A 144179-nucleotide genomic window follows, 5' to 3' on the forward strand; every position below is an offset into this window, starting at 1 on the left:
TGTATGGATTTAGAGGTATGTTTTGGATTATTGTCCTGCTGAAAGACCCAACCATGAACCAGTATGAGCTGCTTAGGTAAAGGCAGACAGAAACTGATCTAAAATCATTTGATATTAGATGTCCATGATGCCATGTATTGAAACAATGTCCCCAAGATGCTTACAAAAGAGAACAGTTCCACACCATCACAGATTCACAGATTGCTTCACACTGGTGCTAAGGTACTTTTCCGCATGAGCTTGACTCATTTATTGTCAAACCCACCTCTGGCACCTGTTGCAAAAAGAGCTCTATTTGGATTAAACTGACAACAGCACTCATAAAATTCCAGAAATGTTTAGAAAACTCCAACCACTCACTTTTGTGATTTGATGTCAGCAGAGGTTTTCTTCCCGTAATTTTGTCAAAAACATCTAATAGTACTTTTGCAGATTAGTGAAACATGATGCAATCAACTGCTGCAACTGTCCAGCCAATATGGCTGAAGAAGGTTTTGTCTCACAAAACATCTTCACCGTGCGTGGATGCAAAATAGGCTTACGTCCACTTCCAGGAAGATTCAACTCAGCTCTGGTGTCTATAAGATTAAAAGCTTATAATAGCTTTTCTTGAAGCATCTTGTTTGAATTATTCATGTGCTCTCAGGTTGATCAGAGAATGACACCGTTTTAGCCAGCAGCTTTATTCATTTCCTCATCTTTGCTACCCTTCAGAGAGCTTGGGCTAGTCTCCTGGTGAAACATTGTTAAGAAGGGCCAGGTAACATTGCCTAGAGGTTAAAATAATATATTTCAAAAAACTATGTGCACTAAGTTCTGATAGACTAACAGTAAGAATTGAGACATTTTTAAAAATGGAGTGTACACTGAATAGAGGTGTATACACTAAAAGAAGCAGACGTCTATCCTAGAAAGAAGCAACTTCACTCCTTATATCACCGAAGACGCGCTGCTTAACTTTAGAAAAGACAGAAAAAGGCATCTACCACACTTAAAAAAGTGCATGGTCTTACTTGACAGGTCTTTCCCAGCCCCATTTCATCTCCCAGGATACAGCCATTCTGATTTGTGAAACATTGTGCAAGCCAGTTCACACCTTCCAACTGATAAGGTCGGAGTTTTATCCCTGTAGTAAAAAAAAGAATATGAATATTTCTGAATGGGCTCAAAATTAATTTGCTATTTTTCAGAAGGGAGATGTGTACAACTGAAGTTATTATTTATAAATGGTCCTCTGAGAAGATGGAATGCATAATAAGGAAGAGAGGAGCCAGCCTATGAGCCCTTTAGGGAGCAGACAGTTTAAACTATACAAATGATTACAAAAATATAAATTATTAAACAGATGATAAATAAATGGCGATATGCCCATGTAAGGTGAAAATCCTCAATTATAGAATACTATTCATACAAAAATTACAAGTCAGAAAGAGACAGGATTTAACTTCTGATAAGCTTAAACAGAACTTAGTAGCAACTGCACTGAGTTTCTGTACAAAGCCAAATTTCCCCTTTGACACAAATAAAGTTCTATCTGCCTACCTGCAGAATCCAGTGATTTACTTTTTCACTGTCACTATAATTTACTTGGGTGAGCAGTCGTCATGGTGACAGGGATTTGAGACTATGCATCCCGATAAATAATTGAAGAATATCAAATTTTTCAGTTTTAACAGCCTTTATAAAACTTTTACATGTACGTAATATGTAATAGCCTGGTCAAAACTCTCAAGGAGAAAGTTTAATTATCAACTTGTGTTTAATTTTAACATCGTGAGCAATACCAAGAACCAGACAAAAACAGTCTTGCCATTTATTTGTTTCCATATTAAGCACTGTGTGGAATCATGTGTTTATTTGTAAAGGTGTTTTTTTTTTCTATGCCCTGATCCCTCTCTGATGATGATGAGACAAAGCAGAGAAATGAAGATGGGTTTTATGCATGGGCATACCTGCTACACAAGTGTCCCAGTCTGGCACTTTGAAAATCTGGCCACCCTATAATTTTCCATCAGAGCACCTCATTCACCTGATATCTGTAGTGGTCACTTGCTGTAACAAAGTTTTCCTTTCAGTTGTTATTTCCAACTAGGGAATCCATTCCCGGACGAGTTAATCCATTCCCGGGAATTCGGGAACCCCGGGCTCCCAGGGATGACACAGTGCATGGGCATGTCACATGTGAATGGTTTTAGAACGACCGACACTTATTTTTAATAAAACTACTGCAATATGTTGACACAAATAAAAGACTAACCTTATGTACAAGCAGTTCATATGCTGTCATATAAGTACATGTATCTTTAGTTGCGGTAATAAGAGCGTAGAAAGCACAACGTCCTCACAGGTGACGCAGTGGTAGTGCTGCTGCTTTGCAGTAAGGAGACTGTGGAAGATTGTGAGTTTGCTTCCCGGTTCCTCCCTGTGTGGATAGCGCTTTGAGTACTGAGAACAGCGATATATAAATGTAATGAATTATTAACGTGTCCAGTGTGCGGCCGTCCAGGCAAGAACGCACCTTTGTGCAGAAGTTCATCAGCCGCTGAGAAAGCATGCTCTGCCTCCACTGAGGTAGGTGGCACAGTCATCAGATACTGATATGATACACTTGTTCTAAACAACGCCCGCGCTTGCCATTGCTCTGAAACACCGCCATTTCAGCTTTTACTAATGCATCCAGTTTCTTGTCATCATTCTGTGATGGCAAGTTTCTTGGCATAGATAATGCGGATGCAATAGACTGACTAATTGCAATTTCAAGTTGCTGTTCAAAGCTGTTGTCTGATGAAGTGCAAGCTGCAGCAATGGTACCACCTTAATTATTTTCAACTATAACTCTGTTATTTCTTGATCGATTTTTACACGCTATATATGCGAGCTTGGCTGTTCCCGTTTTCCCAGGAATTACAGCAGTGGATTCCCTATTCCCAACATTTTTCATAACTGAATACCTTTTCAAGTCCCATTTCATGAAAATTACAACAGCTTGACATGCAAAAGCAAACAACAAATTCATTATAAAAGATCTTTTTAGGTTTTATTAATTGGAAATTGCAAATTGTCACTTTGTATGAATATGAGGTGTGTGTGTTTATGTGCATAAGTGAGACAGTTCCTTATCATGAACTTGACTGCTGTCCAGGCCCGTTTTCAGCCTTTTGAGATAGCATTTGGCCCCTGAAATTGACCAAGACGGTTCTAAAACCAAGCTACTGAAATCAGTCCATTGTATCTGCACAGTCCTCAAATACACCTGAAGACTACACCATGCATACATTATTATAACTTGTTATACAATGCATTATTTGACCCTAAATTTATTTAAGCATTTTACTATATACTTCAGTTACAAGAAAATTCCAACATCATGCTGTTTATTTTCAGATGCTTTATATTTTTCAGTTCATTTGAAGCCCACAATAAAAATGAACCACACTGCTTCTGCTATTCTTTAGGATTTGATTAAGAACTCTAACTATAATCAACATTAGCATTGCAAAGTAATAATGCAGGCAAGACAAACAAATAACAACTGGACCATTATGAAAGAAGAATTTATTCTGGTAAATAGAAGGAAATCCAAACATCATACAAAATAAATTAAGAATATGGAACAAAGTAAGATTTCATTACCAAAAAAAATGCATCAGCCTTCTGTGAAGATTTGAGTGTCTGGATGCAAAGTTTGATTATAATCAAATCCAGACTACAGCTGTCACTTTCACACTTTTAATTCTATAGATCTATCTGTAATTAATATAATAGAATGGTAGGCTTTCTATTTTACCAGGCAACTATGTATCATCTTTTACCGAACAGGTACATATTTTGTAGACATTCTGACCAGGCAGCAAAACCTTTTTCTATTTTTTAGTCATTTTTAATTTGCTGTATAAAAGCACCTGTGGTGGCAGGAAAATTATACATAACCTTCAGATGAACAATGATAAGGATGCAGTTAGAATGTCAAGTGTCCCATGTATTCTAATAATAAAGGTCTTTACTCAGCTGCGCTCATTTTGAACTTCTACCGTCATTTTTTGAAACTAAGAACATAGTGATTAAAGGTCTTTTTTAAGAAGCATCCTGTTCCTCTGGAACAAATACCAATGTTAAAATACATTGACCCAAATTCTGATCTTTATGGTTTCTGTCACAGGGCTTGCTTTTTTATATTTTAATAGATTAAGGAAGAATGTCAATCATAATTGCTACAGTTAGAAAGCCTTTTGAATGAGAGTAAATTAAAAATACCTGATTTGCGGGCTCATTTTTCTGGTAGGATACCAGACCCAATACTAATGCTACCCTATATACTTTCTAAATGAATCTTCTAAAGAGAGAATAAAGCTTGTTTCTTCCTCACTTCTGCTAAAAAGTAAACTCTTCCTTGATACCTGCTTGAGCTTTCTCAGGAAGTGTAGTCTTCCACTAGATGGCAGTATATGCCGAGACTTAGTTTACTGATTAATTTGTTTGTTTATTAACATCAATATTTTTCTATACACATATTTTCCATACTTGGCTTAGTGGAAGTCATTGTGTTATATGAAATAGCATTTTACCACATGATGGCACATTAGTGCAGTGGATAGAACTGCTGTCTTGCAACTCCAGAGTCCTGACCCAGGCACAGTCTGTGTGGAGCTGGCACGTTCTTTTATTGATTTCATTGAAAGTTGTACTACACTTCTTTTTCCACATCTCAAAAAAGTGTGAGGTAGGTTAAATAACTTAGTTTTGGTGTGTGCACAAGAATCCCCAGTGATGGACTGGCAACCAATTCACAGTTGACTCCTGCCTTGTGCCCAGTGCTGTTGGGATAGGGTCAAGCCCCTAAACCCTAAACTCAATTAAGTAGGCTCAATAATGAATGGGTTGATGAATTTAAATGGTTTCTCAAGCTTTACACTTCACATTTTATTTTTGTAGATCTTATGAAAATGCGGACATACAGGCTCCGTGCCAGCAGACTACACTCAAGTAATATGTATTCATTACTCCAATAAACAATAGTTACAACATTTACTATTTCCTATCAGATGCCAAGTTTATTAACCATAAAATGAGACAATCTTAATTTTTATGTAGCAAAATTAACAAACCATAAAATCACAAAGTGGAAACAATAAATCTAAACTGAAGTGTTCCGCATAATATATGGAATGCAAAGTAAGAATCTTCTCTCTGTGGGAAAATTCTGTTCTATTGAGTGTCAGTTTGGGCAACATATCAAATACTTGCAAAAAAAAAAAAAACATTTACAGAGCAATTATGTTCAAACTAACAATAATAGATTTCACTGAACTAACAGCTAAGTTTAATGCATACCGAGAAATTTATTTATGAATCACCCTGTCTGCATACTTGCATCCTGATACATACTGTATATACAGTACAGTTGGATAGACGTCACTCAGAAAGTGGTCAAATCATATTGGGGTGGCTAATGTGTATACATGTAAGATTTATTTTTCTTTTATAAATCTGGTTATAATATATACAAACCAATTAAGGTTGGTTGGGAGCAGGAGATTATATATATATATATATATATATATATATATATATATATATATATATATATATATATTATACTAAAAAGAAGAGGGGTTTTGTTTATATCTCATAAGTATCTCTAACTGGCGGCGTGTACTAAAATACAAAAGTTATGATTCTCGCTTTCGTTGTTCAATATTTTCATAAAAAAAAACAAAAAACATAGCAACCTAAAACAAACGATATTTTTACTTCTTATTCATTTCAGATCTCATGACTAACCTTGAAAGACGGAGTGTCATCGATGTGTCCTGGTATGTCCAGAATATACTCGTTATCGCTCGATGTTGTCAGGTATGCTGGGACTACCAGTAAAGCCGATCTTTTTTATTTATTAAACTAAATCATTGACTTAAGGATAGACATTTTGTAGCGCTTACGGCTCATAGGATATTTTATATTGGTAAAACACAAGCATGACATAAAGAAAAATAAAAAGGCAAAAACAATAACTGGAATATGTTAAACCTAAAGACACATTATTAACTTTACTGCAAAAGTTTCATACACAACAAGTGTCATAAATTAAACTAGGTATTAAAGTTTCAACAAAGATAGTTAATTAATTGTAATACCACGTGGCTCTAAAATTACTGATGGTTCGTTAGGTGACCGTAAACGATGAGCAGTGAATGGGCATACATGTACACTAAATTGGCAAATGCCTGTCATCGCCTTCACTTCCTGGATACCCCAAACCCGTAAATGCACTGAAATCAAAGAAACCGCGCGCCAATTCAGAGAAGCTACGAAGAAGCAGAAAACACACTGCGTCCCAATGACAGCAAGCGACCAACCTGTCAACCCCCATTTCTCCAAATTTTCTGACAAGAACACCTGCTCCTTCTTCTTCGGCTTAATTTCACTCTGAACATCGCATAAAAACTTTGCCATCTCTTCTTAGGTCTGTTCGAGAGTGCAGCAGGACATTCGTGTACATCATATCCGGTTAAGGCGAAGTTGGCGAATTTCGTCGCATTTTTGTGATGTCATTCGAATTCTCGACCCAAAAAGCGCATAGTGCGAAGATGTCTAAACCCTCGGGTATCTATCAGTAAATTTCATGTTTTATTTTATTTTACACGCACAGGTATAGACCAGTGGATTTTATTTATAATTAATCTTCAATTGATTATGGGGAGATACCACATCCATAATGAATTCTGCACCAAAAATTAGTTTAAAATAGAATTTTGGAACTTTATGTTAAAACCATTCGCAATATTAAAAAATAAGAAAGCTAAAAAAAACAATTGACATGTTAAATTCTATTAAATTGTTTATGTAAATTAGTTAAATACCTCTGACCTTGTCTTATATGTTATAAGTTGTATCACTGTTACTTATTAGATAGATAGATAGATAGATAGATAGATACTTTATTAATCCCAATGGGAAATTATTATTACTATATGCTGTATTATAAGTTTAATTGTGTATTGTTAATTGTTTATATTATTGTATTTTTTCTTATAAATAAAACCTTGTGAATTGCAAAGAAAGAAAGAAATACGTTATGCGAGGACATGAAGATGAATTTTACAATTTTAGCCATGAATATTTGGTATGTTATTACTATTAAATAGGGTATTTGACAAGAAGTGTAATACTTTTATTAGATAATTATTAATACATTCATACAAGAGACTCTTCTTTGACATCTCAGAGGTTGAGTCAACAAAGGAATTTGCTTTTAGTGTGGACTGTTTCCTATGGATGTTTTCCTTGTAAAAAAAAGCTGGTAGAAGGGTTACAGAATTGAACAGATTTTCCTGTCACGTTATTTGTTAAATCAATTGAAATGTTTTGAACTTGAAGAGAAGAACTGATAGGGAAATCCATCTTTAATTTTATTATGTTCAGTTTTATTTCAGTAATATTTTGTTTAGCCCAGATGAACATTTCATGATTAATCAAGCTACATTTTATATATGCAAGGTGAAGTTTTCCAGAAAGTTACAATACACTACAACATGAGTGTAAAGGAGCATAAAATGTCAACAAAACAAAGTAAATTTGACTTTTTTGTTCTGTTGAGGGTTTTCAGGTTTGATTATTTATTAATTGTGTTAACGTCCCTTTTTTGTTTTGTTTTTTGAACATTTAATATTTATGTTTTGTGAAATTAATAACTTCCACATGCTTGATTTTTATTATATCTCTGTACAATATTATGTATTTTTTATTGTACAACACATTAAATGAAATTTTTTAAAAAAGAATGTTTGGTATGTGGGGAAAAAAATACAGAAAATGAAAAACTTTTTTTCTGTGAAGCACACTTTTAAAATTCAGACTGATCTCAATGTCGTGTCATTTGACATCGGCTGAACATGTCTCGCTTGACTAAGCTTCATTTTACAATTGAAGCTCAGTCAGGCCTGCAAACCCAAAGTGTTCCGTTTTAACTCAAAGGCAAGCTTAGCAAACTTCAAATATGCATGCATTTCATATTTAGAACATCTAAAGCCACAGGAAGAGATTGTAATATCAATAAATGGAGCTTCTGTGAATTTAAAGTCTGAGGCTGATGGGATGCGTTGTTTATTATAGTATGGAACGTTTAGAATTGTATTTAATTATTATAAAACAAAAGAACATGTAAGAGAAGAGTGGCAGCCATTTCGGTGGCTTAAGAAGAAGCAGTAACAATAATAATACAAAAGAGGAAATGTGTCCACTGTTAAGAAATTGAGAGAGGCTGCATGGCAATTAATAGCAGAATGACGTGAAATTAACCTAAGGTTGTGAATGTATGCATTGTGTAATTCACGGCTTGAGTAATAACATTTTCCTTAAATGGTCCCATTTGACTTTAAACATTCTAGTTTGTAAACGGCAGACTTTAAGTCAGAGCTTGGTGGGCCGAATTATCAATAATGACTTGTACAATGCAGCGTATAAGAACAAAGTGTACCTGTGAACTCTTGCAACCTAGCACATGTTAATGACTAACATTACCCATAACAACTCTCGCAAACATATCCAGTTTTTAATACCTGGAAAAGTTTTGGGATTAAAATGCTCAGAGATCTTTATATAGACAACATATTTGCATCTTTTGAACAATTACGTTCCAAATTCAGCCTCCCAGCTACACATTTCTTTCACTATCTTCAAATTAGAAATTTTGTTAAACAGAAACTGCCCGATTTTCCTCACCTAGTACCCTCCACAATGCTGGAAAAAAATACTGCTCAATTTTGAGGAATTAAACACCATTTCCGCATTATATAAAATCTTATTAGAGTCCCTACCTTTCAAAGACCCAAGAGGACATTGGGAAGAAGATCTCTTAATCAATATATCAGAAAAGAAGTGGAAGGTAGCAAAGCAGAGAATTCACTCAAGCTCCATATGCGCAAAGCATAGAATTATTCAACTAAAAATTTTATATCGAGCTCATCTGTCTCGCTTAAAACTGTCCAAAATGTTTCCAGGGCAAGATCCAACCTGCGAACGCTGCAACTAAGCTCCTGCCTCACTGGGTCACATGTTTTGGGCCTGCATCAAACTAACATCATTTTGGACCACAATCCCTCCTAACCCATTAACAGCTGTGTTCGGTGTTCTTCCAGACGGACTTGAAGTGGAGAAGGACAAGCAAACGGTGATTGCATTCACTACACTTTTGGCACGCAGACTTATTTTGTTAAATTGGAAGAATCCTAACTCTCCTCTGATAAGTCAGTGGGAAACCGATGTTTTATATTATTTGAAATTGGAAAAAATCAAATTTTCAGTTAGAGGATCTGTACAGAATTTTTTCAAAACCTGGCAGGATCTAATCAATATTAGTTTAGAATAAGAGAAATAACTATTACCACATTTATTTCCCTTCTCCATTTTTTATTTACCTATATATATTTCTTCCTTTCTTTTGTTTATTGTTGCCTTATTAAAAAGCCCTAAGCAATTCTCCTTTGGCTAAGTTCTCCTTCTCAGGGGTGGGGTTTGATTTGTCTTCAATTTTTTTTTTTGTTATAAATTGATCTATTTGTATGGAATGATTACAATAAAATTAATAAATAAAAAAAAAAAAAAAGATTAACATTACCTTTAAAAAATAGATTCTCCAGGAAATGGTTTAATTTACAACATTTTAATTAAAGCTAGTAAGTGCAATGGCCAGATACCAGTAATAGAGAAATTTATTGCTTGCTTATGCACAAACTGTTAATGTCAACTGAAACAATGGTCTTTGCAGCTGTTCATTCATTGCAAAGATTTCTGTCTGTTTATGCTTCTATGCTTGCTTTCACTAATTTTCCTTTGTGTGAAGACATGCTCACAACTGTATGTGATACCAAATAATAATGCCATGCACATAGCATGCTTGCAAAGCCTTGGAACCAGATCCTGAGGAATATGCAGTCTGTAGAAATCAAGCAGAGAAACTTTAGGTAAACTTAATTTTAAGTTCACTTCTGTAATACTGTTCAGTTACTTCCAGTTCTAAGATTTCTGGAACCTTGCTCACAAGTAGAGATGAAAATATTACAAAACCTAGCCGTGCCTAAAATCCTGAAATCAAAATTCAAATTCACAACAAATGACAGTAATCTGAGCTGGTATATTCCACATTTCTGTCTGAATGCTGATCCTTAAAATTGAGAACATTAATAGGTTTTGAGTTTTACAACTGGCTCCAATTATTGTACAGTTTGAAGAATGGAGAAAAAGGTAATACATTAACAGCTCTGTACTAAAATTGAAATGAGCTCACCCGTAGAGCTATAACAACCCCTCTGTTCTGACTTGGCGATAAAAGTGTTTGAAAAACATACATGAATTATGGTGTCATTGGCAATAGCTGCATTTTACCCCCATCTCACCAAACACACTTGTAAGTACAGGACTAATCTATTCTGGTTGATCTGCACCTTTGTCCATGTAACTACCTTCTTTCACATTTGTAAATGGGACTCTTTAAGTTGATTTGTGCACAGACCCAGAGTCACACCCAAAATTCCTCTTTCAGAGGTGCATCTGCCACCCAATGTCTTTGCAAGTAAGTTTAGCAACATGCAATCAAATTCTTTAAAATTGCTCACTGAGACCAAGCAAGCAAGTAGTGTGGCATGAAAAGCTCTAATGTAGCCTGCTTTATTCTTAACAGTTTGTATGACAAAGTTTTGCACCTTCTTCTCCTGTCTGCATGGGTTTTTCTCTGCATCATTCTAAAGACGTACATATTATTTGGAGTGGTGATTCTATGTGCATGTAATTGTACCCTGCAATGCAATTAAATACTGTTCTGGGTAGAGACCAGCATTTCTGGACTTTTGTTACTAGAAGCAAATGTCAGCTTTGATGCGATCAGTACTTCACAAGGGAACCATCTTCCTCTTTATTGCTTCAATGTGCTATCAAAAGGGAATGTGAGCATAGTGGTGCACCAATGAAGCTGGAGTAAGATGGTTTTGGAATTATCTGTTTATTGCTTCAGAACCATTTTGGTACTGGTCCTGAGGTCCAAAAGCTGGTATCAAAACTGAAGTCAGAATTTTAGTTCCAATCCAATACTAGTTCAGGCTTAGTTCATTCTTTGATAGACTTTGACCACCAAAGTCTCTGGATTGCATTAAATCGGTTTGAAAATGTGTTCTTTTTAGTCAACTAAAACTATGATATGAAAGGAGGATGGTAACTATAAATAACCTAGATCTAAGTAGGGCATGAGAGATAATTAACTGGCTTTGAAATGGCAAAGTTGAATGTGAGGAAAGGACAGTATCTGATTTGGCCAACCCACACAGCATGATATTGCATTCCACCCAGGTTATTTACTGTATCTTTGGGCAAAGGTTACGTGTTCTGTGTATTATATCAAATGTCTACACCATAGACCAACAAATAAGACACCATACTTAGGATCAACAGTCTTTTGGAAACAGCACTACTGCGCCATAGCTGTGCTTTTCATGTGTACTATAGCAATACATGAGACACACTGTATTGCAGTTTTACATATTCTGTTGAGTAGCCAGAAAATATGACTGTACAATTGTGGAAGTGCATACTTACCTGGAGCTGTCATGATTTTTGTAGCAGTTAAGTTCCTCAGTATAATAGCACATTGAAAAAACGTAGAATGAAACAAGCCTCCCCTTAATTTTAATAATTTGTCCTTTGGAATGGCTGAAACCTCCAGCCCCATATTTGTGTATATCCCAAGTTAATTTATTTCCTTTTCCAGTTCTCGTCACCATCTCTGTATAACCTGTGACTGTGATGCTCCCTTTGGAGACTGGCCCCATTCTACTCTGTCCAGAGGAACACCACCTTGTACCCTTAGAAAACCTTAAAGAAATATAAATACAAAAGTTGAGACTCACATTTGTGTGTTGGCTTTCACACTCACAATCTGGCTTAGCAGCAAACCAGCAGCCACTGATTTAATGCGAGACTCATGTCTTTTCATGTGGTCACCCATTAAAACCCTTGGAAGCTGTACAAAATTGATTGAGTCTGCATTTATTTTTATTGAAAATATGCTGCCTCTTGCCAAGCCTCAGTTCAGAGAATGTGAGCTTCAGTTTTACAGGGAATGTGTGAAAACCAGCAGTGGGCCACTTATCAAAGGGATTATTAGAAAGGCATTTCTAAGAGGGTTAAAAAAATAATTGCAGCTTTGCTGTCCTCACATTAAGTTTGTGTGAAAACAAGGCAATGCACACAAATACAGGAAAGCTGCAGCAGTAAATGCCATGCCGGTCCTCTATGCCGGTGGCCTTATGGATTCTGCCACTATTGCTTTGGAAGTAGGCTGTCATTTTCTGTGTCTAGCTCATTTTGGAACCTTTGCGTGCACCTCTAGTTTCTTTTGCTGTAAATAGCAGAAGAGGAAAACAAGTAGTTGAAAGCTAGCAAGGTTGTCATTTGGACCACTGGTATAGTTTGAAATGTTCTAGCAGACAGCTAAATCCAAAGAAATGGACAAGGTTTGCAGTTAAGGAGATACAGGCAGTGGCCGAGTGGATGGAAACACTTGAGCAAATGAGAGACAGAAGGTTTACTGGAAGGAAATGTTTCCATTCAAGCAAACATGCAAACTAACTTATTACTTCACTATTATATACATGGTGCACAGGCCTTGTTAGCTATAGCAGTAGAGTGTTGTACTGTGTTAGCCATAGATTGATACAGGAGAAAGTAGGGTGAAATGACACCTTTTATTGGATAACTAAATAGATTACAAATGCAAGCTTTTGAGGCAGCTAAGGCCCCTTCACCAGGACCTTGCCTGATGAAGGGGCCTTAGCTGCCTCGAAAGCTTGCATTTGTAATCTATTTAGTTAGCCAATAAAAGGTGTCATTTCACCCTACTCTCTCTTGTTAGCTATAGTGATGGTTAGCTAGGTTTAGAAAAATAAAGCACTTAGGAATTTTGAAAGAAGGATACATATAAGCCTCAGTGACAATGACATCCTATCTTGTTCATTTTTCATGCAGAACACTGTGTAAAGTGATGTAAATTTGGAGCTTGGAGGGAAGACCATTATCTATAAAGTGTACTTAAAACCGTGATGGCCTTTTCAAGCATTCTGAGCTTCACCAAGCAACATCTTCTGTTCCTAAGCAACATTTCTTGTGGAATTGTTTGCACTTTTTTTCATCTAGCCCGCTACAATCCTGAAACCCTTGCCTGATTATTACAATATTTAGTCTGATGTCATACTACATGACTCAATACGATTTCAAGTTGGAAAGCATGTCATATTTAACATTAGCCGTTGCTGAATCTTGTCAACCCTGTCCTCTGTTTGCCCAGTCTAAAATACTTCACTTTCCTTCTTCCCTTTCATCCACCATTATTCTTCATGTTTGTGAGCATTATATGCATTATGCCTCAGGTTGAGTGCTGTTAAATTTTGCAGAAACAAGGGCCATTCCTTGACTGGCAACTCAATAAGGGAAAATCAAAACATTTAATGTGAGGCAGAGAACATCATGCTCAGGTTTCTGTGGGTGATAGGACACTCTGTCAATGTCCACAGCTTGCTGTGATATTCATAAGATTATATAAATTAAGTCTACAACTGAACTTCCTAAGAAACATAGTGGGACACACTGATTTAATGTAAGCAGTTAACACTTGCCCACTGGAATCAATTCCAGCATCATTAGGTGCATGACGAAGTCTGGAAAACTGTTAATCACTGATCACATTCATGCTAATATTTAAACTCATTCATAGTGGGCCAATTTTAGTTATGAATTGCACAAACCTACACATCTTCAGAATGTGTCAGGAAGTTAGACTAACAGAGGCAGAAACCCATGAAGAGACCATTGAAACTACTGTATGTATAGCATCCAGTCTCCACTACACCATTATGCTCAGGTGCAATGATGTTATTCAAAATTTTAAAACAGAAAAAAAAAATCATAAGAACATAAGCAAAATTTTGATGATAGTGGGCCATTCTGCCCAAGTCTGTATTCTCTTCGAGTTCATGCACTTTGATTCAGCTGACTCTAGGGTATCTGCCATTCTACCTCTTTTTATTGTCGTCTACAAAATTAATAAGTTACATTTTTAAGTAGACAATTTGTATAAAATAAAAAGAGCAGTTGCTCTAGCTTTAATCTTACAGGACCCCAGTTTTAACATCATCTAATACCAAAAAATGTTCCCCACATTGTAACACTTTGCTTTCTGTGTTTCAGCCAATAATTCCCCTACTCCACACACACATCTTCCAGTCTGCCCTCTAGTCTCTCGTGTGGCACCTCATTAAAAGGTCTTTGAGTATTGAGATCATTCACATCTATACATTAAAAAATGTCCTTTAATTAGTTCATGCGATTTATATATATGTTTATTTTATTTATATATATTTTATTTTAGTGATAATTTGACTTTAATATTTTCTAATATTAAAATCTAGGTTTAAACCAAAACAACTATTTTATTCCATAATAAAGTCAGAAAATAGCTGGCATTGAACGTGGTGATGAGTCCTAACAGCAGGTAGCAGCATGTGAAGCTGTTAGAAGTCCATGTTTTGTCTATAGGTGACTCAGCAGAGTAAAGAATTGACATTGGGTTCAGAAGAATAGATAAAAAGCTACAGATTGGTGCCAAAACATAATCAGACCGAGCTTGGTGGATCCAGGTAACGTTCTGCTATCACTGCTTCACAATAAACTTGGTTTAGTGATTCAGTTTGTCAGAGCATTATCAACAGATACAGAATGTTTTATGTATTTGCGTCAAAGTTTCTGGGTTTGTCTGAAGCTAAATTCAAAGGAATCTGATATTAAAAGTCATTTCTGATGCAGCATTTAATGGTATGATAATCAACCTGGAAGAAGAGGCCTGGGTACCATTCAAAAAACAAATTTCAATGGTTTTACGTAACAATAAAGTTCCAAATTACACTACACAACAAAGTTTTTGCTTCTTGAATACTGTTGGGTGTTTCTTATAGATTTTTGGGTGCTGATCACGAATATCACATCAAACGTTACCCATCATGTACCATTTCAGAGAAATCTTCAGTTTTGTCATAATTTTTTTCTTATATTTGTATACAAACATTTTCGCTCCCGTAAGTGACTTATTAACAACGGTTTGTGCAGCCTGGGCATGTCCAGGCCTGGAATCAGGCCAGGTTGGAAGCTGTTCACAGGAAGTTGACATCCTGGGCATGACTGGGCAGGTCTGAACGAGCTTGACGCTGTCTTCAGCATGCTATAAAGGTGGCTTGCATACAGCGATCCTGCTCATTTGGTTAATATAGATAGTCAGTGTGTATGTATAGTAAAGTATAGTATCTGTAGCAATATAACAGTAAGTAAGCTTGATGCTATAGACGTTTTGGTGTCGGCGATATGTCTCATCAATGTCATAACAGCCTCGATACATTCTGCTATATCTGTGGTGAATATACACTTGCGCCTCAGAGACGTTGGATGACTGCTCTCGTGAAGAAAGCTTATCATTTGTATTTCGGCTGCAAAACTGGTGATCAAGACAAGGAATGGACACCTCACATTTGCTGTGTGACATGTGTTGTCAGTCTGAGAGCCTGGCTCAGAGGCACTCGAAAGATGATGCCGTTTGCTGTTCCGATGATATGGCGAGAACAGAAAGACCATGTGATGGACAGTTACTTCTGTTTGACTAATGTGTCTGGTTTCTCTGCCAAAAACAAGAAGTCAATTGAATATCCTAATCTGCCTCAGCAATGAGACCCATACCACATGATGACAGTCTTCCAATTCCGAAACCACCAGAGGATTGGACCTTAGACGAACCAAATGAAGAAACTGCAATGCAGGGTACTGACAGTGACACTGACCCGGATTTTGAACCGTGCTCATCAGGCGATCCACATCTGATAACACAGTCAGAATTGAACAATTTGGTCAGAGATTTGGGTCTGTCAAAAGCAAAAGCTGAGCTTCTGGGTTTGATACTGCAGGAATGGTGTTTGCAGTCACCAGGTACGAAAATTTCTGTGTTTCGAGGCCGACATCATGATATGACCAAATTTTTTGCACAAGTCGACAGTCTCTGTTTCTATTGTGACATTGATGGATTGTTCTCAGCCTTGGGTTGTGATCACAACCAGGAAAGAGTGACGTCTCTTCATTGATTCGTCAATGTTAAGCCTGAGAGCTGTTCTGCTACACAATGGCAACGCTTATCCTTCAGTACCTGTTGGCTATGCAGCACACATGAAAGAAATGTATGAGAATATGGAACTGTTGCTGAAGCATGTCCAGTATAGCAGGTACAACTGGAATATCTGTGGAGATCTTAAAGTCGTTGCTCTGTTACTAGGACTGCAGCTCGGCTATACAAAGTACTGTTGTTTCATCTGTGAAAGAGACAGCCATGCCAAAGAGTCGCACTATTCTCGACAGAACTGGCCACTCCGTAAAAAGTTAGTTCCAGGACAGAAAAATGTGGCACATGAATTGCTTGTCGACCCGGCAAAGATATTTTTGCCTCCTCTTCACATAAAAGCACACAAGACAATGAAGTGCAACATGTCACTCAAGATTCATTTCCTCTACTCACACTTGGACTTCTTCCCCGCAAATCTCGGTGCTGTGAGTGACGAACACGGTGAAAGGTTTCACCAAGACATTGCTACGATGGAGAAACGATACCAGGGCAACTGGAATCCGTCAGTGCTTGCTGACTACTGTTGGACACTGCAACATGATGCACCAGACATTGAATACAAAAGAAAATCAGGAGCAAAACACTTTTAATTCTGTTGAATTTAATAGCTTATGTGAAACATAAACGTGACTAAATGCGTTATTGTCAGTAAACATATACTGTAAATGTCTATTTCTCAGAGTTCATATGTGATGCAGTAAAACCAAAACTACTGTATATTTGTGCATACCCAGTAGGTACCTGTCACAATCAGCAAAACTTTTAAGGAAGCAAGACTTTTCAAAAAAAATTGTTGTGCAGTGTTATAAAAAATGATGAAAAATATATTAGTTACGTTTAATGAATTTGGTTGCAACACAAGTCTCAAAGTTCTCTTTTTGGATTTGCATTTGGATTTTTTCCATGAAAATCTTGGAAGTGGTGAGTGAAGAGCAGGATGAATGATGCATTCAGAACATCAAGGACATTTAAAGAAGGTACCAAGGATGTTGGGATGTCAGTATGATAGCAGACTACGTACTGCTGGATGATTCATATGGATGCACAAGTGAAAAGGTGTACAAATGACATGCCACCAAACAGAGTTCAGGATCAAAAAAACTAAGAAGTGACAAAAACTAGAGACGCCATATGTAAGTCAAGGAATATGTATCATTGTTCTGTTTACCTGTATGTTTAAAAAATATTAGATTGACTAAAGATTTTCATGTTACATTGATTTAGAACAATATTATATACATGAATAAACTGTTGTTAAATTTCTTTTCAATTTTGTACCTATAGGAAACGTGGCGTGATGGATTTAATTTGTTCATGAATGAAAACAAAAATATCCACAATTAAAACAATTTTTTGAGTTTAATTGTGCATACCTGTGTAATATTTAATGCACAATTAGCATCAAATGTTTTTGTGGTTTCTTCACAAATTTGAAGTGTTTATGAAACAAAATCTCCTTTGTCTCAACCCCTGTTGCCTGCTTTTTATTACAGCTGTCCTTGATAGGTGGTGCTCAAGCTTTTCCTTAATAATTACTTCTTTAATTTAACTCGGATACACATGAAGCTAACTGGCCCACAGTCATCATTTATGCAGTGGGATGACATTTAGTAACTTGCAGTCATGAGGAATGTTGCAAGTATGCAGTGATGTTTAAGAAATGAATGTGTCACCTTATTTCATTTTATGAGCGCTTACAGGCTGAGCGGTGTAGGAACTTTGAAAGAGTTTGAAAGTTTAGATGAGATACTAGCTTACCTAATGAGACAGTGGAACATTAGAAAAACTCAGCTCAGCTCAACATAGCTCACCAGTACAATTCACTTAATTCCTCCAAAATAACATCAACTCTACTTATGAAGATCCCTAAAATTCTACTGTCTTCCGCACTGCTTGGCAGCTTATTCCATGTGTCAGTGGTTTTGCGTATGAAGAAAAACTGTCTAATGTTTGTGAGATCAAAACTACACACAGTACTCCAGATTAGGCCTCACCAGTGCGTTATAAAGCTTGAGCAGAACCTCCTTGTACTTGTACTCCACACATCGTGCTATATAACCTAACATTCTGTTCTTTTAGCCTTCTTAATTGCTTCTGAACACTGTTTGGCAGTTGGTAGAGACAAGTCCACTACAACTCGTAAATCCTTCTCATAAGGTGTATTTTTGATCTTCAGACCTTACATTGTGTATTCAAACTTGGTATTTTCACTTCCTATTCATATTATTTTACATTTACTTACATTAAATTTCATCTGCCACAAACCTGCCCAAGCCTGTATGTATGCTGTCCTGTTCTCTCTGTAATAATTCAATGTATTCTGGATTATCTGCCAATCCACCTAGCTTGGTATCATCTGCAAACTTAACCAGCTTGTTACTTATATTCCTATCCAAATCATTTATATAAATTAAAAACAGCAGCGGCCCTAGCACTGACTTCTGTTTGATATCACTCTTAACATCAGCCAATCCTGATGGGGTTCCTCGCATCATAACCCTCTGCGTCCTGTGTGTGAGGCAAACATGTGCCTATGTTGTAAGGGAATCTACCTTGATCTGAGATCATTACTGCATTGGTGCTGATACGAAGTATGAATTCACAATTAGAGTATTTCATCCAGGAATGGGTTAGATAGGGAATAAAAGGAGTGCTCCCCTATGCAGAGACAAGTAATAATTTAATTGCACCCACCTATCTCAGCCTGCAGAAATCAAAATGGCCTGCCATTTTATCAGCCATTTACAGATCTTCAATTTGGATGGATCACATTGCAAGGGTTAAAATGCAGCATCTTTTTTTGGAAGCAGAGGAGGAAGCTGAGAGGAGATAGTATTTATTATTACAGCAGCACGCATCTGGAGCCAGTAGATTAGACTCCTGTATTAATGTCACATCGATTAGGAGGTGGCAGAGGAGGTCAAGTATACATACCTGCAAGTCCAAGGCCTTGACATTCCATGAGGTTATATTAGGTTTAGCCTTGGTCCTGTAGAAATTAAGATAAAAATTGAATGGTATGGTAGATAGCAAGTTAGTTTCCTCACATAACCATAAGCTACTAGGCTGTAAAATTCAACCCACAACCCTTTGCAGCTCACCTCTAACCACTGAAAACCATCTTCATGAACCTAAGGGAGGAAGCCTCCTGCATTTTACAAAAATAAAGGAAAAAATCATTGAGAACAGGCAGACCTCATAAATTTAATAGTGAGAGAGTGAGGTCCAGCAGAGTCTGGCAACCTCATATATACATGATGAGAATACATTATGTCCGAACTGAAGTTAGAAAGGTTAAGGGTCCATTTAGACCTGGGGTACTCAACTCTGGTCCTGGAGGTCCACAGTTGCTGCTGATTTTTGCTGTAACAAAATTTTTAATTAGAACCCATTCATTTACTACTAAAACAATATGGGTTTGGGGTTTAATTTTAGTTAAATTGTCAGTTATGATTCAGAACACTTAATGGCCTTTTTTAGTTTTAAACTTATGCATTAAGGTTTTTCTTGTTACCTCCTTTCTTATCCAGTCATCATTTAATAATGAAGTGCAAATGACAAAAGAACCACCAGCTCTCCAACTAACATGTTTACATTTAAACCTGTGTGTATGCATCATGAAGTATATATGTTAATGCAATGTTTTGAAATAAATGAGACAGAAGGGAAAGACCAAAAGGTACAAATCTGTTCTAGGCCACAAAATATATGAGTATTGTTCTCAGAAAATTAAAAATGTAAAATAACAAAAAGAATTGTCTTGGATGAATGAATGCACTAACAAGCCACATAACTAAATACCAAGTTTCATTATCTGCTAGAGATGGCTTCTAATTACAAAACTGGTTGGAATGAAAATCTGTGTTAACTGCAGACCACAAGGACCAGAGCTAAGTTCTCATGAGTTAGATCATGTTTCAGGAAATAAAAAAATTGAAGCCCTCCTTCAGACCCACAGGTTTTAAATTGAACCTACCAAATTCAATTCCAAGAAGTTAACTTCACTACTTGAGACATTTTATTTGATTCATTTTGACTTGAGACACTGTAGAATGACACATTCAAAGGTCTTGAATTGTTTTCAATTGTCTTTCCTTAATGTTAGTCAATTTGTCTTAAACGTATGTAAAGCTAGCCTGTACAGTACTATTCAGAGTAGACATATACCAAAGAAGCAGTTTCCTCATTGAATCCTAGTAGGACCACAATGTTGAAGTTTCTTGGTTGAATTAAATTAAGTGGAACAAGGCCTCTGGCCTGATAAAGACATTTCAGAGGAAGTTGGTGTTTCATTTTAAAAATATGACTTTAAAACAACACAAATGAAAAAGGCTGTTTGAAGATGCACCCCGTGACTCCCCAGCATCCTGTTTTAAAAGCAAGAACTGCTGAAAAAAATGTCTCTCACTTCAAGAAAGTACATGAAGAGGTAACACATTTCCTATGACCCATTTATTGCTTTTTAATAAAACTCACTGTTCTCTGTAGCAAATACAGTTCAAAAGCACAAATAAAATTTTCAATATTCATACTTGTACAGAAACCACATAGCAAAATCCATATTACTGTCAAATTTAAGGAAAAGAACACATTTATTCACATTGCTTTTAGGGCAGGAGCTAAAAAAAAAAGGGAAGTTGCTGAGGAAACTAGAGCAAGCGTGCGTGCACACAGAAAGGAAACAACACTAGACGAGAGACCAGGCACCTGCAAGTTGGTAACCATGTATGTACTTCATATACCATTTAGCATGACACAGTGTTGGGAATGTCTTCATACAGTTACAGAGGCACTTGGAGGGGGAGAACAATCCCATAAAAGAAGTGTGCCGCAGATCTCTCTTTGTCTGGATTTGTCTTTCACCAAAGGTAAAGCCTGAAGGAGTCAAAGCATAAATATTGGGAGAAGCTGCTTGAAGATAATTGCAGTTCAATCAATTGTTTTCAGCTTCATTCCCAGGCCTCATTGCTCACTGTCCTCCATGGAGCATACACAAAGATCTCAGCTCTCTGCAATTAGCCAGCTAAACCATGATGCTGAAAGTGTGCGGTGCCAGGAATGCACCTCAATGCCTTGTGTGGAAGGTAGAATTCCCTGACCAGAGTGGTTGAATCATCTGGACAGTTTTATCATTTCTCTCAGTGACAAAGGTTCAGACGTACTTGCTTTGAGCCATTTCCTTTACAAACACTCCATCGTGAAGCATTCTCAAGCTGGTCAACATACACTATGGATCAATGGAATACTTAGGTAGGTATCAAGTACAGCTACATCCACTGATTCATTATGCTCTCATAGATACATTGCTCCAGAAGGGAATGTTGTTTCCCCATGAACATCTTTGCAAAATTTAACACCAATCTGTACCAAGTATTTATACCAGAAAAGGAATTTTGTAAAATGGTGACAGCTGGTAGTCTAACAATCACTCAAAATAGTTAACAACTAGAAAGAAAAATGAACACCGCCCCATCACATCTGTCTCTTGTTCTCTATGGCTACCAGTGTGCAGCCAAACAAAAGGGCTTATCCTCTCCCTGGTTGCCACTGAAACTTTTCCCCCATTTGGAATGCCCTGCCTTTCAAAATGAGTGGGAAGGTACAGAAGTCCAAGTGGAACTGGCCAGTCTAATATGAGAGTGCTCTTCTGGTGCTTCCAAGGCAGCTGTATTGGATCCCTGGAGAACAATGGATGAGGTTGAGGAAGTGGGGCTTCCTGAGCCACGTAGCATCTGGTTCTGAGAACACCCGGCCAGGGTGCTAGCTGAATTAGAGCCATTCACTGTGCAGTTGCTGACTGTCCAGAGGCATGGATACTGGCTGTTAAAAAAAAAAAAAGTTAACACAAGGAAAACAAACGTATTCCATGGGTTTTGGAGAGGACAATTATAAAAAAATTTCAACCTTATCAGCCAGATTGGACAATGGCACATCAGAACACATTTTGCCCTTCAATGCCTTTTATCAGATTTAGATGATTGTCACATTCAAGAAATGGAAACTCAAAGAGTAGGGGCCTGAAAAGAATGATGTATTGTAAGCCAAGCAGACAGCAAAAGAAAGAAAAACCCAAGATTGGATGGCTCAAAGACACCAAGAATAACCTCAGGAGGATGGCAGGGAGGAGGTTAGAGGTTTAGAGATGAAGATAGAAATCACTGGTATATAGTTGTGGAGGATGCCCAAGTTCTACAAGGACTCTAGCATAGTGGAGTTAATTAGTTAAAAAGAAAACAGCACTTTTTGGAGGGTTTTAGAGCTGTGAACTTCGGACAATGTATATATCATTTCTGTATGGGGAATACTGCCATACTTAGAGGTGCTGGATAGACCATGTTTTGAAAAATCAATATAGAGTGTCACAGGTACTCAGAAAAGGACAATGAATATGAGGGCCTTGGTATTGTCAAAATCAGTGTGTTCATTGCTGTATCAGAGTAGGAGGTGGGTTGTGTTAGTATAAGCTAGTACCCTTACGTGGTAAAAGTTGGTAGAGTACCCTAGAGGACTAAGCAGGAGAGTGGTGTTATGTGAATAGTATGAATACAGATCAGAGGCTTGTGCATCACTTGTGACAGTTGGTTTGTAGACAAAATGCCCCACTCTGCCATTTTACAATTAGCTTAGACTAAGCAGAGTCTGCTCTAATGCGCAAATGTAAGATTATTTTTGCTCTACTTAAACTTACGTCACATAAGTATGCATTTACTCTGGGGTGATTCTATCAATCAAAGACAATTTATTATCTAATTATGACATGTTTTTAAACATCTATATATTTTCTTTAAATAAGAAATTTTCCCTTCTGTGTTTTCACAATGTACCCAAAATAGTTTAACTATTTATCTAAGCCATTCATTTTCTTTTACTGTAGATAACTGTATTCTCCTGATGCAAAATTCTCAAGTTTAAACAATTTACTTAAGGTTTTTCAGGTTGCCTGAGAAATGGAAGATCACAAATATTAGTGTACTTTCACAACATGAAATATTGTGTGGCAATGCTGATGCAGACATAAAATGTCAGATAGGCACAGTATATGCTGCCTTTTTAATTACTTAATATTGCGAATGATAAAACAATCAGCCTACACAAAATCAGACTTTTACAGTGGCCTTGTATTATTCATGTTACTATATAGATAAGACATGTGATGAGCAACAGAATGATTTAGAACATGTGTTTCATCAGCAATATCCATCCATCCATTTTCCAACCCGCTGAATCCAAACACAGGGTCACGGGGGTCTGCTGGAGCCAATCCCAGCCAACACAGGGCACAAGGTAGGGAACCAATCCCGGGCAGGGTGCCAACCCACCGCAGGACACACACAAACACACACTAGGGCCAATTTAGAGTCACCAATCCACCTAACCTGCATGTCTTTGGACTGTGGGAGGAAACCGGAGCGCCCGGAGGAAACCCACACAGACACGGGGAGAACATGCAAACTCCACGCAGGGTGGACCCGGGAAGCGAACCCGGGTCTCCTAACTGCGAGGCAGCAGCGCTACCACTGCGCCACCGTGCCGTCCTTCATCAGCAATATTTAAAATTAAAATCCTGGATAGCAGATATACTATAAGCAATAAAGGCATGCAATTTGGGTGACATGGTCAATCAACATTTGCTTAAACTTCAACACCTTCTTCATCCACCATGTGACTACAATGTCTCTCTTTTGGAAACCTCTTTAATTAAAGGGATACAAATATAAGACTAAAGATCAGATGGATGCCAACCTTGAAAACAGACTTACTTGACAATAAACTCAACCCTTTCCTTAGAGAAGAACTGCCATAAAACAAGCAAGTCTGGTAAAATCCAATCACATAATGTGTGAAGGGCGGCACGGTGGCGCAGTGGGTAGCGCTGCTGCCTCGCAGTTGGGAGATCTGGGGACCTGGGTTCGATTCCCGGGTCCTCCCTGCGTGGAGTTTGCATGTTCTCCCCGTGTCTGCGTGGGTTTCCTCCGGGGGCTCCGGTTTCCTCCCACAGTCCAAAGACATGCAGGTTAGGTGGATTGGCGATTCTAAATTGGCCCTAGTGTGTGCTTGGTGTGTGGGTGTGTTTGTGTGTGTCCTGCGGTGGGTTGGCACCCTGCCCGGGATTGTTTCCTGCCCTGTGTTGGCTGGGATTGGCTCCAGCAGACCCCCGTGACCCTGTGTTCGGATTCAGCGGGTTGGAAAATGGATGGATGGATAATGTGTGAAGAAACTGTGAGAAGCCTAAGGCTTCATATTTCAGATTTTAAATCTTTTATTCCTCCTCTTTCTCTTTCATTCTTCACTTCCTGTGTTTCTTTTCTCGTGCAATAATTCTTTAAATTTTATACCTCCCTGTCCATATCCATGGCTACCAATGTCATACCAGCTTGTAAGTGGAATTACCAATAAATGGCATCTATACAGAACTTTTGTTGTTTAAAGTAATCTTTTAAAATTAAGCACCATTTCTGTGAACTCCTACAGCTGTCATTTGTTGTGGTGAAAGTACCTGAACTTAATACTTCTTGTTATTCCTCCTTCTGTCATACATTTTCGACTTGTTAACTAGTTGGGGGACTAAAATTCCAAAGCATGGGTAAATGTTAATGGCCTTTTGTCTTTGGGAAGGGCTGTTTAATATGAAATGGGTTAGTTTAGGGGGCTTATGCCCAGTGATAACTTCTGAAGGAGAAGCTTTACTATAGTAAGGCTTTGAGAGGAGGATGATATCTAGAGCCTTTTTTATTTATTTCGTTCTGAAAGTATCTTTGACTGCAATACAAATCTGTTTAAATAATACAATATTAATCAGAACAAACATTACATATTTTTTTCCAACTCACTTTATCCATTTTAGGGTGGCTGGGGGCTTTAACCTTTCTCAGGAGCATTTAAAGCACCTGTCATTTCTAGCTGCATGTTCCCAGTTTTTCAGCATCTCTTATTAAACCACTGGGATAGTGCTTCTGATTCATATTTGTCACATTTTCATATATTGCATAAAAATATGCAGGATTGTGTTTTTCTTACCTGCTGTTTGAGCCTCCACTAGCACTAGGTGTGACTGGTAACATACTGGCATGAGGAGGGGGTGTCAGGGTCGTCCAGTTGTCATGCCCAGTGAAAACTTGTAGGCTGTTTGAGGTGGATTCTGTCAGTGTCAGTGCTTTGACAAACAGAAAAAGAACACATTGTTATTGTACAGACAGAACTCAGTAAGTTAATGATAACTATCAGTTTTAAAAAGTGTTTTAAAGCTTTCCAGAATATAATTGTCTGAACATAATAGTTGATTTTGAAATCTTTCCATAAGTTATCTTAGGTCTCTCTGTGTGGTGTTAAGCAGCCCTGCAGCTCAGCTGGATGTTCCGAGTGCAGACATTGGCTTGATGTGTTTTTTCTGTGAACCAGAACACTTTTCTCTCTTTTGATAACTCAGAAATATACAGTAAAATAAAAAACAGAATTGGCAGTCTTGGAACAGTTTTTAATGGTTTTAAATCTGTCTTGAATGTTAGTCAAAAATCATTCGTTAATCTGACCAGTGTACTTACTATATAGCGTGAAGAAGATGAAACCCCTAAAAGGAAGGTGAGTAGGAGTCCTATATTTCCGGGGACAGTACTATACATTATGGTGCAAAAAGTCTCACAAAGATTCTGTATGAATAAACATTTATGTACTTTTTGTTTTGGAGTTGTACATTATAATAAGTGGCACTTAAAACATTATGACTTATGATTTATTTATTGATAATTTCAATTAAAAACATATAATTTTGCAATAAAAATAAGTCAACATAAAGCCAAAGCTATCTCTGCAGATTGATCAAACATCTGTAGTCTAATATGAATTTTTTATTTTGGCTAGTCCTATTGTATACACTTTAGCTAGTGAAGGGTTGCAGTAGTTGCTAGAATCTGTAAATAGTCACCTGATTAGAGACTTATTTACCTATACTTCATAAAAGACACAGTATAAAGATGTTAGAGAATATCTTAATTTTGACTGTCAAAACCTAGTTTCCATACCTTGAGTTAAAGAAGTTGAAGGAGGCTTGGTACTGCTAACAGAATTATGCACTATTAAAATTTGATCACCACACCATGCAAATAGATCTCAGTGTTGTTTTTTTATTTATTTTACTGACTTTTGACAACCGTTCCAAAGCAGAGCGATTATAATGGCTAGCTACCAGTTAGACTAAGCTGCTGTTATACCTTGGTATAGTAGTGGCTGAGTGTGTCTTCACATTGGTTTGAGTTTCTCATACTGTATTAGTACTTAGGAAGGGGGTGACAGCTGGTGCTACCAAACAGTATCTCCTAGAGTTCTAGGGGACCACTGATCTGTAGTCTCATGGCTAAAAAAGGCAAACAAGGGATTTTCGTTGTGTCTCCTGACCACCCCCAACCTTATTGTGGTTGTTGGTTTCATCCAATCAATAAAGAGATAAAAACCAATGAGAAATTCATGGCCTTTTTTATTAATTCGCCTAATTTTGCCCTTACTCTGCATGTCTACAAATAGGCTTTGTAATGTTTAACAATAACTAGAAAATTTTGTGCAGTCTGTGTTTTTATTACAACTTCTTCACTAAACTCTCAAACTTCTGGTTCTGTAATGGCATTTTACTGGGTTGTGTGGTTCCTCATAGAACCATTGCTTGAAAAAATTTTAAAAAATAATTCTGGGAAGGATTCCTTGCATCTGAAATTGGTTCTTTGCTTCTTTAAAAATATTAGCAATTTGTGGACAAAACAGAAATATTTAACATATAGTAGGCTACCAAGCAGAATAATAACAGATCAAGAAACCTTAATTAAACTCAGCCTGTATTATTGTAGGCAACAACAGTCTTTTTTTTAAAATCATGAATCCATTGGTATTTCACAAATCTGTTACCATCTCTTCATAGTTATTTATGGAGACTGTTACGGATCTAAATAAATAAAAGTACTTTCTGGAACCTTCATGTGTGTGTCTCTTTTGGGAACCAAAACTGGTCCCCTATGGCATCTCTCTGAAGAACCATTTTATCACCTTTATTTTTAAGAGTGTTGGTTAAACATATACAGAAATGTGAATGATACTGTGGATTGTTTTCATTCTTAATCATACGCTGGAGAATCTTTTATACTGTTTGTTTATATTTTTTTGTCATAAGAATTCTCTTTTCGCTTAACAGTTTGCTTCCTTAATTTCTTCAGAACAGTTCTGTACATAATGACAATTAAAAGACTATGGTGCAAATGCCACTGTGCCCTAAGTGAGAGAAGCTCACTTTTGAGCTCATTATCAAGCCTCTTTTCCCAAAGTAGATGTTTACAAAGATAAAACAGAACAAATGCATAAGTATTCTCATGAGGACAAATTTGTTTTTATTAATAAAGCACAGAAACTTTTGATACATTTCTCAGAAAAATAAAGCAAAAACTGTTTTCTGTACTAAATCATCAAATGGCCTCTGTTTAATGAATTTATTACAAAAAAGGGGTATATTATATGTGAGGCAGGGCAGGATGGACCTGTGCACTGGGTTTGGAATGACTTGTCTAGCTGGCAGGACTCTTGTGAGATATGCCTGTATGTACTAAGGCTAATGCAATATTGCATTTTTTTTTTAAATTTTAAAAATATCTTGTCTGTTCTTACAATGGTGCCAAAGGGTACATGAGTCCATACATGAATGAAAAAAATCCTTTATACTTAGAGAATATGTCCACTTTGAAGCAGCAAAGGTTTTGAATGAAAAAAAATAAAACATGCCTTTTATGTTTATAAGGTATCCTTATACTGTATCCTTAAAATAAAACTAGAAATAATTATTTTGTCACAGATTTTTGAAACTTTTTTTCTTGAAGTAGCAATACATTCCTGTTTGCTTGCCTGCTCACAACCTCCATTATGGGAGAATTTATGACAACTCCAACAAGCCGCCAGCATCAAGCTATATTCTACTTATTATGCTACTTTTGCTTCTGCAGTTCTGTTTCTGCAGCGGTTATGCTCTGCTTTGGCTTGTAACAAAGGACAGATGCATGCTCATATAACTCACTCTGCGATGGACTGGCACCCTGTCCAGGTGTTGTTCTGGCATAGGCTCCAACTGCCCACAGCCCTGCCCTGGATAAAAGGGTTAGGAAGATGGATAGATTATTACTATCATTACTATTGCGGCCATAGTGGATAAAAATGTATGAGCAGATTTCTTCCTAGTGTTTGTCCAGCAGGGTCTGCTTCTCGGCACGTCACTTTCCACTTGTTTCAATTCAGGACTTCTTTGTGGGGTGGCATTAACTTTGTGCATATTATCCTTCTACTAATCAAGACAGTATTTCTTTGGGTGCCCGCATGGTCCCTGTCCCTGTGGTCTGAGATACAATACTGTCTGTGCACCACCGACTGGTCATTGCTGCAGATCAAGTGGCCATACCGTCCAGTGCTTGCTGGGATAGGCTCCAGCTCCCCCTTGACTCTGCTCCAGATAAGGGGGTAAGAAAGATGGATGGATGGATGAGTAAATGGGTGCCTATCTCGTCAGTTCTTGTCACCTTATTACAAACTATATGCTTGCTCAATATTCCCTCTCACTGAATGACATACATTCATTAAGTATCTAGCGACAGCAGGCAATCTTTGTGTCATAAATAAATAAGCTTCCAAATAGTGAATGAATAAAAGTGATCATAAGTGTGACCTTTTCAGTTGCGTTTGTCTAGTTGTCTTCAAAACACATATATGAATTTGCAGCTGTGCATCAACAGTCTGTAATGTCAGTAACAGGTGCTTGGCAATGTATTTTCCAGGTGGATCCACATCCCTTGGGCCAGGTTCTTTCTCTCCATTCTGCAGGCTGCACTGATGACAGTAGGACTGAAATATTGAAACTGAGGAAGTTGAATGGGTTAGCTGGCAAAATGATGCATATAGCCAGTCTCTTTTTCAAATGCCTGAATCTCACCACAATGGTTTACTTTTTGCATTTTTACCTTCTTAAAATAACATGGATATTCTGTATTGCAATATTTGTGTAATTTCAAGATGCAAATCAATACTCAGTAGCATTTTTGGCTTGAAAAATTAATGTATTTGGTAAGATGTAAGGCTTTTTCATTTATCTATGGACCCATGTACCCTTTAGCCCCATTTGTAAGCTGCCACAGCAGACAAGGTGTATTTGAAATTTATAAAAAAACAAAAAAACGCTTCACTCTAGAACACAATTTTATGTGGCCAATGAATATATGCCATGATTGTGAAGAAATAATTTTGACTTGAAATATACCAAACTTATCCCTTAATTGCCCTTTTTTCCTAGCCTGCTGCTTCTTTATTTGAAAATCTTAGTGATGATTATCCTGAGAAACAGTATTAATGAAGGAAGTGTACAAGCAAACCCATATGGCTGAATTGGCCAGAACTACGGCACAAAATGAATTTCCCATATTGTTCTTTTTCTTGTATTACCTGGGGAGTGGTTGTGGTGGATATAGGATGTTGGATAGGGGCCAGAGCGATGGGTGCGCAGCGGTGGGTACCGTTCATAGCTGTGGTGAGAGTGCCTGGATGGCAGTGTCAGGGGACTGCTATACTGGTATCCAGGGCTTCCAGGAGCACACAAAGCGTCAGAGTTGGAGATCAGCCAACCACCTACTAAAATAAAAAGTTATAAAATGAGATTAGTATTAAATGTGAATAAAAAAATTATGTTATTTAATCTTGAAAGGATTGTGCAATAAAAAGACCATCCTAAAATGGTAATATGCTATGCATATGACAAATATGGTATCTACAGTGTATATAAACATATGATATATTGTGAACACTAGAGGCCCTCTGGAGTCCAGATTAAAGCCAGATTAAAGCCAGAAAGACCAGAACATAAATAGGTTTAATAAAGATTACAATTATTACATTTAGACATAACAGAGGAGTTAACAAAGAGAATAACAAATACAAAATAAACACCTACTGCAAACCTTCTTGGCCTTGCTTATTCAACTATTTAACCATTATCTAATAGGTAGGATTAGTTAAGCTCTGTCAAGGAACTTGCCCAAATACTTCCAACAACTCTCTCTCTTTTTTCTCTACACACTAGCCTCTCTTCATTTGCCAGGTGATCCTTTCTACTAAATTCACCTCTCATCTCCATGGAATGAAGAGGTCATTTATGGTGAATCATGGCACAACAAGCTAGAATTCTGGACCCAGCATCCTTGAATCTTCTGTTGCTCTTTAAAATTCAGGTGTCTTCGGCTGCTCACTTTCAGCTTGATATGTTATCAGGATAGCTAAATCCCTCATATTCCCTTTTGGGACTGTGTGCCTTTTAGAGTCCAAGAGTAACTGCCATCTCTGGTGCTTACTTTTCTGGCCTCAGTCTCTATTTAGGCAGAAAGCCTTGCCAAATGCTGGGTTACCTGCTCTTTGGAGTTCTGGGGAAGCATTAGGTACTTCCACTCAGACCACATCTCTTGCTTATGCCCATGCTGGGAGTCCCTGCCTGTTGTCCTCATGAGATATGTTGCACACATAAAAGGTGTACTGTTCTCTAGTGGCTTCTGGTTTACCACAGTGGCATGAGTAGGGTCTTTCCTACTGCCAATGTAGCTTTCAAAAACTTAGATTCTGATTATGTTGTATATGTGAAATATGAAGTAGGTTATATTCATAAATTTCATTCTAACTAGTAAAATAGGATTGGCACTCCAGCCACCATAAAAAGCCTGACACTGTTCCAGTGTGATGCTGACGTGTCACCCATTGCACTCGGGTCCCAATCCAGGTGGTTTGTCATCTGGTGGGTGTGGCAATGTGCTATCAGCGCATGCTCCCAACCTCAGTAAAATACCATTAACTTTTAAATATATGAATGTGTGCCAGCTCATCATAACAGTAAGTTCTATGTTACTTTATTTTACTTTGCCGCAATCCTTATGACAACCTAAAGACGAGGATAGAACATAAAAAAGTGGTATTAGTTTAAAATATGAAAGCATATATTAACCAGGAATAAATAGTGACATTCTTCACTTTGCCTCATGTTCATCTTTTAATATGAAATCTGCATAAGAATTCAAAAAGAGATTACAGCATGAGGAAGATCAATAGCTTATAAGCTGATGAAGGTGAATGCTTCTATAAGGGCCCTGAAAAAAAGAGACTTGCCTTCTGATCTTGTTGACATCAAATAATTATGTGTCTGTTCACCAAAATGCCTGGCTGACTGTATGTTGATGTCTAACTTAGAAATGATCTGGAAAGTGAATGACTTGCTCTCATATCATATTTTTTTACTGGTGTGCTTATTTACAGCATCTTGGGCATGTCAGGCTGCACTAGCATTGAAGCTGCATGCTTAGTAAGGCAAAGCACACATTTTTCAGTGAAGGAGTTTTATAGATAACTTGGATTTAAAAAAAAACTACTCCTGCTTCAAGGGCTTCCACTTAGGGCAGAATTTGTTCAGCCCTTCTGGCCAATATTTTTCCAGGAAATAATGGTGAGGGTATAAAGTAAAGAGTTAAAAATGGGCTTCAAATGTGCAGCTACAGTGGTTTGCAGAAGTATTCCATCCCCTTGAATGTCATTATAATTTTCTGGATAACAAAAGATTTGTACACATATTTATCCATTCAGTGTTTTTATGTGAACTCCTATGCTGTAACAATACACTTCCAACCATCCATCCATTATCCAACCTGCTATATCCTAACTACAGGGTCACTGGGGTCTGCTGGAGCCAATCCCACCCAACACAGGGTGCAAGGCAGGAAACAAACCCTGGGCAGGACGCCAGCCCACAGCAGGCAGCGCACACACACACACACACACACACACACACACAAACCAAGCACACACTAGGGACAATTTACAATCGCCACTTCCTAACCTGCATGTCTTTGGACTGTGGGAGGAAACCCACGCAGACACGGGGAGATCACTCCACGCAGGGAAGACCCGGGAAGCGAACCCGGGTCTCCTAACTGCGAGGCAGCAGCGCTACCCTCTGCGCCACCGTGCCACCCATCAATACATTTCCGAGGTCAAAATAAACTAATTTCTGGAAATATTTAAATGAAGAAGATAAAAGAAAACGTGAGTGTTTGCATAGGTATTCAAGCCCTAAACATTAAAACTTTGTCTAGAACACTTTTACTACAATAACGGCCTTGATTCTTTTAGGGTACGTATGTACCAGTTTTGCACATTGTTCAGGAGTGATGAATCTTCTCCCAAGCCGTTGTTTCAGAGCAGACTTGAACAAATTCTTCAGCAATATTATGTGGTATTTGTGTCCATCCATTGTCCCTTCAACTCTGACAAGATTCCCAGTCTCAGCACATAAAAAGCATCCCTGCAGTTATGGTGTTTCTTGAGACATGGGCAGTATTAGTTTTACGCTATACATATGTCTTTGAAATCTAGTCAAAAAGTTCTATTTTGGACTCATCTGATCATAAAACCTCTATCTACATCTTAACTGAGTCTTTCTCAAGCTTTGTAGCAAATGCCATACATGCTTTTATGTGGACTTTCTTAAGGAATGGATTCTTTCTTGCTACCCTCCTGTAGAAACCTGTTTTATGGAGTGCTCTTGAAATTGTGCACCCATGCACCTTCACTCCAGTTTCACCCAAAGAGCACTGCAGACTTCTGAGAGTGACAGTTGGATATTTAGTAGCCTCTCTCACCAGTCAACGTCTTGATCTGATGTTTACTTTTGAGGGACGGCCTGTTCTAGTAAGAGTCTGGGTGCTGTGATGAACCTTCCATATACAAGTAGTACCTAATTATGTTTAATTATGATAACATGATTGTAACCTTTTTGTCATTTGTGATTAATTTGTTATTTGTGTACACCTGGAGCTTCCAAAGCACAGAGGGTTCAATACTTATTAAAACACTAACCTTCTAATTTTTATTCTTCAGTTAAATATCTACAGAAAATGGTTTATTTTGACTTTGGAAATGTATTGTGTCCATATGTGCATTTGGGAGACAGTTTACAGGCTCAAATAAATGCAGTTACCTGCTGAGCTGGGGATTGGCGCTACCTTCTAACTCTTCTTTCCTTTCTCCCAGCAGAATTGAAGAAACCACCCAATAACATCACTTCTGGTTCCAACCCTCAAGATCACGCCTCTTCCTACACATCACTTCCTGCAGACCCACCTATATATACTACCCTCATTTTCTTTAGTGACAGTTCCTTTTTTTTTAACTATTTTTTTGTGTTCGACAGTATATGGGGGAATTCCCCCAAACCTATAAATATGCAGAATAATTTCTCACTGTATAATATTAGTTTTTAGGACTGAATCTATTGTAGGCACTCTGCTTCAATGTCAAGTGTGTACTTTCCTCAAATCATCCTTCAGATGATTAATTGTTATGTTATGTGGGTCTGTTAGAATTAAGTAAGTGCTATCACATACTGCATTGATGATTATAACTCACAAAGAATTTATGTATCACTGTTTGAAAAACAAGCATGTAAAACTGAACACAGGGAGGTTTGCAAGCACTCCGAGTTTATATTATACAGAAGTGAGTGAGCTCAGGAGAGGGCAGATTAAATGATCAAGGTAGTTAAATGTGTGAACATAGAAAGAAGTAAGAATAAGCAGTGGAATATGTTGAACTTCATATTATGCAGTATATGAAGAGGGGTGAGCAGGGAAAAAAAAATGACTGCACACAGTAAAGAGGCTACAGAAGAGTATGAGAACAGGCAGAGGGGTGAATAAATGAGTGAAAAAAATGAGTAGATAAAGAAGAAAAATGGGACTAGGTAACAGAGAGAGAGAGACAAAAAAGGGCAGGCAATATACAAAAATGAAGTAGTGTGATCACTAGTAAAGAAATGAGAGTTAAGCTTATTTGGAGGCAAAAGACAATCACAAAAGGCCAGTATTTGACAAGAGTTCCATAGATTTAAAACTACTTTGTAGCTGACACTTTGTACCCTACACAATCTATTAAAATCCAGAAATGGAAACTTACAATGGGAAATGCCCATGTGCTGATTGTCAGTAGGGGTTTCCAAGATGTCTTTGGGATGATTTCTGAAGAGAGACAAAAGGCAGCATTAATATATGGCTCATGAAAATCCTTATGGTATGAATGCCTTACTGTTCAGTAGCAGAGTCTTTAAGGAGTTATATTAAATACTAGTGAATGAATGCGTCAACATTAGCCCACACGGTACAGTATCCAAAACATGTTATAATGAGGTAATGTGGTGTTTGATCTGAAATATATCTGTTACTGTGAGCTAGGCAGGGTTAGGATATTGGATTAACTGCTTGTACAATGTGGCTCTGTTTTACAGGTTAAAGTTACACAATCAGGGAACCCAGAAGAAGTGAGTTGCTCTCACATTTACTCATTAGTGAATGCAGTATTATTTTTTTTTTGTTTGTCTCTATTGTACACTAACAAATAGTTCTTGTTTCTCTGGCTCTTCATATTGGCCACACAACAGCTCTTTTAACTCCTGCAGTTTGCTGTTTACATTTTCATATAAAATGCATTTTTAGATCCTGGCACTAGAACTAACCATGACTCACTAACTTGGCCTGTCTTGAATACCAGCACAGGGAGCTGAAGCTGCACCCAAATAAATTACCCAACAAGTACAATAGTGACCAGCTTTTTTTAATGAACTTTTCTTTTCCATTTATTCTTTTTTTCCATTAAGCCAGTAAAGTTTGTAAGTTTCTGAGCATTACTTAGAATTCAATGCAAGACAAGACTGACCATCTGCAAGCAGTTCTGAAGAACCTGTCAGGGTTGCAGACATTCATGAATTGAATTCAGAATGCATAATAAATTGCAATTCAGTTCCCGAAGTTAGATTTGGAATTGGAATTGGAATTGCACCCAACTCTAAGGAAAAAGAATTAGAGTTGCATTGAAATTACAGGAAACATACATGAATTCTAGTAAATTACATGAAATTCCCCTTCAAAGATAGGTTGTTGTGACTTAATAAACATTTTAACTTAAATAAAAGACAGTTAAATAAACATATTATATCATACTAGCTGTGTAAGCCGTGCTGTAAAAAGCCCGGGGTCCTAGAAACTACTGAAATTGTCAGAAAAAAATTGAAATGCAGAGATGTCAGGTAATTGAAAGGAACTACTCTGGGCATCTCTCTCTTAGGAGGTTTCATTTTGCCAACGAGCTTGCATCGCTTGTGCGTTAGCAGCTAAGTGACTTTGTCTTTCTTCTGAGGTTTTGTTTCAGAGGTTTCATTCGCCTCACTTGTGTATTAGTGGCTGGAGGAAAAGTAAAAGGGATACTGTTTTGCTGTCGTTCTGGCCTTGCTTCTTTATTAGTGGCTAAGCGTGTTTGTTTCCTCGGAGGTGGAGCCCTTACCTCAACTTCACCACTAACTTCCAAGCTGGACAGACAGACACAAACGCTACCACTTGTAGACGTTTATATATAAGAAATGTCATGCAGGATGCATTCTCAATTCATTATCATTTGTCAATTAAATGTGAGTTTTTTATTTTCATTTGCAAAATTATTTTCCTAAACAATTTTAATTTGGAATTTTAGTAAAACAACATTATCCAGAAAAAACATCATTGTGCTGAACTGAGTCAAGATTATTAACTTTAGGAGATTTTTTTAAAGACAGAAGGACAATTGTGTACGTGTTTTTATGTGTGAGACTTGTGATTTAATCTCACTTGGAAGAAATTGCTTGACAACTGGATCGTTCTTTTACATGTTCCCTTACTGTTTTATTGTGTAAGGTCCTATTGTGACCCCATTTTCCCTCTTTATATTCTTTATTGTGTAGCCCTTAATAAAATGTCTAAAAATCCATACACTTACTACTCTGAGATCAGGTACTTTAGCACTTCCTCCTCCCCTTACCTTCTACATCTTTAACCACAGGAAATTAGACAGCGTAAAGAACCAGGCAGGAGTTAGGTTACACATTTAATTAAGTATTATTGATAAAAATAGTGTAAAATATTAAGGAACCAGAATATAATGTGAATATTAGCATTATATCCTTACAGCCTAAGTAGCAGCGCCTCTTGAGCTGAGAGACGGCTTTCAGCTCATGTTCAGTCTAGCTTCCTTTGCTATCACATGGCCTTTAAATGGTGTATTGAAACAAGCCTCAATATGGCTGCCAAAATAAAGTTGTATCTTCATCATGATCTTCTCTTCACGGCCAGATGGCAAAAGAGAGAGAGGTAAAGGTGTGGTGACCAACTTTACACCTTTCTTTCAAAAAAACACAAACCCATGTAGTACATAATAGATGCCAATTCAAAACCAATCATAAACAGCCATACTTTAGACAAACAGAATTCAGGTACAACTCAGCCACCAGTTGCTTTGTTTAGTCAGCTTATGGCCTTCCTGCCGGTGATGACTTATAGGCACTTAGTCCAAACCCAGTTACCCCTGCCAAGCTGGTCTGATGCATGCTCCATTCCCCTCATCATAAATTCCTCATCCTGAGTTGGTCCTAAAGGCTGGGGGTTGGTTAGGTAAACATCAAAGCACTGTTGTTTTCGTCAATTATGTAAAACATGCATCCTGAAACACTAAAATTACAATTAATTTTGCTATTGTAATTGCTTTACAAAAAAGACATATAAAATATTTATCAACTTATATGCTAGAAATCAGTCCATCACACTTACTTAGCACAGCAGCTAGCTATTCCTGCTTCACTGGCACTTATACAACACATTTTCATTGTTGCTGCCAAGATATCTGAGCCAGAGACATATAATCTTATTGCTGAGAAATGTGATGATGTAATGATGATTTATTGCAATGAAATAGGTGGAAACACATAAATTAAAGAAAAGGTCTGCATCAATAATATACAAATTATTGCATTTTTAAGTTTGTGGCAGCATATATTATGTGATACTGCAGGTTACATTTACAGATATATTTTTTTACAGATATTCATGTAATAATATCATGTAACTATATTGTCACACGTGTGTGCTTGGGAAGCAACCAATGGGTTAAGGTACGTGTGATTTACCGCCAAGGCATGAGGGGGCACTGTCTAATAACACTCTCTCTTTTCTCTCTCCCTCTGCAGAAAGGAAGATTGACAACACTCCAACACTGATGTCCCTTCCAGGGTCAGACCACATGGATTCACCCTTTCCTCCCAGAATTCCTCTTAGAAGGGACTGACACCATCTTGTCAGCAAAACGTCTTGAGAAAAGCATAAAGTCAACCTTTGTGTAGTACCACGCATTTCTTTTCAAGTCTTTTATATACTTTAATATATGGGGTTTGCCTTCGGGTGCCCAGACCCTTTATCTATGCCTTGTGTCTTCCTACTACAGTAATCTCTCCTCGATCGTGGAGGTTGCATTCCAGAACCCCCCGCGAAAGGTGAAAATCCACGAAGTAGAAACCATATGTTTATATGGTTATTTTTATATTGTCATGCTTGGGTCACAGATTTGCACGGAAACACAGGAGGTTGTAGAGAGACAGGAACTTTATTCAAACACTGCAAACAAACATTTGTCTCTTTTTCAAAAGTTTAAACTGTGATCCGTGACAAGACAGAGATGACGGTTCCGTCTCACAATTAAAAGAATGCAAACATATCTTCCTCTTCAAAGGAGTGCGCGTCAGGAGAAGAGAATGTCAGAGAGAGAGAGAAAAAAGAAAACAATCAAAAAACAATAGGGCTGTTTGGCTTTTAAGTATGCGAAGCACTGCCGGACAAAGCAGCTGCAAGGAAGGGAGCAATGTGAAGGTAGTCTTTCAGCATTTTTTAGAGGAGCGTCCGTATCCTCTAGGCCAGTGTGCGAACAGCCCCTCTGCTCACACCCCCTCTGCTCACACCCCCTCTGTCAGAAGCAGAGAATGTCAGAGAGAGTGAGAGAGACAGAGAAAAACAAACAATCAAAAACCAATACATGCCATTCAAGCATGCGAAGCACCGTGCGGGAAGCATGTCGCTTGACAAAGCAGCTGCACGGAAGGGAGCAATGTGAAGATAATCTTTCAGCATTTTTAGACGAGCGTCCGTATCGTCTAGGGGTGCGAACAGCCCCCCTGCTCACACCCCCTCCGTCAGGAGCAGAGAATGTCAGAGCAAGAGAGAGAGAGAGAAAAGCAAACAATTAAAAATCAATATGTGCTGTTTGATCTTTTAAGTATGCGAAGCACCGTGCGGGAAGCATATCGCTTGACAAAGCAGCCACATGTAAGCCCAGCAAGGAAGGGAGCAATGTGAAGGTAATCTTTAAGTGTTTTTTGAGGAGCGGCCGTATCCTGTAGGGGTGCGAACAGCCCCCGTGCTCACAATATATTTGAGGAGTTTTATTTAATACGTAATACGCGCTCTGGTTGGGTAGCTTCTCAGCCATCTGCCAATAGCGTCCCTTGTATGAAATCAACTGGGCAAACCAATTGAGGAAGCATGTACCAGAAATTAAAAGACCCACTGTCCGCAGAAATCCGCGAACCAGCAAAAAATCTGCGATATATATTTAAATATGCTTACATATAAAATCCGCGATAGAGTGAAGCCGTGAAAGTCGAAGCACGATATAGCGAGGGATTACTGTATATATATATATATATATATATATATATATATATATATATATATATATATATATATATATACTTATTTCTGTGCTTCTATGCTTTCTTTATTTTTCTATTGTCAACTTCAAATTTCATTTTCATTTCATCCACTTTAAATGAAACATTTTCATATGTCAAATACCATATTAATAGTACCCTTAACATTCATTATATTCATTACTGGAAAAATATATCACTGTGTAATCTGAGATATGTGATAAGAAAGAACAAAAAGGAAGACATTTTACAGAATTTCATTGAATTAAATTCAGCTTTCAAAAATCCCCATTCACTTACAATTCTCTACATATGGGATTTTTAGAATTTTATTTCCAATACTTATTTCTAAGTTCAATTGAAACCGATGAGTTCATTCATGAATAACCCTCAACTTTGGCACCCAGTATACCTTTTCCAGTCATTTTTGAATATGTATGTGACAAATTACTCACCTTTCTTTTGCATCCAGGAATGCTTTTGCAAAAGGATTATACTTGATCTTCAGGGCTGTAATCTTTAGAAGAAAAGATTAGTATTAATGTTTATGTTATTGTTCGACTCACTTATACTTCAATGTGTCCATGTCAAAAAATTTTTCATAAGACTAGTGAAAACTATAAAATCTAAAATGTGCACCATGTGCACCATAATTTAACAGGCTAATGAGATCTAACAGATACTGCCAAGGACAGGAAGGTATGATAGAAGGCTACAGTCAAGTTACTGGTATATGGATGTCCAAATTCCTGAGCAGATAAATAGGCAAGCCACAGAATGATGGTGTCTAAGATAATAAGATAAAGGTGGCTAGTTAAGGAAAAGGAACGCTGAGCTGCTTCTTGGAGGTGAGACCTGCCTTTCCTATACTAACTGAAACCAAGGAGAAATCAGGACAAATATAAGGAATAAGACTGAATTCAGCTATTATTTTGAAATCTGCTTTATAACTAAACTTGGGATATAGGTTAAAAGTAGATGTGACATAATTTTTTTCACAATTTTTTTTCACACAGAAAATCATAAAGCTTTGGAGCAAGTCAGCTAGCAATGTGACTTAATGTAATATAATACCATGGGACGTTTAAATCTCAGTTCATCATCATTTTGGAAACAGGAACTGAAAAACTATGCTGTGATTAGTGGTTTGTGTTCAGCAAAAGGTGATTATTATAAATGAAAAATAAAATAAAGACAAAACTATTAATAAAAAACACAATATAATAACTGTCTCTTATAACTACAGGAATCCTTTAATACTAATAAATAACACAAAGGAACTGGTTTCCCTCAAAAAAACAATATTAAAAAAAAACAATTTTTTATTACAATGAACTAGGAAGATAAAGAGCAAAAATGGTAAATACATGTATATCACATGCAATATGCATTACACATTGAAAAAATAAACAAATTTATCACAAGTCATAGACCTTTTAACAGTACATACAAAAAGGTCAATTACACAATCATCAAGTGGCTTTCAATTAGAAGTCCAGTTATGTAAATACTAATTTGCCGACATGTTTTTTTGGAGCCACACGCCCTTCTTCAGGGCTTTTGAATAACACAGCTAAATAAACTACCAAAAAAGTTAAAATTGTTATACAGGTAATGACAACTGTTATAATTTACAAGTTTTTTTGAAAGTTGTATTTGTAAAAGTTAATTTATGTTCAATAATTTATATTAAAATTCTAAGTTTTTGTTTTTGTCTTATTTACAAAATTCACTAGAGTCAACATACCTGAACAGAATGGTCGTTGACAATGAAGTAATAAAAACCTCATACATTTACTGAGTTGGCTGTATCTCAACAGAAGTACAAGTAAACTTTACATGTAGCTTAATGGAAGTGCCCAGAGTCAGCAAACTGGTAAAAAACAGCCCGTTAATGTATATTTTTATTGTTTTTAATGTATGTTTATTTCATTTATTTTTATTATTTTTTTATATTTTTTCCTGAATTCACAGTGGAAAAAAAATTATGTTGTAAAAATAATTTAGTGCCGGAATGTTTTAAAATATTTTTCTTCCCTTCCTTTCATTCCCCCTCTCTGTAAAAGTATATAGTTCAAGGATCATATTTTTGTATTTTCTGCATTTGACATGTCACATGCTGTTTCTGTGTTTGTTTTGGGCCCTCCATTCTCTCTTTTGCCTGCTCTTTCTGTCTGCTTATGGACTGCTTGCTGGTCTTGTGTAGTGGCTATTCAAGTCTTGGTTACCCCTAAACCTTGACACTACACGCTAGTTTTTCCTGTGGTTGCCTCAATATGGATAGGGCCCAACCACCAAACAATGATTCAAGCTCACAGGCCTCCTATCCCCAAAATCCCTACCTGATTTTTGTGGTCATATCTGTCAGAACACAATATAGTCAATTTTTCTGATTTTTCATAACTTTATCAGCCTGCATGTGGCAGATTTCTGCATATAAACTTTCTCTCACTGAGATAGCTTAAACGGGTAACATTGTTAGTTGAAAATGACAAAGCTCTGTATAGGATTTTTTTAATACAACATTAATAGTGGCAATAGTAAAAGTGCATTGTCTTGGAGTAGGGTACAATGTCTGCTGTACAGATTTAGGGTAAAAACAATAAAACATAAAATTGACATATAGAATCATCAGAAATTACCCTATCACCTGTGTCTGGGAAAAGAAAAAAAAAAAGGTTAAAAAGTTGTAATAATTAGAGAGCACATAATGCAAGACAGCAAACTTAAACACTTTAACACTTTAGTGCCTTGAGCATAGGAAAAGCACTATATAAATAAAATATTATTATTATTAACACCATATTTGCAAAGGGCAACATGTTGGGTCAAACACAAAAAATTAAGTTTAAAAAGTTAATTTGTTCAGTAAAACTGGCAGGTCTACAAGGTATGCAGTCATTCAAAATATTTGCTGCTTCTCTCAACCCCAAATTTAACATGTGCCCCATGAGTAAATGTTATTGTGGAACTGTAGAAAAGTTAATTGTGTACTGGAAAGTTATACTTTGCTTTAAATGAAGTAAATAAAAACAAAACCAACCACATGGCACAAAATGTTAACTGTGATTTGGTGTTTGAGAAAGAAATTATGCTCCTGGGTACTGAAAAATTATTGCTAGAAGAAGATAAATAATGAGATGCTGCGCACACAGGTCTCTTTTTAAAATTGCTGAATTCTCATAATATTGGTGTATTTTTGTTAAAAAATGACATGTATGAATTATTTTACAATATGTGTAATTACAAGACGCAGCTCAATACTCAACAACTGTCTCAGAAATATTAGGTTTGTTTTTTAAGTTTCTATTTTCTGGTGATACCCCAGGCCCCACAATTTTACGTGACAAATGCATATATACCATGTTTGTAAAAATAACCTTGACTTGAAAATACCAAAATTATCCTTTAATCCAGCTAGATTGATTTATTTGCATGCAAAAGTGCAGTTTGTTGAGCACAAATAATAAAAAAATGAGCATCTTATAAAATTGTTCTTATTCAGTATCTGGTTTGTTTTTCTCTTGCATTTTAACAGAAATTAAAGTTAAACAAATATCTAAATATATTAAGTCTGCAGTTTTATCTGACTCTTTAAGCATACCATAATCACTAAAACTAAAATTAAAGCTAAAATTAAAAGTAAATATGCATATATATATATAAAATAAAAATGTTTTTGTGAATTAAAAACTGAACTAAAACTTAAAATATATTAGAAACAAAAACTAAAACTGAACTGAATTTTCAAGTAAGATCAGAAATAATATATAAATTAAAACTATTATAAAATGCAAAACTATAAAAACCTTGGTTCAGCAACATATTTCATATGTTCCTATGTTGTTATGCTAATAGTTAGAAGTCCCTCTTCCCCCCAGCAAAGAAATATTGCATTTGAGATTAATTTGAAATTATGTACAGTAGAAAACACGAGGGTGAAAACAGTGTGGAGTAAGAGAGGGCAGGTCTGTTACACAGTTACAGAAAACTCCCTCTAAAAAGTTTCTCTGCTTCACTCTGTTAGGACTGCACACCCATTTTGTAGGAATTAGGGCTTACGATACAGGGATACTTTGGTGTACATTAAAAAAAAATATTAGATCTCCCAGGACTTTCAGAGAACATTTCTGACCCTGGAAGTGATTTCAGTGATTGACTACTCCATGTGAACTCATCTGAGCTTGGAGGGGGCATTCTGAGGTAAAGGCTTCATTTACAGGTGTTAGGTTTCAGCAAGGGATTCTCCAATGGCCTAAATTCATATTCCTTTTTTATGTCTTTTTTATTCATTTCAGTATCTGGTTATTTCCTCAAACCTTTATGGGTGGTTGAGGAAACAAATAGTCCCTTGCAGTTCATTGCATGCAGTGGTGTTGGTAAGTTTGTAAGATTTTTTTGCTGTTGATTTCTTATTTTGGATTCATTGGATTTTGAACTCTTGCTCTATTTTTTTACCTCTCTTTGAATTTGTGTTTTTGGGACTTGTTTGTTACTGGATTGCCACCTTCAGGCAACTAACTCCTTCTGGGCCTTTTGTGCTTCTCTGAGCTTTAACTGTTACAGAGCATTTTTGGAAAAGAAATATTTTTATTTATAAGTATTCTTTAACCCAAGCTGAAGATTAATGAATCCTTCCACTTGTGGAGCTTTTTTTTTTTTTTAGTTTTTTGGGACTTTGTACTTAGGAACTCCCAAGTTCATGACAGCAGGGAAGTAGCACAGTCAGAAGTAATGTGGTTTTGGGTAAACCAGCAGACCTTTTGAACTGCTACCTGAATCTGGATAACTAAGCTTAACAGGGCAGTAAGGGTTTGATTCGTTTATGGTTTCTTTGTTTTTAAATTTTTGTGGTGAAATATTTGTGAACATCAACAAAACATTTTTTTTAGTTAAACACCCCCACACCCATGTACATACTTTAACCAAGCCCTGTGTGAAAAGGCAAATATAAAAAGAAGTAAAGAAAAAAGAACCAAGATATGTATGATGGGATAGTATGTGGTTTGAAGGTCCCTATGTCGTTAGGTCCCTTGGCCAACCCAGTTACATATAGTGGAACTGGATGATATGTTGTTTGCAATTCATTGAATCTGAAAAAACATTGATATAAAAAGTAATTCCCGAGACAACAACAGACAAACACTTAAAAGAGATTTCCAATGAGAGACCAGTGCCAGCATAACCGCAAAGGTGCAGAGAGAGAAAAAAGTCCAGGAGAAGAAAGATATGAAATGAGAAAAGAATAACTATAAAGGGGGTCAAGGAAAAAGAGTTTTAGATGATGCACCAGTAGGAAGAGCTAGGAAAAGAAGAGAAAAAGTGGAAATAGGTGATAATGGCCAGGCACACACCATAAAGCTTTCAGAGTATTAGCTAAAGACCATGTACATACCTAAACTAGGTATGTTGATTATTAAGGTTTTTATAAGAAAGAGAGATATTTTTAAAATAGTGTTCCAAGACAAAGTGTCTGAAACTAGGACCTCACACTTTTATACTGAGTATAATGGTAAAGGCCTGACAGTAGCTTCATACAAGGCAAGTAACAGAAGAATGTGACATGTTTTGAATTAGGAGACAGGGATCAAGAAAAGTCAAAAAGAGGGTGGGATGGAAAAGGAGAAGACAGTGGGGCACCACATGTCAAAGCACAGAGAAATAAAAAAACACATGAAAACAAAAATGAAGAAGTCCAGAGATTCTAATTCTACCTGATTAGCTTTTGTCTCACTAGCACTAGTTTTAAGTTTGAAGAAGAGACTTCATTCCAAAGATTGGACACACTACTGAACATTCTGAAGAAGTGTGATGTTATTCTAAGGTCACAAACCACATTACTTATAATAGAGGTTGTTGCTAAAACAATATGGCATTGTCCATGCAACTAAATCACAAAATAGCAATGTGCATAGAAAAAAAGTAAAGAAAATAGTGATGCTACAAATACTATAACAAACAAATTCTTGACAATAGGTATGTTTTGATTAATAAAAGTATTTTTGATAAACAGCTCCTTCTTAATAAATATAACATACATCTGTACAAACTAACTTGATGGACAACTAATTAAATGGTGCAAACACAGGATTTGGCCACACTACAGAATGTTCCTAATTACAGTTTAATATTTGAAAGCAGCAGATACAACCTTTCAATTCAACCTGTTATTAACTGACAAAACCAATATCTGGTTACTTCATTGAACCCTTTTAAGGCCATGAGTGTCTTAAACATGAGGCTTGTTTTTTGTACTGCAATGTGGGTGCTTGCATTATTTGTCTAGAAAGTGGCTTTGCCTGTAAGGGTCTTTTGGGTCTTGCAAAAAGGTTGCTGGTACAGTACAAGCAATCTCTGTACAGTGGTGTCTTTCATACTGCACATCCATACAAAAAATTAACATCTGGAATCAGTGATGCAGAGAGGTAGTTATAGGCTAATCAATGCGTTTGACAAGCACTGCCTTTTCTTGACAAATCATTTCCTCTGAAGAGTATACCATTTTTAACTTTGTTTTTTTTAAACGATACTAGCCAACCCGCGGCGTAACATACGCCGCATAATTATGTATTGATGGGTGAACACTTGCTGAACGACACAGTTGTCCAAATGGGGTGGGTTTGTGGATACCACTGTGAGTGAATGAAAAGATGGACCTCTGGAGAGAGCAACATACCATTGTCCGTGACTGAAAGCGGGATCGTCTGTGACGATGGAGGCCACGCTGGTGAAAGTTACTTCGTCGGTAGGGATAAGTTTCAGCACTTGTTCATTAAGGTGTAGCGAGTCTTCGTTGTTGACGCTTAATATAGCTTGCGTACTGAGTTGTTCCGGAGTCACAGTTGAGAAACACTTTTTTAATGTCTTTTAAGCACAGGGAAAAAAATTAACATGTGAAACATCCGTAATGGAATAAGCCACCAAGAAAAGTAACATTGCAACAATGCACGCTACGATCCGATCGCTGTAAACAGAAGTGAAAACAAAATCGAGGCCGGTGCATTCTTTAACTGCCTTGTGGCGCAGTGGTAGTGCTGCTGTTTTGCAGTAAGGAGACTGTGGAAGATTTTGGGTTCGCTTCCCAGTTTCTCCCTGTGTGGATAGCGCTTTGAATACTAAAAACACCAGTATATCAATGTAATGAAGTATTATTATTCTTATGCGTCCAGCGCTCTCTCTCTCGCACACCTGTATGCATGTGTGTGTCGCTCGCTCTCTCTCGGTCGCTGCACGTGTTCCTGCAGGCATACCAGTAAGTGAATGAAAAGATGGAACTCTGGTGAGAGCAACATACAACTGTCCGCGACTGAAAACTGGTTTTGGCAGATACATGCACATCTTTTTGAAAGTTTGGCCCTGTGCCTTATCAATTGTCATTGCAAAGGCAAATCTAACAGGAAATTGTCTTCGTGTTAAAGTAAAAGGCAAATTATCCGCAACAAACAAACTGTTTTACACGCTGCATACCAACCCGCGGCGTAGTATACGGCGCATAATCATGTTTTTTAAGCAGAGTGAAAAAATGAACATTTGCAAAATCTGTAACGCCGCTTTCAGTAAGTACAATGCACACGCGTTTAATTTGTCAGCCACTTTTTGCAAGCAGTATTTTCTGGTTTGGGCTGCTTTTGCAGTGTTACCGCTTGTGCATATTAAATCTTGAAATCCTTCGAGTAAGTAATTAACTAACTAACACGCACCCAGCTTGTGAGAAAAAAATGTGCCCGTTCTTTCATCATTTTGTTGCAGCCTATCAAAGACTTGCTGATCATGTTTTCTAGACTGAATATACAGTGGAACCTCGGTTCACAACCATAATTCGTTCCAAACCTCTGGTCGTAAACCGATTTGGTCGTGAACCGAAGCAATTTCCCCCATAGGATTGCATGTAAATACAATTAATCCATTCCAGACCATACGAACTGTATGTAAATATATTTTTTTAAAGATTTTTAAGCACAGATATAGTTAATTATTACACCATAGAATGCACAGTGTAATAATAAAAACATTGAATAACACTGACATAAACACCCAGGCTCCCTCCTCAGCTGCATGGCATGTGCAGTGCATGCGCAGGCTCTCTCTCTCAGCAGCATGCGAGCCTCCCCAGCCCCCCACCCTCTCTCTCTCTCAGCAGCACGCGAGCCCCCTCCCCCTCTCTCAGCAGCATGCGAGCCTCCCCAGCCCCCCCTTTCTCTCTCTCTCAGCAGCACACAAGCCTCCCCAGAACCCCCCCCTCTCTCTCTCAGCAGCACGTGAGCCCCCTCCCCCTCTCTCAGCAGCACGTGAGCCTCCCCAGCCCCCCCTCTCTCTCAGCAGCACGCGAGCCTCCCCACCCCCTCTCTCTCTCTCTCTCAGCAGCACACGAGCCTTCCCAGCCCCCCTCTTAGCAGCACGCGAGCCTCCCCACCCCCCCTCTCTCTCTTTCTCTCAGCAGCACGTGAGCCTTCCCAGCCCCCCCCTCTCTGAGCAGCATGCGAGCCTCCCCACCCCCCCTCTCTCTCTCTCAGCAGCACGTGAGCCCCCTCCCCCTCTCTCAGCAGCACGTGAGCCTCCCCAGCCCCCCCTCTCTCTCAGCAGCACGCGAGCCTCCCCCCCCCCTCTCTCTCTCTCTCTCAGCAGCACACGAGCCTTCCCAGCCCCCCCCTCTTAGCAGCACGCGAGCCTCCCCACCCCCCCTCTCTCTCTTTCTCTCAGCAGCACGTGAGCCTTCCCAGCCCCCCCTCTCTGAGCAGCACGCGAGCCTCCCCACCCCCCCTCTCTCTCTCTCAGCAGCACGCGAGCCCCCTCCCCCTCTCTCCGCAGCACGTGAGCCTCCCCACCCCCCCTCTCTCTCTCAGCAGCACGCGAGCCCCCTCCCCCTCTCTCAGCAGCACGTGAGCCTCCCCAGCCCCCCCTCTCTCTCTCTCAGCAGCACGCGAGCCCCCTCCCCCTCTCTCAGCAGCACGTGAGCCTCCCCAGCCCCCCTCTCTCTCTCTCAGCAGCACGCGAGCCCCCTCCCCCTCTCTCAGCAGCACATGAGCCTCCCCAGCCCCCCCCCTCTCTCTCTCAGCAGCACACAAGCCTCCCCAGCACCCCCCTCTCTCTCTCTCAGCAGCACGCGAGCCCCCTCCCCCTCTCTCAGCAGCACTCGAGCCTCCCCAGCCCCCCCTCTCTCTTTCTCAGCAGCACGCGAGCCCCCTCCCCCTATGTCTCTCAGAAGCACTCGAGCCCTCTCTCTCTCTCTCAGCAGCACGCGAGCCCCCACCCCCTCTGTCTCTCTGCTTCGGGGTATTTCTCCCCTGTGTAGTGTGTGAGCGAGTGAGGAGAGAGAGAGAGCAAGCCAGTACGTTACAGTGAGCGAGAGTAGGCTCGAAGGCAATGTGTTCCTGTGGTATAGCGGGTCCATAGCTCCCCTTCAAAAGGCCATTTTTAATCAGGCGACTGACAGTAGTGGAGTCAGGAACAGAGAAGGTCAGCTGCAGAGAAAGCGTCTCGACTGTTGCAGGGCCTGAAGCAGGTGAGACGCTAATGAAAAAGAGGCACAGGGCTTATTGGTTTTTAAACACTGCTTCCTTCATTGTGTTTTAACTTCAGTTTTAAAGGATTGCGCGGCTCTCTCTTGCGCTGCCTGTGTGTGCCTCTGTCTCTCTCTGGCGTTGCCTCTGTGTGTGTGTGTGTGTGTGTGTGTGTGTGTGTGTGTGTGCGCGCCCCTCTGTCTCTCTGGTGCTGCCTGTGTGTGCGTGGCTCTCTCTATCGCGCTGCCTGTGTGTGAACCAAGGTTCCACTGAGGTTGACTAATGAAAAGTCAACGTGGCTCAGAGCTGCAAGTGTACTGTGGCACAGACAAACAGAAATGACGGCATGTTTCCCTTGGCGTCGTGTCCGAGTTGGTGGGCGTGGCTCCTTCCTGCGTGCGCCATTGGCATCTTACTTGTCGGCGGTTTAGTGAATCCACGCCCCTTCCGGCATGCTTTCCATGGTCGGCTACTTGTCTTCTGGGTTAGTGAATTATATATATAGATTTTGGAAATTCTTCTGACATAACATAATTAGCAAATTTGAAGGACATAAGTTGCGGTGGGTTGGCACCCTGCCCAGGATTGTTTCCTGCCTTGTGCCCTGTGTTGGCTGGGATTGGCTCCAGCGGACCCCCGTGACCCTGTGTTCGGATTCAGCGGGTTGGAAAATGGATGGATGGATGGAAGGACATAAGACAGAATGTCAAGTTGTGATGCCCACAGCAAGCACAGTGTATAATTGTACAGACAAATTTAGGACATTTAAAATAGAAGAGGCTGCATTTACCAATAATGTGATGAGATGCAAGAATATTTGTTCAAATATAAATATGTTTAGTTGTGGCTCAATCACATTTAGAGAGGCCGTGCTCAAATGTGAGAGGGCAATTCAAACATGAGAGGTGGATCAATTTTGTTCAGTTTAGAGATGTTGAGCTGAAATATGAGTGAGAGCTCAATTAAAAGAGTTGCGTTCAAACACTTGGGGTGCCTGGTTTAGATATGGCACACTCAAACATGAAAGGAAAATCATTTGGGAAAGGTGATACTCAAATAAATGAGGGTAGATTTCATTTATAGATCTATGTTCAAAGTATAAGAGATCTCATTTGAATTACAGAGAGACTCAAAAATGGATGTCAGTTTCCTATTTACTATATTACTCAATTTAACATTAGGGAAGTTATTCTTGTGCAAAAGGCATGATAGAAAGTTTAAAATGAATAAAATTACAAGTCACACATTACAGTCAAGCTGTTTTGGCCTACTAATGCTCTTTAAGTATATGTGAAATAAATGAGAACCCTTTTAATTCAAGCAGTTCAGTGAGGTACTGGATAAAAGAGTGATTTAGTTTTGACTTTGGGACATTATAATTCAAGAATGTACAGCATCTGCCTTTATGTTCTGTAAGTGTTAATCAATCTATTGGTGAATATTATAATGTGCCTTTCATACTAGTAAGTAGAAATCAAGAAGACCACTCTAAAGAAAATTAAACCAGGGCACACCTGGAGGAGCCGCAGAAATGAGAAAAGTAAATGAAAGTGGAAATCAAAGGTCCAACATGCATTGATCAAATTTACACAACAGACAATCCCTGTACAGTGGTGTCTTTCATACTGCACATCTGCACATTGACGTATGGAACAGGAGACAAAGAGAGGTGGTTGTATTGAGTCGCCTAGTAGCTGTACACAGATAAGGTGCCAATGGAGCTACACCATTCCCTTTTATAAGGCATAACATCACACTGCAAGGCCAGGCTACATAGACAAGCAACCCCATAACTGAAAATGTCAAAACAGCAGGATCAACTAAAAAAATGAAAGGCAGCATATTTATTTACTGTGCTGCCTGGAGGTTACTCAGGAGGAGGAGGAGGTTAGGAGCATGTGCTGATACAGCGTCTTGCCGCACCCACCACATGACAAACCACCTAAGGATCCCAGATTAGGACCCAAGTGCAGCCATGCAATGGGTGACACCTCAGGACCACACTAGTTCAGATGGAATGGAAGTGTTAGTTTTTTTTTTTTTTATGGTGGATGGAGTTCCAATTCTGCCACCAACCCCTGTGGCACCCGGATGGGGCTCATGCCCAGCCGGAACGCCCCGGAAGATAGGAGGAGGGCTCATTCCTCCTCCAGACCTCGAGGGGGCATCCACCCTGGTTGTATTGGGGGCCACGGGTACAGGGCTTGGTCCCCTGCCTGAAGGACCCTGGACCCCAGTACTTCCGCCACACCAGGAAGTGCTAGGGGGAAGAAGAGAGGGAACACCCGGAGTGCTTCCGGGAGGACAGCCGGCACTTCAGCCACACTGGGGCGTGTCCGCAGGATTGCCGGTGCACACCTGGAACACATCCGGGTACAAATAAAAGGGGCCGCCTCCCTTCATTCGAGGCTGGAGTCGGGTGGAAGCAGGACAAGGTGCAAGAAAGAGGGAAGGAGGCGGTCTGAAGAGGCAGAGTGGTTAGCCTGGACTTTGGGGAAGATTGGGGTTTGTGGCACAATAATTGTAAATATTAGTATAAATAAACGTATGGTGGTGATTAAAACATGTCTGCTTGTCTGTGTCCGGGTCAAGTTCCACACTGGCGTAGTCGGCAGGATGCTCCGCCTAATACAAGGTGGGGACCTGTGTTTAAAAATGTTGTGGATGGCCTGGCGCAGCAGGGGAGCCCACCCATGTGCCGCGGGAGCGGCGTGCCTACAACCCTGCAGAAAAATCTTGCTCCACGGATCGTCAGCGGACCGCGGTCACGAGGTTCTCTCCTGGTGCGGTGAAAAATCGACGGGCCTTACTTGGGTGCAGCGGGCTCCAGTGCGCATGCCGTTACAGAAGGCACCCGGGACGGCGCGGTGTCGAGAGAGGCCATGCCGGGGATGCTTCTCCGGACAGACAGGACCCGTGAGGTGTCCCGTGAGTGCCCTGCTTGTCGGCAACTGGCCCTCTGGGGCCGTGTGTGTTCTATGTTTAGCAGGCAGGGGCTGCCCGAATCCTTGTCGGTGGCAGACTCGCTCTGGTCTGCGGGGCTTCCAAGAAGCGGCAGCAGCAGAGGCTGTGGAGAGGGAGACGCTGCAACTCAAAGTGCCAGCTTGTTACTGCACTAGGAGGCGAAGAGCCAAAATGGCTGCGGACCGGATGTCCCTCCCCGTGACAGGCACGGGATTGGTCGGTGTGTCTTGTGTACCCGCCAATGACTGTATAGGGGTGGGACCAAGGAATGCCAGTCTCGTGCCGGGGGGAGACCCGATTGGGCCGGAGGAGGAGGCCCACAGGAAGCAGTCAAAGCAAGGGGCTGACAGACAGGTAGGCTCTGCGTGGGCTGACTTCCTGTCTTTGCCAGTAGTGCTGCGTGTCTTGAAGGAGTTCCTTCAGGCTGCAGCGCCGCTGTTACAGATACTCGGTGCGCTCCGTGCAGACCTGCAGGAGCTGGAGGTGAAGGCGGGCACGTCATCACAGACGCTGCATGCTGTGGTAGAAAGGACGCGTCGCTGGATCCTTTGGCTGGTGTCGTACGGCGGGGAAGGTAGGTAAAGCCGACCCCGTACAGCATAAAGGAGAGCCCACCGAAATTGGCCATGATCCGAATGAGCGGTATCAAGTAGGGGGATCTCTGACAGCGGATGCGGCGGTGCAGGCTGTTCGCGAGGTGAGGGGAGCAACATCGAGAGGGCAGGCAGGACAGGGGCTGATGAGTGCCCTGGGTCCTAGCGCCCGACGCCCCTAGCCTGCGACAGTCTCCCGTTGTTCTGTATGGACGCAGACGGGCTTGGATCTGCTTTTCCCATGCACAGACCCAGACCGTTGGGGCGTCCAAGAGTGATAGGAGGAATCGAGGGGTGAATGCCGGTTCCTCCGATAGGAAGGGACGTGCAGCTGGGTGCACACGTCCAGAGATGGGCCGATCCCCAAAGTCAGCGGAGAAGGAAAGAATGCAGGCAGTCTGGTCAGTATCGTCATCAGGAGGGACACAGAACCCGCGGAGGGGGTGCCGAACAGGCAAGTTCCAGGGTCCCAGTCAGAGGGGGGAGCGCTGCCAGTACGTGGCACAGAGGGACGCCAGGGAAGGGTGTCCAGGCAGCGGCTCTGCCCCCTTGTTTCTGTGTGTTGCAGGACCGGACCCGGGACGAGCAGTAGGACCTGCTTCGTGGGAAGCCAGCCCTCATCCGACGGACCGTCTGGCAGGAGGACACTTTGCTGGCGATGGGGCAACCCCACAACCGACGGAGGCTACAAAGGCGCGAGCAGCGCAGAACAGAGGGGCGCGAAGACCTCGGAGAGGGTGCCGAAGAAGAGAGTTCCAAGATGCCGGATTGAACCCTGGACAAATAGTAGGACCCACTTCGGGGTTGAACTGCCCTCACGGGTTGTGTCGCTCAGACCGACGTGTCTTCGCTGGCGATGGGGCACTGTGGCACCCGGAGGGGGCTCATGCCCGGCCTGGATGCCCAGGAAGACAGGAGGAGGGCTCATTCCTCCTCCAGACCGCGAGGGGGTGTCCGCCCTAGTTGTATTGTGGGCCATAGGTACAGGGCTTGGAAGCCCAACCCTGTAGGGGCCCGTGGTCACTGCCAGGGGGCGTCCCCCTGCCTGAAGGACCCTGGACCTCAGTACTTCCGCCACACCAGGAAGTGCTGGGGGGAAGAAGAGAGGGAACACCCGAAGTGCTTCCGGGAGGACAGCCAGCACTTCCGCCACACTGGGGCGTGTCCGCAGAATTGCCGGTGCACACCTGGAACACATCCGGGTACGGATAAAAGGGGCCGCCTCCCTTCATTCGAGGCTGGAGTCAAGTGGAAGCAGGACAAGGTGCAAGAAAGAGAGAAGGAGGCGGTCCAAAGAGGCAGAGTGTTTGGCCAGGACTTTGGGGAAGATTGGGGTTTGTGGCACAATAATTGTAAATACTAGTAATATAAATAAACATGTGGTGGTGATTAAAACATGTCTGCCTGTCTGTGTGTGGGTCAAGTTCCACACCCCCAAGATATCCCATGCAAATTAACGTCATACCCAGGACGGTCAGGCTTATGATTAAATTATGACTCACATACAAGTGTTTATTTTTAATTTTCTTTTGGCTCTGTACCTGAGTATCCTTCTGTTTCAGTACAAATAGTATAGTTGAAGAGCCGTGTTTTATATCTTCCAATTTACAATTGTTATTTCTTTAAAACTTTTTGAAGCTGACTCTGGTGTTCTTTGACAACTTTGTAGCCAATTAAATTATGTAAATTCAATACATTGCTTTATATCTTTGGATACAAAGTCATTTTGGTAGACATATTTGTCCCTCCCAATATACTTGAATTAAATTTGCTTTTAGCAGTATATTTATCATGATTGCTATTTTTTTTTTTGCTTTATCTGTTTCTCCTATGCTACACTAGGCTATGGATTAATATTATTATTGTTGTTGATATTGTGGAAATTTTATCGGAGTTGTAGCCTATAATTTTTGACCAACCCAAGACCCCCTATATAAACTGTTAAAAAAAATCAAAGGAACACTTTGAAAACACACCAGATCTCAATGGGAAAAAAATCATGCTGGATATCTACTGTATAGTGATATGGACTAGGTAATGTGTTAGGAATGAAAGGATGCCACATTGTTTGATGGAAATAAAAATGAATCAACCTACATTCACAGACACCCCAAAAATCAAAGTGAAAAAATGATGCGGCAGGCTAGTCCATTTTGCCAAAATTTCATTGCAGCCACTCAAAATCGTTCTCAGTAGTTTGTATAGCCCCCACATGCTTGTATGCATGCCTGACAACATCGGGGCATGCTCCTAATGAGACGACGGATGGTGTCTTGGGGGATCTCCTCCCAGATATGAACCAGGGCATCACTGAGCTCCTGGGCAGTCTGAGGTGCAACCTGGCGGCATCAGATGGACCGAAACATAATGTCCCAGAGGTGTTCTATTGGATTTAGGTCAGGAGAGCGTGGGAGCCAGTCAATGTTATTAATTCCTTCATCCTCCAGGAACTGCCTGCATACTCTTGCCAAATGAGTCCGGGCATTGTCGTGCACCAGGAGGAACCCAGGACCCACTGCACCAGCATAGGGTCTGACAATGGGTCCAAGGATTTCATCTCAATACCTAATGGCAGTCAAGGTGCCATTGTCTAGCCTGTAGAGGTCTGTGTGTCCCTCCATGGATGTGCCTCCCCTGACCTTCACTGACTCACCACCAAACCGGTCATGCTGAACGATGTTACAGGCAGCATAACGTTCTCCATGGCTTCTACAGACCCTTTCATGTCTGTCACATGTGCTCAGGGTGAACCTGCTCTCATCTGTGAAAAGCACAGGGCATCATTGGTGGACCTGCCAATTCTGGTATTTTAATGCATATGCCAATCAAGCTCCACTGTGCCGGGCAGTGAGCACTAGAGGACGTTGGGCCCTCAGGCCACCCTCATGAAGTCTGTTTCTGATTGTTTGGTCAGAGACATTCACACCAGAGGCCTGTTGGAGGTCATTTTGTAGGGCTCTGGCAGTGCTCATTCTGTTCCTCCTTGCCCAAAGGAGCAGATACCGGTCCTGCTGATGGGTTAAGGACCTTCTACGGTCCTGTCCAGCTCTCCTAGAGTACCTGCCTGTCTTCTGGAATCTCCTCCATGCCCTTGAGACTGTGCTGGGAGACACAGCAAACCTTCTGGCAATGGCACGTATTGATGTACCATCCTGGAGAAGTTGGACTATCTATGCAACCTCTGTAGGGTCCAGGTATTGCCTTATGCTATCAGTAGTGACACTGACTGTAGCCAAATGCAAAACTAGTGAAAAAACAGTCAGAAAAGATGAGGAGGGAAAAATGTCAGTGGCCTCCACCTATTAAACCATTCCTGTTTTGGGGGGTCAAGTCATTGTTGCCCCTGTAGTGCACCTGTTGTTAATTTCATTAACACCAAATCTGCTAAAACTGATTAACAACCCTCTCTGCTACTTAACTGACCAGATGAATATCCCAGAAGTTTCATTAACTTGATGCTATACTCTGATTAAAGTGTTCCTTTAATTTTTTTGAGCAGTATATATTTCTGAAGGGTCAACGTTCATGAGAAAGACACTTGGCATAATTGTTTCATCTTTGTTAGAGATTTCACTTATATTAAAATGATCTTCGTTTATTGTATTATGATTCCTATAACAAGCCATATTGTGCCATTCTGTGGGCTGTATTGTATTGTGGTGGCGGTGATAAAGTCATGTCTGTGTTGTTTTGGAACCACATCAAAGTTATCATTCCAGCACAGTTTGAGGAGAGCAGGTCATTACCCAGGTTTGGATACATGAATGAATATTATCACAATGCTTTCACTTGATCTGTGTACAAATTAAGGTTATAGCGTGTATAGTATTTGTTACTTGATGCCACAGTTCTATTTCAACTGTCACATCAATAAATGCACTGTACACTTTTTATGTGTTGTGATTTCATTCAATTAAAAAAAACCTACTGAGGTATGGAACTATATAGTAAATGTGGTTATATGGTGGTCAGACACAAAAGTAAAAAACCCTCAAAAAGAAATTGCCAGAAAAACTAACTTTATCTTGCTAGAATCAAGATAATTCCTTTATTAAAAAAACATAAAACAAAACATTCAGACAATGCAGGTTGCTCATAAATATGATGGTCACCAAAACTGCCTGACCATGTCCCATTAACATCATACACACGCACACACACAGGACATTAGTGGAACTAAAATTCCAAAATGGCAGAGTGATGACATCATTGTACAATGCTAAAACATTAACAACAAATAATGATAAAAAAGGCTGAATGATGTGATTGTTCCTTAAATAAAAACTGCAAGTAATTCTGAAGATTTGCTGGAAATAACCCCAGGAAAGGTTTTAGGGTTCAAAGTATCCTTATATTATGGCCTATGTTAAGGCCTAAATGAGTCAGGAAGATAGTTGGGCAAAGACTTCCTGGGAAGAGAGTGATGTCAGGTTTGAGAGAGGGAGAGAGACGAAGACATAGACAGAGAGGACTTTGAGATTTGAGAACAAAATGCTTTGTTTGAACCACATCACTGGATAGGCAAAAATTTGAACAACTTTAATAAAGCACAGACAGAGATAATACATTTTTTTGCTTTTGTTATTCTTTTGGTAGTGTATGTGTTCATTTGTGAGAATCAAGTACAATCTTTATTTGGATGTGGTGAAACTAGTAACTATGTTATCATCACAGAAAAATAAGACATTTGCTAGGTAACCTATTTGTTTCCATAGCCATGACACGACATTATGGAGACTGTGTTGTATTAGATTGCTTTGAAGTATTATAGGAAACTAAACTTTGTCAAAATAAAGAGAAGACTTTGTGAGCAACTTAACACTTGCGCAAAATAGTGTAGAATCTGGTTACAATTTAGCCTTATGAAATGACTTTTGTGGTTATTGCTGCCTCGTGATTTTTTTTTTTACCAATTTCAGCTTCAATCGTACTGATCTCTGCCAAGCCTAATGACCCCCTAATATACCCTTATAAGAAAATTACAACAAAATCTCTGTTGCTCTGCTAAGTAACAGTCTGTGAGGACATCATGAAAAGTTCTCATCAGCCACGCCATATACAAACAGAGTACTATGTAAAATGTTTATTTCAGGCTGTGATAATGAAAAAAGTTGAGCCTGTATGTGGCCATGTCAGAGAGAAAAAGGTTTGTGGTACAGGTGGTAAACTGTGGACAGCACAATGCACTTAACTCTGTCCTGTTGGTATTTCTGGTTTAACACAGTGCGGTCAAATACACTTTGTGCATATCAACATGAAACAATTAAACAAATGCTCTATGGTCATTTATTTTACTGTGTTTCCCTTTTACTTTTATGATTTTGAATGGTGTGTTGATGCTTTGAAGAAAACAAATCAAACTGTACACACTTGTGAGTACATTAATACATTATTATCTAACCTTCAAAGCCTTATATGCTCAATTATATATTTCCTGTATATTATTACGTGGGCATCAAAGAATATGCAGAACTTTTTCAAATTATAGACAGATAGTCTGGGCACCATGTAAACCTTAAAGCAATCTTGGTCACATTCTCTAACTCTTTCTAAAATTGTCTAAGCAAGTCTTGATGTTATCAGAAAAATCATCTAAGCAAGTCTTGATGTTATCCGCTATTATTGATTAAGATATTTACTAATCCTAATGTAGGCTTGTAAACAAACTCACCTATTACATACGCAGGGCATGTTTTATTATTGAAGGGACCAAGGTGTAATACTGCTGGTTCACCTGAGAGGTATATGTCCTCTCGTGAGCTGGCATAAGTGAAACTATAAAGACCCCTGTAATATTCTCAAAATTATATTTCATTCATTGAAGGGGGATGGATCTTACCATAGTTTGAAATAATAGTTTCTTGATTTTCTTTCAATTATACAAAAAGTGAAGTATTTGTTTCTTCCACAGCTTTGGAGTCAGACATAGATGGGAATAAATGTGAGGTAACCTTCTGTACAGCTATCAAGACCTGAGAAAGCATCTGCTTGGCATAAACTGTATAAAGGGTATGGGACATCTAAAAAGCTCAGTCTTTCTGGAACTGTGCCATTCTGTTTGCTGCCTGACGGTAAAAGGGGACACCTGTGAGAGAAAGAGTTTGAGGATTTTCAAGGGTTGGTGTTAGGTGCCAATGACAGGGCATACACATGTCTGAATGGCATGAGTCCTGGCAAAGGTAAAAAGTAAAGGTAAAAAGACCAGGTCACACCTAGTATGGACAGGTTGGGCATCCATAAAAGGTACAACACTGGCAACAGGCAGGCTCGTCGTTAACAGGCTAAATTGGGCTTCTAGCTGGTGAGCCAGTAAATAGGTACCACTGCTTCTAGAATCCATATTGTATGTCCTTTAAAGTTTTGATGACTGAAAGTTAAGTAAGGAATTATCATAGAGGGCTGGGTTGGCGGTTTTTAAAAAGATGAAAAAAAGTTATTGAAAGTATCCAAAATTATAGACCCAAATCATCAGCTTTATGGACGTCATACTGTATAGGTATGGGGCAAAAGTTAGCTGCTGAAGGGCACTACTGGATGTACTGAATAGTAAAATAGGGATTGCTGGATTTGTTTGATGGATTGTGCAAGTAAAGATAAGAAAGATTGGGATAAGGGACTTACATTTCTGAAACTGAAGAGGACTACAGCACATTGCTGCACCCACCACACAACGAAGCACTTGGATTGAGACCGAAATTGAAGGATGAATAAATTAAAACGGACAAGTAGAATGTGAAATCAAGTAGGTAGGTAGGAGTACAGTGAGGAGGTGCAAGTAAATTAAAACAGGTGAAGAGATGATGTGTCTGTTCTAACTAAATGAAAGAATAAGACACACAATTTGAATGCAGTTCAGATGATGATTTTATTCCTTGTCCTCAACCTCTCCTCATCCACCTAACCTGAGATCTCATGAAATCCAGTAAGAGGGGAACTCATCCACTCTGGTCTTAATCCCCAGGGTCTAACCCTTTACAAAGTGACAGTGCCCTGGCTGAGCTTCAGTGAGAGAAGAAAAAAAGAAAACAAAATTGATTTTCAAGACTTGGTCAAATTAGTGCCAGGGACTGTATTTATTAAGTATCTCAGAATCACTCTAAAGACTTGCACTAAAAGTCACACTAGGATAAGAATGTGTCCAACCACAGAGAAGGACATAAGAAGAAGCTATAAAGCACCCTAGTCCCAGTATCAGCGAGGAGTAGAAGGCCACAATTGAAAATACATAATAGTTTTACAGCACCTCTTGCTGTAAAAGTAGCACTCAGGATGAAGTTTTGTAGTTTTCTTATACTAAAGCTGAGTCTTCATGACAAAGATAATAATCTTTATATATAATATGCTACCGTGGCTGTTCGTTCGTCTGTCCAGAATTTTAAATCACCTGTAGCTTGCAAACCGTTTGACCTATTGACCTGAAATTTGGTACACATATACAACGTGACGTCTACTATCTGCTGTTGACGATTGACCTCCAAGGTTATTCCTCTTTTTATTTTTATTTTACTGTATTGTAGAATCAACTCGCGGCAGTGTGGCGCATGTGTATGGGCGCCGTTCTCATTCCCCCCCACCTTCGCCGTCACTTCGCCTACCTCTTCATATCTTAAATCATTCTTGAGGCAGATTGAAGGCTTAAGTGCCAGCTTAAGTGAAAAATGAAAGAAAATGTACTAAGTAATTGCAACACAAATGCTGACTTAATCAGTTTTAACGCAAAAAGATGCAGACGAAAGAAGAGAAGAAGCGGGCCACTAGAGTGTAGAAAAGAAAAGCTGCTGAGGAAGCAGCAAGCACATCAACGTCTGAACAAACGAATGCTAAAGGTACAGAGAAACAGTATGAAGACTATAATTCAAGTGTATTCACTGCACATTATCGTGCAGTGTGCTGTTACTGGTAATAATAATAATAATAACAACAATAATCACAGTAGAAGAAAATGAAAGAAAACATAACAAAATTGGATATTGTGCTAAACAGCACATAATGGTCGGCACTTTGCAACATCATGAATAATATGGTAATGAACACAAAGATGAAAAGATTGAGACACACAAACTGAATGAGAATAAAGTCTGATAATGGGTACATTTATTTAACAGTGAATGCTTCAGGGATTGTTCCTGCCTTGAACCCTATGCTTACTGGGATAGGATCCAGCTTCCCCCACAATCCTGCAAAAAATGGATATATGGGTGGGTGATCCACAGCCATGCTTTCGGATGGATCACCTGCCTGCTGTTTTGCCAACAGAAAACACCTCATAATGTAACAGTTTTACTAAACATAGACACAGTTTTCTTGTGTTATTTCTGCAGTCACGTTCAATCATCCAGTGTTTCCGATTGTCTTCAACTGTGTCATTGCATGCCTCTCTCCATGATCCTCTCCCCTTATGTTTAGTTTGGGTGTCTTTATCCAATGCCTTGGGGGTCTCTGCCTGCCTTCTTGAGCCTCACTGGGCTTGTAACCTTTAACAGGAATGTTCCATGGGTTTGTGGAATGCATATCTCAGTATATCTGTGTGTAACATTTTGCTGTCTATCACCCATTCAGCCCTGCTTATCTTCAGGGTAATTTATGGTCTACTACACTACAAATTGGCCATATGTGTTGATACTGTGCTACTGCTTGTGATTTACATGTGGGTGCTCATCCACACTTGGGGCAATGATCTTTATGTGCATGTTGATTTGCATGAATACAGCTTGCTTTAATATTTCCTCACGTGAAGTGGTGGGGAAAAGTAAAAACCTGCAAATTACCTCATGTGTTAAAAGGGTGTTTAAAGTTTAGTGCAAAATTTGAGAAATTTTGGTTTTGACATGCACAAATCATTGCTAGTGCAAAGCTGCATTTTACATGTAATGTCACACATTCATTTCAGCAAACAGTGCATTGCTTTTCCATGTACAGTATTTGGAACAATCCCATAATGTTGAAAATTTGTGATGAATATTATTCTAATTACTGTGAAACTGATACCTTTTTATGTATTCATTGTTGCAAGGCATTTCTAAAGCATTCTGCCTTTCCCAGGATGTGGATGCTGATCTCTGCCTGAACTCCATCTTTTGGTAGCATCTAGTGAGTTGGGATAGCGCACAATCTCTCCTGAGTCCTGGTGATGTTAGGAGTAGTTTCTGAAATTAGGAAAATTGATGAAATGCTTTTACTCCTAATACTAGGAGTAGGACAACATTTCTGCCACTTTTGAGCCAGTTAAGACCTTTTCCCTAATCTGAGATGCTTGGTAAATATACTGTAGGCACAGATTTTAAAACTGCATGTGATAATGTTTGGTATACTGTTACAGAAATTATTATTACCCATGTGCCAATGGGTATATGGAGCAACATTTTAAAGCACTGCTTGTACAAACTGCTTTAGGAAAACAATTAGCCTTTGCCAGGCACTAGTCTGTATGATGTAAAGAATTTGCAGGGTTTTTTTTAATCACCTTAGAAGAGGTTATTCCTAAAATACATAACTATTCAGTGAATGTGGGGATAGGTTAAGGGATGTGTTAAAAAAAGAATAGGATGAACACTGGAATAGAATGAATGAAGCATTTGAAAATATTCCTGGGTGAAGCTAATTGAAGGCCTCTGTTTGTTCATTTCTTTCTTGAAGATCTGGATAGCTAGACTGTATAAAAAAATGTCTTGTGCTGAATGGGAGAAAACACAATATAGACTGCACAAGTACACCATTACATTTAAAGCATATAAAAAGTAAAGAAACAGCAGGAAAGGATTTTATCTATACAAACCTAATATTTCATATGACAGCCTCAGGGTTACTGTAGTGAAACCTGACTTCAGTTATCTCTAGGACTCCAATGTTCAGGAGCAGAGTGTGATGCTTGTTTTATTTGTAAAGAACAGAGTCATTACAAGAAAGGATGTTCCTAGAATGTTGCAAGTTGCACATCTGGTGGTTTCTTTACACTATAAATAAACTTCTTTAACCCAATATGAAAACACAGGGCAGCAGTCATCAGCTTTATCAAAGTTTTTTCTGTGCTAACCTTTTTTATTCTCTCTGCTCCGGAAACCTATGTCACTGCACAAGTTTGAGGGAAGGCTACTAGATTTACTAACAACACTGGGAAAGCCACAGCTCACATAAGAAGCATCAGAATTTTCTATGGCTCCCCCTGCTGAATTGCTCTACTGTTATGATAGAAGTAGAAGGAACACCTACCTCTGTCCTTGAAATTCTGAGCATTCATATAAAATTAGACCCACTGCAAAATGACCATTCTTTTCTGTTTACAAACAGAACTCTAGAAAACCTGCTTTGTAAATGTGTAGTGGCAAGGTTGGCACCAGACCACACAGTGGGCATCTTGTAGTGCAGGACCAAGATCAGATTTGTGAGTCAGACATGGAGATACAGACACAAAAAGTCTTAAACAACCTTACGCCAAACTACATCAGTGACCTTCTCCATCACTGTCCGCCCACTAAGATCCTCTGATTCTGGTAATCTTGTTGTACCCCACACTAATCTACACTCCATGGGTGACAGGGCCTTCAGCTGTATAACGCACAGACTCTGGAATGACCTACCGAAATTAATTAGATCAGCTGACTCCATGAATTCTTTTAAAAAAACAAATCAAAACTCATCTGTTCAGAAAGGCTTTCAGCTCTACCTGACTTTATTACCCTTCTTTCAGTTTACCTCTGTGTCAAGATGCTCATGTAACCTGTGTGTGTGTGCTAGACCATCAATTATGTTGTCTGTTAGTAAATTCAGAGAAAAGCCTATCTTACTCTTCTTTATTTATTTATCTGGTTTAGTACAATGCTATATACTGTATACCCTGCCGTTCTTTCTTAAACTCTGTGAAGTGCCTTGTGCATGGGAAAGGCGCTATATAAATAAAATGTATTATTATATTTACAAAACAAGAGTGGGTTTATTTACAGTTTCAACAAAATAACAAAAATAATAACCCAATCAAAAACACTGAACACTATATACAGTGAAGTTTCCAGCCCCCAAAAATGAAAAATAATGACAAAAATGTATATACACAAAAATTGGTTGTCTCCCTAAATGAAGAAAACGAGTTCAGGAAGAAACTCCACAGGTAACAAAGTCCAAAGAATGCCAAAAATATTTACAAGGAAAAAAAAAGCAGTGTATATACAAGAACAAAAACAAAGTGCACCAAAACCTATATAAAAACCTCCACCAAAATAAAACTGCACTATGAGATGTCTATAATACACGAAATTTACAAAATAAGGCACAAGCCGCTGTTTGGTATACTTAATGGAAAAAAAAAAAAAATTATACTAAGCACACCACCGAGTCTAAAGTCAATCCTTAAGAGGCAGGAAGTACCACTTATAGTCGGGGCACAAATCTTTACCCAATCCTGCGACACGTTGCTCCTTTCCACCAATCGCGACAGCACCAGGTGCTTTCTGCACAGGTGCTCCGCTCAACCTTTGTGGGGCATGTAATAAATAAGGCTAGCGGCCTCGCGAGTGAGGACGAGCGCGAACTGGAGCGCATCCCGATGTGTTTCTTCAGAAGAGCCGGTAGGCCTATGCACTACAAAAGGAAGTTTCTTTTCTTTGACAATTCCCTCCTCACACTAATGTATGCATGCACGTTCATAACTAAAACGCTTCGCACCTCTCTTGGCCAACGGCAGGACTAAAGAGACGCTCGCCTTCGTGACAGGATACGCACAGCGTCCTCCAGCAGGCCTGACTTGTAAGCGCGCCCAACCTCTCTCCGGCGTCCCGCTGCGTGAACTTGCATAAGACAAAGTTAAAAATGACCGCGAAAGCGCACCCTGCACTCAATGACTTAAACAGGTAAGTGATTTAACGTTTATTTTGAAAAGTCGACTACTGTATATCCTAACCATAGGACCTTTTCCTTTAAAGTTTTAATGCCTGGTAGGGGAATTACCACAGACCTCTGCAGCGTACCCCCAAAGCAGTGAGCCAAGTAGTTAAGGCATGGGTCTTTATGGTTCAGGCTTCCCTTCAAAAATATCTTCTTTTAATTGTTTATAAGTGACCACTTAAATTTTGAGTTATGTGAGTAATTGTAGTATGTGTAGTATGTATCTTATCAACACATTAACAAGGACATTGCCAATGTGTGCCAGTTTGATCCTGTGGCCCTTGTCCACCTTGCATATCTAAATGCAGCTGCTGATGCTTATTTGAAATTAACCCTATCATATTACTAATCCATCACTCTTGGCTTTCTCTGATGCATCACCACTTAGCATTTCACTGTGATTCACTAGTCAAATATGAGCTTGCTGTTTTATGGGATCCTTGTTTAACTATTCAACACCACCAGGTTAGGAGTCCCACCACTATTAAAAGGCTATCTTCAGCAATCTCCTTTCTCACATAAATGAAAATCCTGAACTTATTGTAGGTGGTTCTTCCCATTTTCTCTTCCACTGGAACCTTGTTGTGTGGGTAAACCATCTATACTTCTATTTATTGCATTGAATCCATTTGCCTGATTTCTTTTGGTTTTGCCCAGTCTGGTGATTTATCTGCACTTTCCTGAGCAAATATTCTCACTTGTAGTTGTCATGACATGTTGAGATTCATATCAAATATAGCCACATAGTGACTATCGTTTTATATGCAGGCCTTTTTCATTCTTCAGTTGTTGTGAACTCCACTGATAGAACTGAAGACATCTTGGAATGCTTGGCTCATTACTATGCCAAGAAGACAGCTCTATCTATTATTGGGCCTATTGAGTTATCTGGTTTGTCTGCCACCTCCTCCCTACATCCTGACCTTGCAAACATTGATGGGTTCTAAGAAATTGCACCCCTCTCAGAAATATAGTTGTGGACTTCAAAGGGCTGTTTTTTTGGATGATGCTGATAAACAGTGGTGCTCCACAGATGGTCACACGGGGGTAGCCCAGTCTGTTCTTTAATGGCTTTTATCATTTAATGGTTGTAAGGAGGAGAACATCCGTGTTAATCAAACATGATATGCACCTGGGCACATCACCCTGCCATAACAAATTTGTGAAAATTGTATGAAATGCCCATTATTTAAATATCATGCATACCTGCCACAGACATTCCCAAACCATGGGAACCTTTTTCATAAATGCCAGTACATTTTGTTCAGTTATCGTGATTGTAGAGCTGTTCAGGAAGTAGAGACAGGCAATCGCTTGAAGAGGAGCCAATACAAAAACCATAGATAAACATTTTGCACATTTCAGGATCCCTTTTAAAATAGCTAGTGGCAGTTGCATACATTTTGTTTGTAAAATTAGTCAGTGTATGTAAGAGGCTATAAATTCACCACCACCTTTACTGTACTTATTACTCACAGCTGCAGAACAAATTAATGCTACTTTGCAAAGAAATGTGACAAAAAAAATTCTGCAATGAAACAGGACTCAAAATGCTGAAACTTCAATCCTTATATTTTTCAGGATGACATCTACATCAGTTATCATCTCATACAGTCAAGAAGACAGACTATATCTATTATCTCAAAGGACACATTTCCATTCTATTGCTTTAACTAGACCTCTAAGCTCCGTTCACTTACCAGTTAAAAAGGTGCTTTCCAAAGCCAGCTACTAGGGAGTGCTATTCCTTCCAGCCCAGAGACTTTTTCTACAGAAGGAAATCTGCCATTGATCCTCATTGGAAGGGACCTTTCCAAGCAGAACTCACCACTCACAATACTGTGAAACAGCAAGGGCACTCATTCTGGATCCACGCCTCTCCTTATTGTCTAGCACCTCATTTGGATGAGAGGCAGATGGCATTGCCAAAGACAACTCATTAAAAGACTGGATTTCATGACAAATGTGCTCAGCATATCTTGCTCTGTCCATCATGAAAATCATCATAGTACTATTATGTCACTATCACTACCACTATCGTTGTCTCTTGATGGGTTAATGTTTACCTTCCTGGGTCAACCAAAAGAAGTTTACTTCTCTTCTCTGTTATGTTAAACTTCTCCTTTCAAAATATTGATGATTTCTACAGAAATACAAATCACATAGCTTTAATAGTTGCATCTTGTGCAAACATTGAAACTAGTCTGCAAGGGTGGATAGAATGATTTTCCATTGCTGTCCAGAGGTATGCGTCCTGTTGCATTTCAGGTACCACATGTAACGCTCACTTTACGCAACTATGCCGTAATAGGAAGGAAAAGGGTTGTGATCTCAAAGGCAGAATATTGGTTAAGGGTTTTCAATTCCCCATGCATTGTCCACATATCATTCATGTGGCATCACCATTGGAAACTATTGGCAATTCTAAAGCCTCTGCTACAGAAGTATTTAACTGGTAGATTCCTCACTCTTCCCATTTACTTTGTTAAAGCCATCTGTCTACTGTTTTCCCGAACCTTAATTTCTAATTACCTTTACTTAGCTGGTTCAGATTAAACTAAACTACATCAAGATAAGGAGATCCACTAGGACCTGAATGGGCTTATGTGAAGGAATATGTGAACCTTAATCAAACTTTAGGCAAGTAGCCTGTGCACATTGTAAACCTTTGTCAAGCAAGCTTGATTACATTCTGTATCTCTTTATAAACTTGCTTGAGTAAGCCTTGATGTTATTAACTTTTATCAATCAAGTTATTTACTTTCTTTCTTAAGGATCACTGTGTAGGCTAACAATACAAACAGGACTGTTGTTAGTTGAACTATAAAAACTGCCTGAAACATCCTCAAATTTACATTTCATCCATTTAAGGTGGACCTCATTGTGGGTTAAGATATAGGTTATGGACTTTTCTCTTACCTATAAAAAGAGTGAAGCTTTGTTTCTTTCACAAGAAAAAATAGTTTTCTTGTGCCTTGCATTACAGGATCAGAAACCTGAATGCTTCTTGACTAAGGAAAGTGCACAGATAATATCTTCATGTCCAGTTAGTCAAACAACTATATGCACTTGTATGAAATTTAGCAATCATTATTTAATACTACAATAATTTTGTAATCAAGGGTTAATCCCATTTCTCAGGAAAGTTAAATTTCAGATTAAAATTCAGACATGTGCTGGGAATGGAGTCCTGGCCTGCACAATACATAGATGATTAATGAGCAAACTTGGCAGACTTAGTGAGGCTGAGTGTCATTTTATTAATCAAAATCCTGCACTCAAAGTCACTAATGGGGAACTATTGTAGCCAAGCTTATTGTTTTCTTATTTACACCAAATTATTTAAATGCTGCAATGTACTCTTTGATGTAGTATGTCTTTGGAAGTGGAGTTTAGGCCTTTGTGAAATATGTTTACAATTTATGTAATCTTAAACTGTTTGGTCCCCAGTCAGACATGTTTGTAGGATTCTAGCTAAAATTGTAGTCCAGAGCCTACCCTGATAGCATCAGGTATGATGCAAGACCAAACTACAGATGGGATTCTAGCCCATTTCTAAATGTTCACATGCACATACACTCATACCCACTCATATGGGATCAATTTAATGTCAATGTCAACATCAATTTATTTATAGAGCACATTTAAAACAGCATCAGTAATGCTGTTGCCAAAGTGCTTTACAATAAAACCTACAATAAACATAAATAAAATAAACAGAATAAAATACAATAAAACCAGCAGTAAATTGCAACAAACAAATGACTCGTAAAGGGAAGGATACCATCAGAATCACTGAAGGTCACTGCAAGCTACAGAATAGAAATGTGTCTTCAATCTAGTTTTAAACAGTTCAGTTAAAGTTGACTCCTTAATGTTATTAGGTAATTAATTCCACAGACGAGGTGCAGCAGATGCAAAAGCCCTGTCCCATTTAGTTTTGCACTTAGTACGAGGGACAACAAGAGACCACTGACCAATAGATCTAAGCTCTCTGGATGGCTAGTGTAAAACCCACAATTCAGATAAACAGACGGGAGCATACTCGTGTATTGATTTAAAAACAAGTAGCAAAATTTTAAAATCAGTTCTGAAACTGACAGACAGTTCGTGTAGAGTGGCTAAAATTGGAGATACGCAATTAAACTTTCTTGTACCAACCAAGCAACAAGAAGCAACATTGTGAGCAAACTGCAACCTGCATATCAAGGATTTGCTAATCCCATAATGCGAGTTACGGTAATTAAACGAAGAAAAGATAAAAGCATGAACAACTATCTCACGATCCTTACCTTTGACTAAAAGATGAAGCTGGAAAAAACAACACTTGACCACAGAATTAATCTGTTTCTCAAAAGGGAGGTTACGGTTATAAATAATCCCAAAATTACGAACTTGAGGTTTGCAAAAATCCATGAAATAGACAAGGAATTAATAATCAGTTTGAGCTTTGGCTGCAGGACTAGCTATCAGCACTTCCATTGTATTTCGATTAAGATCGAGACATCTGTCAGACATCCAGGAGCTTAGTTCAAGACAGTTGTTCAGCTTATTCATTGCAAACATGCACTCAGGAATATAAACCTGTGTGTCATCAGCTAACAGTTAAAATAAATATTAATCTTCCTAAAAATGGCTCCTATAGGATGAACATATATAGAAAATAAAATAGGACCCAAAATGGATCCCTGAGAAATACCACATTTAACTAGAGCTGGAGACAAACAAGAGGAATTGAAATTCACTGAAAAGTGTCTACCAGTAAGATATGACCCGAACCAGTTAAGAGCAGCCGCTTTAATGCACAATCACAGTAAACTACAAGACTTTGGGATATAGAGAAATCTGTAATACCCAGCATAAGTTCATGCATAATTTTCTAAGGGAGAAGTAGTCACTTTAACCACTATTTCCTGACAAAAAAATTGAATGGAAAGAAAGTTTCTGAAATATTCACAACCTAAGTACAGTATTTGCTTTTTCCTTTTGCTGGTTGACCCTTGTTATATCTACAGTTATTGTTTTCCTTATTTAGCTTGTACTTACTCCGTAGCTTTCTTTTGTCCAGTTACTGTACTCTGAAATTATTATAAGCAATAGACTAAATAAGCTTGTTAATAAATAGATGTTTTAAATCCTGTATAAAAGCACTAAAAACGAAAGGCACAACACTAAAGATTTCATGATTGAAAGTACTAGTCACTAACCTCTTCATTTTGGTATGCTGTGACTGCAATAAACTGGGTTTCTGGAAATGACAGGTTGGTGACCATTTTATGACTTCCTCCAACTCTCACAATGTGGATCTGAGGCTCATATTTATGCAGGGAATTCAGCATGATCTACAATGGAAAAAGAACAAGGTGAGGACTTGCAATTTCAGTTGTTTCCCTTTTTCTCAAAATTGAATTATTATATACAAATTTTGAAGTAAGCAAACAAAAATTAAGTGGAAATAAGGGAAAGAAAGTCGAATACAGCATGCTTGCAGCTTTTGAAACCGTTTTTAGAGGAGGAATGTTTCAAAACAAGGCTATTGGTTGAAGGAAAGGGTCAATGTGGCTATGTGTAGTTCATGAAACACAAAATAGTTATGACAAATTCAGGTGGCACACAAATGGACAATGAAAATACAAGGGAGTTTTTTGATCCTTCTGTAATATTTCTACCAAAAATGCATCAAGGAAACTGTGGACGAAATTTAACATCTTATTAAAGAAAGAAACGTCCTCTAACAGGACAATTCAGTAATCAGGCAGGAGAAAAGCTGTTCATTGTATCTTTTAATTACTCCTCAGCAAAATGCCTTGGAGGGAGCATTCTTCAAAAGCAGTCCGTAACAGCATGGTCAGAATGGTCTGAGATACAATAGAGGTTAATTTTATAAACTGTTGAATTTACATACAGTGTCAATCGATGCATACAGTTTACTCTGATTGGTTTATTGGTTTAAACCCAAATGATTTATATAAAAGAAAAGTTTTATTATGTTCTGGTTCTTCTTGTACCTTTTGAGATGAGACACCATCCTTGAAATTTCTGTGCATATAACAACTGTCCATTCTAGTTTATAGGCAATCTGCTGATTTCTTAGTCATCTCTTAGTCATCCTTCAGTACATTTTGTATATTACATCAACCTTTCTTCTGGTACATTCTTTATTTAGTTGACCATCTCAGTATTTTGGCTAAACCAATTCTTCTATTTCAGTGTACATTTTGTTGTTCACTTGACCTTTATTTGGTTTCCCACATTTATTAACCCTTTATGCTATGTTACCCAAAAAATATTTTTCCACAAAACAATATTGTGTAATACTCTCACCTGAACTTTCAATGTGTCTATAGAATAGAACAGTGACATACTGGTTTATGCTTTCGTAGACAGAAAATATATTTTGTCATCTGCTTTTCATTAATTAAATCTGGCAAGGTCTGCAAATGATATTTAATAATAATAATTTTTTGCATTTATATAGCGCTTTTCTCACTACTCAAAGCGCTCAGCAATTGCAGGTTAAGGGCCTTGCTTAAGGGCCCAACAGAGCAGAGTCCCTATTGGCATTTACGGGATTCGAACCGGCAACCTTCCGATTGCCAGTGCAGATCTCTAGCCTCAGAGCCACCACTCCGCCCTTTCAGCATGGAACCCTGGCAAATTACAATAAAGGTGAAAAATATCTACTTTTGGTTATGCACATTCTGCACCCACTTATTCAGTAGTGAATCAGTACAGAATTGTGGGGGGCAAGAGCTAATTCAGGTGGCAAGGCAGACACCAACCCTCAAAGGGATATTAGTCAATCTTGGGGCAAACTCACTCTTGCTCATACATACATACATGTGCGCAATCTATAACTGCTTAATCTCAAAATTATTGAGGCTATTTATCAATGACCATTTATTTTTTCAAATAAAATGACACATCACACTCACTGCTTTACTGTAAAACAGATACACATTTTAGGATTTGTCCTCTGCAGGCCAGTACTTTACTATCTAAAGTACACATCTGTAATGCAGGTAAAGCATAAGCTTTCTGTTCAGCCCATTAACATGATCTACAGAAAGTACTGTCATGGAGTGGACCTCTGCACATGATATAAAAACACAGAAAAGTTAATAACAGTATAATTGCTGTTTTCCCCTGGAGGAGTGACAATTATGAGAAGACTACAGTTGGCAAGCAGTATTTTCACATTGTCAGTAGCTGAACTAGAATGTCACTGTAGGCTCTTTACACTACAAAAGGAATCTACTTGATCTTGCTGCCACTTTAATGGAAACAGTTTTGAGTTTAGGTTTGCTGAACTCAGAATGTGTTATATAAACACAATGACCATTTCAGTTTGGTTTATTTTTATATTTAGTACTACTGTTTAGAAGGTGGGAGTTTCATTCTGGTTTACAAATATAGGCATCCATTTTCAAACCCACTTAATCCGATTCAGGGTCATGGGACATGTCAATCAATCAGCACAGCATCCCTTAACAAAGATCTATAGTACTGTTAAGAAAGACAACCGAAAAGCATGCCCCTTACAAGGAATTACACTGATGCCACCTAGACAGATACTTCTATAAAAACCAATTAGATTCTTCCATTTTCTAAAGGTCATGATTTGGGTGTCTTGGAACATGCAAAATTTAATTCTGCACATAACTGTTGAATCAAGTTATTGTTATATGACCCATTTTGCAATCTGATTTTTGGCTGTCTTGAATGACAAAGCCATATTGTTTATTCTTGCTATGCTATCATTCCTGGCTTATACAAAATAGCAGCAGGCTACTAATTTTGTCCAAGTTTCTGGATACTGTGTGCATTCTTGCAGTACATTTAGCTATTTAAAAATCAATTTAGGCAGTTAGGTTTTTCACATGCTTTTTGACTTTAGCTTTCAGTTTTCAAATAGCATTTTGTTATTTGATTCATAGCGTTTTTTGGCTTTTGACCCTTAATTTTCCAGACTGCATTTGGTTCTAACTTCATTATCCTTGTAGGTTTCTAATTATGTGCCCTTTTTGAGAATTTTGGCAGAATAATTTAATAGCGTAAAAAATAGCTCAATTATGATTACTGTATATTAAGCTAATGCTGTTATGAATGGCCACCCTTTGTGTTTTTTTCTGTGTTTAGTAAATTTTCTTATTTAATTGTGCCATACATGTGCGCTTAAGAGACAACTTGTGGGCTCATCAAATCTTAATTCCTCCCCAAGTCGAGAGTTGTCACTGTTGCCTAATGTTTCTCCTCCTTTCTCCCTAACAGATCTGACGATCAGCAGTAGCTGTTACATTACTTCCGGTTCACAAATGCCTGATCCTGCCTCTTCCACTCTGCCTTCTTTTAAGGGGATCCACTGTCATCGTGAGTCAGTCTGAAAAGACATTCTTTGGATTACCGACTTTTTTGTGTAGTGACATCAAATATACAGAGTTCACCTTACACTTCCCCACCTCTTCATAAACTTTCTGTTTTATGTTTTACACCTGTTAAAATCTATAAGGCTTAAAAACTTGTTTTTCCTGCTTTATTTATTTTTGGACAGATTGTTTGAATATATCATGTTATAAAACTTCCACGTAGCCTAGTAAGTGTTTTTTATTCATCCATTTCCATGCTGTCTGTCACTATTTGGTATTTACTACACCTGCTGTTCAGGTGTAGGTTAAATGGTGCGACTCAAACCACCTACACCTGAACACCAGCAAAACCAAGGAGCTGGTGGTGGATTTTAGGAGGCCTAGACCCCTCATGGACCCCGTGATCATCAGAGGTGACTTTGTGTAGATGGTGCAGACCTATATACTGTATACCTGGGAGTGCAGCTGGATGATAAATTAGACTGGACTGCCAATACTGATGCTCTGTGTAAGAAAGGACCAAGCCGGTTATACTTCCTTAGAAGGCTGACGTCCTTCAACATCTGCAATAAGATGCTGCAGATGTTCTATCAGATGGTTGTGGCGAGCGCCCTCTTCTACGCGGTGGTGTACTGGGGAGGCAGCATTAAGAAGAAAGATGCCTCACGCCTGGACAAACTGGTGATAAAGGCAGGCTCTATTGTTGGCATGGAGCTGGACAGTTTGACATCTGTGGCAGAGCGACGGGCGCTAAGCAGGCTCCTATCAATTATGGAGATTCCACTGCATCCACTAAACAGTGTCATCTCCAGACAGAAGAGCAGCTTCAGCGACGGACTGCTGTCAGTGTCCTGTTTCACTGACAGACTGAGGAGATCGTTCCTCCCTCAAACTATGCGACTCTTCAATTCCACCCGGGGGGGTAAACGTTAACATCATACAAAATTATTGTCTGTTTTTACCTGCATTATTATCAATCTTTAATATTGTTTTTTGTATCAGTATGCTGCTGCTGGAGTATGTGAATTTCCCCTTGGGATTAATAAAGTTATCTCTCTCTCTCTCTCTCTCTCTCTCTCTCTCTCTCTCTCTCTCTCTCTCTCTCTCTCGGCCAGAGCTAATACTAGATCCTTGTTGTGAGTGGCTTTTCTTTTGTACTTTTGGTATTTACAGTATACTTTTTTGATAACATTTTTGACTTGAGCTTTGTGATCACATATTAATCTTTGACTCATGATAGTTTATCTTCTTGGTTTTTCTACTTACTGTATGTTTTCATCCCCCGATCTCTACCAGTTTCACGATGCTGTCACAAATTCATCCCATGGCAGCACAAAGGTTAACAGGCAATTAAAAAGAAAACAAAATTACTCTAGTAACACCCTAGTACTCTAGTAACCTTATCATTGTTTGAAGTGCAAGCCTGTTGCATCCAAATTGTGCTATTATCTCAGTACATAACATCAGTCCTAGCTGTCCAAGTTGCCAAACATCTCCTTTACATTATCTGGTTATATTGTCTGTGAAAGTTTACTTAGTGGGAGAAAATGAGGACTAAGGTGTGATACCAGCCAGTGTCATTCTTTGGTGGAGTGTTTTTCCAGTTTCACTCACATAGAGTGCAGTGTTGGGACATTTCATACGGAGAACTAGGTAGACCACATTTGATGATCGGCAGGAAAATTATCCCTTTATGCGATATTCTAGTTGGCAGTGTGGTATAACTACACAACCTACAGTATATCATAAATGTAAAGACATGTTTTACATCTTTTCTGTAGGCAGGGAGATGTGCCATTTTCTGTTGGTTCACTCAGACAATTAGTTGCTGCAGGTTCGGTGGCTGTCTCTATGCCAGGAGGAGTGGTTCTGGAGATACATTTTTCAGTGTTTCATCATTGTTTAGCATTGGCTAAAGTTCTTTTATAATTTTTCAAAGTGCTTCAAAGATGTGGGTTGTAGGTGACATCAAGGGGGATGTGGTATGGCAGTAGCTCTTCTTATTTGAGTGTTTGTTGTTTTGGGGGTATAATCTTGTCTGATAAAATCTTGGTCTAAGCTCCTGCAGTTGTTTATCCTGGTCTGTCGGGTCTGAGCAAACATGGTTGTAACGTACTGCATGGCTGAAAATAATTGAGAACCTTACTGTATATGCTTGGGGCGGAAGCTATCACTTCTCAGGTAAGTCTCTCTGTCTGTCGGTTTGTGAAAAACAGAGGTTACAAGGATGTTACCTTTCCGTTGAACGGTACTGTCAAGGAAGCTGACTTTTGTTTTTGAGAAATTAAGCTTCAGCTTTATGTTGGGGTGGAAAGAATTATATTTATTATGAAAATGGAGGAGGTCCTTCTCACTGGCAGTTCAGATTATGAAGATGTCATCTATGTAATGGAGATACATTTGTTTTGAGATGCTCGTTGACATAGTCTTCCTCTGAATTTGACATAAATAGGTTTGCATAGTGAGGTGCAAACCGACAGCCCATTGCAGTTCCCATTTGTTGCAAGCAGAAGTCTTGTCCAAATGAGAATAAATTGTGTGTCAGAGTAAATTTTATTATATAACTGGCTCTGTGGGTAAGTCATGTTGTTTAGGGTACGTTTCACATGCCAATATGCCATCATCATGGGGGATTGTACAACTAATACTTGTACAACTAAATTCAGGGTTAACTTTAATTTTCAGGTGAAAGGTTACTTGTTGGCAGCATAACTGTACTGACAGCTGGATGCTGTGCGTGTATTTCTTAATAAAGATATTGTCTTATATTTGATATATTGTGAATAATTCATTCTCTGATGTTGGTATTACACTACTGTAACTAGACTGTGAGCGACTTGCAAATAAGAGTCTCATTGTACTGTTTAAAAATGACAATAAACATTAACTTGAAAATGGAAAACACTAATTGAGTATTCCAACCATTTCTTTAACTTTCTTTGTTCATTTTCGGGATGGGGGAGAAACAGTCTGCTGTCACTGAACATTAAGTAGAATTAACATTTGATGGAACACCAGCACATTGCAGGGCACTCACTGACCTGTCACAGTTTTTACTACCATTCAACCAGGATACCAAATGAAAGCCTAAGAAGACACAAGGGGATACACACAGTCTCCACACTGGCAAGAACCAAGTTGGGGTTTAAGACAACTGTAAATCCCTGGACGTGTAAGGCAGCAGTGTTAACTGTTGTTCCACCATGCTGTGCCATGTATGAAAATAAAATATCCAATGTTAGCAATCAAATTACAAAAAGGTCACAAATGATAATGAGAACCCTCTTGCCCTATTACGTGTGACTGAATAGAAGCTTCCTATTCTAACTTTCAGTGGCAAATCTTAATTATTCTACCAAACCATTAATTGGAATCAGTTTTAGTTGGAATTGGAATCAGTCAAGTTTTAAGAGAAAAAGAGTGGGCTTTAACTGGGAACAACACATACTGTTTTCTGTGTCACTTATATAAAATTCTATTAATTTTTTTTTATGTTATTTCTCAAAACTGAAACTATGATTGTGTCCACCATTGAGCAAAGAATAAAAAGTCTTACTTTACACACTTTGTCTATTAAAGGTAGGAGGTTACTAGTCTAAAGTAATAATGTACAGTATATAAGTATGGAAATAAATATTTGAGATAGTTTTTGTAGGTAGAGTTTGTTTCTGCTTAAAGGTTTTTGGTTCAAATGTTATTATTTTAGTAGAGTACACTGAATTCCTTGGTCTTTTGTGTTATATCAGCACCTCTGAGCCCCTGAACTTGTAACAGCTCATGGGGCTACAACAGTTGCAATCACATTTTCTTTTTCTATACTTTGTATATAGTCTATTCTGAGAGATATTTAATAGTGATATTAAAATTAATAAAAAACAGCTGTAAAGAAGAAATACCTACATATGTCTAGAAAATATAACTGACTGCTTACTATTGCTTAAGCGAATTGAAAGTTTGTAAGAACAAATGGAAGTAAACCATTACTTTACTCAAGGTCAGTCACTAAACCAATGGTTGGCATCAGGTAGACTTTACTTAGACTTTTTCTGTGATTGTAAGTACTTGTTTAAGTGAGAGTAAATTGAATATCTGATGTGTATATGACCATGCAACATATTTCCAGATTCCACTTCAAAAAATTTCCAATAGCATGGCTTTCCTTCACTTGTTCTAAAACATTTTTGATTCATCAGCACTGCAAAATGAAATCTAACCATTGTAAGAATTATTGACTTATCAAAAAAATTATATTTTTATGTATTTAGCTTACTTTAAGAAATTTTATGAAGTAAATTTTGATTACTCTACTGGCAGGTGTTTTAGCTAAATAGAAACAAAATAACTCCCATTTAAAGGTTTTTTTTTTTTTTTTGTCTAGATTTTGCATATACATTTTTTTTGCAATGCATCTGAACATTTTAAGTACTGTAGCTTTAAAAACGAATATGCAACAAAATCACCCACTACATTTTTTAGGACAAAACAGAACCAGATTTGGTGCATTGTTTCACTGACATGTTTGTGACCACTCAATAGATTTACAAAATGTTTCTGATGCATGATGTGCATGTTTTAAGGCTGCTTAGTTTTTTTTTTTTTTTTTTTAGAATGAAGCAGAACCAGATATAGGGCAACATTTTAGTATATAATAAATAGGATATGCTACTTAGTAATCTCAACTTTGCTGTCAGAGCAGCCATTTCTTGATTAAATAACTAAATCCTTTAATGAGATTTCAGATTGAATTTTATTCTAAGTTTTTGAAATAAAGAATGCCCTTGTGGGGGGAAGCATTCCTTTGGAATGCAAAATTGATTGACATTACCAGGCTTGCAATTGCTTTACTGGGTAGAAAACGCATGGCCAAAAGGTTCCTATTAGGTATTGTATTGTATATCACTCAACCTGTACTGACAAGGACTATTATAGAAAAAAAAACACCCATCTTCCTTTATCTCCATTATTTTCTTTTTTATCTCTATTTTTCTTCTCTCTATTACATTGTTAGATCTCAGCTTAAGTTTACTTAATTGGAAAAACACCATATTAGCTTCAGCTTAGAAGGATTAGAAATGAGCTGTACAACCAATAATGGGAAAAAATTAAGGTTTACTCAATGGATATCAACACAGGTACTCTTTAAAATATTGTATTGTTAACTGTTGGTGGATACTGCTTGTCTTTTTCAACACCAAGAGCACTATTAAGCAATATTTTGCCTTTTTCTTTTCATCTTTATTTCCCACTTTGTCATTTATTTTCAGGGGGATGGCTAAATGTATTAACAGTTAGGGCGAAATGGATACTATTGTATAACTGATTTAACATGTTATTGGCCTAGATTCTTCTTTTGAAAAAGATCACAACAAATAATATCCTATTACTTAAAAATTAAAATATGACTGGTGGAAAACTGGAAAAATAGACTGGAAGACACAGCGTATATTAGATTGTATTGATTACAGTGTCAAAAGTAAAATACTGATTGGATGTTTTTCCTCCTTATTTGAAATTAATTCTTACCTTCTTACCAAAACAATCTACAATAAACCAAAGACATGAAACTGAACAGTGTTTTTGATATCAGGCCAAAATATAAAAAGATGCACTTGAATTCTATTTTGATTAATAGATTTCATACAATTAATTCAATGATGTAATAATTTTCAATCAACATTATTAATATCTTCATTGAAAGTTTAAAAGGACTGGTTGGTTCTGTCCACAATAATTCAGATCACCTTTACTTCAGCAAGTTATGCCTTCATCAGACTCACCTGACGCCAGAGTTAACTTTGGCAAGTGGAAAACATGTTCCTTTTTAGGTTTACTTCTGTAGCCCTAAGCAGAACAATTTCATGGGTAATGGACACTTTATAAAATACAAGTAGTGTCAGACTATGGTTCCATTTGTAAAGTTCTGTATCCAGTGGAGTAAATTGCCACCGGGGAATGGATTTTTACAAACCGTTTGTAAAAATTTGCAGGCCTCTGGAGGTCAAATTAAGTAAATAAACAAACAAATAAAATAAATTAATAAGAAAGTGATAATAAATACTTAAGATAAAAGTTATCACAAATTAGTACATGTGTTTTCTGTATACAGTTAGGTCCATAAATATTTGGACAGAGACAACTTTTTTCTAATTTTGGTTCTGTACATTACCATTTAAAATTAATTTTAAATGAAACAACTCAGATGTAGTTGAAGTGCAGACTTTCAGCTTTAATTCAGTGGGGTGAACAAAAAACGATTGCATAAAAATGTGAGGCAACTAAAGCATTTTTTAACACAATCCCTTCATTTCAGGGGCTCAAAAGTAATTGGACATTTGACTCAAAGGCTATTTCATGGGCAGGTGTGGGCAAGTCCGTCGTTATGTCATTATCAATTAAGCAGAAAAAAGGCCTGGAGTTGATTTGAGGTGTGGTGCTTGCATGTGGAAGATTTTGCTGTGAACAGACAACATGCGGTCAAGGGAGCTCTCCATGCAGGTGAAAGAAGCCATTCTTAAGCTGCGAAAACAGAAAAAACCCATCCGAGAAATTGCTATAATATTACGAGTGGCAAAATCTACAGTTTGGTACATCCTGAGAAAGAAAGCAAGCACTGGTGAACTCAGCAACGCAAAAAGATCTGGACGTCCACGGAAAACAACAGTGGTGGATGATCACAGAATCATTTCCATGGTGAAGAGAAACTCCTTCACAACAGCCAACCAAGTGAACAACACTCTCCAGGGGGTAGGCGTATCAATATCAAGTCTACCATAAAGAGAAGACTGCATGAAAGTAAATACAGAGGGTGCACTGCAAGGTGCAAGCCACTCATAAGCCTCAAGAATAGAAAGGCTAGACTGGACTTTGCTAAAGAACATCTAAAAAAAACAGCACAGTTCTGGAAAAACATTCTTTGGACAGATGAAACCAAGATCAACCTCTACCAGAATGATAGCAAGAAAAAAGTATGGAGAAGGCGTGGAACAGCTCATTATCCAAAGCATACCACATCATCTGTAAAACACGGTGGAGGCAGTGTGATGGCTTGGGCGTGCATGTCTGCCAGTGGCACTGGGACAGTAGTGTTTATTGATGATGTGACACAGGACAGAAGCAGATGAATGAATTCTGAGGTGTTCAGAGACATACTGTCTGCTCAAATCCAGCTAAATGCAGTCAAATTGATTGGGCGACGTTTCATGATACAGATGGACAATGACCCAAAACATACAGCCAAAGCAACCCAGGAGTTTATTAAAACAAAGAAGTGGAAAATTCTTGAATGGCCAAGTCAGTCACTTGATCTTAACCCAATTAAGCATGCATTTCACTTGTTGAAGACTAAACTTCAGACAGAAAGGCCCACAAACAAACAGCAACTGAAAGCCGTTGCAGTAAAGGCCTGGCAGAGCAATAAAAAGGAGGAAACCCAGCATCTGGTGATGTCCATGAGTTCAAGACTTCAGGCTGTCATTGCCAGCAAAGGATTTTCAACCAAGTATTAGAAATGAACATTTAATTTCCAGTTATTTAATTTGTCCAATTACTTTTGAGCCCCTGAAATGAAGGGATTGTGTTTAAAAAAAAAAAAAAAAAAAAAAAAAAAAAAAGCCTCACATTTTTATGCAATCATTTTGTTCATCCCACTGAATTAAAGCTGAAAGTCTGCACTTCAACTGCATCTGAGTTGTTTCATTTAAAATTCATTGTGGTAATGTACAGAACCGAAATTAGAAAAAAGTTGTGTCTGTCCAAATATTTATGGACCTAACTTTAAATTGCTTGAATGCCAACATTTCATTTTTTGCCATTACAATATTATTTTGACCTCCCCCATTGTCTTTTTGAAATGGACTGCTTATTCTTTAGTCCGTTATAGATGTTACAACTTAGTTGCCTAGTGAGAAATGGGGAAATGTTCCAAATCAAGCACTGCAAAACACAAAGCTAGGAAGCACCGACAACAAGTAGAAACTGCTTGAAAAAGCCATGCCTTCTATCACATAAAATCATAAGCAAGCAATTTTTAAAGAGGCTAACCACCGTTGTAAAAGCAAGCAAGTGTCAGCACAGCTCTGTAACAGTGAAAACCCACAGCTCAAATACAAAGCCATATACAAGTATATCGGGTCTTTTCAAAACAAAACATTAAACCACTATCACACATGTGAGATTGGGAGACAACTGAAGGGCCTAAATGATAGCAATTCCACGGCAGACCAGGGGGCAGTGGGGTGCGCTGACAGTCTGTCTCAATCTCTTGCAGACCATTCACAGGAAATCCTGCAGGGTTCCGGCGCCACTGATGACGTCACTTCCGGTTCCGGCAGAAACGATGACATCACTTCCCGGCTCAACAATGTCACTTCTGGCTCCGATGACATCATTTCCTTTACCGGCCTTTAAAGCTGCCATCTTACCTCCATACTATCAGTGCTATTTTGCACTCAAACCTGTGAACATCTCTGTTCAATATTACTTCAATTTTGCAGCCTGGAAACAATATACGGGTGTCTGCCCCAAACCTTCATGATGTCTGTGACTCATCTTTGTGACACCACCTAAATATTTCAAGCTGTTTTTCAGTGTGGTCCCTTCCAGTTAGGTTTAATGGATCTTTTTTTTTTTTTTTTGTGACTTTCACAGCTAAGATGGAGAAAAGCTCAAACATAAGTTACACATAACCACTACTGGAAATTGTTGTGTAGAAAAACAATCACTTGTACACTCTTTAACAACACAAAAAAAGTTGTTTTTCTGTTTAGCTATTCATCGATAAGAAGACTGAAAATGTTTGTGGTGACCCAGCAAAAGGTGTTTCCAATTCTCATAAAGACTATGAGCAAATAAAGTTGCATTAAAAGTCTGCACACTATTAGAAAACCGCTTATTCATGGCAATATATCAATTACCTAAGACAAAACTTGTAGAAGCAGAAAGGCAGCCCATCAAAAAAAGAGAAATCCTATCGGACTGCTTGATGTAACTCTACTTATAACGAAGCAAGTTGTAGCTTTCAAGGGACACAGGAACTATGTAGGCCTTGGCACCTCATTAGTAAATGAAGGCTTTCAAAGCTAATGACAAATATGAACACCACCTTAATGCAAAGGACAGTGGCAAGTATACCGTATTTGTGCATTAACTCAAAATAATCCAATACTGTATTGTGTCTTGCTGAAAATTTGAAATTTATCTTTACAAAGTTGAGGTTAAGACGTCACGATTGACATTGCCAAATTATATGAATTCTTCTTCTTTTTAAGGTATGTTGATGAAAGTGGAAACAGGATTGAGCAGTTTGCTAGGATAATGGGCTAGAATTCAGTGTTTTAAGGAAAATGTAATTTCTATGTGTTTCTTAGTGTAATGGGCTATAAATCAGTTTTTTAAAGAAAAGGCAAAGTTCCTGGAAAATTCTGCTACCGGTTATTGTTGATGGCCACTTTTTCCGTAACAAAATTAATGATCTAAATAATTCAACTAACATAAATACATCATCTGTTTATATCTCTCCCTGTTTTCCCACTCCATCCAGCTCCTTCTCTAAGTTCTCACCAGTCACATCTGCGTCTGTTAATAACCTGCTTTGTAAGATGAGGCCGACTACTTGTGTACTGGACCCCATCCCCACTACTTAATACCTGCCTTCATCCCATAATCCTGACTATTACAACAATAATAAACTCATCCCTTGACACCGGCTCTGTGCCGCTCACTTTTAAAATTGCTTCTGTAACCCCAATGTTAAAAAAGTCTGGTCTTGATGCTGACAATCTTAACAATTTCCGGCCTATTTCCCACTTGCCTTTCCTGTCAAAAGTTCTTGAGCGTGTTGTAGCTTCCCAACTCACCAATTACCTAACCTCTAATAATTTGATGGAACCCTTTCAGTCTGGTTTCAGGGCGTGGCACAGCTGTGAAACTGCTCTGCTACGGGTAACCAATGATTTGCTTATGGCAGCAGACTCTGGACAAACCAGCATATTAATTCTGTTAGACCTCAGTGCAGCATTTGACACTGTCAGACATGACATCCTATTGTCCAGAATGGAGAACATGCTGGGTATTTCTGGCACTGCCCTCCAGTGGTTCAAGTCCTATCTGACTGATAGGCAAGAGTTTGTTAGTCTTGGCAAGAGCAGATCCAGCTCAGCGCCAGTCACACAAGGAGTCCCTCAAGGCTCTGTCCTCGGTCCTCTGCTTTTCTGTATTTATATACTTCCCCTTGGCCATATTATCCATAGCTATAGACTGGGTTATCATTTTTATGCAGATGATACTCAACTCTACTTCAATGTTAAAAGTGGAACTTCATCAGAGCTTTCTCAGCTCACAACCTGCCTTAGTGAAATTAAAACCTGGATGGAGCAGAACTCTTTAAAATTAAATTACAATAAAACTGAACTCCTGCAAATTGGGACTAAAATGCAACTTAATAAAATGAGCTCTTTCCCAGTCTATCTTGGCGGTGATCTCATCAGACCTGCCTCTACTGTAAAAAATCTTAGTGTCATTTTTGATTCCTCCCTCTCTTATTCTGCCCACATAAATCACATTAAGAAACTTTCTTACTTTCACCCCCGTAACATATCCCGTGTTCGCTCCTCCTCTCCTTTTCTAACACTGAGAAACTTGTCCATGCTTTTATCACATCCCGCATCGATTATTGTAATTCCCTACTGGCAGGTGACCCTTCTAATCTTATATCACAGCTCCAGCTTATTCAAAACTCGAGTCCTTACTCGAACCAGCAGCAGCGAGCACATCACACCCATCCTGCTCCGTCTCCACTGGCTCCCTGTGTCTTACAGAATCGAATATAAAATCCTACTAATAACTTACAAAGCCTTAAATAACCTCGCGCCAAACTACATCAGTGACCTTCTCCATCACTATGTGCCTGCCCGCCCACTAAGGTCCTCTGATTCTGGCAATCTTGTTGTGCCCCTCACTAATCTACACTCCATGGGTGACAGGGCCTTCAGCTGTATAGCGCCCAGACTCTGGAATGACCTACCAAAATTAATCAGGTCAGCTGACTCCATGAATTCTTTTAAAAAACAACTCAAAACTCATCTGTTCAGGAAGGCTTTTTAGCTCTATTTGACTTTATTACCCTTCTCTCAGTTTACTTCTCTGTCAAGATGCTAATGTAACCTGTGTGTGTGTGCTAGACCATCAATTATGTTGTCTGTTTCTTTTTTTTCAGAATTCACTATCTTAATGTTCTTTATTTATTTATCTGGTTTGTACAATGCTATATACTGTATATGCTGCCGTTCTTTATTATATTCTGTAAGTGCCTTGAGCATGGGAAAGGCGCTATATAAATAAAATGTATTATTATTTATTATTATGGCGATCTACAGGGCATAAATATTTACTTGTCTTGCAAAAGAGTCACCTACTTTGAATAATCAGACTGCTTTGATTAGTACTTCATCCACACGCAATACGTTGATACAGAACTGCCTGCTTCCTTTGAAAATTAACAAATTCTGGGGACATTGGTTTCTAATCAGGTACTTCTAAATAGCTGACAACAATGCTGTTATTGAACCAAAGTAAATGTGTTTATACTGTTGTTCCGCAGTGGAAATTGGCATGCACCATTGTTTAACTTATCATCGTGTTGATCTGTGCCGAGACTGAAGAATTTATATACTGTATTTCTGTGTAAATCGGAATAAAGTAGAACAGAGACGTTTGGTCCGAGACTTGTGACTGCTACCTGCTTCTTTTATGCTTTTGACAGCATATGGCGGTGGCTACACCCTGTAGCAACATTGGCTTGTACCTGGCTTGAGGCCGGTAACACTACCACCAGTGAATAAGTGTTCCATGATTTACTGATTAATGCTGTTTGTGAAGTACAACTAAATGTCCATCGCATGCAAGGGCAAGCATATGTTGGAGCTAGATCCATATCAAGGTACCTGTCTGACTTGTAAAAAATGTGTAATGGAAATTTGTAGTCCAAAGGCTTTCTTTGTACATTGTTTTGCACATTGTGTTCAGTCCTATCATTTTCAATTCTGCATTGTTGTGTCCTACAGCAAAGTAGTTTTTAGTCATCCTGGAAACCCTGTTTTACGTTTTTAATTCTAGTTTGCATAGATGCATAATTCTGACAGATGAACAGGTAAAAATTGTAACAAGATTAATCCATTTTTTTTACTGGATTTATCTGATTGTTATTATAAGCAGTATACAGGCAGATTGCAACTTCAACAAACTTAAATTGATGAATGAATGAAATGTGCCTCTAAAACCTGTCTTTATCAAAAGAGCCATAACTGAGAGGATTGACTTTGACCATGTCCTTGAGCCATTTGTAGGGATAAAGAAAAGAAAAATGTACTTTAAACAGCTGCCCTTTATTACTTAGAAGATGCATTAGTAGGTAGACGTAGCCTACCTACTCTTCTCAATCAATTAGTTAAAATAAATTTTTCCAACCTAATAAAGGGCTACTACTAAAATTATATACTTAAGTAGTAAATGATTTAGTTGTCATATAAAGGCAGGGAGCCAAAAAAAAGCCACAAGAGGCAAAAGCAAATTATGCCTTTAAGTGCACATATAAATATAATCTCAATTATGACGTATAAGCCTTGTATGAATTGGATTTTACTACTAAAAGATGTTTTATTTACTGTAAAGAAATTAATTTTTATGAAGAGGAATGTATTTGCAAACTCTTAAAGCAGTGAGCACATCATCACATTAACGAAGGTTAATAACAATATTTCAAAATAAATGTTTTTTTAAGTGTCTATGTTAAACTGTACTATCTGTGCACTTTTGTCACCATGCTTATTTTACTGGCATGCACTTGTCACCACACCCTTTTGTCTGCTCTGTTGTTTTTCGGGGCACTCAACTGAATTGTGACCGTAATGAATGTCCGAGAGGCAAGCTGTTAGGTGTGACGTTGTTCAAGAGAGGGAGCTTGCTGTTTGTTTCCTCATTTTATGTATAGTATTTATTAACAGCTGTTGTAATTGCAATCTTTTTATAGCTCCCTTCATTAGTGTTTTTAGAGTTTTAAATTTGAAAACTAATGGCACCTTTAAATAAAGAGCAAGCTCTAAAAATGAAATAATTTCAAAATAATCAATCAATAGCCTCAGCATCAAAGTTTGCTTCTGTTTCCCACTGAAGTTCACATGGGCTTATTTTTTCTTCATTTATCTCTACATGATGTTTTATTAACTTATTACTTTTCTGGTTCATGGTTTCTTCATGCAGTACACATGAACAACAGTTGAAGAAGCTTGTTCAAAATAAAGACATAACTTAATTTGCATATGTAAGCAACAAGAAAACAAAAAGGAAATGATAGCTGGTATTCTTAACCAAATATTAATAAGAAAATTGTTGCTTAATCCATCCATTATTAAACTACCTAGTGTAACATATTATGGAAAATTAGTGAAGTATATGGTTTTTACTCAATAGACTGTTTTCAATTGTCCAAATGAAATATTGAATCATTCAGTATATATAAGTATGTACAATGCATTAGACAATAAGCATATTAAGTGCAATCTGGCAAGTCAAACATTATTTATGTAATACTGTTCAAGTGCTAAGAAGAGATGGATTTTTTTTTAAATAATACTGAAACTCTACCAATGAAATATCATTGTGAACACAATTGTTCTCTTTTACTATATGTTTAAAATATAAATAATTTCTGCCACTTTTTCTGAGTGGTGCTTTCACTTGCAACGAAAAACCATCTTTCTGCATTTTCCTTTTGTTGAATCTATGAATAGATATCTCGTTTTGTTTCCACACTTTCTCTAATGACTATTTATTATTTCATCAAATGTGATGTATATTGGTCTATAGCTTTATTGTTCTGGGAGTTATAATTACTCAAAATAATTAGAGGTTAAGATTTTTTTCTGCATTCGAAGGTTACCTGAATATACTAATTTCAGTGTAAAATTCAAGCAGTATTATCTGACTGATAATAGAATAAATGTGTGATTTAAAAAAAAAAAAAAAAAAAAAAAAGCAAGGTCATCTGTGCAACTGACAATAACAATATGTCTCAATGTTTTGCCTTACGTCAAAGAGAACATTTGGTTTAATTTAAAATGCTTGGTAAAACAATGTGAAAAAAAACCCTGTCAGACTGGCCCATGCAGAACTCATTGTTCCTCTGTTACCTGTTTAACCACTTTTGTAATTTTTAGTTGTATACCTTGCTAGAGAGAATGTAATTTTAAAGTGAATCTTAGTTGATGTGATCACACTTGTGAAATTGCAGAAAACAAAATTATCATGATATTTTTTTAATATTATAGGGTGCTGTTGTTCATATTATAATGCTCTCTGGGCTTACATACCTTAAATAGTAAGCATTTCTGATGAGATAGAGATGAAATGGAAGGAAATGTAATGTACGATATTTTCTGTATGCTTATTAAGCATATCCTTTAGTGCCACTCAGAGTGCAGTTGGACAAACATAAAAGAAGTAGAAAATGGCCATCTTCTAATGCTAAGAAACATCTACTGCTACTGAACAGGTAACCTTTGTATGCACTGTTCCAAAAAAATTTTAAATACCCCCAAAATATATATTTTTATGCTTATATTTTATATTTAAAAGAATAACATGTACACAGATCTGAAAAAAAATGTCAAAAAAATTCCTTTCCTAATATATTTATTGGCATTAGCTGAATTAAGCTCTTCACCATTGAAATAGCTTAATAATTTTCCTGTTCTTTTTATTGTCATCCTTTCTTAACTGAAAAAAACATTTAGAATTATTTTTATTGAAAACTTGCATTACCAATTCACAAAACTTGTGCCTGGTAATAATGGTGTATATTAGGTGAGAATTACTTAATTATATTACCTCTTATAGTGTTTGTAAGGCAAAAAATGTAATTTCTTCATTTTTCAGTTACTCTTATTTGAGCACATCATCTTCGTAAGTCACTGCATCTGGAAGTACTGGACACAAACCATTAAACAACATTATACAAGGCCAGTACTAATTTATTTGTCTAGTTATGTCAGTCTTCAGAACTGTGTTGTAATTCCAATTATTTCTTCACATTTTCTCAAGGTGAATGGTTTACATCAACGTTGCTTGTAGCTTTTAGTTGTGTAATGTAATGAGTTTGGGGAAATTTTGTTATGAAGTTAGAGATGAGTTGTGTAAATGTGCATCTAAAAGGAAAAACTGTATGAAGGTTGATTTGAAATACAAAAAAGATATAGATATGAGAGAATGAGGAGACAGAGGAAGAAAGTGGGGGAAAATGGCTACACGAGAAGGTCAATGTTGAGGTTTTAAAGTTAGCCACTTGTTTTGGGGTAGGAAAGGTTTATAATGAAAATAAGAATGAGAAATTGAGAATAGGTTTAGGTTATGCATTGCTTCTTTTCCCTAAATGTCTTTGTATGGTTTTGTTTCATTCAATGCAAAACTCATTAGCTATTTAATATATCAAAAAAGAAATTACTTACACTCCATTAGCTTAAATGTGAGAGGGCTCCCCTTGGCAAAATTCATCAGTTTTTCACAGGTAACACAAATGAACACAAGGACTGATTGATTGATTGATTGATTTAAACCTGGGACCTCTTTGAGACCTGTGCACTTCAATGCATATTCTCTTTATGCCTATCACAGTACTGCTGTCTGATGCCAGCAGGCTGTAGTATGAGATTGAAATCCACAGGAGGTCAGAGCTGATTTACACAAAATGACTTTAAATGGTATATTATCAAGATTTACTTGGTAGGCATGTGTTCTCCCTAACACAGGTCAACTCCACATTGCTTGTGGATGTGGAAAGGTTAGAGAGAAACACAGATAAGCTTCAGAGCTTTACCCCCGACTTTCTACCCAAACAGATACAGGAAGTATACATTTGGACACAGAATAAAGCAGGTCCTTTTTTAAGACTACAAAATGAGCATAAAGAGTCAAAGGGTACCCTTCCTGGCACCACCTGCCACACGGCTTCTAGGTCTATTGAGCTTGCTTGCTTTTGCTTACTCTCTCCCTCTTGCCATAGTTCAACAATTATTTTTTTTTGTTAAGAACGTCTAAAAAAACAAACAATTTTCTATTCTAATTGAGAGCTTTACGTCACCTTTAACATTAAAATTAGCAAAAAGCACCAAATGCTCTTCTTTTTTTCCCCAGAACATCTAAAGACTGAAGGCTAAATTGACTTCACATTTTCAAAAAAAAAGGTAATTATCATAATGTACAACAAACCACAGCAATTATTTCATTTAGGGTTGGTTCTCACTCTTGGTCCCGCAATGTTGCCAACACTGCATTTAATGCCAAAGAAAGCAGAAAGGGGACTCAGGACAAATAAATACCAGCCACAATTTCACTCTGAAGTCATACTTGAATGAAAAACAAGCCCCTGACGTGCTCTCTGAAAGCCTCGATGACTACCTAAAGTACAGCTCTCTCTTTTTAACATCAGGAAGTCCATTAAATCCAAAAAGTGGCAATTAAGACCTGTTTATTCCTGTTTACATGCAGTCCTGACGGAACAAAGGATCTCCAGGGGTGAAGTGGCCTGAGAGGATCTGCCTAATTGTATAAATGCACACTTGATATTTCTCAATTGCCTTGCCTATGATTAGAGGCAGGAGAAGGCCTTTAAAAGCCTAGCTGGGTCTCCAAGAAGCTTAATGCGTCAGCAAGATCCTAAAAGTAAAGGATTTTCAAGGGGACAGAGGTCAGCTTCAGGTTGAGGGTCAGTGAGAAGTGAACAGAGTCCACCAGAGGAATCTGATTTGACATCATTGAACAAGCTTATCCTCTCCTTTGTTAAATATTTTCTTTGTGGTTTATTCCTCCTTCTCAGATTTGCAGTGTAGTAACATGCACAAGGTAGAAAGTACAGAAAGTATTGGTGCCAAACCAATTAAATACCAGCTAACCTTTTATTTTAAAGTTTTAAAAGTATGTTAATGTGTCATAGGTTTTACAGATCAGTTATTTTCAAACATTTCTTTACATATTCTAAATATATTCTTGTTTAATACAATGGCCCTATTCAATTTTAACAAAAAATAAAACAGCATGGTCAGCACAGGTGTGGCTCAAATATTTTGTATCTTTGTGCCAGAATATCTGAAGGGGTACCTCATGCTGACTTAAAAGCATTTCTGGTTGAGCAGACTAACTTTAATAATGATTTGACAGAGAAAGTAATAGCAACCACTTACAATGGAGTAGTTGTGAAGTGAATGTTCCTCATTGCTATCTGAATGTAATGACACCTACAAATGGCACGTTATTGCCAACCTTTGGTCCTTTGGTCAGGGCAAATATAAGGTCAGACTTGTAGGTAAAGAGAAATAGCCTATGTAGCAGTCAGTGCTTCCCTCATTAAGATGTGATAAATGGAATGCCTTAGTCCTTAATTTGTGCTCTGCTCTAACTCCAGTAAATAAAGTTAAAGGTAAAATGTAAGTTCGAAAACAAGTATACACTATTGTGCCTGCATTAAATGTATGCCTGGTGAGGAATAAGCGCTATTGATGTACAAGGAGAGAGTGGTTGGATAGGCCAAGAAATAAAGCAAGGAGAGAGGAAGGAAGTGAGAGAGAGGTTAGGAGCACGTGCTGATACAGCACATTGCCTCACCCACCACATGACAAATCAACTCAGGATTCCAGATTAGGACCCGAGTGCAGCCATGCAACGGTTGACACCTCAGTACCACACTAGTTCAGATGGAATGGAACAGTGTGAGGTTTTTTATGGTGACTGGAGTACCAATTCTTCCACCAACCCCCCGGTTTTTCCCTGCAGGTTGGAGGGCCTACATGCAGGGCTGGATGCAGATTAACATCATTCTCAGGATGGAGCAATTGCAGGTTAAGGGCCTTGCTCAAGGGCCCAACGAAGTAGTCATTTTTTGCATTTACGAGATTTGAACTGGCAACCTTACGATTATCAGTGCAGATCCCTAATTCAGGGGTGAAAAAATGTACTTAAAAACATTATTCATTCAAGTCATGGCCAATAACATTAGAAACACCCAAGAGTTTAGTATGCAAAAGACAAGCTACTGTACATTCATTTAGTCAGCATTAGCTTGAGCTAAAGCTGAATTCTCAATGCTGCAGACTTGAATCTTACACTGATTACTTATATTTATTTTACATCACGCTGCATTAGAAAGTCTGTAGCAATGTTCATTGTAGTGGAGGCTCCAGAAGAGGGAGAAGCAAGGGCATCCACAAAGAAGAGAGTGGTAGATTACTGGGGAAGAAGCAGTCAATTCTCCACAAGGGAAGTACAGGCAAGGATTCTTGACTCATCTTATAATGAGAAACAAAGGCCATGGAAGATTGACAGAGGGCAGACCAACTGTGCAGATTAGGTCAGTGCTGACTGTGTTGCTTTGAAGTGTTGCCCTGAAGACATAACCCACCTAAGACTACTGATAATTCAGGTGCGCAGGGACACTTTGGGGCTTCCAGAAAAGACTGTCCTGATGCTATTCTTAAAAAAAGAAAAGCTCCCCATGACGCAGGACTGTTTTCTGGGCTAAAGCATCCTTAAGATCATAGGCTCACTGAGTGGAAATTAAGAAGCAGCAGGCAACTGCTCATCTTACAGAGAAGTTTAGAAGGGAGTGACTGGTCCAGTAGTTAGTGACAGGCAAGCCACCCCAGGCAGATGGTGGTTCACTGTTCAGTTAGGTACTGTAGGTCCTGTGGTGCTGCAGTATTTTTATTTTGTCTGTTACCTTGTTCTTGTACTGTATGTATTCTCTTTTATTTATCCACCCCCTGTGTTTATTTGTTAATAGTTATACTGGCCTTGGGCCTTTGGGCCATCATTCTGAGTAAAGTGCTACTGTTATGATTAGAATGGAAAAATGATTGTTAATAATTAGTGACATAGATCAATTGAGATCTTTCTATATGGGATTTTGAAGAGGACTGTTGAGGGCAAAACAAGTTGTTAAACTGTGAACCCAAGTTGAAGGGAAAACGTTTGCTTGAATCTCTTATGAGGTCATGCTCTGTAGCAAAGCGCATTCCCTCACTTTTACCTTAAATCCATGAGTATGTCATATGTACGCATATTTGTTTCCTCGAGCCACTGAACCTGATGTTCATTGCAATGCTAAATGATGGTAATTTCCTCTCAGAAGGGGATTTTATTGCATCTTTGCAATATCAAATGTAATTTCCCTATCATTTTGGCATATTGTGTAATTCTTCAGCAGCAATCGGTGCATGCATTCACATTCACAGTCCCATACTGGCCTGACTGATACAATGGCATCAACAATACATGTAAGATAGAATGATCACTTGATCTAATGCAAATTTCTCTGGACTTGTTTAGCTGGTATAGTCCTTCTCACTTTACTCCATCTAAACTCTGCACACAATTTTATTTTTCACTTTGTACTAGAGGGAGATCAAAGTCCTGCATTTGTACATTTTGCAACATTTATATTACACAACCTTGCATTCATTATTTGTGTCAAAGAAACAGAAATATACAAAAATAGTTCCATTAATTGAACAAAATCTAGCAAGAGACATACTGTATACAGGGAAAGCACAACAGTACAAACAAAAGAAACAAAACTAGAATCTAACAGAATCTCAACTGTGTAAATTCTGAATCCTGTTTAGTAATGGGTAGTGTGGCTTGCACTTTTGGCCATCACTCTAGTAACACTTACTTAATGGCTTTTTTTATTTTGCTGTTGTTTCTTTTCTTTGCACTGGTAAACTCTTGTACAACTCAGTTTCCAACTCTCAACTCAGCGAGCCACTAGAAGATACCAGTCTGTAAAAACCTAACCAGGGAATACTTCAAGAACAATCATAATACTCACATTTGTTGGATTTTTTTGAGCCCCTAGTATCAGTACATCCTTGGGACCCATGATATACAGCAACTAAAAGGTCAGAAATGTTTGTAATATTAATACTCCTGTTCCTAAGCAATATTACACAGGGCCAGGTGTACTGCCCGCATGACTCTAATGCTCCAGCTGTCCTCCTAATAGTAATTCATGGCTTCCTTAATACTTCTGCACCCTAGAATAGTTACTTCAAGAGCAGATTTCAAACATGTAGGGGATGCTGCCCCATGTGGTACTTTAAGGGCTTTTTGTTTGGCACTTAATGTTTTATATTTTGGTTCTTGCTAGGTCTGTCCCTTTCCTAATAATTCTTTACATTTATATAGCGCTTTTCTCACTACTCAAAGCGCTCTCCACACAGTGAGGACCCGGGAAGCGAACCCACAGTCTCCTTACTGCAAAGCAGCAGCACTACCACTGCATCTGTAAATGTCTGATTCTGTTCTTAGAAAGCTATACTGGCTGTTATATCTAAATTGCTTTTTTTATTGGGCTACAATCCTACTTTTAAAATATCTGATCAAGATTTACATTTTGGATGTAGATACTTTTCTTTCTGTCTTGATATTAAGCTAAGCTTGACATCTGGTTATCATCCCAATGTAAATGGCTAAGCCAAAGAAAACATTTTAAAAAGCTTTTTCAGTGATAACCAATCAGATTAGCCAATAACTCTCCCTTAGTCTGATGATAGTAAGAACACCCGAAAATCAGACAGATTGCTCACCCTTTGAATATGCTTGTGGCCATCTGTATTGTAAGTTACTATGGGTCATCTCTTCAACTCTTCTATAAATATAAAGAACATTAGGCTACATTATTCTAAAACCTGAAAAAAATCCAAAGCTGATATTAAAGATTTGCTGATACATTTCATTGACATCACACAACATATGTCGCCAGAAAGCTTTGGATGTCCATTAGAGACCTCTGGATGAGGAAGTTAACTACAGGATTCATCGAACTATATACTGTGTAAGATTATTAAATTAGTGTTATTGCCTATATATGTATTATCTCTGCCTTTTCATTTTCATGTTTTGTATAAAGGCAGCCTATTCAAGTATTATATCTCCATGATGTTTTCTTCCTCTTCATATTTATGGTATATGAATGGTTCTCTTTAGTGTAAAGTCAAAACTTTCTGAATTGGAGGTGTAGTAGAATGAATAACTGGTTCATTTAAAAGGGTATGGACTGGAGGAGAATTTGTGGGTTTGTTTGAAGAATTGAAGTGTCCTGCTTTATTGAAACACTTTCATTTGAAATTTTCTAACAAGCCCTATGGATGAGTTCAGAATCTTAGGTAGTAGTTCTGCCAGATTCTAAATATTTTTAATATTATTCTTTATTTTTTCTGTGGTTTTGTTGTTTTGCTATTCATTCGTTTAGCTATTTAGCATATTTTTGGCAACACACCAGATAAGTCAGAAATATATATAATATATAAAATATGTAGAGTGTTGCAGTGGGTAGCGCTGCTGCCTCGCAGTTAGGAGACCCGGGTTCGCTTCCCGGGCCCTCCCTGTGTGGAGTTTGCATGTTTTCCCCGTGCCTGCGTGGGTTTTCTCCCACAGTCCAAAGACATGCAGGTTAGGTGGATTGGTGATTGTAAATTGTCCCTAGTGTGTGGTTGGTGTGTGGGTGTGTGTGTGTGTGCGCGCCCTGTGGTAGGCTGGCGCCCTGCCCGGGGTTTGCTTCCTGCCTTGCGCCATGTGTTGGCTGGGATTTGCTCCAGCAGACCCCCGTGACCCTGTAGTTAGGATATACTGTAGCGGGTTGGATAATGGATGGATGGATAAAATATGTAGTGGCTAGGTGCAGAAATGACAGTTCAGGACGATGGAAAGAAATTTTGAGGGGCCTACTGAGTTCTCTTTTATTTAACAAAAAAAAAAAAAAAAAAAAGAAATAGAACTCATAGGTGCGTGTCCCTACAGGGAATCGAAACTAAGGCGAGGATGACGTTTTGTCATTCTCAGTGGAACTCCATCACGCAAGTTGCTCTGGCCGAAAATGACGCCTCCTTTATGGTATGCCCAAGAAGGAGATGACAATATTAGCAGCGGCAGCACCCCCTCTCACCTTGGTGGGTTATTACATACCTCGACTGAGCCTGTGAGGAGCTCCTCTGACGTGCATGTTTGACAATATTTCTATATAGTGTGTCTGAAATTTGTTTAAAAATAAAAGGAATGCTTTCTATAAGACTTCATGTTAGAGCAAGTCAACTTAATTCTAATTCTGGTTTTCTGTTGTCTTGGTTTAACATATATCATTATAGTGCTGCCTCACATATTCCATTTACTGATCTCTTTTCTTGTTTACTGACCTGTGCTTTATCTGATGAGCCTTGTGAACACCTTTGCAAACCAAAGAAATCAAAATAAGTAATCAGCATAGGTTGTGGCAGTAAGTTACTTATCTGAATATGAATAACTAAAAAAAATATAGTGGATAGATATTAATGCCAATGTTGTTTGGGATGGGTACAATGTTTTGTTTTGGTCCTTTTTAAATTTAAGCCAATAGTTTAAATGCATTTTAATTTGTAAACAATAACAGTGTAATTTTTTATTTAAATAGTTCAAATTACAGTAGCCTATAGAATACACACAGGTACAAGTCACTTTTATTCAATTTATGCAAACGTCATTTTGTTATTTAAACTAATAGAGCAAAGTTACATTTAAACAAATACTCCACTACACGTTGTAGTCTATACATAACACAAATAAAAGGCTACAAATTATAACTACCTAAAATGAATCATAATAAAAGTGTAATCAGACATTTTAAACAAGATAGAAAATGTATTTATGGCATAACATTTGGGATTCAGGGACTTACATAACTAATTTGAAAGATGGAGTATTGTAAACTTTTTAGTTACTTAGTTATAAAAATGTTAATTAAATATTTTTTGTAATAGTGTAATGGAGAGTAAAAATGCTCAGAAATGAAAATAAAAAAAGAAATAAGCAGTAAAAGAACTACACAAAACAATGTTCTTGTACCTATTGTTTCACTTTGCTTTATTAAGTTTAAGTGTAAATAAATGACTCGGGTTGGTATTTTAAGTTCAGAGTTTTTAGGAAGGCATGTTTCAGTGACAAGAAAAACTGTGTTTTGTGATTTTACACGTCATAACCCAGCACAGATGAGTGCTGCTTCTTAGCTTGGGTGTTATGGGGGTTCTGGAGTCTTTCTTAGATTTATTTGTAATGTATTGCACAAGAGTGCTTCGCTGTGAACTTCACCTCTGCTGAACGTGAAGCTGCCACTTTGACACTGTTTACAGGCAATGTTGCTGAATATAAAGCTGCCACTTCGATACTCAATCTGTGACACCAGAAGTGTGGATTTAGTTGTATGGGCTGCAAATATTCCAGATATGGACAGATATAATTTAGGAGCATCCAGAAGAACAATACGTTTTAGAAACATACATAGAACAGACCTGATACAGAACAGATGGGATGGAGATGACCAGGGAGTTGATTAGAGATGAGTTGACCATTGAGAATCGAGTATAACTACAAGATTAAGATCTGAGACTATATGTTGCTATGGTTTGAAAAGCCACATTTTCTATTTTGCTTTTGTTTATGGCATTAGTTATGTGAAAAATTAAAACTTAATTAAGCTTGCGTTCTTGTGTATATATATTATTCTATTTTACCACTGGGGGTTGAGAAAATTTCTTTTTTCAGATAAGATTTTTAAGGGAGTAAGAAGCAAGTTACAGTGACAGTTGTAGCTGGATGAAATCTGAAGCTAGTGGACAATCATCCTGGTTGCAAATTAATTGCAGCTGCAAACTGTATATGCTTAAAGGTTGGAAAGCGGAAGCTAATAATAAGAATACACAAATGGGAGTAGTGACAGAATTGAAAAACATAATGGTGGTCTACAGGAAAAGAATCTTTACATTTGAAACTAGGTTATTGTTTTTAGAAATGGTGTCCCCAAAAACATTTTCTCATGATAAAACATTTGCTTCTCTAAAAAAGCAAGCAGTGTCAATTTGACTTTGCAGTCTGATAAAATAATGAGTTATATTCAAAAATAACCTCTATAACACGATGTTGTTATATGTGTTATTAGACTCATGTTTAATACAGGCTGCATGGTGGCACAGTGGTAGCGCTGCTGCCTCACAGTAAGGAGACCTGTGTTCGCTTCCCGGGTCCTCCCTGCGTGGAGTTTGCATGTTCTCCCCGTGTCTGTGTGGGTTTCCTCTGGGTGCTCCTGTTTCCGCCCACAGTCCAAAGACATGCAGGTTAGGTATATTCTAAATTGTCCCTAGTGTGTGCTTGGTGTGTGGGTGTGTGTGCCTTGCCCGGGATTTGTTCCTGCCTTGCGCCCTGTGTTGGCTGGGATTGGCTCCGGCAGACCCCCGTGACCCTGTGTTAGGATATAGTGGGTTGGATAATGGATGGATGTTTAATACAGTACATGCTTTTCAATAGAACTTAAGAATGTCATGTGGTTAAAAACATACCCAAATAGGCTTGTGGTGGCTCAATAGCTTCCATGGACAGCAGATTACAACTCACGTGATGTAAAAGTGGCAATGATTAATGCTCTAGTTTTGATTGTTTTTTTTTTGTGGAGGGTCTGTGACTAATTGTAGTTCAAATTTCATTAAACATTGAGGTCTGGGATACTCCTGTTTTCAAAAGCAGACTGAGAGACCTCTTTTTGAGAGGACAGTGAATTGTCTGAAGAGATGTGACAGTGGTACCTTTCTCATCTTTGTTTAGGTTGAACTAATATCCCTTTTCATTGTCACTCATTATTCTTACCTCGACTGACCAACAAAGCAGTATTTGTTTAAGACAATTGTGGTAGTAGGGTGTTGTACCGTGTTGGCCATTATGGATATAATGAGAAGTAAAGCAAAATGACAGTTTATTGGATAATTGAACAGATTACAATATGCAAACTTTCAAGACAGATCGGGCCCCTTCTGCAGGCAAGATAAGCTTGCATATTGTTATCTGTTCAATTATCCAATAAACTGTGTCATTTTGATTGACTTCTCAAGGCAATTGTGGCAAAACCACAGAGTAGGAACCGTGTAGTCATTTCTTGGAAGAGCTTTATCCAGTAATATCCATTAGGTTTTTGGAGTTATGGAAAACCTGTGGAGCATAAACACAACTTCCTTGATCCTGACTAGTTCATCTAGGTGTTGTCAGGGTCTCCTATGGTTTGCTTAGTTTTGCAGTGTTCCTTACTTGTGTTTTCTATATACCCCAGCTCATTACTGACATTAACATTTTAATTGCTACTGCTTAGTTATATTTTTTGTTCATTCTCCAAAACTTGTTGAAACATCTAATTTTACATGATAAGGGGTGTTTTACCACATTGACCTGATTAACAGTCTACTGGCACACGTCTAGCTCAGTCATAGGAAAAGTCACTGTTTAACCTCATACTCTTTGCTTTTAATGACCTTTTTCCAGTTTCAAGTCAGATATTTGTTAAATGGTTTCTGCTGTTTCTGGCAACACTGTGACAGAGCATAACCTAAAAATACACATGACCCTCTTCATTTTCTTGCTTTTACCTGTCCTCCTCCATTGAGCTTGTTTGTTAGCTTGACTTTGCTGAATGACACTGGTGCTTTCATCCAGTGGGCTCCAAAGTTGGGGGAATCAGGGTGGATATAGACACAGCTGTGAGTCTGAGGATCAGGTTTGCCAGCTGGGACCCATTCCCCATTGACATACTTCCAGCGATGGCTGTCTGCTGGTGCAAAGTCCAGGAGGAAAGAATACATGGCATTAGGGTCAAGGCCTGAAACGCTGATCTTCAACACTGGAAACATCCGTCTGTACAAGAAAGAAATAAAGAAAAAGCAAATTGCATTGATGTCAGCCTGTTTTACCCTGAATGCCCTTTCCACTTTGGCATCAATAATAAAAGTGTAAACATGTCCAGTATATAATGTGAGTCTAAGTTCCTGTAATTTCATACAGTATGTTATTTTTGTTGTAAATTAATTTATATGTGATATTATGAGTGCTTTAAAATAAAAAATGGAGAACGCTCAGTGGTTTGTGTAAAGGATAGAAAAGAAGCCTAATATCATTCACTTAGTTAATATAGTTGAGATATATTATTTTCTATTCATGCCTTTGTCATGCATGCATCCAACAACCCTTTAGTTTTTTAACCTGCTTTCCCCCAGTATAAAAGTAACATGTACATATGGCTGAGGGTTCAGGAAAATAGTTTACTTTCAGATCATTTTGCAACAATGTTACAGATTGCTGTTTTCTGAAGTCCTAAATATACTGCTCAAAAAATTAAAGGAGCACTTTTCAATCAGAGTATAGCATCAAGTCAGTGAAACTTCTGGGATATTGATCTGGTCAGTTAAGTAGCAGAGGGGGCTGTTAATCAGTTTCGGCTATTTTGGTGTTAATGAAATTAACAACAGGTGCACTAGTGGGGCAACAATGAGATGGTCCCCAAAACAGAAATGCAGTGGAGGCCACTGACATTTTTCCCTCCATATTTTCTGACTGTTTTGTCACTAGTTTTGCATTTGGCTACAGTCAGTGTCACTACTGGTGGCATGAGGCAATACCTGGACCCTACGGAGGTTGCACGGGTAGTCCAACTTCTCCAGGATGGTACATCAATACGTGCCATTGCCAGAAAGTTTGCTGTGTCTCCCAGCACAGTCTCAAGGGCATAGAAGAGATTCCAGGAGACAGGCAATTACTCTAGGAGAGCTGAAAAGGGCCTTAGAATGTCCTTAACCCAACAGCAGAACGGGTATCTGCTCCTTTGGGCAAGGAGGAACAGGATGAGCACCGCCAGAGCCCTACAAAATGACCTCCAGCAGGCCACTGGTGTGAATGTCTCTGACCAAACAATCAGAAACAGACTTCATGAGCCCAGCACCGTGGAGCTTGATTGGCATTTGCCATGGAATACCGGAATTGGCAGGTCCACCACTGGCACCCTGTGCTTTTCAAAGATGAGAGCAAGTTCACCCTGAGCACATGTGACAGATGTGAAAGGGTCTGGAAAAGCTGTGGAGAACGTTATACTGCCTATAACATCGTTCAGCATGACCAGTTTGTTGGTTGGGTTAGTGATGGTCTGGGGAGGCATATTCATGGAGGGATGCACAGACCTTTACAGGCTAGACAGCGGCACCTTGACTGCCATTAGGTATCGGGATGAAATCCTTGGACCCATTGTCAGACCATATGCTGTTGCAGTGGGTCCTGGGTTCCTCCTGGTGCATGACAATGCCTGGCCTCAAGTGGCGAGAGTATGCAGGCAGTTCCTGGAGAATGAAGGAATTAACCATTGACTAGCCCCCATGCTCGCCTGACCTAAATCCAACAGAACTCTGGGACATTATATTTTGGTCCAACTGATGCCGCCAGGTTGCACCTCAGACTGTCCAGGAGCTCAGTGATGCCCTAGTCCAAATCTGGGAAGAGATCCCCCCAGGACACCATCCGTCGTCTCATTAGGAGCATGCCCCGATGTTGTCAGGCATGCATACAAGCACATGGGGGCCATACAAACTACTGAATATGATTTTGAGTGGCTGCAAAGAAATTTCGGCAAAATAGACTAGCCTGCTGTATCATTTTTTCACTTTGATTTTCGGAGTGTCTTTGAATTCAGCCTTCTGTAGGTTTATCATTTTCATTTCCATCAAACGATGTGGCATCTTTTCGTTCCTAACACACTACCCAGTCCATATCAGTATGTGATTTTTTTTCCCATTGAGATCTGATGTGTTTTCAAAGTGTTCCATTAATTTTTTTGAGCAGTTAATATTCAAATTATTAAATAGAAAAGCAAAGTTAGACAGTCTGGGCATAAAACACCAACCATTCAAAACTAATGCATCAAAACAAAGACTAATACAGTAATCCCTCGCTATATCGCGCTTCGCCTTTCGCGGCTTCACTCCATCGCGGATTTTATATGTAAACATATTTAAATATAGGCCTATATCGCGGATTTTTTGCTGGTTCGCAGATTTCTGCGTACAATGGATCTTTTAGTTTCTGGTTCATGCTTCCTCAGTTGGTTTGCCCAGTTGATTTCATACAAGGGACGCTATTGGCAGATGGCTGAGAAGATACACAGCTTACTTTTCTCCGTCTCTGTCTTGCGCTGACTTTCTCTGATCCTGATGTAGGGGGATTGAGCAGGGGGGCTGTTCGCAAACCTAGACGATACGGACGCTCGTCTAAAAATGCTGAAAGATTATCTTCACGTTGCTACCTTCTGTGCAAGCTGCTTCCTGAAGCGACATGCTGCACAGTGCTTCGCATACTTAAAAGCTCAAAGGGCACGTATTGATTTGTGCTTGTTTGTTTTTCTCTGGCTCTCTCTCTCTCTCTCTCTCTCTCTCTCTGCTCCTGACGGAGGGGGTGTGAGCTGCCGCCTTCAGCAGCTTTGTGCCGCGGTACTTCGCATACTTAAAAGCTAAACAGCCGTATTGATTTGTTTGCTTTTTTTCTCTATCTCTCTGACATCTGCTCCTGACTTGAAGAGGAAGATATGTTTGCATTCTTTTAATTGTGAGACGGAACTGTCATCTCTGTCTTGTCATGGAGCACAGTTTAAACTTTTGAAAAAGAGACAAATGTTTGTTTGCAGTGTTTGAATAAAGTTCCTGTCTCTCTACAACCTCCTGTGTTTCTGCACAAATCTGTGACCCAAGCATGACAATATAAAAATAACCATATAAACATATGGTTTCTACTTCGCGGATTTTCTTATTTCGCGGGTGGCTCTGGAACGCAACCCCCGCGATGGAGGAGGGATTACTGTAGACTGAATAACAGTTTCTACCCTGTTGCTATTAGGGTACTGAATTGCCACCTAATCGCCTCCAATGCAGCAGTGCAATAGATGACATCATGTGCAATAGTGTTCATGTGCAATTAAGGTCTTATGTTGAATGTTTGTGTTCTACCTTATTTCTTCTTATCCTTTTTTAATTATATTTATATTTTGACACCGCAGGGACTGCACCTAATTTCGTTGTATTTGTTACAATGGCAATAAAAGATATTCTGATTCTGATGTTTTACAACAAAAACAAAAGATTATGATGATATACAGCAACTTACTGTCACAACTCTTCTGCTACAGAAAAAGTACACATATAGGAGGTATAAAATATGTGCCACAAAGTTGCTTGGCCTAAAGTTGTTACAGTGAGTTTTTCCCCCAAAAAACACCTGGTGTAAATCCCTATCAGAACATCAATGCTAAACTGAAAAAGAAAGCCATTGTCCTTTTCTAAACCCAGAAGAGCGTTCACGTCACTCATCAAACTACAGAGACCGTGAACAGAAACTATACTATGAAATGAGGTCTCAGGTGCCAAGTAATATTAGGATGTCCTTGTAGAGGGAGTTAATTTTTCAAAATATTTCTAAATCACCCACTCCGAGATATTGTTCCCCCCTTAGGTGGATTTTTCTTCTACATGAAGGTTAGGTTAATTGATGATTCCAAATTGTTCCCTGTTTGAGTAGGCCCTGTGAAGGACTGGTACCCAGTCTGGTGCTATTTTCTGTCATGTGCCCAAGTGCTGTTGGGATTGGCTTTAGTCCCCAGTGACTATGAATTGAACTAAAGTTTGAGAATGCTGTTATGCCATCTTAGTTCTAAGTATCTTGTTTAAGTCCACAAAGTGCACAGCCTCTAATTTTTTTATCAACTACTTTGTAGATTATAGTAAAGTCTCAGAAAGGGAAAAAAATTGTTTAAGTAGCATTTGAAGACTATTGTTTGGTTAATTTCTGTTGGAATTGTAACTTGCTGGTATTTTGTTTCATGTTAGAACAACTGCTTTAAAAGAAACTGGACCAAATAACATATCTGATGGAGTGATTCAGCTTCCTTTCAGCCATGTTCGCAGATGAATAATGAAATGCTGCACAGGACAGAACCAATCTTTTGGCTAAAATGCAAGATGAATATGGGAAAGAATTACAGTACATTATCAATTAAAACAAACACTAACAAGGGGGGGGGGGGGGGATTGCTAAATTGAATCTTTCTTTTGTTATCTGTGTAATTGCTAATATTTGTCTTTATCTGTGGAAGCCGTCTTTATGTAAGAAACATTTAGAAAGCAAAACAAGATTAACTAAAATCTTAGAGCAGTAGAGTATTCCCTCCAATATCTCTGGTATATGCCACATCTTTAAATATGATGTAAAATTACCAAGGTGGAAGAAAACAACATTCTGAATTAATTTGAGAAAAGGTATGCTTCAGTTGACCATGTAGATTATCTATTTATCTACAAATGTAGTTTTTAATACTATAAATTGCTGCTTGTCAAAACACATATATTTTTACAGAGAATGAAACTGAATTGTTTTTTGCACACCTTAACTTTTTCAGGTCCATCTTTAGACATTGAGGTGTAATATATATACACAAACATGCAGTATAAACACAATCCCTAATATTCTATCCCATAATTAATAAGAGCTTGTACTATATGGAGATGCTGAGGTGCAGAAACATTTGGTACACTCTTTTCATTATATGCATCCATTGTTTTGATTTATGGATTTGACAAAACCCTTAGATAAGATGGCTCTAGACAATAAGTCAATGCAAAAGAGATTTCCAGATGTTTTTCACATAAATACCCCAATGGGTGTGTAATCTACTGCTCATTTGTAATTTAACTTTACATTTTTATTCAGTATGTTCATTTAAGTGGTTATTCTCAATATTATTACTCTTAAAAATAATTTCATAATTGGTTTTTACACCCGAGTTAAGATAAATCACCAGAGAAGAAGGAATAGGGGTTGCTTAAGCTAAGATTGATAAAAACATAGTGTGGATGTAAGACAAAACAAAAAAACAAAAGATGCAAAAACCAGAGCTAAAATTAAATAGCTAACTACTGGAAGTCAAACAAGATGCTGTGTAGCATAACTTAACTAGATTCTGAAGTCCCCACTCAAAATTTGTAGGATGTGTGTATTGGGAAGTGCTGTATAGTAGCGGGGTTGTGCCATTCATGTAAAATGGTTTAAATGCAATTTAACAAGTATGTTGTATTCTTCTTTTCATACTACTTTTTTTAATTCTGGGAATTTTTTTTAATTATCTTGATTGCCCCATTAGGAGATACCAATGAGGCTCTTGACTAATTGTTTAATCACATCCTGTTTGCACAGACCCTACGGAAGTAGTGGATTGCATATTTACAGGAGTCTGAAACCAAGAAGCTATTTGAAGCAGTCTTCTCTTGTGTTTTCTTCTTTAGTCTGTCTGTGTTAACTACACACCAGTGGCAATTACAATAACTATGATGAAGTGTTTTGAGAGACTGGTACTGGGATACATTAAACAGAATATTCTAGATAATCTTGACCAGCTCTAGTTTCCATATTGTTATTACCAGTCCACAGACGATGCAATATATATTTTGAAACTCCATACTACCCTGGCACACCTGGGCAATAAAAACTGTTAGAGCAGAGTCCTGTCTATAAACTACAACTCAACATGTAACCCTGTTGTACCACCAAACTCCTCAGTGTAGGGCTGAGACCAACAATTGGATTTAGGACTTCCTAACAACAGACTTTATTCATGTGTGGACTGACAGCATCACATCCTTTATTCTGACCCTCAACACAGGCATTACACCGGGTAATGTCCTGAGCCCCCTTTAGCACTCCTTGCTCAATAATGACTTTACATCCAGACACAGCTCTATCTTCATCATTAAATTTGCTGATGACAAAGCAATCACAAAGGCCTGATCACCAAAATTGATGAGACAGTTTACAGAGAAGAGATCTACCTGCTGACTAAATGTTGCCAGGACATCAACCTCCGTCTTAATATTAAAAACACCACAGAGCTGGCCATAGACTTCAGACAGCAGAAGGTAAAGCACACTGCCAACTACTTCGGAGTGAACAGCTTTAAATTTCTTGGAGTGACCATCACTGATGTTTAATTAGGAACAATACATTTCACATCTTGTCAAAAAGGCTCACCAGTGCATCTCCTTCCTCAGACATCTGAACACAAATCAGATTTTTACATTTGTTCACAGTAACTTCTACAGGCACACAAATGGAGTTGATCCTCTCTGTCTGCATTAAGTCCTGGTATGGCAGAAGATGTTGAAGATGACACAGAATATCACTGGCACCCAAATGCCGTCAGTTCTATATGTATTCAAACTAAATGCTTCAGTGTCCCCATGAATAATACATGTGCCATTAAACATGCATATATACATCAAATTGACCAATAATAGTAGCCAATTAATTTAAAAATTATTCCCATGTTGTGATCGCAAGCTCAGAGCAAACTTTTTATTTCTGTACCAGTACAGGAAATAAATTCCTCTATGCCTGGTATGCATAAAAAATCTGGCAAGACTTAAGGAACATGAATGTTTACATGGTATGTGAAGACAGCTACCACAGAAAATAAACTGAACTAAATCATGAAGAAACAAAATCAGAATGCTTTCTGATTAATGGAGCATCACCAAATATAGATTGTGGCACAGGTAAAATAGGTGTTTTATAAGTGAGAGACTTGATAAGAGAAGGAAAGTAATTACAGATGTAGTATCCATCCATCCATCCATTTTCCAACCCACTGAATCCAAACACAGGGTCACGGGGGTCTGCTGGAGCCAATCCCAGCCAACACAGGGCACAAGGCAGGAACCAATCCCGGGCAGGGTGCCAACCCACCGCAGCAGATGTAGTATCCACACCCCTATCTAAAAAATCTTCATGATACTTTCAGTCAAACTGGCTAAACGGGCATGTTTATTTCCTGGCTAATTTTCAATAAAGCAAACGACAACATGTATCATAACATTTCTCTGTGAAAAAAACAAGTCCATCGAGGAGAGTTGTGATTTGTTACTCAAGTACTAAGTGAAATCAAAACATCACTGAAATAAAATTATGTGGACAGACAGAAAGTAACAAATGCAGCTTTGAATGGCTTTTCATGGCAGAGAAAAAACAATCCCCACAAAGCTCTTCAAATTGTGTACCTAGCTAAAGAAGAGATCCTAAATTTGACCATAGACACTCTTTTTCTTTAGACTTAAGTATTTGACAATGTGGAGCATCTCAAACTCCAAGTGTGGAAGGAAATGCTACCTGCTGATCCCATGGGATAGTGTAGGAAGTACAAGATTATCTTTTTCAAACTGAATAAAAACATATCAAAAATAATCAAAAATATTACAACTTTGACTCGGATCATTAGTAGAAAGATCCGTGTTCATATCAAGCTTGGACAAGAAACCTTTTACCTGTGAAAGTTGTATTTGGCATGTGGGAATGCAGAGAATGAGATTCTCCAAGGAGAACAAACTGTCAACTGACAAAGGTACTGGATTCACAAGTGATGGGGCAAACGCTGCAGTGCATCCTACTAACCATCACAAGGAAAAATATAGCTTTTGTCTTGAATGAACTGATTTTATACCATTCTAGAGAAACCAGACAGAAAATTCACAAAAAATGCAAATGATCTTGTTTCAGCAATTGTAGCACCACCACTTGTGCATGAACAGCCCTTCCCAGCAGAGAAACTGGGCGGTTATGGTAATGATAGACATGGCAAGCCAAATTAACATTTAGAAATATCTCAAAATGAATTTCAGATATCTTAAAATGCAATTTACTTTTCAATATATATAAAACTCATCTTGAGATATCTTAAAATAAGCTCCTTAACATTTTGAGATATCTGCAATATGTTTTGGGATATCTCAAATGCATTAGTAGATATCTCAAATACATTTTCAGTTACCTCAAAATAACTGCATGTGCAATTCAAGATATCTCAAATGAATTTTCAGATATCTTAAATTGACCTTGCATGCATTTTAAGATATCTTAAAATAATGTCCTGTAAACTTCCCTATTATTTCAATGGAACTTCCTGTTTAATATAAAATACCTTGAAATGTATTTCAGATAGTTGAAAATGAACAGGAAGCTGTTTTGAGATATCTGGCAATGTATTTCAGATATCTTAAATTGTATTTAGGTATCTAAAATGCAATTGAGATATCTTGAAATAGCTTTAAAAGAACATTAAATTATCACAAAATGTATTTGAGATATGTTGAAATACAATTTGAGATATCATGAAATACAATCGTACGATATCTTAAGCGGAGCAGACACCCATTTTAAGATATGAAATGAATTTGAGTTATTTAAAATGTATTCTAGATATCTCAAACAAATATGATCTCTTAAATGCTTTGTAAGATATCTTAATTATATTTTGAGAGATCTTAAAATTTTATCCAATCATTTTAAGATATCTGAAACTCATTTTGAGATATGTGAAATGTATTTTCAGATATTTCAAAACAACCTCCCGTGCATTTCCAGATATCTCAAATACACTTCAAGATATCTTAAGATAACTTCCTGTGTATTTCGAAATTTCTCACATACATTTTGAGATCTTAAAATAGATAGGAATTCCCATTGAAAGAATAAGACATTTTACAGGAAGTGACATTGAGATTGTCGCAGATGGCTGGGGTCATTACCTGGCTGGGACACCTAAAAGGACCGGAAGGTGGCGCGAATAGCTTCCGGGCCACGAGGGGGCAACCGCCATGGAGCAGGAGAGGACCACGGGAAAAGAGAGCGAAGTTTCAAACTCATTGGGACCCATGGCCACCGCCAGAGGGCGCTTTAAACCTTGCGGGACCCGGATATCGGCAAGATGGCAGAGGAGCTTGCCAGGGACGCCCGGAGTGCTTCCGGGGCAAAGGGCAGCACTTCCGCCACACCAGGAAGTGCTGCCGGCTGGACGTCATCAGTCACCTGGAGCACATCCGGGCAGGAATAAAAGGGGCCGCCTCCCTCCAATCAAGGAGCCAGAGTCGGGAGTGGGAGAAGGACAAAGCTCCCAGGAGGAGAGTAGAGGCGGCCAAGGACTGAGAAAGAGTTGAATTAGTGGTTATTATTGCTGTGTGCATTGTGTGCTGTGTGACACTGTCTTTATTTATGATTAATAAACGTGTGTTTTTTATAAAGTGGTTTCCGACTGGTGGTGTCCGGGCAAGTCTCACAAGATATATCTCAAAAGGTATTTGAGATATCTTGAAATGCAGATGTATTTATTTGGAGATATTTGAAAATGTATTTGAGATATCCTGAAATGTGAAGAAAGTTATTTTAAAATATCTTAATGTATTTAAGATATCTCAGAATGCACTGGAACTTGTTTTGATATATTCCAAAATATCTTATTTCAAGATTTCTTGAAATATCTTGAAATCTATTTGAGATATCATAAAATGAATTTCAAATATCTTCAGACAGGTGCATTTTCAGATATCTTTAATTCAATCTGAGGTATCAATATCCAGATATCTTAAAATGTATTTTTAGATATCTCTAAATGTTAATTTGGCTTGCCTTAGACAGAGTTAATGGCCTAACTGAAAGGTATCATTAGGAAAATAGTCCTTACAAAGCACCTATCTGTGCCTGTGACCCAAATATACTGAATGGCTCAATTTGAAGAATTTGGTTAGGAGAAATTCTCAGTAGAAATATATACTTCTATCATATTTCAGCATCATAAAGACGTATTTTACAGTGTTAGCAGAATAGTTTGGATCTCTCTTGCTCCTTCCATTCACACGGCTGATTTAGAGAGATGCTTCAGTGCACAAAACATTTTGAAGACATCACTTTGGAACTGTTCAAGTCTCAGAAGCCTTAACACTGTTCTCCCTATAAAATTAGATAGTGGACTCCACATTTCATTTTTATTATGGGAAGGTGCTAGAATCATTTAAAAACAACAACAACAAAGGTCAACAAATTTTTTTTGCAAGAGGAGAGCGCAATTTGGTTAAACATTATTCTGAAACATCAATGCTACTGATTATTAGTGAATTTACCCTTACTTTGTAGTCATTTGCTTGTAAATGTTTGTGATTTAATAATAAAATTAGAAAAGTTCAATAAATATATTATGTTGACAAGTCAGCCTTTGATATCTTTTATTCAGATATGCATAGAGATCTTTTTAATCTCCTAACATGTCCTGTATTTTACTGTTTGGTTACAAGAATATTACTGTCTAGCACACATTAAAGAGTTATTATATTTACTAAACACTATATTAAAAACTACTTTTTGATCCTTTAAAGGAAGAAATGCCTCGTATGAATTAATCAAACAGGTTGAAATTACTCCTTGAGAATTTATTCAAAGATAACACTAGAGAAAAAAAAATGTTCATCTGCGATGTTTTTCAAACTAGTGAAAAATGAGTAATTTACTGTTCCACATCTGACTGAGCTTTGCTTGCTGGCCATGCCTTTGAGACATGCACATTGCATGTTATTATCCTACTAGGCGAATGCTTCATTCCATGGGCCAAATATATCACTACATATTGCAAATTTATACTAATTCAAAAAGTCATACAATAATGAATGCAAATGTTGAGAGTTGGTGATGCAGACCAAAAACTAAATACTTCATTCTGCACAAGGAAAAAAATATGAATAATAAACAGATAATTGTCAGCAAGTGTTTAAAAAAGACAAAAAAAGTAAACATTTAACATAAAGAATAGGGACGCTAATGAACTTTTGCAGAGGTAGGAAAACACAGAGAACGAGCACAGCCCAAATGAGTGGGTTCCCTTTTTATTTCTTACTCTTCTCATCATTTAACTATGACATAGGAAGTGCTGTTAGGAATAAGTAGCACCTAACAGAAAGGACTACAAGTCAAAGCCAAGGTCATAACTAACATAAAAAATATAGGTTGCTTTAGTCTTTTCGATGATAAAGGATGTGGGACTGAAGCTCGCAAATTATTTGAAAAGATATGGATAATAAGCAGGAGTAAAAAAAATACAACAAGCTGCAGGATCTCATTCAATGTGTTCTGATGAAGTAATTTTGGGTTTTTGCTTCCACAACCTGACATGCTTTTTTGGGCTGCTCAGTGGACAGGGAAGTCCTAAATTTTATTGATGTAACCAAACATTTCTTGCGTGATTCAAAATGATCAGGTGTATGTGGACTCATTTTCATTAAAGTGTGTAAGAGCTGCAATCCAGAAAGTAATTTCAACTTTAATTCTAAGGTGTGCTTTTTCTGTCAATAACAACAATCAACACTTCTAGTTGAGTCTACAATATTGGAGGTTGCAATAAGGCTGATTTCAGATTTCAATGACTTGCTACTTTCTAAAGCTCTGGATATATCAGAATGCATAAGGAGACTTTAAAGAAGCATGAATTTTGCTTACATGGGCTAGTTTGAAAACACAATGTAGAATATAACATAGAAGGTCTAGCATGAAGAGATTACTTCATCCATAGAAAACTCACTAAGACTTTGAGAAAAGATTCAGATTTAACAAAGACTGATAGATTTCAAAACTGTTCCTCAAAGCACTCCCTTTAGTGGGATGTTTTAATCTGAAATTAGACGTTAGAAGCAGAATGTGATTGCCAAATATGAAAATGAAATGTTCAGTCAGACCTGCAGCAAATCCTAGGGACCATGGGTATAAACTAATCCTGGACAAGATGTTAGGTCATTATGGAGGTCAATCAAAAACATCAAGGCAAATGTAAAGTCTATCATCAGTCTAATATTATGTCTTTAGTCTGTGAGACTAGGCTATAGTCCCATGGAAGAAGTTCAGCTCAATACAAGGAGAACATGCATGCACTACACAGAAGCCATAACAGCCTACAAGGAGATAACATTTCAAACTCCACTAGACCCATGTCACATTCTGAATACTCTGATTTAACAGCAAGTAAAAGTGCTTTATAAACAGTAAAAATGCATAATCTCTTGATACATCAATTGAAGAAATCTCTTCCCAGCTTTGCTCCATCTGCTAACTGGGTAATAGTTCTCAGTTCTTGCTCTCAAGCTGTAAAATGAGCTCCCCAAGATTATTCAATCTATTTCCAGTCTACAAAGGTTCAGATGTCTCCTCAAAAGAATCTACAGGCCACTTAAGATTTTCTTCCTCTCTAATCCCCTCTTACATACCTTCAGTGTTACTGACACAGTGAGCTGTCGAGCAACTTTAATGTTTTTCAGTTCTTTTTTTTTTATCTAGCCTTGGGGAGAACTAGAATACTGCACTTTGTACTTCAAAATCATCATACGATAAATTATGGTTTGTTTCAATAATTCACAAAATAATAAAAAAAATGTTAATTTTCAAATTGGAGAAACAATTTCAAGTACAGTAGTTATTGACTTTTTTCACCCAAAGAATGCCACTGGGTTGTAGCCCACAGGGTTTCTAGTTTGATCCAAGGCATTGACATATTCTGTCTTAGGAAGGGTCACTTCATGGGTAGGGGCTAAACTGAACTTAGTTTTGTTAAGTTTGACTTGATTGTATGGAATTTTACATGCTTTAAATAAATTCAATAATTTTTTTTAAAAAAAAGGTCACTTCATCTTAGAGTGTTCCAACAATTGTAAACAATTGTACTGTAAGTCTGTAAACTGCTTAAAATCAGAAAATAAATATTAATTTTATAATTTTATAAAACATCCCACTTTATCTGCTCTTATGGAATATTAATTAAATAACAAATGGTAGCAAACAAAAAAATATACAAAAAATGGCATACAAATATATACATGAGAACTGGTGGCATTTATTGCTGTCAAGATGATTTGACCAGAAACCCAAGACTTGGATCCTGCTATAAAGTTAGAAAATCCTCATCACAGAATTAGAAAGAGTTTGGGTAAAGGAGCAATCCCGAGTTAAAAGCCTATGTTTTGAAGTGTAGCACGTATTTAGATGTACAGAAATCAGACATAAATGGCCCTCCACCATAGAGCAGTATTTTTTTTTTACTCTTATTGTGTAGGGAGCAAAACAAAGTAGGCTGGTCACATAGGAAAACTCTAGGAAAGTTACTATACACTCCACATGCTGCTTGATGTTATAAGACCTTATGGAAACTACATTGGCTATGTTGTTTATTTGCAAAGGCATGAACCAAAATTTAGTCCTCTCTGCTTAATCCTTTACACCAATATAAAATTAATGGTAGATTAGTGACACATTTATGGGTGCCCAAGGCTCATTAATGAACATGGGAAACAAAGACGAGCCTGTCTGGTGTGATTTTAGGAAAGAGGTATGGTAGCACAAATTGCTGAAAAACTTAATGCTGACCATGAGGGAAACGTGTCAGAACACACAGTGCAAGTGGCTGTGTATGGTGCTCAGTAGCCAAAGACCGGTCGGAGTTCCTATGCTGACTTCTGTCCACTGCCAAAACCCCTAGAATGGACATGAGTGTCAGAACTGGACCATGAAGCAATGGAAAAAGGTGGCTGGTCTGATGAATCACATTTTCTTTCAAATCATGGAGATGCCTGCGTGCATGTGTGTCGTTTTTCTGGGGAAGACATAGCAGCAGGATGCACTAAGGGAAGAAGGTAAACTGGTGGAGGCAGTGTGATGCTGTGGGCAGTATTCTGCCAGGAAACCTTGGGCCCTGGCATTCATGTAGATGTTACTTTGATATGTACCACAAAACTAAAGATTGCTGCAGACCATGCACACCCCTTCATGGCAACAGTATTACTCAATAGCAGTGGCCTCTTTCAGGAGGATAATATGCCCAGTCACACTGCTAAAATTGTTCAGGAATGGTTTGAGGATCATGACTTTAAAGCATTGACCTGGCCTCCAAATCCTCACATCTCAATCCAGTCGAGCATCTGTGGGATGTGCAGGAAAAGCAAATCCTATTCATGGAGCCCCACCTTGTAACTTACATGGCTTAAAGGATCTGCTTCTAATGTTTTGATGTCAGATGCTACAGGACACTTTCAGAGGTGTTATGAAGTCTATGCTTTGATAAGTCAGACGTCACGAGGGAAACTTCCACAAAATTAGGCAGGTGGTTTTTAATATAGTGGCTAATCAGTTTATGTTAAAATAGTCTGATAATTGTGTTTGCTGGCATTAGCATGCAGGCATATTTTTAATTAACATTAATATTGCTCTTTCATGTACAACAACTCCATGAAACTTAAAGGTTGTCAGTCAGATCATATATGTGTTATTGCTACACTGGATTGTTTTCCATACGTGGTTTCTGCATTGTTTCTAGAGGTATTCTTGGCCCCTGTGATGCTGTAAAGGAAAAAAAAAAAAGGGTCCAGAAAATAGGTGGCTGGACAGATACGTGTTTTGAAATTAGTTGTTGTCATAGCATTGTGATTCACAGCTCAGTTCTAATAGCTTGAGTTTGATGTCCATCCCAGCTTGAGTCTTTGTTAAATCTGAATCTTTTCTCAAAGTCTTAGTGAGTTTTCTATAGATATTCTACTGCTTTCTCGTCACATTCAAGGGAAAAGCTAAGTTGACTATAATTGAGAGTTTTAAAACAGCAAACATTAATATGGTAGCTCCTGTATTAAATCCTTCTTAACCTGCTTCTGTTTTATTACAGAGCCAAGAGGAGTTGGAACCTAGTCGGTCAAAACCGTCTCTAGGCAGGCAGTCATTTTACTGCAGTTTAATCAAAAATTCTATAAATCTTAATTTTTCATATATACCCACTTAACTAGTAAACATTTTTCTTATGTTTTTGCATGGCTGGATGAAGCTGGATTAAAAAAATAACGTTTAATTCTATTCAGCACACTTTACAAATATAATACAATGGTTACCGTAAATCTATTGTTTGACTCCAGACTAGTGACACAGTGATGGGGGAAATGGAAACCTTGCAGCTTACGGTCTCTGATTGCTTGTAGGATATATTAATTCAGTCAATCCATTCTTTTTTTATAAAATTTCTTACCGATTCTGTAAAGTTACAATTATTCTACCCCTTTGCACTGAGCTATACATGTCATGTTTGCAGAACCGTTGTCACCTGTGAGAAAAGACATTTGGAGTGAATAACAAAATTTCTGGTTGTTCAGCACTGTAATTGAAAAGGTCTAAGAGTTGCACTTGAAGACTATTCAGCTTCAGCTGTTCTTAACATTAGGTGTGTGGCACTGAGCACAAGTTGTATTCGAAAGGGTCAAGTGCAAATGGAACTGTGTGGCTCATTCAGACGAGGCATGTACAACCACGCTCTGCAGCATCGCAGAAAGCAGATGTCAGCAGTCAGATACCAAGACCACATGTGAATCACAGCAAGCAACGGCCAGGTCTGCAATATTATATGAAGGTTACAAATGAAGGCAATTATCACATTGAAGAACATATGTCAATGTGCAACTGTTCTCTCTGATGAGGATGATGAGAAAAAGAAAGAAAAACACACACACACACAAATGAGAACCGGACTGTTTACTGATAAATGTGCTACGTCTCTGATGAATGTACATCAAGCTTTGATGAATTTAATCAGATGTGCAGCTTAAGTCGTTTCCCTCTGTTTAACATTTCTCTGTTAATTAATGCAAATGACAAGGCATTCATTATTGAGAAAATTAAATAAATTCCTAGACTGAAAATGGAAAACCTATAGGCATCCAGTTATCACTTACCCTGAAGTGGTTGCAAGTTCTGGATATACAAGATGGAAAAATTAAATACTTTACACCACTCATATAAAGTCACTTCTGCTTTTACATAGCATTGCTGAAATTTTGAAGATGAGAAGATGTCAACTCTGCAGCTCTTTCATCAGATGGGATGTAATGTTTTCCATCATGACTGCTATTGGTGGTATCCATATGCATTAAGCGTGGTATTGTACAGTATATTGTTCATATACAGGACAATTATAAAATACAAATACTTCCAATTTTGTTACAAATGAAGCATAAGTGTTTATTTGGAACTTTGAATTATTTTCTTAAAATTCTAATGTGGATTTGTGATGAAGATATTAAGGAATGGAATTTAAAAAGAAAAAAAATCTAAAATACCTCATTTAATTGGGAAGAGTTAAAAGAATTATTAAAGCAAAGCTCCCACTGGTTGAGTTTGCATTTGTAACATGATGGACCGGTGTTGCATGCTGGGTTGATTCTTGTCTTGTGTGTTTCTCTAGTAGATTTCTTTTATCTATTTTTGCTCTCTATTAATGTATGATGACATGTAGATTCTCTTATTCATATATATTAAAGTATGCTTCTGGTCTCATATAGTAATCAGACACAGATTTGCGGGGATCTGTGAAATTGTGTTTAACAGGTGATGTCAGCAGCATGGCCTAATGTCTAAGGAAATAGACTTCGATTCACAAAATCACAGGTTTCCAAAGCAGGATCGTTTGGAATCCTGAACACATAAATTAGCCCGGTCATGCAAAGACAGATAGTACAGGTCTTTAGTGACAAAAGCACTGCACCAGGAAAACATACTGTTTCATTTCCTTTTGAACTTCATTTCATATAGAAAGTCAATGGTAGGAATATATTTTGTGTTCAATTACCTTGGCATGCTTGAAAGTTTTTTTTTTTTTTTTTGGGTCTTCTTACATTATTTAAACAAACTTATTTTAATTGGTAACATGGTACATTAGCCAGTTGTTTAGCATGAATGTGTCCTGTGATGGATTTGCTTCTGAGCAGGGCTTTTGCTGCCTTGTGCCTGTTTCGCTGGGATAGCTTCTGGCTTCCCATCAAACTGATCAGTATAAAGTGGTGTCAGAAAATGGGACTGTGAATAGAAAGAGTGATTCCTATAAGAATTAGTGTGTACATAACCTACAAAATTCTGTTTAATCACCATTTTCTACATGAACGTTGCATTCTGGTTGCAAGGTCTGCAGAAATTTCAGAATAGAAGTTTATTATTGCCTTCTCATGGACTTTTATAAATGTTCTAGCTCAACCCCTATAAAATCTACTTATTTAAAGTATGGAAAGGCACAGTGTATTAACTTACGTGATAATAATGATCATATAAACTTTTAATGCGAGCCTTTCAGACTATAGAGAGTAGAATTTACTCAAACAACAATCACTGTCCAAGGTGCTGAATACTAATTTTTCATTGCTTCCAGTAGTTCCAACATTTTAAAAATCTTTTTGTCTTATGTAATACCATTGGGCATTACTTTCAAAATTAGTGAAGTGTACCCTAAAATTATAGTCTACTTTAGAAAATACAGAATCAATGACTGTCTGCACTTGACTGAACAGATGTGCATTCATTTAACATGCAACCAGAAGAACCACACATTTTGTAGGTTGACATCTTGGCATTGGAGGCTTTGACATTCATGTCAAAAAAAGAAAGTGTGCAAATCTAGTTTTCTTTTACTGCCTTTTTCTGTAGAAACCCAACAGATGTACTTGTTAAAATAACTGTATATTCTGCATATTTATATTAATTTCTAAGATGTTTAGGAATACAAAGTATAAGTGAACTTTTGTTACACTCTTTGTAAGATCGTTTTTCTTTTTTTATGCCACTGTAAAAATACTTTTGTATTTATGATTTATTAATTATTGTGGAAAAAACAAATAAGTAAATAAGTGCACTTAAACATAGATGCTATTTTTAGCTTCCTGATTGACCTAAGCAAAATTTTGTAGTTAATCAGTTTTAGCCAAAGCTCTAACCTGAAAAAAGGTAAGAAAAGGTTTAACAACAGACGAACTGCAAACAAAAAAGAGAGGTATGAAGAACTGTAACAACTACAAACAAAAGAGCCATGAAGATAAATGTACATTTTAGATAACAACGCCTGTTCAATCCATTAACCATTGAGGATCTGACAATGAGCAACAATGCAAGGTACTTTGTAAGGAAAAAAACATATTTATGTTAAGTTCATTTTTTAAAAGTTGGCTGCAAAATTGTCGTCAAATATGACTATTTACATGCACATTTTTGAAAGCTAAAGGTACAGCCACAACTTTCACTGTAAATTTGTGTACTTAGTCACTGTGTAAGAATACAAATTCAACAAATCTGCTTCTATGAACAATTAGAATAAATTGCTTAAATAATACTTTAATAAAGAAAAAAAATAAATTCTGTACCACCACGTGTACGCTAAGTCCTATATTGCAGTCTGCTTTTCTTTCTAGATCTAACAACCTTGCTTTAAGATGCATGTCCAGTTACAGCCCATACCTTATCCTGAATATTAAACATCGGCTGATTCACGGTGTAATGCTTTGTAAAAGCTCCATGACAGTGATCCAAATTGAAGGTCCAAAATAAGGACTGGTTCATTCACAGATGATGGGTTTAACTGTTTTGTAAATGCTAACTAACATTCGTTATGAAAAATTCCAATACTCTCCATTTATGTGAATTTCCCCTTGGGATTAATAAAGTATCTGTCTATCTATCTATCTAATGGTTTATCATTGTATTTTCATAATGTCGAGTACATTGTAATTCTATAACAAACTCTCTTTGATTGTGTCCTTGGCACAACTAATCATATACTGTTATTATTACTTTTACTGTGCATAATTTGCTTGTTCTCTCATGTAAAAAAAAGTGTTTTGATTTCCAGTTTTTATCTTTAAAATAATTAGCTGAAAATCGACTGTCAACTGATTTTTGTATGCAATGGATGAGATATCCTTCAAATAGCCGAATAGTGTTAAAGCACAGCACTCATAGCATGAAGTTTTAATTTCATTGGTTGTATTGAAAGAGAGTAATTGCGTTGTGAATATAACACTCAAGTCTTTTTCTTAGTTCCTGACATATGAAATTTAATTTTGTTAAGATTAGATTAAATGATAAATGTGGAGGTGTAAAATTTTTCAATATAGTACAGGGCGCAGTTTCTACATATTAACTTCAACAATAAAAAATGCATTTAAAAAAACGTATGAATGTTAACACGTGAAAATTCTGAAAACTCAACAGTCATCATTATTTTCAGTAACAGCATATATTTTTCCCCCCACAACTTCAGCTAAAATAAGCAAAAATAAATAACATACGTGAAGCAATTCTTTTCTCTATCTCGTTACAGGACTTTTATTGGTGTATATATATTCATATTGATAGATAAAACCACAATGTAGTATTTCACAACATTATTTGGTAATCATTTTTAATGGCGCATGTTATTTTGCTCAAGGATTAATCAGAATTAATTGCCTCATATACACTTAAATGAAACCTCTTGTTATGTTTAAATTATTTGTTTTACTAGCGAAGTAAGAGTTAATTAACTGTAATAGCATTCAAAGCTAAAAGAACAAAATAAATACTATGAAATCCAACTTTTTAAATAAATTAACAACTTTACCATAATATTAATCAAATGTAAAACGATGTATTTCGTTGTAAGTTTTTAAAAGGTCCCTGTTGTTTACCGATCTAATAATAAAAATAATGATAATAATAAACTTTTCATTTTCTTTTAAACAATTGGCATATTACAGACTTTAATATAAGTGATAGTACAAAAGTACATTGTATGTTCTGTTTAATAATCACAATGACGGAAAACAACTGAACTCAGCAGGGATTATTTCAAATGAATAAAGTTAATTCCAATCCCCAAATTTTTAAATGCAGTTTTTAAACAAGCGTTTCTCTTAATAAATGTTCAGAAATTAATCAATAAATTTAATCCAAACGATAATAATCAGCAAAAAGTGTTGTGATTTTTTTAAAGTCACTTTATTTAAAAAGGCGTAAGAAATGTAAAAAATGTTTATGTAGTGAAGGCTGTATATACAATTATTGGTTATTAACAAAAAAATACGACTGTAAAAGCAAAAAAGCGAATTGACGTGTAAATATATTAAACGAGACAATTCTTCATTTACTTCGTAAACAAATCTATTCATTACATGTAATTGGATATTATTCTTGTATGCCTTTTTTGTCATTTTTTTTTAAACTTTTCGTTCTGATACGTGAGTCTCGCTACACATTCTTAAATTAAGTAAAAGCAATGCCTCATGATGACCAAATGGTTTCATTAGTTTTAATACATTTTTACTTAAAAAAAAGTTAAGAAAATATTAATATTGCTTATTAATATTTCCTAGATACACTTTACTATTAATGATATATTCAAAAAAACACGCAATTTCATAATAATTATTGGAAATAATATTAATGATATTACGTATATGAGTCATTGGCTTTTTTTAATTAAACGTTGATGGAGTTAATCACGTCCAAAATTTCACTTTAGAAAACATTTTTAAACCAATGCACAAAATAAACGCATGAATAAAAAACATGCAAAATCAGTTCCAAATAAAAAGTGCATTCATGAACTGAACTATACTTTTTATCAATAGTAACAATAGAAACACAACAATAATAATAATAATAATACCTTCTAGTATACGTCAATAATACTGGTCATATAAAGAACGTCTACATCTGATCATTTAAAAAACTGGACTGCTACAATTTCCAAAAATTGTATCTGAAACGTGAACATAAGGAGATGCAGGAGACTTCTTTTAATATACTTTAGACGTATTTTGGAAAGGCGGTACATTTTACGATGAAGTAAGCGATATGTTAATTATAGCAAACAACGAAAACGTTAGTCTGAACAGAAAACAACAATGCCTAAATGTTAAAGGACATTCCCTAATGTGAACTTTAGGTTAAGAAACTTGACCGTTTTGGTTGGCTATGACCTTTGATTGAGGGAGCTCAACAGTAATAGAGTAAGCTATGTCTATGAGGACTGATGCGCCAAGAAGGAATCGCGGAATAAGGTCGATTAACCCTCCTAAACACCCTTCTGAACGAGGCCTAGCCTTCAATAAAAGAGGTTTCCTCAATAATAATACCCGTTAAACATTTGCTCATCTCTAATTATACATGACCTTCCTAGAAAACGCTCTCTCCTTCTATTGGGCACTGTGTAGTTCCGTTAAATAGATTCATGACCAGGTATTAGCCATTGAGTGGGACAGACTAGGTTGAATATTAAAAGCTTTGAGAGTAAACTGACCTTCCGTTTTTGGTAACGATCATTTCATTGGTGACCTCCTTGAATTTTCTCCAGAGCTCGGCGTCTTCCAAACTGACTTTGAGTTGCTTCTCAGTGGGGTCCCCTTTCTCTCGTCCTGCTTGGAGCTCACTCTCCACCACACTTAGGAGGCGGGAGATGCAGCAGTCGCTGCCCTTCTTGTTGCCGATGCTCAGGTCGTTCATGATGGACTCTGTACCTGTACGAGGTGCCAGATCCGTGCTTTACACTTGGTCGGATTGACTTCAAAAGCTGCCTAGAGGATCGAATCACTTGGTCACAACCTAATGATGAGATTCCCCACCTGCAGCCTCACTTCTAGGACTCTCGGTAGAACTGGAAGCGCAGCCTCGCAAACTCACTGACACTTCTGATAATGTGACACCATCTCTTGAGAAAAATCCGACTTCGTACCCAATTACTTGTTAAGTCACGTGACTGAGAACTAATTTTTACCCATTGCCATTGGTGAATGTAATTAATGCAACTTATCTTGAGAAATAAAATTCAGCCCAGTCTGCATCTACGGCCCCCCAATAACAAAGAGGGAAAAATATGACAAGCACATGATGTATTATTGTGCGTGTGTGTGCGTGCGCAAAGAAAGGATATCTGGGATTCTGACTAGATACCAAGACATTATTATTTGCTCAAAATAAACTTTGTATATGACAATTTGCACGAAGAAAATACATCCGTTTTAGAATGAATGTAGCCCATTGCTTCCGGTCAAATGTTAATTCGAATATTAACCAATAAAAGGTGGTTGTGGGGATTATTATTAAAAACACCATAAAAATTGGACATTTCTGAAATTTGAAATCAATATTCAAAAGTAGCGTGTAATTCAGAGATGGACACAATTCTAACACAAATCTAAAACAACTGGCCTTTTATATTCAATCTCGCACCATAAGAAATTGAAACTCATACTGCATGTTTTTCCTTTTCAGCAGTATAGCCATTATCATACCATAGTTAATCGACATTGAGAACGTTGGCAAAATGTGGTATGTTAAATACCAGTGTCTAAGCATTTACATTACTCAAACTTACTTTAGAAGTTATGAAATTCTGTACCGAAGTTTTTTTTTTTCAGTTTTATAATTTGTCTGAATGATTTAGAGTGGAATATTTTCATTTCTACTCGTGTCGTTTTATAATCAGATTTATTCGAGTGAAGTTGACTGAAGACTCTACTGTACTTATAATACCGTAAAAATACGATATAGAACAATCGAGTTATCGATTATCAACTTTTAAGCCAACTTGCCACCTATTACATTGGAAGAAATAATTCGGACATCTTCAAAAATATCTTTAACATGGAGGCCAATAAGAGACATAGACACCTTCAAGAAAACAGAAACAAAAAAAGGAGCGTTACAAGTTCTCCCTACAGAAGAACCATGAATAACGAATGGGAATAAATCATCTATAAGCTTTACAAGTTCAGCTTTTTTATTAGTAGAGAACACAAATCTGTATTTTAGCTTAGAGGTAACAAAAAATAGAGTAATTAGAGAAAAGGAGACCACATTAAATGAAAAGAATTCAGGACGTGACCACTGGACATAATGCATACATCATGTCGAACACAATTGTATCTGTCATTTTCTTGCTGGTTAATGTCTGATGATAAATTTCACAAATAAAAAAACTCAATATAAAATGCGCAACATTCAAGAAAAAAAAGGCAGGTAGGAATGTTTCTAAAAAAAAGTCCTAGAAACTACAGTAATAACTTCCATTAGAAGGTAAAGCATTTCAGCAAACAGAATTTATTAAAAATGTTCAAAGAAAACTTTAGAATTTATTTGTGCATGGCTGTGCATAACGAAAAATGAGGGAACTAAATTATTCTATTTAAAAATATTGTGGAGCAGTAACAGTTAGAGCAAATTAAAATCACAGTAAGTCTCGTGTTGTCCGAGTGATGCTATCGATCTTATAAAGAAAAGCCATAAAATATTACGTATAAACGTTACATATATACAGTATACACTAAAAATGATTATGGGATACTGCAAGTAAATAAATATACATTGGCACAGTACAGGAGTGCTTTGCAAATAAATACTTTTTTCAATTAAAAAAAATGTACACAATGCTCATTACTGCTCAGGTATCGTCTTAACCTTTTCGTGGTACAGCTTTCAGGTCTAGACCAGAACCATTATCCAAAAGAATACTCTATCAAGTTGAAGCTAATCAATGTGTCCGATTGATTTTTTTTTTTTTTTGAGAAAGCCCATAACGTGAAATGCTATATTGAACTAATAGATAGATAGATAGATAGATACTTTATTAATCCCGATGGGAAATTCACAATAACGACTTTATCAATAATAGCCCTATTCAATAATATTGTTCTGTCATTTTGTGGAGTTCATGAGATTTACTTGAAACGGTTTCAAGTCTGGTGTGCTCCACGCGATCTTCTTTGTCAAGGCGAGATACTCCACCAGCCCCTCGGTGGCTTTGCAAGTTCATCGATGTGCCGCATCCTTAATAACTGGCGATCTGCTGTCAGATTAGCAGCCTCCGCCGGCCAAGTCGGGCATGTGCGGGCAGCACGAGTCAAAGCTCGCCCACATGGCCCAGCGATGCGCCAGGATCCTCGCGCAGCTGTCGCATCTGTGTCATGAATACGAATTCTCTTTCTAGATCTTTTTCGTCGTGCTCTGATTTGTAAAGTTTGGGGTAAAGGCTTAGTTTCTAATACGCTGGCTACACTGTTGACGATTTGCTTTTCAAACAAAACGAGCCTTCGATAAAACAATACAAAGCAGAAGACGCTGGAGTGTGTTTTTATAGTATACATTAACTTTTAATTCGAATGAAACGCCATAATAAATTTCTCTACAAAACAATATTTTAAATATAAGGTACTGCCCAGAAAGGAAATAAAGGCAAGTTCTTTATTAAAACAGATAATCAGAAGAGTCGATGACAAGGCATTTGAAGAAATAAATTTGTTTTTGCTTTTTGACACGGTCTGTTGAAAATTTGTAAAGGAAGAAGATGAACGCGAGAGTGTATTTTACTTAAATAAAACAAACATATTTTAAAAATCGTTTATTTTGATTTTTTCCCTAATGAATTTACCGACGTAGGCAATATTAACCCTCTAAGACGTACATTTAAATACATTTCGTGTCTTGGACAACAAAACGGCCAAAAGGGAATTCGACCCTCAAGTTCAGCACCCTGGACAGGGTTGTGCGTTTGTCTTGTCCTTTTCCGTTATCATCTATGAGGCGAGACTTGAATGTATTCCCGGTACTCATCAAATCATAGCTGTAATAAATGAGTGTCTGCTTCATTACGACTGGGGAAGTATTTCAGAGTCTCACTTAACTCGATATGGTGAAGTGCTGCCATTTTTCGGTGTTGCGGCATTATTAACTGATCTGGTGTTATTTATTCATTTTGCTTTATTATAGGATAACTATACAAATAGTCAACATTTGGTATGTTGTTTGTTCTGATCGTCGGCCGCATATTCATAATTCATTTCAATTAAATATGATTTATAGGAGATAAAGTTTTGTAAGTTGCACAGTTGTGCTGCTTACGTGATGCTTTATTTCTTAATATGTTAATCATCATATTTACACTTCAATCAACATTTGTGAATAATTTGTTTTTCTATTAGACAGACAGAGAGAGTGAGTTAAAGATTTGTTTTGACATTATATTGTGTAAAATTCATGCATATATCAGTGACAATGTATAATAAATTTTCAGTTACGATTGATACAAATCTTAATGAGTAGTACGTCAGTACATATAATAAAAATAAATAAATAAAAATCAAACAAAAAGCTTCTTCTGTAATGTAAGAAGAGCGCAACACTGGGACAAAGTATTTAAGGAGCTGTGTGTGTCTTATGTCAGTTTCCTTCTTCATTCTGAAGTGGTTCTCTGAAAATCAGTATGTTTGAAGATTATTTCTGTTTGACAATCAAGTACAATTTACTTTTACAAGAGAATCTCACAGTTGCTTCTGCCGTAGTGAATTAAACCTCTTCGTAATTTTGCTTGTTGGAAACAGAGATAGATAGGAGGAAAGAGAGACATATAAGGAAGAGAATGATATCAAGTGTAATTTTGTTTTATTGAAAAGTAGAAATGTTTTTCTGAAAACACTTGTTTCCAAATAAGTCCATGTCAAAGTAGGTCTTTCCAAAATGTAAACATGAAACACTTTATGATGTGCAACCTTTAGTAATGTAAAGTCAATTCATCCAGATGAACATTGAAAAAGGCAATACAACATATTAGGTTGCTTTCCAAACAGTGGGACATAGGAGGTTTTACCCAAAATTATTCCAGACCACAATCACCACAAAAATTACAAACAAGATTCAACTAGAGGTTCAAGTGTGGTGAAGCATTAATACTACTGCAAGGGAAGCAGTTTTGTGTAAAGTCATTTATGCTTCAAAGTATTATTTTAACAGTACAAAACAATGTCCTTCTGCATCCAACTGGAAAACTGTTGCATTAAATGGATGCTTTGCACATGTTGCACATGTTGGAATGATTGCCTTAGTTGGAGCATATATTGCAGTGAAACCTCAGAATATGAAAATGATTAAATAAGAGGAAAGTTCATAATACTTGTTTACACCATACACCAATTTATGGTTTTATAGAGCTACTATTTTATCATTTTAGTTTTTATTGAGTTAATCTTCATTTTTTTCCCAGATGACATTGATCTATAATCATAACCTGATATCATCTTAGTAATCTTTAAATGATGAAAAAATTAGTTTATTATTGACACATTTTGAATGGCTTTCTGGTGACACATAAGAGCAGGTACAATGATACACACACTTGCTTAATAACACATAAAACAAGAATTTGACAGAAGTGTTTTATTTTTGCATAAAAAGCATTGAGAAGTTCATGGAATTCAGGTACAGATTCATGACTAAAGATCTGTTCTTAGCAGTCAAATTTTAATTTTACAATATGTCAAGTGTGTATTGATGCATGTATTTGTATACACCTTGTGTGTCATTTACTATTCATATTTGCAATGAATTCTAATCTTGTTAGTTGTATTAGATAAAAGTCATAAGCCAAATATACAGTAAAAAGATTAATTACAAACACTGGAGACCTTCAACATGCGTTTTTCAAGGTCTGTCTCAAAGTTCCGCCATGAATACGAATGGCACATCTATCTGACATATTAAGCCATGTCTGTTCTACATTTGGCTGCAAATGATAAAGAATAAGTTGTTCCTAATAACACCAGAAGGCAAATGTTTTCTCTTCTTGGTTGGTTCATGATAGTGGTATGATCAACATATTTCATGATGGGGGTCAAAGTTTAGCTTCTACTGCCTTGTATTACAATTTGACCGTTTGTTTTTGTTCAATCTGTACAGTATTTGTCAAATTTGAACTGTGCATCATGGTGTTGTCTGTTTAAACCATGAAGAACCAATAAAAAAAATTCTCAGACTTTGAAGCTAATACGTTTCCAACTACAATCATACTTTGTCACCTACTAAACTTTAATGTTTTCATGTCTGGTGAATCAGAAGTTTTACTAAAGGTTTTCCTATACCCAATATTATTATCATATTATTTTTTATCTTAAATGGTTCTTTTGAATAATCACTGTATTGGTATGAAATATGTCCAAATCAATTCTTCGAATATAACGTTTTTGAAACATTTTCTATAAGGCATAACTCCAATGGATTCTGTTACTTAAAATATCCAGAAGTGTTTAGCTTTGTTTCATCTACACCTCCGTATGAGTCGTTCTTGAATATAGCTTATATTGTTTCGTGAATATACCGATGTCATACAGTTAACGGTACATTACTAACTTGTCTCTACTCTACCCTCACTAAAATGAAATAGTGAGAGAAGCATGGTCACCGACTCATAATTAACGGCTTAATGAGGCTTAAAGCTACAACCACCTCATGAAGAACACATTTGGAACTGAATTACTTTTGTTTGCTCTTTGCAGATAAAACATAAAGTTTTCATTAAAGGAGTGGTATTATGCCAAATCTATCTATTTTCTGTTCATCCATTCAGCATCCACCGCTAATCCGAGGTCGGGTCGCGGGGGCAGCAGCCTAAGCAGGGAAGCCCAGACCTCCCTCTCCCCGGCCACCTCCTCCAGCACCTCTGGGAGGCCCCCGAGGCGTTCCCAGGCCAGCCTCGAGATATATTGCCTCCAGCGTGTCCTGGGTCTGCCCCGTGGCCTTCTCCCAGTGGGACATGCCCGGAACACCCCCCGCCAGGGAGGTGTCCAGGGGGCATCCTGACCAGTTGCCCGAACCACCTCAGCTGACTCATCTCGATGCGGAGGAGCAGTGACTCTACTCCGAGTCTCTCCCGGATAACTGAACTCCTCACCCGATCTCTAAGGGAAAGTTCAGCCACCCTGCGGAGAAAACTCATTTCAGCCGCTTGTATCCGCGATCCTGCTCTTTCGGTCACTACCCAAAGCTCGAGGCCATAGGTGATGGTAGGAACGTAGATCGACTGATAAATCGACAGCCTCGCCTTTTGGCTCAGTTCTCTTTTCATCATGACGGACCGCTGCAGAGCCCGCATTACTGCGAATGCCGCACCGATCAGTCTGTCGACCTCCCGCTCCATTCTTCCCTCACTCGTGAACAAGACCCGAGATACTTGAACTCCTCCACTTGAGGCAGTAATGTGCTCCCAACCCGGAGAGAGCATTCCACCCTTTTCCGGCTGACAACCTTGGCCTCGGATCTAGAGGTGCCACATCCCCGACGCTTCACACTCGACTGCGAACCGCACCTTGTTCATACCTGCGAGAAATCCTAGCTTCACTAATTTACAGTTTGCAGGTTCCCTCTTATGCTCTGCTGAAAGTACACTTACAGGACCTGCCAGGCTCGTTTACATTTGATGCTGCTGATACCAAACCACTAAAGTGTCGCACATCGGCTCCTAAATGAAGCAAGAATTAAGTTTCTCTAATTGGGAAATTTCTCCACAAGAACAACCTAGTTACGTATTTGTTGGCACTTTCAGCGTGGCGTAACCTATTCAACAGCACAACTGAACATTTTGAGTGATACGGTGGGTTCATGAGTAAACGACATCACAGTTTAAATACACTTTGATTTCAAAACGCTCGGATGATACATACATCGCTTAAAGTCTTATAAAACCTTAACTGTAAAGTGCTGTTATGGTGTCTTGCTTTCCTCCCCGAGGCCGTGATCCATCCGCTTCAGTCCCTGATTTCACGCCCGAACAGCGGGGACTTAACTCCGCGGCCACTTCTCATTTTCAAGAACCCCTCACACCACGACGACCGCTTTAACGGCAGCACGCTCTCCAGAAACACGGCACTAATCTCTCCAGAATTAGATTCGCATGTTGTATCATAAAAGTATTGCGGAACCTCTCTGTCTAGATCTCTTTGCCATCTCCGTTCACCTCGACCTAAGCGTTTTACACTACCGTCAATACTTTTTTTTATCTGTGCTTTTCGTAGTAAAGTTTGACACTCCGTAGCATATACTACCATTGGTTTATCCTCTTTTTAATTTCGTTTTGTTAAATATATTAAGCGTTATTTTGGGTTATATTAGGAGTACAATGGTGACAAGAAAAGTTTCACGTTTCAAAATATACAGGAAGTGCTGAGATGAGCAAAAAGCTTTTGTAGAACCCATGTATCTTTGTAGAAATTGTTTTGCAAGTTCTCGATCTCCCTTTTAAGCATTTTTTCGAAACCGTGGAGAGCAAACAACTCAAACCGGTTGCCACGGGTGTTAGGAGGCAACCAGAAGTCTAAAGGGTTATTCACACTGATCTAGTTTACAATTTGCTTCCTCCCTTGACTCCAGTTTTATCCCAAAGTTCAAGTATACGTCTTTTCTCACTGCTGTTATTACTTAAATCGTGCGTAATCGCTCTTTATAGTATTAAGTAGACTTCAAATAATGACAATTTACAGTCAAATTTAAATAAGCAAGAAAGGTGTAATACAACATGATTCAATGAAAAAATAAATTAAAGAAAAATATATAGCGTATACTTTCAAATTCAGCTGGAACCCGCTGACGTATCTTAGAGTCTATCGATTCCTCCATTTTTGGAGACTCCGAATATGATTTTAAGTTGGTAGGAGCCCGGCAACACGCGTTAAGGCAAAAACTAAAACTGAATAGGGTGTGCGTTAAAGAACATAACCACACACGAGTGGTCCACAAGTAACCAACCAACACACAGTCTCTGTTTACGTCAGACACAGACCAATAACAATTTAACTAAAAAGGCGCGTCTTAGTGTGGAATGGAACCGAAGCTGCAGAAGGAGCCTTGCAAGCTGCATACGGACTACGCCCTGCACACTCTTAGAAATAACGGTTCTTTAATGGCATTGTGTGGTTCTTCGTTGAACTATTACTTGATAGAGCACCGTTTCATTCTGGGACGGGTTCTTTGCATATGAAGGTGGTTCTTTGTGCTTTGTAAAACTGTCTTCTAATACGTAGAAAAAGAAAAACCAGAGAAATCTTTATTTTTTTGGAAGGCTAGAACGAGCACGACATTAACAGATTAAGAAAACCTGGACAGAGTATGTGTTATTGTATGCAGCAAAAGTCCTTTTAAAATTAGGTAGAATTTGGTATTTCACAAATCTGTTACCCTCTAGTCATGGTTAGGAGCCTGTAACCGATCTAAATAAATAAAAAGTTCTTTCTGGAACCATCACATGGACGGGTCTCTAGGAAGCCAAATACGGTTCCTCTATGGCAGAGGTGGGCAATGACAGTCCTCGAGGACCGCAGTGGCTGCAGGTTTATGTTCCAACCCGTTTTCATAATCAGAAATCGATTATTGCCGATGAAGCACTTATTGCTGAAGTAACATTTTGATGCTTCATTTTAGTGGTCTTGCTTGTTAGTGTATCCCACCGTTAATTGCTTATTTCAGTCCTAAACAGCTGCATTCACTGTTTTTAATGGCTCCTTAATGGCAATAAGATGTAAATGTCAAAGGAGCCAGCAGTTCTCAATCTAACTTGTTTCCAGTTACACCTGCTTAGATTCATCATGCAGATTTGGTTTAATAAAACACTTAATTTTCAGTCTGTCACATTTTTCTCATATCAGATTTAGGGATCAATTCATTTGAATGATATTATCGGAAAGGATAAAGTCTGTGATATAAGAACCTAATATTGCCGGCTAATCAAACAAGGTTTGAGATTGAGAAGGATTGGTTTCTAATTTAATGTGAATTTCCCATTGGGATTAATAAAGTATCTCTATCTATCTATCTATCTATCTATCTATCTATCTATCTATCTATCTATCTATCTATCTATCTATCTATCTATCTATCTATCTATCTAATTAAGTAATTACTGTTGGAACGAAAACCTGCAGCCACCTCTGCCCTACGGCATCGCTCAGAAGAACCTATCTGGCACCTTTATTTTTAAGAGTGCAAAATCAAACTCGTTTTCAAGCTGGAGGTGCTGCACCACTGTAAGGACATACTTCACTTGCACTCGATGGTAGAAAGAGACAGGGTGATGTGGTGAGAGGGGCAACAGCTGTTTATATAATAGAGTGTTCAGTGAAGTTTTGTAGTTTCTTTCTCCTGCATCAAGATACCGTTGTCTGGTGTGTTTTCTTCTCTAGTAGAGCAGCACAGTGGTGAGCTCAATGCTCTTGGATGTTTCCAGAGTTACGCTAGGCATGTCTACCAACGTGGTGGCATTAAAGTTACCAGAGTTTTGGGAACAACAAGCTGCAGCATATGTGGTTCACCCAAGTGGAGGCAGAGTTCGGTTTGCAGGAGATTATGGCAGATGACACAAAATACTTCTACATCGTCGTAGCACTCAGCGGCTACACAGCGTCCAGGGTGGTGAGTCTGCTTGAAAATCCCCCCAGACATGAACAAATAAGTAACTTTAAAAGCATGCCTTTTGGAGATGTACGGCCTTACAGTTAGAGAGCAGATGAGGCGACTGCTTTCATTGCCAGGTCTCGGAGATGCGAAACCCTCTGTGTCAATGGACCATATATTAGCTTTGCTAGGCAGCCACAAGCCCTGTTTTATATTTAGAGAACAGTTTCTGCAACAGATACCAGAACAACTGCACACTGCCCTAGTCAATGTGTCTGTTGTTGACTACTGAGAGTTGGACAAAATGGCTGACAGCCTGCACTCTGCTTCACAGAGCTGTCCATCTCCTGCAGTCCTCATCAATCCTATTAGCAAGCCCACGGCATGTGTCGCTCTTCCTTCACCTGCCTCAATCTTGACAACGTGTTACCATGCCAGATTTGGTGAGAAAGTGAAAAAACACCATCCGCCTTGTAAATTCAGCCCACCCAGGTCAGTGAACACGATCTTATCTGCGCCTGCAGGCCAACTGCTCTTCCTTACAGATGCCCAGTCCAGCTGCTGTTTGTAGTGTGATACTGGTGCACAAGTGAGCGTACCACCTGCATCACCTATTGATCTGACTGCAGTGGGGGAACGACCCATTCTGGAGGCTGTTAACAGCACTAATGTTCCCACCTATGAAATGTGGTACACCAACTTATCTTTCAGTGGGAGACATTGAAGTTGGACTTTTGTCTTGGCCAAGGTGGCCAGGCCGTGCTGGGTGCGGACTTGTGTGGAAAAGGGTTGTTGGTTGATGTTAAGTACCATCACCTCGTGGGTGCAAAGGACTTTACCACTTTCCCCTGCACACTTAGCAGTGTCACTATCTCTACCCTGTATAACATGATGGTTGTGACTTGTGAGTTTGACCGCTTACTCAATGATTTCCCCCAGCTATACAACAGAAACCAGGCATATTTCCAGAACTGGTCCACCGGTACACGCTTGCTCTTGTCGCCTCATCCCTGACAAGCTAGCTATTGCAAAGGCTGAGCTTGCCGACATGGAGTGGCTGGGAATGGTGCGCCAATCAAACAGGCCAGGGTCGTCACCCCTCCATGTGGTGCCCATGGCAGGAGAAGATTGTGGTTATTGCTGTCACTTGAATGATTGCACAGTCTTGGACCACTGCTCAATTCCATACCTACAGGATTTCTTGGCATGGCTCTCTGGGAAAATATTTTTTGCAATGGCTACCACCAAGTACCTGTACACCCGCCGGACATCCCCAAAATGGCAGTCATCAACCCCCTTTGGACTGTTTGAATTCCTGAGCACAACATTTGGCCTTAGAAATGCAGAGCAGACATTCCAGACGTTGAAGGACTCTGTCCTCGGGGATTTAGATTTCCTTTTTGTCTATCTGAATGACAACATGATTGCAAATTTATAGCTCTTCCAGGGGTGAACACCTCACTCATCTTCTAGCCTTGTTGGAGTGCCTTAGCCTGCATGGATTGATAATTAAACCTGCTACGTGCCTGTTCGAGATTTCCTGGGACATCGCATTTCAAAGGAGGGTGCAATTCCTTTGCCTTCTAAAGTTTTTGATGTCACCAGTTTCCTGCAACCACACACTGTACACTACTTCAAGTATTCTTGCACATGGCCAATTATAGGAATGCTCCGATCGATTTCCACTAAAACAAAGGCTTTTGGTAAAAAGGCAGACCACAAAGAAATTATATTTTCAGCCCCTGCTTTTCTAAGTTTTACAGGAATTTAGTTGCAATGCCGGCACAGTGGTAGTGCTGCTGCCTCACAGTTAGGGGACCTGGGTTCACTTCCCGGGTCCTCCCTGTGTGGAGTTTGCATGTTCTCCCCGTGTCTGCGTGGGTTTCCTCCGGGTACTCCGGTTTCCTCCCACAGTCCAAAGACATGCCGGTTAGGTGCATTGGCGATCTTAAATTGTCCCTAGTGTGTTCTTGGTGTGTGTATGTGTGCCCTTCGGTGGACTGGCGCCCTGCCCGGGGTTTGTTTCCTGCCTTGCGCCCTGTGTTGGCTGGGATTGGCTCCAGCAGACCCCCGTGACCCTGTAGTTAGGATATAGCGGGTTGGATAATGGATGGATAGTTGCAATGCACCTTTACACAAGGTATCATGGTAGATGAGCCAGCACTGCCACAAACTTCTTGCAGTGTGAACAAAGAGCAGCTGAGTGGAAGCTTGTTTTATCAGTGAAGGAGAGCTGATTTGTATGTTAGCTTTTATGTTAAAGAAAGTGGAGTAATAAACTGAAAAAAAGTAACCAGAGAAGTCATTATGTGCAACTAGACAAACAGCAAGAAAAGCTACTTTAAGGAATTAAGAACTTTATTTTGTCCTTTAAATTAAAACTGACACTGCTTGAGTTTGGACAGTGTGCTTGTTTAAAATGCAGAAGCTTACACTTTTAATTGAAAAAAGATAAAGACGAATTTGAAATTGCTGCTTAGTAAACATTTTTTTTAAGATTTGTACTGTTTATTATTTGTTACAGTGTGTAATGCAGCATAATTTTTTTTAAGAAACAAGTACTACTGTACTTAATTAAAATGGTAATCCATATTTTATAATTACACTACAAGAATTACAAATGTCTAGCTGATACAATGATGAAAAAAGCAACTGTATAAAAAAAGTAAATGTATATTATAACCGGAAAAAACTGTACTGCAATTAATGATTTCAAATGATTAAACCACAAGTGCATGTATGTTTACATTTAAGCAGTGTTTAACTGCCAATATCAATTAATTGATAATGTGAGAATATATATATTCTCACATAAGCAATTAATTGATACTGGCAATTAAATGCTGCTTAAATGTAAACATACATGCATTTATATTTTTTGTTGTTAGAGAAATGGTAAAAATTACTGTTTTTAATTAAGCCTCGTTTCAGATAGGTACAGAACAAAGAAAACAATATGGCAGTTTGTAATAATGCGAAGCATTTTATTTTCTTGTATGCCTTATGTATTATGTATAAATATTTTTGTACATATTTTATTAGTTATAGTATGCACAATATTTTAAGGAAATTTTATTTTAGTATTTTATGGTCACTGACCAATAAGCATACATAATTTCATTTTGTTAATAAAAAAATGAATAGTTAATACCTGTGGTTTATAGTTTTAATTATAACAAATGCACTTTAATAAAAGACATAAAACTACTATGTGTCTGGTTATGCAGGAGACTAGTGTAAAAAAAGTTTTTTAAAGGGATAAAGAAAAAATAAACTTGGAATTGGTATCGGAATCGGCCGATCAAGTACCATGAAATCAGTGATCGGTATCGGCCTTACAAAACCTGTTTGGAGCATCCCTATTCAATTTCTACCACTGCTTCATTCCTCAGGCAGCCCTCATTATGCATTCTTTATACGAGGCATTGCAGGGCCAGTCCATAAAGCTTCCTCTCATGTGTTCCAAAGAACTGGACGAGGCATTCACAAACACTAAATGTGCTTAACAAAAGCAGCTGCATACGCGCCCCGCTGCCCCACTTGCTCTTACAACTGATGCTTTGGACCATAGGGTGGGGGCAGTGTTTGAATAGTGGGCTGATGATGCTTGGAAACTGTTCCACCAGACGTCTAATGACTCAACTAGCACAATACAGCACCTTCGACTGTGAACTTCTGTGCCATTCGGCACTTCCACTTCTTGCTCAAAGGTCAGACATTTACTGTGTTTCTTGACCACAAATTACTAGTTCTTGCTATGTCCAAAGTCACTGAGCCCTCATCTGCCCAGCAGCAATGACACCTAGCCTACATATCAGAGTTCACAACAGATGTTGAGGGTAAGAATAATGTGGTGGCAGGCTGTGGAACTGACTACTTCCAGTTGGTGGTTGACCAAGCTAAGGACCTGGAGGTCCAAGTCCTTAAATCAGTTGAAACCAGCCTGCAGTTGTCAGAGATGCAGCTGGGTGGCAGTGCGGCCAAGCTCTTGTGTGACACAAGCACAGGTTACTTGCGCCCAACTGTTCCTGGCAACTGGAGACGGCACATCTTTGATATTGTACACACCGTCTCACATCTAGGGTGGCAGGTATCGTAGCATTTAGGGGCAAGGAAGTTTGTTTGGCAGGGCCTCAAAAAAAGATGTTTGGGACTGGACAGCAGCTTGTGTAGCATGTCCGAAAGCTAAAATATGTTGCCATATTGGGCGGCACGATGGTACAGTGGTAGCGCTGCTGCCTCACAGTGAGGAGACCTGGGTTTGCTTCTCGGGTCCTCCCTGCGTGGAGTTTGCATGTTCTCCCCGTGTCTGCATGGGTTTCCTTCAGGTGCTCCGGTTTTCTTCCACAGTACAAAGACATGCAGGTTAGGTGGATTGGCAATCCTAAATTGTCCCTAGTGTGTGCTTGGTATGTGTGTGCCCTGTGATGGGCTGGTGCCCTGCCCGGGGTTTGTTCCTGGCTTGCGCCTTGTGCTGGCTGGGATTGGCTCCGACAGACCCCCGTGACCCTGTGTTAGGATATTGCGGGTTGGATAATGACTGACTGACAATGCCATGTTAAAGCTCCATTGACCTTGTTCCCAGTGCCTGCTCACCATTTCAATCATGTTCATGTGGACCTAGTAGGCCCCCTTCCTTCATCTTGCAGTGTTACACACCTGCTCACTGTTGTTGTCAGGACTACCAGGTAACCTGAAGCTGTTCCTTTGATGTCCACGACTGCAGCAGACACAGCAAGGGCTTTTATCAGCACTTGGGTTGCATGGTTTGGCACACCCTCCTACATTAATGAGGCCAGTGCAATGCAAGTCCTGTTGGATGTTGGACTTTTTAGATGATGGTTTGGAAGAGCCAGTTGTCTGAGGGCTGCATCTGCAATAGATGCCATCTGATCCAGCACCTCAAGCTCAGGGTTGCTGAACTGGAGGAGGTGTTGGCTGACCTGCGTTGTAATAGAGAATTGGTGGACCTGGCCCAGGTGTCCTTTAGAGAGATGGTGTGCACCCCCAATGTGGCAAGGGAGGAGATTCTAGACCAGACAGGTAGAAATAGGTGGGTCATGGTCACAAGGCATAAGGTAAAGGGTGCACACTGTTTGGGGGCATCAATCCCAGAATTAGAAGTGTCAAACAGTTATCATGTCCTTGAGGAGCTGAATAGTGTCTCTGATAATTATGAGGTGGTAGGCAGGGATGAGCAGCCCCAACGGGCCACCTCAAAACTAGTTCCCAAAAAGAAAGAGGTAGTGATAGTTGGGGCCTGAAGCGCAGGTGTGCTTCAGAGAGAGAGAGAGAGAGTCTCGCATGGTGTGTTGCCTCCCGGGAGCACAGGAGGGAGACCTCCCTGGAAGGGTGGATAGGCTCTTGGCCAGAGCAGGGGTGGATCCAGTTGTCATTGTCCACGTTGGAACAAATGACATACATAAGGGTAGTCTGTCAGTTCTTTGATCCAAATTCAAGGAGTTAGTTGCCAAGCTGAGGAGCAGAACTGACAAGGTAGTCTTCTCCAAAGTTCTGCCTGTGGCACGTGCCAGTCCAGGTAAGACTGAGGAGATTAGAAGGCTTAATGCGTGGCACAAATCTTGGTGCAGTGTAGAAGGGTATAGGTTTATGGGGCATTGGGACTCCTTTTGGAACAGATGGGACCTGTTCCGCCGTGATGGGTTACATCTGAACTGGAGGGGCACTAATGTATTGGGGAGGCGTATGTGTAGGCTAGTGAAGGATTGTTTAAACTAGGAAAGGGAGTTTAGGACAGGCCAGGTTTAGATCTATACATGGAAGAACAAACAACGGTGTAGAAATAAAAATGCATAGTAATGTAAATTCTAAGCAAACATTTAAATGTAGAAGGAGTAACACATTAAAAATAGCTTGCCTTAATGCTAGAAGTATCAAAAATAAGGTAAGTGAGTTGGAGTTGTATGTAGTAGAGCATAATTATGATATTATAGCAATAACGTAAACCTGGCTAAATAACAAAGATGGGGATGAGTGTAACATAGAGGGATACACATTTTTTAGGAAGGATAGACAGAACAGAAAAGGAGGTGGGGTTGCTGTTTATGCCAAACAGAATTTAAATGTAAGTCCTCTTCAGTTGGATGATGAGCCCCATCTTAGTGAGGACATGTGGCTTTGCCTGGAAAATATTAGGGAAAGAGGTCTTATTTTAGGAGTGTGGTGTAGACCACCCAATTCAGACAGTAATTTCAACACTGTTGGGACTTTAATTATCCAAATATTAACTGGGATAACCTTGCAGATGGAGGAGCACAAGGCATATTAGACTAATGACTGCAAAGTGAATCGTAGAGCGTATGAGAACATGAGGGCAACCATTAAGAAGGATATCAGGAAGGCTAAAAGACAGTTGGAGAGGAATATAGCAGATAAGGCAAAAGAAGACCCTAAGAGATTCTTTCAGTATTTTAGTAGTAAAAGAAAAGTCAAGGAGGAGGTCAAGGGCATCAGAAATAGTGAAGGGGAATTAAAAGATACAGACAATGAAATGGCAGATGCCCTAAACTTACATTATCTGAGGTCTTCACAAGTGAGCAAGTGGATAACCTCCCAGAGGTAACGGGCTACTAAGGAGGTACTAAGGGATTTGGAAATTGTAGAGGGAGAAGTGCTGCTCAGATTAAATAAGCTGAAATCAAACAAATCAACAGGACCAGATAATATTTATCCACATGTTCTTAAGGAGGTTAGTGAGTACATATATAAACCCTTGACACATATTTAGGAAGTCACTGTACACTGGAGAGATTCTGAAGGACTGGAAAATGGCAAACATCATCTCATTATATAAAAAGGGTGACAGGTCAGATCAAAGCAACTATAGGCCAGTAAGCTTAACATGCATCACAGGAAAATTAATGGAAGGAATTATTAAGGATAACATTGAGCAACACCTGGCAAGGATAGGAGTTATTAGGAACAGTCAAGCATGGGTTTAGAAGAGGGAGGTTGTGTTTTACTAACATGCTGGAATTCTATGAGGAGACAACAAAAGGATACGATCAAAGTGGAGCATATGCTATTATTTATTTTGACTTTCAGAAAGCATTTGATAAGGTGCCACATGAGAGGTTGGGCATCAAATTAAAAGAAGTGGGAGTTCAGGGTGATGTTTTAGTTGGTGCAGAATTGGCTCAGACACAGGAAGCAGAGGGTGATGGTGCGAGGAACCTCTTCAGAACTGGCCGATGTTAAGAGTGGTGTTCTACAGGGGTCAGTGCTAGGGCCGCTGCTATTTTTTAATTTATATATATATATATATATATATATATATAAATATATAAATATAAATGATTTAGATAGGAATATAAGTAACAAGCTGGTTAAGTTTGCAGATGATACCAAGATAGGTGGATTATCAGATATTTTGGAATCCGTTATATCATTACAGAAGAACTTGGATAGCATACAGGTTTGGGCAGATTTGTGGCAGATGAAATTTAATGTCAGTAAATAAAAATGTTAGGTTCAAATACACAATGGGTGGTCGGAAAATCGAGAGTACACCTTCTGAGAAGGATTTAGAAGTCATAGTGGACTTTAAGCTATCGACTTCCCGACAGTGTTCAGAAGTCATTAAGAAGGCTAACAGAATGTTGGGTTACATAGCACGATGTGTGGAGTACAAGTCCAAGGAGGTTCTGCTCAACCTTTATAATGCACTGGTGAGGCCTCATCTTGACTACTGTGTGCAGTTTTGGTCTCCAAGCTACAAAAAGGACATAGCAGCACTAGAAAAGGTCCAGAGAAGAGCGACTAGGCTGATTCCAGGGCTACAGGGGTTGAATTATGAGGAAAGATTAAAAGAGCTGAGCCTATACAGTTTAAGCAAAAGAAGATTAAGAGGTGACATGATTGAAGTGTTTAAAATTATGAAGGGAATTAGTACAATGGATTGAGACTGTTATTTTAAAATGAGTTCATCAAGAACACAGGGACACAGTTGGAAACTTGTTGAGGGTAAACATTAGAAAGTTTTTCTTTACACAAAGAACGATAGACACTTGGAATATGCTACCAAGTAGTGTGGTAGACAGTAATATGTTGGGGACTTTCAAAACTTGACTTGATGTTTTTTTGGAAGAAATAAGTAGATTGGACTGATGAGCTTTGTTGGGGAGAATGACTTGTTCTCGTCTAGAGTGTTCTAATGTTCTAATTACTTTTAACCGAAGCGCACAGATTACTTCAGTTATCGTCTGCAATGGCACAGGACCTTGGGACAATACTGAACCATACCACTGCCTACCACCACCAAGCTAACGGCCTTTGTGAGCGATTTTACTGGTCATTAAAGTCAGCCGTCGAGGCCTCCAATGACAGCTGGATCCACTGTCTGCTGTGGGTGTTGTTGGGGCTATGTACAGCTCCAAATGGTCTTATGCGCTGAACTGGATTATGGTCAGTCATTCCAAGTGCCTGGGGATTTTATTCCTCATAGTTCTTGCCCCTGGACCACATCCCAACACTGCTCTCCGCTACAGGACACACCATCTTACTTCAACCTGGTGCCTATGCCCCAGCACAGCTCACCCCATTCCTGGTTTCCATGCCACCTGCAGTCAGCAAAGTTTGTGTTTGTCTGGCATGTGGCACCACCTTATGATGGCCCTTTCCAAGTCCTGGAAGGCGGAGTTAAAAGGTTTGTGGATTTTAGTTCTCCAGGTCTGGTGCCAACCCTTCCTGCCCTCACTCAGACTGGGTGTAAAGTGCATGCTTCAACCAAGGTAACAATGCCTGTGCATGTGAATTCTGAGGAGACCTATGTGGCGGCTGAAGGTGCTGTACAACTGTAAGAACATAATTTATATGCATTGCATGGAGGAAGGAGGCGGGGTGATGAGGTGACAGCTGTAACAGCTGCCTGTATTGTGTATTGCGTTCAATAACGATTTGTAGTTTCTTTCTCCTGCATCAAGAAAACATTGCCTGGTGTGTTTTCTTCTCTGGCACCGCACCACCATGATTCCCTAATGATAGCTCCATGGTGCACCACTTGACCATGGGCACTGTCAATGATCTTTCTTTGATGACTTAAACGTATCTTGCCCCAGAAAATTGTAAGGTCTGTGTGGAGAACTGTGCCCAGGAAACATAAACCAGTTTAATACATAGTGTGATTTAGTTATTCCTTGATGTGCTGCTGGGAGAAGCTGATGGAGAGAACGAGGAATGGAATGGTGTTTTGTTAACTGTGTGCTTTGTTTGATTATCAATTGAAATTTCTAAAGGGCAGAATGTTGTTTTGTCACTTGAACATTGTTTTCCTTTTGAATTTTGACGTTATATTTGCAACTGTGCTGCTTATTTCACCTTGTATTTGGGTAAATGGTTTTACGATTCACAAAATGGAAGTGTCAAAGTAAACATAATAGCTTAATTTTGACCACGTGGATAAAATTATATTTCCTTTAACATACACTGTGATAACCCACTTGAAGTTATTATTGAATAACAACATATTTATACAGATAATGCATTTCGAAAAACAATTTAATGTTATGATTTTAGGTATAATAATATGTTGTTTAAAGATTTATTATAAAAATATAATATAGAGGAAAAAGACACTCTAAGCAACATGATATTTTCTCTACATTAAGTTTCCATATTCCGAGTAGTGTATGTAACACGAGCATTGCGGCACCAAATACTGCAGAAGAAAAACGCTTTACTTGTAATCTGTGGTGATACCGGAATAACAAGAAAATCATTGTGTGCTTTTAAAAATGGGATCAGTGAAGCAAGCTCAGAGCAAACCACATAAGACACAAATATTACAATTTGAAATGGGAAGTGACAGCTTCAAAAATAACAGATGAGCGGCATAACGGCTTTGGTTCCTACCGTGTGGTAACCTTTGAATTAACTGAAATGTTCTTAAATGTATTAAGCCTGGTTTTCCAAAACTAGTTTTCAAGATATAAAAGTTATTTCAATAGAAAGAAGCAGAGAGTAGAAAACAGTGCTGGAGGGAAAGTGGCACCTACTTAAAGTATGCACTGAAGGAAACACTCAAGGTTACAGAAAGACACGCCGAGAGGAATCGAATTGTAGTCCTGTCGGAGTAATGCTGCTGAGTTTGTGAACATGTCAGAGAAGTGTATGTTCTTATATTGCTATGTATAAACAAATAAAAACAATGGACATTTATTGATTTATTCTCACATGTCCGGCCCATGAGGACCCTGCCTCTGCAACTTTCACCTTGCACAAAGTCTTTTCACCGGAATATCAATATTATTGTCTAAGTTGTTCCTGAATGAATCACTTTTAGCTGATTGTTTTCTCGATTTTTTTTTTTTAACTGTTTAAGAAAACTAATTTTGAAAGGTTATATACAGTATAAACAATGAATGCCAGCTTACTGTGGAAGTAACACACAATTTTTCATGGAAAAAAAAAACACGCACACGCACACTAACTCCCGAGGACAGGTCCACTTTAACCATCCCCTGTATTTTTTTCTTTTGAGATGCAAGCAATCTCCGTCTGTATCCCCCAAAAATGAGCAGTGCCACTGAGATAATTTGCACACATAATAATTACATTATTCTCGTTTGTATTCCTAAGATTGCTTATAAATGCATCGCTAAATAAATCGCAAATGCTAAATAAATGTAAAATATGCATTCTCCTGATATGGCGATCAAATCAACCAGTTTCATTATCTTTCAGTCTGCTCCATTAGCTTTAAGCTTATTAATCCATTTCTTGCGTATGTTTAAGTATTTCTGAGGCAGCGCAAATTTAAGCTTCATCGGCCAGTATGAGAGAGAGGTTGTGATTTTAAGATTCGCCTGTCATACAATCAGAAGAACTTCTGTCATGTCAGAAATTTCAATTGCCTTTTTTGTGAACAGTCTCACCAGCTGATTTTCTGATGTCACTATAAACTTTCATTGTGCAGTGGATACTGCCGCTGCAATGCTCATTTTCCCATTTTTGAATTCTAAAATTTAACCAAATGGTCAAATTACCAAATCATCTTACAAAACCTTTACTATAAGAACAGTAAATTACATAGACTACATACCTCTAATTTCTGTAAAATAGACCGTATTATCTGCGCCTCCACCATCGGCTTGTGCCGTGTGTTCTTTGTGCTTTCAGAGCACTGCATGGCACGAGTTGGGCACACAGCTCTTTACTTCTTACTTTCTCATATACCAAGTACAGGAAAAGTACCGTAATCATCCAAAGAAGTGATTTCATGAATCTCAATGTTTTAGACCTCCCTGAGTCAGAAAATACCATTTTTGGAATTATGTCTGCGTGTGTATGTAAACACGATAACTTTGATATGCTTTCACTTAGGTCAACCAAATTTTGCAATCAAGTATTAGGTACAAAATGTAGATTTCTATCAACTTCTGAGCTATTTCCATTAACCAGAAGTGGTACTTTACCTTTTATTCATGCAGCACCAGAGTCAGATTTATTCAACTTTACTTTTATAATTAATTGTTCAACACATTAATAATTTGATTTGTTGTTGATTGTACTTCCCCTCCTTTAACCGCCACCTTATCGTGGTGGAGGGGTTTGCGGGTCCCAATGATCCTAGGAGCTCTGTTGTCTGGGGCTTTATGCCCCTGGTAGGGCCACCCAAGGCAAACTGGTCCTAGGTGAGGGACGAGACACAGAGTGGTTAAACAAACCTCCTATGATGGAAAACAATTTTGGACGGCGATTTCCCTTGCCCGGACGCGGGTCACCGGGGCCCCACTCTGGAGCCAGGCCTGGAGATGGGGCTCGATGGCGAGCGCCTGGTGGCCGGGCCTGCACCCATGGGGCTCGGCCAGGCACAGCCCGAAGAGGCAACGTGGGTCCCCCTTCCCATGGGCTCACCACCTATGGGAGGGGCCAAGGAGGTTGGGTGCAGTGTGAGTTGGGTGGTGGCCGAAGGCGGGGAGTAGTGACCGAAAGAACGAGATTGGGAATACAATTGGCTGAAATGAGTTTCCTCCGCAGGGTGTCTGGGCTTTCCCTTAAAGTTAGGGTGAGTCAGATGAGGTGGCTCGGGCATCTGATCAGGATGCCTCCTGGACGCCTCCCTGGTGAGGTGTTCCGGGTACGTCTAACCGGGAGGAGGCCCCGGGGAAGACCCAGGACACGTTGGAGGGACTATGTCTCTCGACTGGCCTGGGAACGCCTTGGGATTCTCCCGGAAGAGCTAGAAGAAGTGGCCGGGGAGAGGGAAGTCTGGGCATCTCTGCTCAAGCTGCTGCCCCCGCGACCCGACCTCGGATAAGCGGGAGACAATGGATGGATGGTTGATTGTACTTTAATGTACATAATATAAAAATATAATCATTGTCTTGCGGTTTACTCCTCAAATATCCATCCCTATATCTGAGTATAGGAAAAAGTCTAGGGAAGACCACTCCCGATTTTTTATAAGTTCTGAGAACCCTGCAGCCATCATGTTGTTTTTTTTTTAAATTGGTAAAACTATCAGTCCGGGCCACTTCCACGTATATTCTAAGAAGTCATGTTGTGGCAAGTCAATGGTACAGTTCAAACACATACATGGCTGGAGACTATTGTTTGTGTGAGAAGTTGCTTGCTGATGATTTTTAAAAATCGCACAGTGTAACTCGGCATAACAGTACAAACACATTCGCTTAGACGGGGACACTAATTGGCCGAGTATGAGTAAATGTGAACTGTGCACCCAGTGCTGGTGTAAGATGAACAGATAGAAAAGACCGGGGCTGAGATGCTGTCTAACAGTCTGAGAAAACACCCATTGATTGATGCAACTACATGTTTATAGTGTTGTATACAATTAAACCAGAACAAAATGCTGTTAATTTTTATTTACAGGTTGTTTCTAAAAATTTAATACTTAACGTTATACCTTGGGTTCTTTTTAGTGGCTGTACAAGCAGACGAACGTCTAGCTGGAGGGTGAACTTCGCTTTCGGTGGGAAGGCCCTGATGGCTAGGAAGGCAGAAATGGAGCGCGAGCCTTTGGTCTCGTTAGTAAAGAAAGTTACAGGGAAAGGCGACGACTGCAAAACATCGGAATTAAAAATGTACTACTTCTGCCGTAGCCGGCGCTTTTGGCGTGTTCCAGGAGTCTTTCACAGCTGAAGTCTTCCACGGTAGATTAAGTGGGGTATGTCTTTTTCTAAAACAATGACTTTATTTACGTTGATTTTATCATTTTGTTCATCTTCAATATGTGTCATATATTTCTCTGGCCTAAGGATTTCTTTGGAAAAGGTTCAAATAAACATACAATATTGAAACAGTAACATGTATTATTCAGTGCATGAATTTGTCTCTCATTCTAATTCTTAAAGCAGTATCATGTTAGTATTAATTTCAATGCAAAAAGCAGCCTTTTTTTTGTTTATATTCGAATTACATAAATAAACCTTGTAAAATAAGTGTAAAATAGAACATACTATTTAGTAATACTGAAATCGAATACTACTAGTTATCATGAAATACATCGGTGTTTCATTCAGTTTCAATATTGCACTTTGACTTTTGGAAGTTTTATTTAAAAATTAAAGTACCTTATTTTAAAGTCTGTTCATAATTAAATAGTGGGACTTCTCCAGATGGCACATTTTAAAATAGCTTATTAGTTATTTTAAAAGCTCTTTTAACCCGGTGTTGACATCTGTCAATCAATCAATGTTTTGTGTACATTGTTGGGAGTTTTTTAAAAATTTAAATGAATCATTTATACTTACATACATATTAATAAATATATATATATATATTTGCAGCTGGAGATCCACAAAGGGAGAAAAATGAATCATGTATCATAAAGTAGTTTTTATTCCTGAGCTTTCAACCCCTGCCAGGGGCCTTCATCAGAGGATAATGCTTAGACTTACAAGAAACAAAGGCAATATATAGCACAAAATTTACGTGGGGGGTGGGGTGGTGGAGGTGGCGGGGGTATTGGGTGTACAGATGGATGGAGTGGTGGCTCTGAGGCTAGGGATATGCACTGGCAATCGGAAGGTTGCCGGTTCGAATCCCGTAAATGCCAAAAGGGACTCTGCTCTGTTGGGCCCTTCAGCAAGGCCCTTAACCTGCAATTGCTGAGCGCTTTGAGTAGTGAGAAAAGCGCTATATAAATGCAAAGAATTATTATTATTATTACAGTTTATTTATTATGAACATGTTCTTCTTAAGTTTGCATATGCTGGATTTATGTCCAAGTGTCTGTTGATGGCGTTCTCATTTGATAACCAGGTTTCAGCCAGCTCTCTGGCACTTTTAGTACTGGCCTTGAATTTTACTTGTACACTGTCCCAGTTAAATGTATGTCCTGTTGATTTAGTATGCGTCTAGACAAGTGATAGTGAGTCCTTTCTTCTGATGGCGTTGTGATGTTCCTGTATACGTGTTGCGATTCTTTTTGAAGTTTGTCCTATGTATACTGCTGAGCAAGAACTGCATGGAATGCTATAAACTGCGTTTCGTGTTTCTGCTGTCGATTTCTTGATTTTAGCATTAAAGAGGACCGTAAGCAAATTGTTTGTGGGTTTGTGTGCTATTCTGACGCCTGACTTGGCCAGGATGCCCGCTGTACCTTCAGACACATTGTGGTGATAAGGGAGTGAGTGCCAGGTGGGGTGGGGGTTCTGATTCAAGTAGAGTGTTTGCTGAGTTTTTTGGCATCTTCTGTGTAAGCTCCTTATCACCACAAGGTGTCTGAAGGTACAGCAGCTTTTTATTTTTCAGCATGTATGCGTAGTGGTTTTAATGCATGCGTTTCATTTGTGTATTTTTTTATTTTTTAATAAACATTAAGGTTATTTTATGAACACTATGAACTTGTTTTATTTTCTGGACTGCTACAGTCTACATGAACCCCTTCTGCTACGCCCCTGCAGAGGAACATAAAATGATCTTATACATTTTTTTAAGTTTTCAAATCAAATAACAAGATTTTTTTTAATGATATGGTACTTTAGCAGAAGTCCATTGTGTCCTTACTGGCTGTGTTTCCCCCTGCATGGTCTTACATATTATATATTCAGAATAGAGCTGACACACAAAGCATCTGTTAAGTAACAGGCAGGCAGCAAATGCATCAAGCATGTTGCCTATATACATTTCTCTCTGTTACATGATTCTCTTCAGTGTTCACTGAAACCAAAACTCAAACATAGTCTTTGTTTCTTCTTCTCATTTCTCACAACACACAGAACTTTTTACCTCTCTACTCAAGTGCATTTCAATCAAACAAAACACCACAAAACCAAGGGGGCTTGTGATAATGTGTCTCTGTGTTTGCAGGGGTGTCTACCTCTAAGAGGAAAACAG

The 144179-nt window shown here is 38.4% G+C and overlaps 2 protein-coding genes across 2 annotated transcripts in view; both read right to left on the minus strand.

The window, feature by feature from the left end:
- Nucleotides 1-6492, minus strand: part of chd1l (chromodomain helicase DNA binding protein 1-like) — a 106039-nt gene extending 99547 nt beyond the window's left edge. The window contains exons 1-2 of the mRNA XM_028799863.2: nt 6357-6492; nt 1014-1126 (exon numbers count right to left, since the gene is read on the minus strand). Of these exons, the coding sequence (XP_028655696.1) occupies nt 1014-1126; nt 6357-6453 (210 nt within the window). The 5' untranslated portion in view covers nt 6454-6492. The remainder of the gene's footprint in view (nt 1-1013; nt 1127-6356) is intronic.
- Nucleotides 6493-20555: 14063 nt separating this feature from the next.
- On the minus strand, nt 20556-119341 carry tbx19 (T-box transcription factor 19). The gene is made up of 8 exons (XM_028799864.2): nt 118951-119341; nt 97583-97847; nt 68946-69080; nt 39260-39321; nt 34202-34263; nt 29660-29845; nt 25220-25355; nt 20556-22021 (listed from the first exon to the last, which is right to left on the minus strand). The coding sequence occupies exons 1-8, from the start codon at nt 119151-119153 to the stop codon at nt 21784-21786; spliced, it is 1287 nt and encodes a 428-aa protein (XP_028655697.2). The 5' UTR covers nt 119154-119341; the 3' UTR covers nt 20556-21783.
- Between the last annotated feature and the right edge of the window lie 24838 nt (nt 119342-144179).

This window comes from Erpetoichthys calabaricus, chromosome 4 (assembly GCF_900747795.2).
Source record: "Erpetoichthys calabaricus chromosome 4, fErpCal1.3, whole genome shotgun sequence".
Lineage (NCBI taxonomy): Eukaryota > Metazoa > Chordata > Cladistia > Polypteriformes > Polypteridae > Erpetoichthys > Erpetoichthys calabaricus.

What these genes read in the sequence shown, in the direction of transcription:
- tbx19 (XM_028799864.2), bottom strand. Translation starts at nt 119,153, where the DNA reads ATGAACGACCTGAGCATCGGCAACAAGAAGGGCAGCGACTGCTGCATC. An exon ending in AGCTCAATGGAGGAGGACAG is followed by an intron (nt 69,081 to 97,582) that starts GTAAAAGCAAGA and finishes TTTCCATTGTAG; the next exon opens with ATCATGCTGAATTCCCTGCA. An exon ending in TTCCTGGATGCAAAAGAAAG is followed by an intron (nt 34,264 to 39,259) that starts GTGAGTAATTTG and finishes GTCTCTCTTCAG; the next exon opens with AAATCATCCCAAAGACATCT.